This window comes from Aquarana catesbeiana, linkage group LG06, assembly GCF_042186555.1.
Source record: "Aquarana catesbeiana isolate 2022-GZ linkage group LG06, ASM4218655v1, whole genome shotgun sequence".
Classification (NCBI taxonomy): Eukaryota; Metazoa; Chordata; class Amphibia; order Anura; family Ranidae; genus Aquarana; species Aquarana catesbeiana.
Window position 1 is genome coordinate 370,143,325 of NC_133329.1, and position 121,896 is coordinate 370,265,220.

Consider the following 121,896-nt stretch of genomic DNA (forward strand, 5'->3'; position numbering starts at 1 on the left):
AGTGATGGGAAAAGAAGAGTATGGAGAAGGAAAGGAACTGCTCATGATCCAAAGCATACCACCTCATCAGTGAAGCATGGTGGTGGTAGTGTCATGGCGTGGGCATGTATGGCTGCCAATGGAACTGGTTCTCTTGTATTTATTGATGATGTGACTGCTGACAAAAGCAGCAGGATGAATTCTGAAGTATTTCGGGCAATATTATCTGCTCATATTCAGCAAAATGCTTCAGAAGTTATTGGACGGCGCTTCACAGTGCAGATGGACAATGACCCGAAGCATACTGCAAAAGCAACCAAAGAGTTTTTTAAGGGAAAGAAGTGGAATGTTATGCAATGGCCAAGTCAATCACCTGACCTGAACCCGATTGAGCATGCATTTCCATTGCTGAAGACAAAACTGAAGGGAAAATGCCCCAAGAACAAACAGGAACTGAAGACAGTTGCAGTAGAGGCCTGGCAGAGCATCACCAGGGATGAAACCCAGCGTCTGGTGATGTCTATGCATTCCAGACTTCAGGCTGCAAAGGATTTGCAACCAAGTATTAAAAAGTGAAAGTTTGATGGATGATTGTTAAACTGTCCCATTACTTTTGGTCCCTTAAAAAGTGGGAGACACATATACAAACTGTTGTAATTCCTACACCGTTCACCTGATTTGGATGTAAACACCCTCAAATTAAAGCTGAAAGTCTGCAGTTAAAGCATATCTTATTCGTTTCATTTCAAATCCATTGTGGTGGTGTATAGAGCCAAAACGATTAGAATTGTGTCAATGTCCCAATATTTATTGACCTGACTGTTCTGTGTTTACAAGTGGCAGCTTGTCTCCCAACAACTCCCATAGATCTGATCTCCTGTTAAGAAAGACGTCCTGTTAGCAAAGTTGTTAGAGCCGGTGGACGTATGCGGGTGCGCGCTAGCGCGAACGAACGCATGCGGAGACACGCTAGCACGAACGTGTGTATGTGGATACGCAGTGGTGCGAGCCTGTCAGCATGCTTTCTTGCTGTCCGGTCTACAGCGTTTCCTGTGACCCTAAGCCATCAGTATACCTGTCTACCTGATTCCTGTTACCCGGTCCGCTCCTGACTACTCCTGTTTGCTGCCAGTCCCCGACCTCGGCTTGTCTGACTATTCTCCTGCCTCATCCTACGGTTGTTGCTGCCTGTCTGTTGCCGACCCAGTCCGTGCCCGACTACTCTTCTGCCTCTGTCTGGTACCTGCTCTGCCCGCCAGTATCGACCTGGCCTGTCTGACCTCGCTAGTGTTCCAGTTGAACTACAGAACACCTCCCCTCTGCCTGCTGTTCCTGAGTTCCTGCCAGCTACACTACTTCTCTGCTCAATCAGCTGTTCCAGTGTTCCTGCCAGAGTTCCGGTTCATCTTCCTACTACCAGTTGTTCCAGTGCTCCAGTTGAACTACAGAACACCTCCCTTCTACCTGCTGTTCCTGAGTTCCTGCCAGCTACACTACTTCTCTGCTCAATCAGCTGTTCCAGTGTTCCTGCCAGAGTTCCGGTTCATCTTCCTACTACCAGTTGTTCCAGTGCTCCAGTTGAACTACAGAACACCTCCCTTCTTCCTGCTGTTCCTGAGCTCCTGCCAGCTACGGTACTTCTCTGCTCAGTCCACGGTTCCAGTGTTCCTGCCAGCCCTTCTTCTGCTGCACCAGAGGTCCGGACCAGCTCCACATCTGCCACTTGCCAAGCACTTGTGGCCCTCTGTGCTCTTGAGTCCCTGTCTTCTCTATCAGGGTTTCTCGAACCAGAGGCACACGAGAGGCTACTCCCTGCATTCTGGGCTCCGCCACCAGGTACGTGACAGTACCGGACAGCCATGTCCGAGCCCACGCAGGGAGCCTCTCCCATGGACGAACTCTGCCGCCATCTTGCTGGACTTACCCAGGCGGTAAAAAGCCTACAAGAAGGCTATACCCAGCTGGAAGGCCGAGTCCAAGCTCTAGCAGCATCCACACCTCCAGCCTCCGGGACTTCTGCTGCACCTTCAGTGGTGATGTTGCCGCCTGAACCCAGGGTTCCCACGCCTGAAAGATTTTCGGGTAACCGGGGTAAATTCAGGTCTTTCAGCAAATCATGTGAACTCTTTTTTGCCCTTCAACCAAGGACTTTCTCCCTGGAAACCACCAAGGTGGGGTTCGAGATCTCGCTGCTGACAGGCGAGCCCCAGTCCTGGGCCCATCGCCTACTAGAAAAGAAAGATACCTCACTTGATACCCTGGACACCTTCTTTCAGGCCATGTCATCATTATATGAGGACCCGCAGCTGACCGCTACTGCAGAGGCAGCCTTGCACACCCTACAGCAGGGCCGCAGACCCGTTGAGGACTACGTGTCGGAATTCAGACACTGGAGTTCTGACACAAATTGGAACAATGCCGCCCTACGGTATCAGTTCCGTATGGGCCTTTCAGAATCTTTAAAGGATGAACTAGCCCGAGTGGTGTTGTGGAAAATTTTATATTAATGTGTTGTCATAAGTCTCCCAGTGTGTCTGATCAACCACAGCCCGTTCTAAAGAACTGACTGGGGCAGATCGATGCTGGCTGAGACCTGTTAGGTAGTGGAAAACTTCCTGGTGTTTGGAGAGAGGTGTTTGCGGAGAGAGGACATGTCCGCCAGCAAAAGGGCCCCTGTGCAATGCACAGAACGACCGTCTGGTGGGGATGCGTTCACTCTGCAAAGACATTATCGGTTTAGAGGTGTTTTGCTCTTGTCACCCCTGGTATGCCTGATCAACATGTTTGGGGTGCCATGACCTACACCTGCAGATAATCTCTCATCCATGCACGAGGAACTTTAGTCATCGTCATTTAGTATATTGTATCATGTCCTGTAGTAATTGGTTGTTTTGTGTTCTGCTGTTAAATCCTTATATGGTCACTCACATCCTGTGAGGTCACAAGCTTTGTAAGAGGTGTTTGGCTGTTGGAGGCGGAACCCTCGAGCTTTTGGGACCTCCTATTGATATGCTAATAAAGTGGCTCATGCAGACAGCTAAGGGAGGCTGGCGAGCAGTGTGTTTTTGGAACCTGAAGGAGGAGGATGTGATTATTTGTGAGCATGAGACACACACACACACACCAGAGGATGGATATGATCAAAAGGTGAGATGCATTGGTATTATATCATTAGACGAAATTGTTATTAACAGGAGATTTGGCTTTGTGCTCTGCGTACAACCGAATTTCGATAACAGCATGGCGAGCCAGGTAGGAGTGAACAGAACCTCCTTCAGAATCGGATCATTAAAATGTGCTGGGGAGGGTCTGCTTCGCAAAAAGAACAAATTTTTCGACCGTTGAGGACTACGTGTCGGAATTCAGACACTGGAGTTCTGACACAAATTGGAACAATGCCGCCCTACGGTATCAGTTCCGTATGGGCCTTTCAGAATCTTTAAAGGATGAACTAGCCCGAGTGGGTATTCCAGAGACTTTAGAGGGCCTCATAGACCTTTCTATTCAAATAGACAGATGCCTGAGAGAACGGCGTACGGAGCGATCCTCTGGTCCTGCTCATCCTGTCTGGATGCTGCCCCGTGTACCTAGTTCTCCTCACTCTGCTCCTCCAGCTTCAACCACCATGGCCTCAGATACGCCGGAACAATGTCTTTTACGCCCTTCACTCACTCCTGAAGAGCGTCAACGCCGTCGGGTTGGTAACCTGTGCCTATACTGCAGGGAACCCGGACATTTTGTACGAACATGCCTGGCAAAGCTTCGTAAGTGCCTTTCTGTTTCCCCTGCTCTTACCCCTGCTGTACTGAATAATGTTTCTCATCTGGCTGTTCCGATTCTCTTACAGCTCCCAGGAGGGAATATACCAACCAGCGCTATCATTGATTCCGGGGATTGCAGTGGCTTCATAGACTTGTCCTTCGCTTCCAGACATCACATTTCCCTCCGGCCCAGAGCGAAAGGACTTTCAGTATATTTGGCCGATGGGTCTACCCTCAGATCAGGGCCAGTAACCCAGGAGACTGTACCTCTTCTCACCACCATTGCCGGCACCCATCAAGAGCTACTTTGTCTGGATGCCATCGAGTCTCCTCTATTTCCCATAATATTAGGCATGCCGTGGCTCAAGGCCCACAATCCGCAAATTGATTGGACCTCGGGGAAGATTGAGTTCTCTTCTTCTTACCGCCATCAACACTGTCTACCAGAAGTCATCAAGGCCCCTTCTTCCCTGTTATGCATGGAAACTGACGCCGAGATCTGTCAAACTGTACCTGAAGCCTACCAAAGCTTCCTGGATGTTTTCAGTCAAAAGGGGGCCGAGACTCTTCCTCCCCACCGGCCATACGATTGCCCAATTGAGCTCCTTCCAGGGGCAGAGATTCCTTTTGGGAGAATTTTTCCTTTGTCAGAATTAGAACTAGGAGTATTAAAAACCTACATTGATGACAATCTGAAAAAAGGGTTCATCCGACCCTCCACATCCCCAGCAGGAGCAGGAATCTTTTTTGTGGAGAAGAAATACCATTCTCTACGCCCTTGTGTGGATTATCGGGCACTTAATAAAATCACGATCAAGAACCGTTATCCTTTACCATTAGTGCCAGAACTTTTTCAGAGCCTGGGGTCTGCAGTAGTGTTTTCTAAGTTAGATCTTCGTGGTGCCTACAACCTTGTCCGCATTCGCAAGGGAGACGAATGGAAGACTGCTTTCCGTACTCGGTTTGGGCACTTCGAATATTTAGTCATGCCTTTCGGACTTTGTAATGCTCCTGCTACGATTCAGCATTTTGTGAATAACATCTTCAGAGACTATTTTGACCTGTTTATTGTTATTTATTTAGATGACATCTTAATTTTTTCTTCTTCCTTAGCTGAACATCGTGAACATGTCAGAAATGTTTTGACCCGAATTCGCCTGCACGGCCTTTATGCCAAGCCCGAGAAATGTGTCTTTGAACAAGAAAGTATCCAGTTCCTTGATCTAATTATCTCTGTGGAAGGCATCAAAATGGACCCTCAGAAGGTCTCCGCCATTCTGGACTGGCCCGCTCCCACTGACAAGAAGGGAATCCAACGTTTTGTAGGATTTGCAAATTTTTACAGAAAATTCATCAAAGGATTCTCCACCATCATTTCTCCCATTACAAGGCTAACCAAGCAGGGCCTTAAATTCCACTGGTCTACTGAAGCTCAGACGGCCTTCACGACACTGAAAGATCTGTTTGTCTCAGCCTCAGTTTTAAAACATCCTGATTCCACATTGCCTTATATTTTGGAGGTGGACGCCTCGGAGATAGCGGTCGGTGCAGTGCTTTCCCAGAGACAGGGGCTTAGGGCTCTTTTGCACCCAGTCGCTTTTTTTTCTCGCAAATTATCGGAAGCAGAGAGGAACTACCACGTGGGTGACCGAGAGTTGTTAGTGATCAAAGCTGCGCTTGAGGAATGGCGATATATTTTAGAGGGAGCAGCTCATCCGATTCTTGTTTATACAGATCACAAGAATCTGGAATATTTAAAGACTGCCAAGAGGTTGAAACCACGACAGGCCAGATGGGCACTGTTCTTTACCAGATTCTCATTCCATATAACCTATCGTCCCGGGTCAAAAAACATCAAGCCTGACGCGCTGTCATGTATGTACAGCGGTTCAGAAGCATCTTCTCTACCAGACACCATCTTGTCCTCAGGAAACTTTCTGTTGCTCCAAGGGGATCTACTTTCACAAATCAATCAAGCTTCCAGGAATATTTCTACTCCACCTGATACAGCTCTACAGGCCAGAGATGACCTTCTGTGGTTCAGGGATAGGATCTTCGTACCTCAGGAGATGCGAGCAGCAGTTCTTAGTTCCTGCCATGATCACATGTTGGCCGGCCATTTCGGCATGCATAAGACACCTGAACTTCTTCAGCGCATGTTCTGGTGGCCGCAGTTAAGAAAGGATTGCAAGGACTATGTGGAAGCATGTGTCACCTGCATTCAAAATAAAGGCAGCAAGTATAAAGCTTGGGGTCTGTTGAAACCACTACCTGTCCTGGAGAAGCCATGGAGGATGATCTCCATGGATTTTATTGTCGAGCTGCCACCTTCTTAAGGTTACACTACGATCTTTGTAATAGAGGATAGATTATCCAAAATGGCACATTTCCTACCAATGAAGGGCACCCCTACTGCTGCTGAAACTGCTAGGACATTTATCAAGGAAGTGGTGAGGCTTCATGGCATTCCTGCCAATATCACTTCAGATCGGGGGGTGCAATTTACCTCCACGTTTTGGAGAGCTCTTGGTGAGTCCATGAAAATTGACCTCTCCTTCTCTTCTGCCTATCACCCTCAAACAAATGGCCAGACGGAGAAAACAAATCAGACGCTGGAGCAGTATCTGCGCTGCTTTTCCTCTTTTTCCCAGGACGACTGGGCTCCGCTTCTACCCCTTGCCGAATTTGCTTACAATAATTCTGTTCACTCTGCCACGAAGCAATCACCGTTCTTTGCAAATTATGGTTTCCATCCTCTGTTCTTGTCTAATAACATCCCAGAGTGTCCAGTACCATCTGTCCAAGAGAACCTAAACTTTTTTGAGGCAAATAACAAACTCCTGCAGGAGACTATGGCAAGGACCCAGAACTATAATAAAGAGGTGTTTGACAAGAAGAGAAGGGGGGAGCTTGATTTTAAACCCGGAGATCAGGTCTGGCTGTCCACTTTGAACCTAAGACTGGCTTGTCCTTCCAAGAAATTGGGCCTCATGTTCGTGGGTCCCTTCCCAGTGCTAAGGAAAATGAATAATGTCGCCTACGAACTCAAGTTACCAGAGTCATTCCGGATCCACCCGGTCTTTCATGTTGCCCTACTCAAACCCACAGTTCCTGATCCTTTTGTCACCCGGAAGGTCGGTCCCCCTGAACCTGTGATCATTGATGGAGAAGCTGAATATGAGGTTGAGTCCATTCTGGATTGTAGAAAAAGCCGCAACCAAGTCCAGTTTCTGGTTAAGTGGAAGGGGTAGGGGCCCGAGGAGAACTCTTGGGAGCCGGAGTCTAACATTCACGCGAAGAGGTTGATTCTTGCCTTTAAGAGGTCCCATCCAAGTAAGATGGCACAGTTGGGCATCCGGAGGCTGCCCCTTGGGGGGGGGCAATGTCATGAAAGATGTCCTGTTAGCACAGTTGTTAGAGCCGGTGGATGTGTGCGGGTGCGCGCTAGCGTGAACGAACGCATGCGGAGATACGCTAGCACGAACGTGTGTACGCGAGTACGCGGTGGTGCGAGCGGGCACGTACGATCGGTACTCAGGTGCGCGCGGGTGCGCGCGGGAGCGAGCGGACGTGCACGGTGACAGTGTTTGGCGCCAGTGGACTTATTTAAAGGAGCCTGTCAGCATGCTTTCTTGCTGTCCGGTCTACAGCGTTTCCTGTGACCCTAAGCTATCAGTATACCTGTCTACCTGATTCCTGTTACCCAGTCCGCTGCTGACTACTCCTGTTTGCTGCCAGTCCCCGACCTCGGCTTGTCTGACTATTCTCCTGCCTCATCCTACGGTTGTTGCTGAATGTCTGTTGCCGACCCAGTCCGTGCCCGACTACTCTTCTGCCTCTGTCTGGTACCTGCTCTGCCCACCAGTATCGACCTGGCCTGTCTGACCTTGCTAGTGTTCCAGTTGAACTACAGAACACCTCCCCTCTGCCTGCTGTTCCTGAGTTCCTGCCAGCTACACTACTTCCCTGCTCAATCAGCTGTTCCAGTGTTCCTGCCAGAGTTCCGGTTCATCTTCCTACTACCAGTTGTTCCAGTGCTCCAGTTGAACTACAGAACACCTCCCTTCTTCCTGGTGTTCCTGAGCTCCTGCCAGCTACGGTACTTCTCTGCTCAGTCCACGGTTCCAGTGTTCCTGCCAGCCCTTCTTCTGCTGCACCAGAGGTCCGGACCAGCCCCACATCTGCCACTTGCCAAGCACTTGTGGCCCTCTGTGCTCTTGAGTCCCTGTCTTCTCTATCAGGGGTTCTCGAACCAGAGGCACACGAGAGGCTACTCCCTGCATTCTGGTCTCCGCCACCAGGTACGTGACATCTCCTGAACAGCTCTGACTGAATGCAGAATTGGGACAAGGGATATGCAGGTGCCCGGGTTGCAGTGCGGATGCTGACACCCCCACTGGATGATCTCCCTGTGAGTGAGAGAGGCGAGGCCACCTACAGTGTTTTTCGGTGTACTAGAGAAGAAGAAGGGCGAAAGTGAGATGTGGATGGGGGATGCAGAGGAAGGCAGCTGTGGAAGAAGGCTGAACTCTGCACTCTGTGTGTAGCTCACCGCTGAATTCTGCATTCTGTATGCAGTGGCCCCCTAAACTCTGCACTATGTATGTAGCACATCCCCGAACTCTGCACTCTGTACTTACTATGTACTGCACTATGCACTCCTGGTATTTAATGCTCCTTTAAGACACTCCCACTTTTAGTGAACTTTGACCACACCCATTATTTGATGCGGTTTTGGAGGGTGTGTGCGTAGGTGGGGGAAGGGAGGTTTTGGGGGGTTGTCATTAGAGTTCCTGCACCTATTTTAGGAGAAAAAAAAAAGCCCTGATTAAGTGTATTGGCGAGTTTTATATATGCTGCTCAATTTTCTAAAGCTTCATAGTAAAAATTCTTGTACATAGCAGATACTTGAAGTAATAAAGGACTGTATGAGATGCCCTCTGGTGACCAGCTGAGTACATAGAATACACTGAGATTCTAATTTTACATGTGTTTATTTGGCCTTACCTAGGTAATTCTCCTTAGGTAAATTGAAGGAAAGGGAAAACTACAGGATCCAACATGTTCAGCTTTAGGCGACTGTGTTCTGAATTTAGGCCTTAGCTTATTGTTTCATAAAAATGTCTGTGAAACTACCCAACGTTACCTCCACCCACTCCCACCCCAGACTCATCACTGTTTAAACCTGTACATATGTTTAAATTAACTACAGGAAATCTGCATAAATGTCTGTGTTTACTTTTGTAACGTGGAAACTGATTCAAACCAGTTGCATTGGGCCAGCACAGCGTTGCATCCCAGCCAACCCTTTGAAATGAGATAGAGGGACACTTTTTTTACGCCAAGCTTGTAAAATAGGACACACCTCTGCAACACCGCCGATTAGGAAAACCAATAAATATGAATACACAAATGTTTGGGTAAACTCCACAAGTGCCATTTTCACAGCTTTTTTTCCTTTATACTGTTTTTTCAAAATAACAAATATTATGATTTAGAGGTGGATAAAAGGTTTATATATCATAAAGGTCTGTATATCAGATCAAAAAAAAGAGCAACAACTAAAAAGGAAAAGAGGAACCATAGTGTATATTTAACCTCTACCCAGCAACCAATGCATTGACAAATACTGTACTTGTGAACTCTTCTGCCATTTTTTAATTAAATGCACAACATACGGTGCCTTGAGAAAGTATTCATACTCCTTGAAATTTTCCACATTTTCTCATGTTACAACCAAAAATGTAAATGTATTTTATTGGGATTTTATGTGATAGACCAACACAAAATGGCACATAATTGTGAAGTGGAAGGAGAATGATAAATGGTTTTCAGCATTTTTTTACAAACAAATATGTGAAAAGTGTGGCGTGCATTTGTATTCAGCCCCCTTTACTCTGATACCCAGAGTAGATACCAACTAAAATCTAGTGGAACCAACTGCCTACAGAAGTCACCTAATTAGTAAATAGAGGCCACCTGTGTGTAACTTAATCTCAGTATAAATGCAGCTGTTCTGTGAAGCCCTCAGAGGTTTGTTAGTGAACAAACAGCATCATGAAGGCCAAGGAACACACGAGACAGGCCAGGGATAAGGTTGTGGAGAAGGTTACAGCAGGGTTAGGTTATAAAAAAATATTCCAAGCTTTGAACATCTCACGGAGATGTTCAATCCATCACCCGAAAATGGAAAGAGTATGGCACAACTGCAAACCTACCAAGACATGGCCGTCCACCTAAACTGACAGGCCGGGCAAGGAGACCATTCATCAGAGAAGCAGCCAACAGGCCCATGGTAACTCTGGAGGGGCTGCCGAGATCCACAGCTCATTAGTCATGCACTCCACAAATCTGGCCTTTATGGAAGAGTGGCAAGAAGGAAGCCATAAGAAGTCCCGTTTTCAGTTTGCAAAAAGCCATGTGGGGGACACAGTAAACATGTGGAAGAAGGTGCTCTGGTCAGATGAGACCAAAATTAAACTTTTTGGCCTAAAAGCAAAACGCTATATGTGGTGGGAAACTAACACTGCACATCACCCTGAACACACCATCCCCATCGCGAAACATGGAGGTGGTGGCATCATGTGGTGGGGATGCTTTTCTTCAGCAGGGACAGGGAAGCTGGTCAGAGTTGATGGGAAGATGGATGGAGCCAAATACAGGGCAATCTTAGAAGAAAACCTGTTAGAGTCTGCAAAAGACTTGAGACTGGGGTGGAGGTTCACCTTCCAGCAGGACAACGACCCTAAACATACAGCCAGAGCTACAATGGAATGATTTAGATCAAATTATATTCATGTGTTAGAATGGTCCAGTCAAAGTACAGACGTAAACACAATTGAGAAGTAGAATGGGCAAAAGTTTCACTCTCTAGATGTGCAAAGCTGGTAGAGACATCTCCAAAAAGTCTTGCAGCTGTAATTGCAGTGAAAGGAGGTTCTACAAAGTATTGACTTTTCACATATTTATTTGTAAAAAAGAAATTGAAAACCATTTATCATTTTGCTTCCACTTCACAATTATGTGCCACTTTGTGTTGATCTATCACATAAAATCCCAATAATATACATTTATGTTTTTGGTTGTAACATGACAAAATGTGGATAATTTCAAGGGGTATAAATACTTTTTCAATGCACTCTAAAGTGCCATGCGTAAACACATGTTACAGGATGCACAGGAAAACATGCAGTTTACCTTGGATTTCCCAATGTATAGATGTGAAGCCAGTTTGTAACAACTGACACATTTTAAGTGTCTTAAGTCTTAATATCACACAACATGCTAAGCAGCTGTATAATTTTTAATTGTTTTATTATAAATAGTGTACAAAATGGGAAAAAAAGACAAAATAGTTTACAAAAACACTATTAAGGCATACATGTTGCCATGTACAAATTAAACTTGTTTTCTTCTTGAATATTAAAAAAAATACAAAATGTCTAAAATAATTTTTGCACAAATAAAAAGGTGAAGTTTACACATATATAATACGACGCCGAGAGTGTCAAGTTTTTATTGCTGTCTGTGTCCCAGTTGGGGGGGGGGAGGATTCGCCCTTTCTGACCCCTTCAGGTAATATCCCAAATAATTCCCCTCCCAACCGTTCTCAGATATATGTGGACCAGAAGCTTTCACACGACATTTTATCTGTAGTGCCACCTTCTGCTGAAATAGGGTATTGCAGCTTAAATATTTAATAGCGCTCACTCTGACCTGAAATCGCTAAGGACTGCTGTTTGCACCAAGGAAGTGATGACGCAAGTGGCTCTTGTGAACAGGAAATGTAAATTTTCCTGGAAAGACTTTCATCTTGTATATTACTGACCATAAAGCATATTAAACTTGGTGCTTGGGTACAAATTGTACCTTTTTTTTTTTTTTTTAGTACATTTAAGACTGAGTCCCTTGTAGAAGGTTGTACACCAAAGTCCTAGAATTCCTAGATAAAGTGAAATGAGTTTATAATCCAATAGAAGAATAGTATGTACAACTATCACAGCTTTGGGGGCGACACAGTGGTGCAGTGGGTAGCACTCTCACCTAGCAGTAAGAAGGGTCGCTGGTTCGAATCCCGACCATGACACTACCTTCCTGGAGTTTGCATGTTCTCCCTGTGTCTGCGTGGGTTTCCTCCGGGTACTCCGGTTTCCTCCCACACTCCAAAGACATGCTGGTAGGTTAATTGGATCCTGTCTAAATTGGCCCTAGTATGTATGAATGTGAGTTAGGGACCCTAGATTGTAAGCTCCTTGAGGGTGTAGGGACTGATGTGAATGTATAATGTATATGTAAAGCGCTGCGTAAATTGACGGCGCTATATAAGTACCTGAAATAAATAAATAAATTTGTTCCTAGCTGCGGAGTCACCCTTTACTGCCCAAATATGGTAAAGAGAAACCAAATTGTCATGTTCTCGTAGATGAGTAGTACGGTTGATTGTCTTTATCCCTGGATTAAAACACCCGGCATTACACATCCAATACGTTCCCATACAACATGGAAATCATTGACATCCAATTATTCTATAAGGAAAGACCGTTAAGAGCTCACATATTTCCAGTACTCTGTTGTCTATAAAAGTTGACATCATTTTTCTGCCAGCAAGCAGAGTCCTTTGCTGTCCTTTCAATAAGTTACAACAGAACGTTCCTTTGAGATTCCAGAAATGTCTGTAGAAGACCTCCCACTGATGATAAATAAAAGTCACGTTACACCAATAAACATGGTGCTAAAGGATGAGGAGGACCCAAATGAATAATAGCAATGTAGGTAGGAGTGCTGTGACCCTGTGGGCATCTGATTTCCGATGTGAGTGTAGGACATTGAAGATGGCATTTGTATGGTTTGTTGGAACATCCACATTACAGATCATACCTTCACAACAGGCTATGCATTCCTACAAGCAGAAGAAAAGACATTATATAGGATTATAGAGATGCTAGTAAAATCGAAACAGTTTTCTAATAAGTTTTTTAGGTAGATATATAAACTATATCGTCAAAAGTATTGGGATGCCTGCGTTTACACACACACACATGAAGTTTAATGGCATCCCAGTCTTAGTTCGTAGGGTTCAGTATTGAGTTGGCCCACCCTTTGCAGCTATAACAGCTTCAACTCTTCTGGGAAGGCTGTCCACAAGGTTTAGGAGTGTGTCTATGGAAGTGTTTGACCATTCTTCCAGAAGAGCATTTGTGATGTCAAGCACTGATGTTGGACCGGGCAGGCCAGTCAAGTTCCTCCACCCCAAACTCGCTCATCCATGTCTTTATGGATTTTGTTTGGGGTGAAGGAACTTGACTGGCCTGCACAGAGTCCAGACCAGTGGTGGCTGGTGGGATTTTCTTCTAGGAAAGCGGCAAGCAAACAGCACTACCAACCTCCCTCCAGGCGGCGCGGCGCTGATGAACACCCCCCCACCCCCTGCACCAGGGACGGCTGTGGGGCTCGCTGCACTGTCAGCCAGCACCCCCTACCCCACCCCCCTGGGAGGTCCGGCACTTACTATGTAGAGGGCTGTATCCTCCTCTCCTCTCCTGCTGTGTCCTCCTCTCCTCCTGTGTCCTCCGGGCAGCGGCAGGTCCAACCAATCGGGAAACAGGTCTCACTGACCTGCCTCCTGATTGGCGTAGAGTAACTGTAGTGTAAATATAGCGAAAATTCATTTGCTATGGTCACACAATTGGGTGGGATTGGGACGCACTCTCTGCGCCCCGAGCCCATCCTATTTTGAAGCCTATTAGAGCCTCTGGCTCTAATCAGGTGCTTCAAAAAACACACCCCCCGCCATGAATTCATGTGTCCGGCGTCCTGAAAGGGGCCGGGCACATGGATAGGTAGGGCGGCGGCGGTGTTAGGAGAGAGCGGCGCCCATGCACCCACAATGCACGGGCCACCCCTGGTCTGGACCTCAACTCGATAGAACACTTTTGGGATAAGTTAGAGCGGAGACTGCCAGCCAGGCCTTCTCGTCTAACTTCAGCGCCTAACCTCACAAATGCACTTCTGGAAGAATGGTCAGACATTCCCATAGACACACTCCTATATCTTGTGGACAGCCTTCCAGAAGAGTTGAGGCTGTTATAGTTGCAAAGGGTGGGCCAACTCAATATTGAACCCTACGGACTAAAGGTAGGTGTAAAGGCAGGTGACCCAATACTTTTGATAATATAGTGTATGTTGACTCTGCTCAACCATGCATGTCTATGTGCTGGGCTGACACCTCCAGCATTATTCCTGGTAACAATGGTGAGCAGCTGGGAAAATTCCATTTGCCTAATAGACCTTGCCCTCAATGATCAGCCAGGTATGTCTGATGCAGTTGGAAGGTGCCCAAGGACATCACATTGTTTCTTTTCTTTTCTAACCTTCAGAAATAGGTAAAAATGCCTAGTGTCTTAGCAGCACCCAGTTTTAACATTTTACAAACGGCAACCATTTTTTACATTTAAAAAAAAATTTTTTGGGGGGACATATTTGTACAAGAGTGTTTTTACAACTCTTGGACTTGTTAATGCACACCCTTACAATACCTAACAAGCAATATTTGAGCACAAGGCCTATCAATGAGTATTCCGTGTGAGGGCCTTGTGTACCCACAGGTGTTCCGTGCATCCCCATACAGTAGTCCCATTGATGTAATTTGGGATGCAGTGGCTGCACATATAGGCCCCCTGTTCTGCCATATTGGGAGCAGCGGCCTTGTCTGTGCAGCCGCTATATCCCAGTTGATATCAATGGAACTGCCTGCAGAGGAACAGCTGTGCATCCCTGTGCAGGTAAACAGGGCCTCACATGGCGTACACATTGATACCCCCCATTGATACCCCCCATGTGAACAAAGCCTAAAGAACATGATAAACATAAAAATGATACAACTGAGGAAACAATTTACTGCAACTGGTAACATGTCCAATATCAAAACTAATGGCAAAGTATCTTTTTTTAGTAAAATTTTCAAATGATCATAAGCTTGCTCTTCCATATTTTTGTCAATGTACAATGTCTTTACAGCATAGCCACTAGAGGGAACTCTTTGTAGGATAATGCAATTCTCTCTTCTAACAACAGTTGAGATAAATTGTCAGAAAAACATGGGGGTTGATTTACTAAAACTGGAGAGTACAAAACCTGGTGCAGCTTTGCATAGAAAGCAATCTGCTTCCTGTTTTTTTTTTTTGTCAAAGCTTAAAGTGGTTATAAACCTCAGTCATGAAATCTGAGCAAAGCACATACTGTATATCTGTAGTGTTTACTTGTCTCTCTTTTAAGGCTGGCCTTACATGATTCAAAACGCTAATGGGCAGGCTGAATGTACCAAGTTGATCGATCAACTTGGGTACAACCAGCCTGCCAGATTCTCTTGCGATTATCGCTAGCGGCTACTATAGCCGCTAGCGATAATCACTGTCTTCTCCCGGCGGGGACGACTTCCCTCACTGGGAACAAGCTATTGCAGGAGGGGTTTTCGCACTGTTTGTGTTGATGGGGGAATCGTGCAAGTTTCCGATGGTTGCAGGAAAGAAATTTGCACTGTGTATGGCTGGCCTAAGTGTCATTTCTCTCTGGTTCTTTGTTCCTCTGCTATCAGCATGTGTCACTTTTGACAATTTGTCCCGACACCAGAGATAAAATGGTGACGGGGGAGGAGAGCTCAGCACACAGCCTGTCTATTCACAACACAGCTCTGCATCGTTCCTTCTTTCCTGTGCAGAGTGTGGAGGGGGGTGTGTCTCTCTCCTCCAATCAGCTCTCACACACTGTACAAGAGCTCTAACTGCAGCTCCCCACCCCCTCCTCTGTGCTACAGATCGATGCAGAAGGATTTTATCTGAATTCAGCACTTTGAAGGAATGTAGAAAAGAGAAGACTGCAGATAAAAAAGTAAAACTTATGTAGGAGGATTTGTTTAATCTTTGTGTATCACCGGAGGCCAGTCACTTCACTGGGTGTATAATAGGGTTTACATCCACTGTCATTGAACAAGCTGAAATTAGAAGCTGATTGGCTACCATGCACAGCTGCACTAGATTTTTCACTCTCCAGTTTTAGTAAATCAACCCAAAAGGAGTTCATGGTGTTAAGTGAGTTGGCCAACTCCTGGATTTGTAGTGTGGGAAGCAGCAGTAATGCAAAACCACCATGTAACCAGGGAGAGCGGCTCTGCAACGGGGCACTCGAGAAGAGGAGGAGCCAGGAACGCCGCTGAGGGACCCCAGAAAAGGAGGATCGGGACCACTCTGTGCAAAACCAACTGCACAGAGGAGGTAAGCATGACGGGGTTTTTTTGTTTTTACCTTTACATATCCTTTAAACCCTGCACCATTGTGGCTCAAGCCTTGTGGCTGCAGCATATGCACACCCCAGCCCCCCCCCACACTGCTTTTGTAGCTTACAGGGGAGAAGTTGGGGTGGTAAAAAAGCAGCTTACCAAAATGGGACTGCCCTCAGTTGGCGCCCTTCTGGAACAAAGTGCGCATGTTAATTGCACTTATTACTGAAACCAAAATCTCTCTCACCCCTGCCTGTTGCATCTTGCACATCAGAGATTGCTCCATGAGATGTTATAAAAGGTCTCTAACCAGACATCTGCTAAATGCAGCGAAAATCCTGATTCACAGACACTGGAAATCAAAGTGTGCCCCTTCAATCCCTGAATGGTTTCGCTCCATAGAGGATATTTACCATGTGGAGAAAACGGTGGTCATTGCTAGGGAATCCTCAGAAAAATGTAACACATTATGGTCTCCCTGGTTGGTGTTTCGGTATTGTGACCATTATCTGCAATTAGACACAGTGAAGTCCCAACTACAGCACAGGCTGCCGTCTCTTCCCATTTCCAGAAGGTCGGATCACTGATTGTCCCCTCTGTCAATTGTCATTTGCTTTATACCCCACCTGGATATGACCAGTCCCACAGTGGCTCCATTTTACAGGTATAACCTTAGACAACCTCACCAAGACGCTTTACTGATTTTTCCTTTTCTTTATGTCTCATTTTACTTTGCTCTACTGGTTTGTGGCCTGTTTTATCTGCAAGAGTTTCTGCTAACAGATTATATACTGTAATACACCTTCCTGCCCATGTTACATTTGAAACCAGTTATTCTTGATTCTATGTGGACCTACCCGCTACTGTTATCAATGTTTTGAACTATTTTAAATCTGTACTCTTTGAAGTATTTAAACTGCTTTCTCTTCAATAAAAATTTTTTTGTAAAAAAAAAAAAAAAAAAAAACACAGGTGTAAACAAGGCCTAAGAGCCTCTAATGCCCCGTACACACGATCAGAAAATCGCACGGAAAATACCGCTTTTGAAGCGATCGTACGATAATCGGATCGTTAGTACAGAGCTTTCGAGAGCCGATCAGGACAGTTCATCCGATAGTATTCTATCGGACATGCAGGAAAAATTTTTTCGTACGATGCCAGATCGTACGATTTTCGTTTAATCAGTACACCTATCGTTTCGAAAATGCAATACAAATGCATTACAACACATGACATCACTTCCGAATTTTATTTCTGTCGTGCGGGAATTTTCGTGACTTTAGTAAACTCATTAGATTCGATCTGAGATCAGCATGCAATAAAAAACGGACGATCATTCGTCCGATAATCTCATCGTGTGTATGGGGCATTAGAGCCTCCACTATTCTGTTTTAGCTTTCCACAAAATTATAGAGTGTGTTGGTGGGATTGGGTCCCAAATGAACATTTGTGAGGTCAGGTACTCATTTTGGACAAGAAGACATGGCTCCCAATCTGTAATCCAATTCGTCCCAAAGGTGTTCAATAGAGTTGAGGTCAGGAATCTGTGCAGGGCACCAGGCTCCTCTATAACAAACCATGTCTTTATAGACCTGGCTTTATGCACAGGGGCAGAGTCTTTTTTAACCTCCCTGGCGGTATGATTATTTCAGATTTTTGCGTCTCAAAGCGGTACAATTATTTTGCATAGAAATTTGGCGTTTTATATTGTAGGCCTGTAATTCTTAACAATAACACACTTATATCTGTCCACCAAGAGTCTAGAGTAGACCTCCCGGGTATGATGAAGTTTGAAACACAAAATCGTAAATTATAATATAATAAATAAATATAAATAATTAAAAAAAAAATAATATAATAATAATTTAAAAAATTTCCCCACAATTCACTATCGCTCAATTCTGCAAGTGTTCTAATTTACTATCGCTGTTTTCTTGCTGGTCTAAAGCCACTTTTGACGTAAAGGGACACTTTTTGGTTGCTATGGACAATCTCCAGTTTCCAGGCAGAAAGAACAGTATATATCATATAAAACTGCATGCAGGGCGTTGGACAAAGCACTGGGGACAAAAGGGATGTGAAATAATTTCATACAGTACTGTAATCTGTAAGATTACAGTACTGTATGTGTTATGATTTTTACATTTTTTTAAATTTGCCGCCAGGCTCCGCCCCCGTGTGTCGCGACGCTCGCAGGGAACGGAGCCTGGCACAGAGAGGCTTCGGGCAGAGGACAGAGCCCGCAGACAGCGCGGGGGGACATCGCAGGATCCTAGGGACAAGGTAAGTATACCGCACCAGGATCCTGCAATGTAATCCGAGTGTGGCTCAGGGTTACCGCTAATGGTGCTGAAATTACCGCCAGGGAGGCTACACAGAAAAGAGTTTTGCCATAACTGAGGCCACAAGGTTGCATTAGCAGCACGCTTCAATGAAGACTTAAACTCAATAATTTAGATGGATTCCTCTATACTTTGGGTCATAAAGCATATCTACAAAAATGAAATAGAATGTGTTCTTTTAATCAAAAGATCTAAAAATAACAAATGCTTCAGTTCATGACATCCTCACCGTATGTCCTGAGTCCCGATGATGGTGACATCCCACGTTGTGACACTCTTCCCGACTGGCACATTTTTTGGCGACGGATTTACTTTTGCCATGGCTTGTGAAGTGGTGCACTGTTTTACAGTAATGTGTATCTGTAACATAAAACAAAGAATCGCTTGCATTAATGTGGTTGTAATCCTTTGTAATGAAAAATGAACAAAGCCTATCCTTTTAAAGTGTGTACTTGGCTCTATCCAAAGCAACAAGTGTGATTTCTGTCTCTTCTCTCATTTCTCTGCTATCTTCGGGGGTCATTTCTGGCAGTCTAGGCGGACACCAGACGATCCTGGGAGACGGCCTCACCACCCTTCAGCACACAGCAGGTGATTGACAGCCTAGGCTTTGCATGTTTCTCTATCAGATTGTGTAGAGAGGGGGGAGTCCATTCCCTCCACTCAGGTCTCAGTTTACACTCAGATCTTTCCTCTATGCTGGGCTGTGTGTGAAATCAGATCCCTGTTCCCTGCCTTCTGAAATGCGGTGTAAATTCTGGACTTTGAATGGATGCAGAGTAGAAAGAGCTGCAGGTAAACAGGTACAACTTATCTCAATGTATTGCCCGAGGCCAGTCACTTCACTGGGCATATGTAAGGGTTTACAACCACCAAGTATAACTTGGATTATTTAACTGCAGTTTTAGTCTTCTTTCTTCTTTTATTAGGTACAGTGTTCAATTTGACATCAAATTTTGATTTTGTTTTAGTTATAGTCTTTTGACTAAAATGCCATTTTAGTTTTACTCGTATTTTAGTCTTTTGACTAAAAAGCCATTTTAGTTTTAGTCGTATTTTAGGCATCTGAACTGTTTTAGTTTTTGTCGTATTTTAGGCAACTAAAGTCTCCAGTGTACATTTTAGTCAACTAAAATCGAATGGGGTTGGTTAAATTTGAATGCATTATTTAAGCATTTCTTTAGAATTGCCAAACTCCTTATATACTCCTGGAGTAAAAATCTAATATTTATATTATTACTTATGTATTAAGGTTTGAACACGCACTACAGACACAGATTTAGCCGTTGTGATATAGAGTGGAACCTCGGATTGTGAGTAACGCGGTTAACGAGCGTTTCGCAATATGAGCAATTTTTTTTTTTTTAAATCCTGACTCGGTTTGCGAGTGTTGTCTCGCAAAACGCGCAGGAGTCAAGCCTCTGCGGTGTGCAGTACCGCAATTGTCCACAGCATATTCTCATATTATGGCACATTTACCTTGTAAAGTGCCCCTCTCCAGCGCTGCATCGTCCATGACACGTCCTTATCACGCCATTGCTGGTGCCTCTATCTCCTCCCTGTTTTCTTTGGGTTTTGAAGTCTTCAGCCACCTTGATTGGCCAGGTTAAGCTTATGTAATTGCCGCATGCAATGTAAATGTAAAATACTGCTAGGGGGCAGGGGGGAAATATTTTATGGCAGAAAAGACAGAGGGTCTCTTCTACCATAAAGATCTTTTAGCAGTTTTTTCACATTATATTACATTCACATAATACTGATGCCAATACCTTACCAATATCGGTGGATCCATAATATCTAAGATTAAATGTGAACTATCCAAAGTCAGCATGCAATTCAAAATGCAGAAAACGTAAATATAAGATTTGGGTGACTATTACATTTAACTGGGACGTTGAATTGAATTTTAGAACTGTAAAGTTTGGGGTCCACTCTTTTTTAAAAAAAGCCCAAATTTTCTGGGGTAATGTCCATCCCCAAATATAAATTGCCCCTAAACATCTGACTCTCAGGCAGGTCTCCACCACTCAATCCATAGATACAATTGCTAGTGTTATTGCTATGCAGATGGAGAGGAGCACCTAGACGCAGTTGGCACCAGCTTATAAATGGGGGGGGGGGGGGGGGACAAGAAGGACTGGACAAAAGTTCCCAACTGGTCCATGTGACTGTTTCAAGTAAGAGCATTGGGCTGGCAGGCAACTGTCTGTAGTATAGACACTAGTATATTTATTTATTGCAAATATTTCAATAGAACCTTCAATCTATGCAGAGCTTTACATACTTTTTATTTACATCAGTCCCTGCGCTCAAGGAGCTTACTATCTAAGTCTTGGCCAGGATTTGAGGACCCCAGTGATGCAAGGCCGCGGTGCTAACCACTGAGCCACTATGCTGCACATGTTGAATATCCATCTGCCCTCTGCCATCTCTTGTCTTATGCCACGTACAGACGATTGGACATTCCGACAACAAAACCGTGGATTTTTTTTCCGATGGATGTTGGCTCAAACTTGTCTTGCATACACACGGTCACACAAATGTTGTCAGAAATTCAGAATGTCAAGAACGCGGTGAAGTACAACACGTACGACGAGCCGAGAAAAAATGAAGTTCAATAGCCAGTGCGGCTCTTCTGCTTGATTCCGAACATGCGTGGACTTTTGTGGGTCGGAATTGTGTACACACGCTCGAAATTTCCGACAAGTTTTGTTGTCGGAAAATTTGAGAACCAGCTCTCAAACATTTGTTGTCGGAAATTCCGACAGCAAATGTCCGATGGAGCCTACACACGGTCGGAATTTCCGACAACAAGCTCACATCGAACATTTGTTGTCGGAAATTCCGACCGTGTGTACGCGGCATTACTCTGATTTACAAAGTAACCATTTACAAGAGTAGAACTTTTCATCTGAAAGATGGTTTTCGAGAGAAAAGTACGGCAAGAAAATACTGAGAGTCCATTTAAGATTTCTCTTCCTTTCTCCAACCTCATCCTAGCAACATCTCTTGAGGATGTTAATAAAGCGAATAGCAGCTCTCTGTCTCTTTCATCCTACACCGAGGAAATGTCAGCTTTGTAAATTTGGCTATTGTCCTATAAAACTAATAACATCAATAGACACAGGTGTGAAAACGGCACTCACTTGGTGGACACCACTTGTCCTCCGCCCATCTGTTGCAGTTGTAATTGTCACTGGATTTCTCACACGTAAAACACTTGAAACTGTTTGGAAATGGGGAAGCTATAACAAAAATATGCATGTATATTAATATATCTAAATAATAAACCTCAAAGCAGAAAAACTATCAATTGTTAAAAGGACATTACATACAACACTGTATTTTGGGTTTTTGGTAGATGCTTGAGGACTACACCTTCAGTTTATGTCCCTTGGGGATGCTATTGGTGAGTTTCCAGATCTGCACTCCAGTGGTGGCCTTTATGAAGGTCTCCCACTCTCTCTGCTGGATTTTTATTATTTATTTAAAGCTGAACTCCAGGTATGCTTTTTATGCATAGTTACATTAGTCCAGCTTGAACCAATGAAAGCATACATTTCTTGGTCATACACCACAGTACACAGAGCAGCTTTACCATTCCTTACTAACAGGGTTATGTGCCACCTACAGGTGATTGGACGTTGGCAAAAAGACAGGAAGTCCCCTCCTAGATATTACTAGGGCCTCCAGTGTCTGAGGGTGATGGTCACTAATGTGCAGCTCTTTGCATTACTCTACAAGATTCTCAAAGGTTTCAACAGGGATCAGGAGACTGGTTCTATCCAGATTCATTCCTAGAGCTATAATCGTTCAGTAGAATGGTACCCAACCCCACACTGAACAAAGACTGGACATAATGCAAGGATGTCCTCTAATGTTGCCATCTGGCACTGGACCCCAAGGATGCACTGCCAAGGTGTATCCAGTAGGGTGCTATACAGGTCCAGGGCAGTGAACCTGAGCTGGAGGATCGAGTCCCTGAAGGCCCTCTGGGCGAAGTCTGTCATGATGGGTGTAGATCCCCCTGGAAAAAGTAGAGGTCCTGCAGCTGGAATGTCGAGTCCCCCTGAGTAGCCCTACTGTATCACCCGCATAGCTAGTAGGAATGCTATTCCTACTATTCACGGGATGAGTCTGATGTCCATGTCATACCCTCCCCCTGCCTGCTGATTGAACATTGAAAATACATCATTACGAGGATGAGATCTCTGCTCTGCCCACTCTGCTCTTTCTTCCAATCAGCAGACTCCAATTGTCAGACTGGCAGCACTGAATGTAACCTATCTGGCTCAGGCTGTTGGTCTTCTGTCTCTCAATCTAAATACTGCTGTGCTGGGGTTCACTAGATGCAGATAGTAAAAAAGATTCAGCTCCTGAGAATGGCTTTGTTTAAAAATACATTTAAAGCCCAACTCTGAGCAAAGAAAAAAGTGATCCCTTGCAGTGGGACTGTGCCCGCACTGTAAGGGTTAATTGCTTATTCATGTCTAGGGTAGAAAAAAAAGGAAATATACTTACCTGATCCTCCGCTTCTGCCTGCAGCTAGACTGGGCCATGAAGCTTCTGCACCCTCACGCTTCTGTAGTCTAAAGCAGGGATCTCAAAACTACAGCCCTCCAGCTGTTGTGGAACTACACATCCTATTAGGCATTGTAAAACTCTGACATTCACAGACATGACTAGGCATGATGGGAATTGTAGTTCCTGAACAACTGGAGGGCCATAATTTAAAGCCCCCAGGTCTAGAGTCTGACATCATCTAGACCAGAGAAGGGTCCATAGCCCTGCCCTGGATGTGAGGAAAATGAGAGATAGTCCACCGCTCAGATTTTGGGGGAACATCTATAGTGGAGGGAGTAGAGGATCAGATAAGTAAAATGTTTTCTCCTCTCCACTGGGTGAGCTATTGACCCTTGTAGTGTGGGCATAGTCCCCACTGCAAAAGATCATTTTTTATCTGCCCAGAGTTGGGCTTAAATAATATATTTTTTTAAGACTATAACAGAACAAATTGATGACCATTTATGTCTGCCTACAGTGTAGCTTTACAGATTTTCTTTAACCTCCCTGGCGGTATGATTATTTCGGATTTTAGGTGCTGAAAGCGGTACAATTATTTTGCATGGAAATTTGGCGTTTTATATTGTAGGTCTGTAATTCTTAACAATAACACACTTATATCTGTCCACCAAGAGTCTAGTAGATATCCCGGGTATGATGAAGTTTGAAACACAAAATCATAAATTATAATATAATAAATAAATATAAATAATAATAAAAAAATATATATAATAATAATAAAATAAATTTCCCCACAATTCACTATCGCTCAATTCTGCAAGTGTTTTAATTTACTATCGCTGTTTTCTTGCTGGTCTAAAGCCACTTTTGATGTAAAGGAACACTTTTTGGTTACTATGGACAATCTCAAGTTTCCAGGCAGAAAGAACAGTATATATAATATAAAACTGCATGCAGGGCATGGGCCAAAGCACTGGGGACAAAAGGGAAGTGGAATGATTTCATACAGTACTGTAATCTGTAAGATTACAGTACTGTATGTGTTATGATTTTTACATTTTTTTTTAATTTGCCGCCAGGCTCCGCCCCCGTGCGTCGCGACGCTCGCAGGGAACGGAGCCTGGCACGGAGTGGTTTCGGGAGGAGGACAGAGACCGCAGACACCGCGGGGGGACATCGCAGGATCCTGGGGACAAGGTAAGTATACCGCACCAGGATCCTGCAATGCAATCCCGAGTGTGGCTCGGGGTTACCGCTAATGGTGCTTAAATTTAACCCCGAGCCACACTCGGGAAAACCGCCAGGGAGGCTACGGCAAGATCAAGGTGCTTCCATTGGAAATTTTATGGAAAATATCAATTTCTGCCTATTTTTAACAGTGATCTTGGTAAAATTGACACTCAGTCCTGCAACTTTAGACAAAGGCAAATAACAGGATCTCCCAGCAGCCTCTGAGGACACCGGCACAGCTCAGCTCTTGTAACAAATCCCAGAATTGAAAGATAACCAGTCTGAGGCTGCTGAGTGACTGGTATTGTTGACAGGGCATTTTATCTCAGAGAATAGGTGCAGGTACTCCCCAATTCCAAGTCACCCCTTGTCTCCGCCCCCTACCCACCTCCGAGCATTGTCCCTGGGTTCTACCCCCTACCCACCTCCCAGTACCACCCCTTTTAGAGAATAAAGAATCACGCATCATTGTAATTTGCAAGTGTAATTTGTAGGAATGTGTTAATAACAAGTTAGGCAGTACAATAGATCTCCTGAAACCAGCAACAATAGACCCCCCAACAACAAAATGTCCCCCAAAAGCAACAACAGATCCCTCCATCAACACTAGAGCCGTGGCAACAAAAACAAATACCCCTGAAGCAACAATAGATCTCCCAGCAACCTGCATCAGTAGACTCTTTCCTCAACAGTATATCCCTCCTAGCAACAATTGATCCCCCAACAACATAAGCTCCGCCCAGTAACAATCAATCTCCCACCAGCAACAATAGACCCACCCAGCAACAATAGATCTCCCAGCAACCTGCATCAGTAGACTCTTCCCTCAACAGTAGATTCCTCCCAGCAACAATCGATCTCCCCCAACAACATAAGACCCCCCAGCAACAATAGACCCACTACTAATAGACCCCCCCAAACAACAATAGAGTCTCCCCCAGCAACAATCGATCCCCCAGCAGCAAGCATCAATAGACCCTCTAGCACACCCTAGTACCCTTTGCCATTACATACATTTAATGCTGGAGGTGCCGGAACTGCGTTCCCCCACATTCCCGCTGCAAAAAAAGCCCTGATTGTTGAGCAACCAATTGGAATGGCCAAAAACAGCTGGTTGGCCATTGACCATAAAATTTATATGTAACTATATTATCCTCAGAGTAGACTGGCAATAGCCAATAGAAAGGCTACTTACGATCTGCAGGTGGTCTCACATTATGGAAATTGACATTTCTGGCAAAAGCGCTGGGTTTCAGTGTGATGAAGAAGTGGATGAGGCAGAGGATTAGGAAATTCAGTATAGGCATCCTGTCTTGCGGAATCTTCAGCTCCTGCGAATTGTCGACTTCTCACACCTGTATAAAACACAAGTGGACATCAATCGTTTATCACTACAAATTGACGAACTCAAATATTTCTTTGTCTGTAGATCTGCCCATCTATGGCAAAGTCTCATATACTGCAAATTATTGCAAATTATTTTCACTGATGTCACCAAGAACAGCCAAGTGGCTACCACTCTTGGTAAAAGGCCATATCTGTGCTATAAAGCAGATTAGTATGGATGCCCTATTGGGGCACAAAAGGAAAGAAATACAAGGCTCCTTCTACTAAAACCTAAATCCCAATTGAGCTTAAGCTATATACCTTCCAGGTGCTTTAAACAAGAGGTGTTCAATGTCTTATGCCGCATACACACGAGCGGACTTTCCGACAGAAAGAATCCCGATGGGAGCTTTTCATCGTATATTCCGATCGTGTGTATGCCCCATCGGACTTTTTCTGTTGAAAATTCAGACGGACTTAGATAGAGAACATGTTACATGTTACAAATTACTATCGGAAAAAACTGATCGTCTGTATGCTGTTCCGACGCACCAAAAACGATGCATGCTCTGAAGCAAGTACGAGACGGAAGCTATTGGCTACTGGCTATTGAACTTCCGTTTTCTAGTCCCGTCGTACGTGTTGTACATCACCGCATTCTGGACAGTCGGACTTTGGTGTGACCATGTGTATGCAAGACAGCTTGAGTGGAATTCCGTTGGAACTCCATCGTAAAAACCTTCAGAATTTATTCTGACGGCAAAACCGGTCGTGTGTACAGGGCATTACAGTTCCATTTTCTTTCTAAAGAAACTACATCCTGAGTAGAGAAGCCTGTCCCCTGCCAACAGCTACAGAATGGGACCCTTCCTCTTTGTGGGGAAGCCGTGGTCTCTTTTGCAGAGGTCTAATACAACCTCTGCCAAGTCAGAGCCAGAGTTCTCCAATACGCTGTCTGCTTGCTGCCTTCTCACTGTATCCTTACTGTGGACGAGTGCAGGGTGTAGCAAGATGGTGGCGACAGAACTTCCGTTACAAAATCTGACGGGTCGCCTAATCTGACGAAAAAAAACCCTGCATGCTTGAGCTAAGGACAGATAGATTCCAGGAAGTAAATGCTACAAGAATCATTTGCCCTTACTCAAGATGGCCATGGTCAGAAATGCTAGGGGGTTGTTTTTCAAAGTGATTTCTCAACAAAATAAAGCATTGAGACATGGATGGATGGGGGAGTTGCTTTGAATATTAAAAATTAATTAAACAATGCTTTTGGTTTGTGGTGCTGAGATGCAGTGAAGATCCGCTTTAAAGTGCTTGTAAACCCACTTTTTGGACTTCTACCTATAGGTAAGCCTAGAATAAGGCTTACCTATAGGTAGTGGAAATATCTCCTAAGCGTGCGCCGTTTAGGAGATATTTCACTTGTAGTCCGCCAAAAATTCCAACGGCGCATGCGCGGGGAAGAAACGAAACTAAGTGCCGTTTCTTCCCTAGCCTGTGCCGTTATTTGCGGCTCCCATGCGCGGAAGTGACGTCACACGGCTCTGGCGAATCACAGAGCCGGAGTCCATTATGCTTTTAATTTGCAGACTTTGCAGCGAGCAAAAGAGGAAGTAAAACCCAAAAGGGTTTACTTCCTCTTTAAGGAAAGTCTTTGATAATGTGCTAGTATGCGATGCATACTAGCACATTATGCCTTTACCTTACAGGATGAAACTTTTTTTTTTTTTTGATTTTACTATCGCTTTAATAAAGAACAAACCCCTTTTTAGGATTTGTGATGAATAGATGGAGCCGTTGATGTTTTCTGTATAAGGAATGGGATGCTATAAAATAGTATATGGCCTTTGTGAATGTGAATACCCGATGCAGCAAGAAAAGTAAAAACACTTTCAATTATTTTGAACAATAATTCAGGACGACTCTCCGATAAATACACAATCACTCGGCCTCTCGTCGTATCTTTTTGGGATATTACAAATCTGTATCACACTTTCAGTATCCAGTAGCCGGTCACATAATCCCACATTCCTCCCCTCGGCTGGTCAGGCATAGCGTGGCTTTTGTTTGGACTGACATTGTTCGATTTTCTGCTCGCTGAACCCAGACAGCAGATCTCGAGCAAATATTCTCGGGGCGTTTCATTGTTTGGTCAGTGGGGGGCATTTCAGGAAGTCCACGATACCTTGGCACAGAACCCGTTTACTCAGCAGGAATTCACAGGCCATTGAGACAATATCGCTGTGTACCCAACTGTATCCAACACTGTACACACCACCCGCCAATACCACTGTGACTTAAAGGGGATGTATTATCTTTGAACATGCTTCACATAAACATGCTATATGGTCAACTAAAGGAAATAGTGCTGACTATGTTATAGTTTTTAAAACCTTGTTTGTTTCGCAGAGCTGGTAATTAATATACAGTGGGGACGGAAAGTATTCAGACCCCCTTAAATTTTTCACGCTTTGTTATATTGCAGCCATTTGCTAAAATCATTTAAGTTCATTTTTTCCCCTCATTAATGTACACACAGCACCCCATATTGACAGAAAAACACAGAATTGTTGACATTTTTGCAGATTTATTAAAAAAGAAAAACTGAAATATCACATGGTCCTAAGTATTCAGACCCTTTGCTCAGTATTTAGTAGAAGTACCCTTTTAATCTAATACAGTCATGAGTCTTTTTGGGAAAGATGCAACAAGTTTTTCACACCTGGATTTGGGGATCCTCTGCCATTCCTCCTTGCAGATCCTCTCCAGTTCTGTCAGGTTGGATGGTAAACGTTGGTGGACAGCCATTTTTAGGTCTCTCCAGAGATGCTCAATTGGGTTTAAGTCCGGGCTCTGGCTGGGCTATTCAAGAACAGTCACAGAGTTGTTGTGAAGCCACTCCTTCGTTATTTTAGCTGTGTGCTTAGGGTCATTGTCTTGTTGGAAGGTAAACCTTCCGCCCAGTCTGAGGTCCTGAGCACTCTGGAGAAGGTTTTCGTCCAGGATATCCCTGTACTTGGCCGCATTCATCTTTCCCTCGATTGCAACCTGTCCCTGTAGCTGAAAAACACCCCCACAGCATGATGCTGCCACCACCATGCTTCACTGTTGGGACTGTATTGGACAGGTGATGAGCAGTGCCTGGTTCTTTCCACACATACCGCTTAGAATTAAGGCCAAAAAATTCTATCTTGGTCTCATCAGACCAGAGAATCTTATTTCTCACCATCTTGGAGTCCTTCAGGTTTTTTTTTAGCAAACTCCATGCGGGCTTTCATGTGTCTTGCACTGAGGAGAGGCTTCCGTCGGGCCACTCTGCTATAAAGCCCTGACTGGTGGAGGGCTGCAGTGATGGTTGACTTTCTACAACTTTCTCCCATCTCCCGACTGCATCTCTGGAGCTCAGCCACAGTGATCTTTGGGTTCTTCTTTACCTCTCTCACCAAGGCTCTTCTCCCCCGATAGCTCAGTCTGGCCGGACGGCCAGCTCTAGGAAGGGTTCTGGTCGTCCCAAACGTCCCAAACGTCTTCCATTTAAGGATTATGGAGGCCACTGTGCTCTTAGGAACTTTAAGTGCAGCAGAAATTTTTTTGTAACCTTGGCCAGATCTGTGCCTTGCCACAATTCTGTCTCTGAGCTCTTCAGGCAGTTCCTTTGACCTCATGATTCTCATTTGCTCTGACATGCACTGTGAGCTGTAAGGTCTTATATAGACAGGTGTGTGGCTTTCCTAATCAAATCCAATCAGTATAATCAAACACAGCTGGACTCAAATGAAGGTGTAGAACCATCTCAAGGATGATCAGAAGAAATGGACAGCACCTGAGTTATACATATATGAGTGTCACAGCAAAGGGTCTGAATACTTAGGACCATGTGATATTTCAGTTTTTCTTTTTTATTAAATCTGCAAAAATGTCAACAATTCTGTGTTTTTCTGTCAATATGGGGTGCTGTGTGTACATTAATGAGGAAAAAAAATGAACTTAAATGATTTTAGCAAATGGCTGCAATATAACAAAGAGTGAAAAATTTAAGGGGGTCTGAATACTTTCTGTTCCCACTGTACACTATTACCAAAAGTATTGGGACACCTGCCTTTACACACACATGAACTTTAATGGCATCCCAGTCTTAGTCCGTAGGGTTCAATATTGAGTTGGCCCACCTTTTGCAGCTATAACAGCTATAACTCTTCTGGGAAGGCTGTCCTCAAGGTTTAGGAGTGTGTCTATGGGAATGTTTGACCATTCTTCCAGAAGCGCATTTGTGAGGCACTGATGTTGGATGAGAAGACCTGCCTCGCAGTCCCTGCACTAATTCATCCCAAAGGTGTTCTATCGGGTTGAGGTCTAATAAGACAAGGATTGGCAGTGTGTGCAGAAGACTTGGTCCATCCAATCCAATATGTCAAACAAAAGAAAAAACCTAGTGCTCAAGGCACAGTATAACCCCTCTGGCTTTTTAAATGACAAGTGTAGAGAAAAAATTTTATTTAATAATCACAAATTGATAAAATTACAATGTCAAAGAATTGGTAAGTAAAAATATTAATAACAATATGCTCAGTATACAAAAGTAGGCATGAAACTTAGCTGCCATTATTCGAAGGTTAGGCTAGCGAGAATACATGCTGTAAAATGACGCCTAACATGTTTCAGACGATGACATCCTTCTTCTGAGGATTAATGTCATTTAGGACAATCATATTTTGTTCTATAAATGTAAATATAGTATAAAGGAGTAACAATATAATTCTATACAGATTTCTCATTAGAATCATACTTTCAACATGAATTAACATGCTAGAACATAATTGATGACTATATAGCAGTGGATCTTAGTACTTACACGGGCAAGCCAATAAATATCAATATCGGGTTGAGGTCAGGACTCTGTGCAGGCCAGTCAAGTTCCTCCACCCCAAACTTGCTCATCCATGTCTTTATGGACCTTGCTTTGTGCACTGGTGTGCAGTCATGTTGGAACAGGAAGGGGCCATCCCCAAACTGTTCCCACAAAGTTGGGAGCATGAAATTGTCCAAAATGTCTTGGTATGCTGATGTCTTAAGAGCTCCCTTCATTGGAACTAAGGGGCCAACCACTGAAAAACAACCCCACACCATAATCCCCCCTCCACCAAATGATTTGGGCAGGTGCACAATGCAAGGTCCACAAAGACATGGATGAGCGAGTTTGGGGTGGAGGAAATTGACTTTCCTGCACAGATTCCTGACCTCAACCCAATAGAACACTTTTGGGATGAATTAGAGCGGAAACTGCAAGCCAGACCTTCTCATCCAACATCAGTGCCTGACCTCATGAATGCGCTTTTGGAAAAATGGGCAAATATTCCCATAGACACACTCCTAAACCTTGTGGACAATCTTCCCAGAAGAGTTGAAGTTGTTATAGCTGCAAAGGGTGGACCAACTCAATATTGAACCCTACAGACTAAGACTGGGATGTCATCACAGTTCATGTGCGTGTAAAGGCAGGTGTCCCAATACTTTTGGTAATATAGTGTATATACTGTATGTATGGTGCTTGGGGCAGACATATTTAGACAAGCAGATGCTGATGATCCCTGCTCAGTGAAGAAATTAAGTTTTAAAGCAGAAGTCATTTGTATGTTGTCACTTCCAACATATCTCACAATAAGCTGGTTTAAAATAGTAATAAACCCTCAGCGTTTTTTTTATCTTAAAATAATGAACACATTAAAATAAACATTCCCAGTCAACTATCTCTTAAAATTCTTATTCCAGCACTTTTGTAACTTTCAATGATGCTGGCTCCTGCTCTCTCAGTGCTGCTTCTCTGAATTTCCTGTCTTCATAGGAAAGAGTGGACACTCAGTACTGTCTGCTAGCTCAGATAAGGATGTGGGAGGAGCAGAGGAGTGCCCTGCCATCCTAGGCTATGAGGCTGTGTGTTTCTGTTCATGCACACAGTGTAGGGCAGGGGTGCCCAACCAGTGGCCCGCGGAGCCCTCTGATGTCGCCCGTGACCTCCTGCTCTGGGCTTGGCAAGCCCAGATTGATTGCGGGTTCCCGACCCGTCATCCCGGAGCATCAGTGTTGTGAATGAAGCCGGCAGGAGAGGAAACAAGCGGCTGCAGAGCCACATAAGCCGATTCTTCCTGTATAGTGCCGGCTCCTGTCACAGGCGGAGTGATACCAAATGTACTCTGCCTGGGACAGCAACATGTGCATGTAAAGGCAGGTGTCCCAATACTTTTGGTAATATAGTGTATATACTGTATGTATGGTGCTTGGGGCAGACATATTTAGACAAGCAGATGCTGATGATCCCTGCTCAGTGAAGAAATTAAGTTTTAAAGCAGAAGTCTTTATAGACTGATACCTGAATGGAAGACTTTTATTAAAGGTAAGTTGATGAATATACATGGGTATAGGCCCCTTTCACACGATTGGTCTGACCCAATCGGACCCTCCATTCACCTCTATGAAGAGGCAGATGTAAACAGACTTGTGTCCGCTTACACCCACCTACCTCCAATCCGATCCGCTAAAAAAAAACAGAAGGGGATCCGTCCATTTCCATCTGAGCGGATTGGATCAGAGGGCCCATAGAGTAGAGTGGGCTGTGTCTGTGTCCGCTGAGCATATACAGAGTGGATGCATAGAATGCACTTTTTGGTTAAGTTCTATTGGCAGATAGCATGTCTAATTTTATTTGTTTTCTTTTTTTTTAATGCACAATAAATAAATTGTGTAGAATAATACTTGGCTGTGTGTTTTACTTCAAATGACAGTTTAGGAATAGGCAGTTACATTTAAAAAAATACAATGTAAAATTGACAAGGGACACCAACATAGTTCTATCTTTGATCTTATAAACTACAGGATAATGGTGTTGTGGTAACTTGCACCAAAAAAAAAAATAACATAATAATATTATTCTTGATATCACTAGAAAAAAAAGCCTTTAAAAATTTGTTTGCAATAACTCCATCAGTATCACCAGCAAAGCAGCTTCATTATTATCCCACTAAAGAAGAAGAGAATTGTGCGCTGCATTTCAAGATTTCATAATTTGCCACGTCACGAATGTTAATTCTCCACTACGAATGCTAGTTTACAAGACCGACCGATTCTGGCTCGTCCTTGCTTCCGAGCATGCGTGTTTGTACTTTGGACTTTTGTCCGACGGACTTGTGTACACACGCTCGGAAAATCCGACAACAGACATTTGTCCGCGGAAAATTTTAAAGCCTGCGATCCAACATTTGTCCGCGAAAAATCCGACAACAATTGTCCGATGGAGCGTACACACGGTCGGATTTTCCACCAACAGCCTCTCATCACACATTTCCCGTCGGAAAATCCGATCGTGTGTACGAGGCTTAACAGGCCATGTTTGCAGGATAACTGAAATACATCACAGGTGATATCATTTGCTGCTCAGTGATTGCAGTATTCTAGTCTGCATCTCCCCAAAGGTAATACATAAAACCTGGCCTGTTAGTGGGCCCTGAGGACAGGGTTGATGACCACTGCCCTAGGACACACATTTAACCCGTTCATCGCCCCCTAGTGTTTACCCCTTCCCTGCCAATGACATTCATACATAATCAGTGGCTATTTTTAGCTCTGATCGATGTATAAATGTCAATGGTCCCAAAAAAGTATCTAAAGTGTCCACTCTGTCTGCCGCAATGTCGCAGTCCCGCTAAAAGATTGATGCCATTACTAGTAAAAAAAAAAAAGAATACAAAATAATATATATACTGTATATACTCGAGTATAAGTTGAATTTTTCAGCCCTTTTTTTGGGGCTGAAAGCGTCCCCTTCGACTTATACTCGAGTCACCGCTGTCTGTCTGCATGATCAGCGTGTCATGCAGGCAGACGGCGGCCAGCGTTTGATGATAGTGTTCGGAGGCTATTCCAGCTTTCAAAATCCGCGCCTCCTGCTCGTCTGTGATAGGCTGAACAGCTGTCAGTGTACAGCCTATCACGGACATTCTCTCATCCTTGTCTGTGGTATGAGAATGAGAGAATGTCCGTGATAGGCAGTCAGCGGTCAGCCTATCACAGACGAGGAGGAGGCGCGGCTTTTGAACTGTGGAATGGCCGCCGAACAGTATCATCACACGCCGGCGGCCGTCTGAGGATGGAGATCACCACAGGGAGGCTGCACATGCACACAGGACACATGCACACAGGACATGTACAGGACACAGGGACACAGGACACATGTACAGGACACACATGTACAGGACACATGTACAGGACACAGGAACACAGGACACATGTACAGGACACACATGTACAGGACACATGTACAGGACACACATGTACAGGACACAGGAACACAGGACACATGTACAGGACACACATGTACAGGACACATGTACAGGACACACATGTACAGGACACAGGAACACAGGACACATGTACAGGACACACATGTACAGGACACACATGTACAGGACACAGGAACACAGGACACACATGTACAGGACACACATGTACAGGACACACATGTACAGGACACAGGAACACAGGACACATGTACAGGACACAGGAACACAGGACACATGTACAGGACACACATGTACAGGACACATGCACATGTACAGGACACAGGGAGTCAGGCAGCTGCAGATGGGCATTGTTAACCCTCTGCATTTCTTACCCTCGTCTTATACTTGGGTCAATAAGTTTTTCCCAGTTTTTTGTGGTAAATTAGGGGCCTCGACTTATACTCGGAACGACTTATACTCAAGTATATACAGTACCCTATATGACCCTTTTGAGAAATCATGCACCAAAATGCCGGGTGCTACGGCACCATACATTTTGGCATGCGCTAAAATGCGCAGGTTTGCAGATGTGTGGAGGCTCTAGAATTAATGACACCTCCGCACGTCTGCAAAAGGGCAATGCGTTCCTGTGTATTGCAGGTAGACGTGCAATTTTGCGCATGTTCCCACAATGCTGAGGACAGAACGTAGCGTTTTCTGAGTCTGGTCACAGCAGATGATGATACAACATGGCTGCACCCAAAGCGAGTGTTGCATTGTCACTTTAATCCCAACACTGACAGACATGCAGGAAACGTTCCTGGACTCTGAATGAGTGATCTGTGGCGTGTCTCTTTTTAATGACTGTCAATAGAGAGAGACAAGAGTTATTGAGAATCATCTACTATATCATATGTTCCTGTAAGAATTGTGAAAAGTCAGAACAAGATTCTGCTTTACGGTTCACTTGAAGTCAAACACTGAACGGGTGAAGGTTTCATTGTTCACCTGCAATGATGGCAATTGAGATTTTCTTCTCAATGGTCACACCTTGTAAGCTCCTGGCATTGCCCTGTGTATGCAATTCACGTACATCGCAGGCAGCGCTCACTAGACGTGGGGAACCGCAGGTCCAATGAGGTTACTGGAGCTACTCCGAGATGTAAAGCAAACTTTATGAATGGAGCCAAGAGCAGAGTTAAGGCTTCAGTGATTGACTGACGTCATCGCGTATTGGAAGTGAACCAGAAGTGTATACCATATGCCAGCTTGGTGGCTCTTTTTTAATGCTCATTGTTTTTACCTTTATGTGAGTGTATTTTTAAGTTAAATAAATTTACTGATTGACATTCTACACTATGAGGAGTGTTTGTATGTTTGTTTCTGCCTGAATTCATGCTGCTGAGAGATGTAATAAGGCCGATGGTGAGTGGTTCTTATGGGAGGTCCTAGGAAATACGTGGATAGATACCATTTATGCCTCTATATACTTATTGAGCATATAGTGACCACTCTGAATAAGGGGGTCATGCTGGTCTCCTAACCCAGTGTCTTAACTCCAGTCCTCAAGGCACCCCAACAGGTCATGTTTTCAGGATTCCCCTCAGATGAAACAGCTGTGGTAATTACTAAGGTAGTGAAACTGATCAAATCACCTGTGCAAAATAATGGAAAGCCTGAAAACATGACCTGTTGGGGCGCCTTGAGGACTGGAGTTGAGAAACACTGTCCTAACCCCACATCTTGGACACTGTTGATACTATTGGCACCATTTCTTCTGAAGAAGGAAGAATTTTATTCTGCACATTCAAGGGTTTTTTTTGTTTTGTTTTGGGCATCATTTTTTGGACTCTTGATGGACATTATTTGTTTCACTACCTATAATAATTGTATAACCCATCTTTGTATATTATTGAATAATTTATTTATATGATTATACTTCATTTTGTTGATACAACTAATTTACACTATGGTAATTTTGAGTGCAACACAGGTAGTTTGATTACTGGCAGAGGGTGAAGCTGTCGTCCAAGCTAATTTTGTTACTGTCAGGGACGCGCTGGCCATAATACAGCTGTAGCTCTGAGGTGCACACAAATGTGCGGGTGCATCTCTGTGGGTGCCCATCTTGCGGTGTGCAGGCGCGCGCATTCGCCACTGATTCTGGCACCAAGTGACCTATACAAGTTCAACAGCTGCACTAGTTGGTTGCTGTCTGATCTGCAGCTATTACCCATGTTCCTGAATCTGCTCCTGTGCCTGACTTCTGTGATTGACCCGGCTTGTCCTGACCATGTTTGAGTGTTACCTGCCCTGACCTTGGCTTGCTTCTGGACTTCATTACCTCATGCTCTTCTGCCTAATCCTGTGTTGCCAACCTCTGCCTGTATCCTGACCAGTGGCGGCTGGTGCTCCATTTTTTTTGGAGGGGCGACAAACAAAGCCCCCACCCCCGCCCGCCAGCCAGCCCCGCACTTACCTCATCCAGGTTGCAGGTGGCTTCTCCTCCCAGCCAATCTGGACGCTTCTCCTCCCAGCCAATCTGGTCGCTTCTCCTCCCGGCCAATCTGGTCTTAGAACTCGCTTCCTCTCCTGTTTGGCTGGGAGGAGAAGCAGGAAGACAATAGCAAATTATTTTTGCTAATGTCCCAAGTGGGTGGGCTCGGGGCACAGTGCTCTGCACCCCAAACCCAACCTTTTTGAAGCCAATTAGACCCTTAGGCTCTAATTATGTGCTTCTAAAAAACAAAACAAAAACATAGAAATCCATGCGTCCGGTGCCCCGCATAGATATTAGGGGCCGGCGCATGGGGATTAGGGGGACCGTGCTCCTTATAGACCGTCCGCCGCTGATCCTGACCATTCTCTGCTTGCCATTTATGCCTGCATCTGACCGCCCGTTGCTGACCCGGCTTGTCTGACGTTGCATCCAGTCATCTGTCTGCCCTGCCTGGCTCCTGCTGTGTGCTGTCAGTTCTGCATCTGTCTGCCAAGCATCCGCTGCATACCCAGCCCAGGGTCTGTTGCTCCTGCTGCTGCCGCCATCTGCTGTTACAGCTATCCGGCCCAACTCTGGTGATGCACCTGCTCGCACCTCTGCAACTGGCGGAAGATCATACAGGCACTCATAACTCACCACGCGCTCATGGCCACTGACCCAACATCAGTGGTCCCTGAGCTGGGGCTGTACGGAGGCCTCCCTCTACACGTCAGGCTCTGCCATAAGGTATGTGACAGTTACGATTCACTGGGGCTAACAAATGTTATTAGGGTATTTCCTATGTTGGGAAAATATTTTTCATTGAATAAATATGAAAATACTAAATTTTGCTACTAAATGGTGATAATTGTAATAGGAATTTCTTATGATACTTAGCTCCATCTGTTGGCCAAATAGGGTATTTTCTCTTTTAAAACGATGAAAAACTTTTGCCCAGCACAGAAAATGGTCTTATAGGATTCTTTTTTGCCACATTGGCACAGAAGGAATGTACTTTCACTTTCAATGGGCAAGTTGCTATGCAATTTTTTTTTAGAAATACACCCCAAGTGAAAAGAAAACACACATAAGTATGGAACATCACGTCTATAGGCGTGTGCAGCCTATTGCATTATGGTACACACCTCAAAGCTCAAACACACGTGTGTGTTTGTGTGTGTGTGTGTGTGTGTGTATGTGTATGTGTGTATGTGTATATATATATATACATATATATTGTCAGTAGTTTATTTTTATTTTTAATATTTTCTTATTATTACTTTTTTACAATTTTATTTTTTTATTACTTCTTACAATTTTTTTTCTTTACAACAAATCTTTATAATTTTTTGAAATTTTTTTGTGGGCTTTGGTAAAATATCAGGGGTCTAAACAGACCCCTGATGTCTCACCTTGGAGACAGAGAAAAAGACTGAGGACAGAGATTCCCTAGCCCCTTTCTCTGCAGCCAAGCAGCGGGGGGAATCTGGGCAGCAGAGGGTGATTAGGGTGAGCCCAGGCACACCTGGCACACCCTGTGCGCACGCCTATGATCACGTCTGTAAAAATGCACAAGTTAAAAATTAAACTTACACAATGTAAAATAAAATAAAATGTTAAAAGAACATAAAATGTGGGTGATTAGTGAACTTTACATTTTTTTATTACGTCCCCATCCTGCAAGGATCTCCCATCCACCTGTATTTCTATCAGTGACAATAATACACATCCATCCGTACACGAGGCACCGCACCCTGTTCTACACACTGCAGACCATCAGCCAGAAATCTCAGCTGTGCAAATAAGACTCTGGACAGGAAACACATTATCACTCCACAAATACTGCGCTCACTTCATTCTAGGGTTATTTCACAGGTCTTCCAGGCTTCATAATACATGTGCTAATTCCACTTAAGAGCCTTTCCAATGGTTGTCATAGTAGAAACACTTCACGTGCTTACAATAGCTTTATCATTATCTCATAACTCAAGCTGAAAATGCAAACAGGCTCTTAAACATGACCTGCCGTACATCACGCTGCTGTGGTGTCCCTAGGTAGCCTATTCTTATATCTCACGCTTATGCTGTCCATATATTTTGCCCAAAATGTACATAGAATTGAATTAATAATCTATTATATTCTATCAACTGCTGAGCAATCGATTTGAGGAGACCCTAGTGCAGGGTTTCTCAACCAGAGTTCCATGAAACCCCAAGGTTCCTCCAGGGGTTGCTAGGGGTTCCCTGAGCAATTTCTGCCTCCCAGATATCTTCCCACCATTGATCCTTTTAGCTTTCTGTAAGGAGGTAATTCTTCCCAATGATCACAAGTATAAGGAGCATTCATCTCACTGACCGTCACACTAATGTATCATGAGCTGTAGCTATAGTCATTTTTAGCAGGGGTTCCCTGAGGCCGGAAACTTATTTCAAGGGTTCCTCTGGGTTGGAAAGGTTGAGAAAGGCGGATCTAGTGTTGGAAAATACAACAGTTTTCTTTCAAATTGTTTGATGAGGTGCTGTCCTCATAGTCACATATAGTTACATAGTTACATAGTAGGTGAAGTTGAAAAAAGACACAAGTCCATCAAGTCCAACCTATGTGTGTGATTATATGTCAGTATTACATTGTATATCCCTGTATGTTGTGGTCATTCAGGTGCTTATCTAATAGTTTCTTGAAGCTATCGATGCTCCCCGCTGAGACCACCGCCTGTGGAAGGTAATTCCACATACTTGCCGCTCTTACAGTAAAGAACGCTCTATGTAGTTTAAGGTTAAACCTCTTTTCTTCTAATTTTAATGAGTGGCCACGAGTCTTGTTAAACTCCCTTCCGCGAAAAAGTTTTATCCCTATTGTGGGGTCACCAGTACGGTATTTGTAAAATCTAATATTTGAAATCATATCCCCTCTCAAGCGTCTCTTCTCCAGAGAGAATAAGTTCAGTGCTCGCAACCTTTTCTCATAACTAATATCCTCCAGACCCTTTATTAGCTTTGTTGCTCTTCTTTGTACTCGTTCCATTTCCAGCACATCCTTCCTGAGGACTGGTGCCCAGAGCTGGACAGCATACTCCAGGTGCGGCCGGACCAGAGTCTTGTAGAGTGGGAAAATTATCGTTTTATTTCTGGAGTTGATCCCCTTTTTAATGCATGCCAATATTCTGTTTGCTTTGTTAGCAGCAGCTTGGCATTGCATCTACTACTAGGACCCCCAGGTCCTTTTCCATCCTAGATTCCCCCAGAGGTTCTCCCCCCAGTGTATAGATTGCATTCATATTTTTGCCACCCAAATGTATTATTTTACATTTTTCTACATTGAACCTCATTTGCCATGTAGTTGCCCACCCCATTAATTTGTTCAGATCTTTTTGCCAGGTTTCCACATCCTGCGGAGAAGTTATTGCCCTGCTTAGCTTAGTATCGTCCGCAAATACAGAGATTGAACTGTTTATCCCATCCTCCAGGTCGTTTATGAATAAATTAAATAGGATTGGTCCCAGCCCAGAACCCTGGGGGACCCCACTACCCACCTCCCATTTATCACCACCCTCTGAACTCGTCCTTGTAGCCAGTTTTCAAACCATGTACTCACCCTATGGTCCATGCCAACGGACCTAATTTTGTACAATAAATGTTTATAGGGAACTGTGTCAAATGCTTTTGTAAAATCCAGATACACCACGTCTACGGGCCTTCCTTTATCTAGATGGCAACTCACCTCCTCATAGAAGATTAATAGCTTGGTTTGGCAAGAACGATTCTTCTCCATTAAAGTGGTTGTAAACCTCAGACATGAAATATGAGTGTGTACTTGTCTCAATCCAGAGCACTAAGGGGTTGATTTACTAAAACTGGAGAGTGCAAAATCTAGTGCAGCTGTGCATGGTAGCCAATCAGCTTCCAACTTCAGCTTATTCAATTAAGCTTTGACAAAACTTAATTGGTTCATTGGTTTCTATGCAGAACTGCACCACATTTTGCATAGTTTTAGTAAATCAACTAAGTGTGATTTCTGTCTGCTGTTTTGTTCCTCTGCTATCGGCATGAATCACTTTTGACAAGTTTTCCTGACACCAAGAGAATAAAGGTGACAGGGGAGGGATCTCCAGTTGATTGACAGCCTCAGCTATTTTCCTGTGTGCAGGGGGTGTATCACTTCCCTACAATCAGCTCTCAGACCTCTCCTCACTAAGCTCCGCGGGGTGTAATTTCAGCTCTCTGTCCCCCTTTTTCTGACAGCTCAGACAAGCTTTTAAATTCAGCACTGTGAATGGATGTAGAGAAGAGAAGACTGCAGATTAACAGGTATACCTTATGTAGGAGGATTTGTTTCGTCTGCATCACCTGGGGATAGTCACTTTACTGGGTATATGTGAGAGTTTACATCCACTTTAATTTCTGTTTGGTCACAATTTTTTTTGTGCAATCTATTAAATCTTTTTCAGGGTGTAAATCCAAAGTTTGCTGGTGGTTTGAATTACTTGAAAGTAGGTAGATTTTCATTCTTCCAATCACTTTTGATCGTATCAGTGACCACAAGCTGGTTGATATTTCCTGAAATCTATCCAGACCTGTAGTCTGTCAAAATATGTTAAAGAAGTTTTATTTTTGTTGTTCCTGTCCCCAGAGGACAAAGTGCATGTAGCACACCATACCCACCGTGAAACATGGTGGTGACAGTATCATGTTGTGGGGATGCTTTTCTTCAGTAGGGACAGGGAAGCTGGTCAGAGTTGATGGGAAGATGGATGGAGCCAAATACAGGGCAATCTTAGAAGAAAACCTGTTATGCCCTGCACACACGGGCGGACTTTTCAGCAACAAAGGTCCGACAGTCTTTCCGATGGACTTTCGACGGACTTTTGACGGACTTCCGATGGACTTTTGAATGAACGGACTTGCCTACACACGATCAGACCAAAGTCCGACTGATTCGTACGTGATGACGTACGACCGGACATCATAAATAAGGAAGTTCATAGCCAGTAGCCAATAGTTGCCCTAGCGTCCTTTTCGTCCATCGGACTAGCATACAGACGAGCAGATTTTTCGATAGGACCCGGGTCCAGTGGAGTTCCGACGTAAAGATTTGAAACATGTTCCAAATCTAAAGTCCGTCAGATTTTCGACAGAAACAGTTCGCTGAAGGTCCGATGAAGCCCACACATGGTCGGATTGTCCGCCAGATTCGGTCCATTGGACCAGTCCGGTCGAAAAGTCAGCTCATGTGTACAGGGCATTAGTCTGCAAAAGACTTGAGACTGGGGCGGAGGTTCACCTTCCAGCAGGACAACGACCCTAAACATACAGCCAGAGCTACAATGGAATGGTTTAGATCAAAGCATATTCACGTGTTAGAATGGCCCAGTCAAAGTCCAGACCTAAATCCAATTGAGAATCTGTGGCAAGACTTGAAAATTGCTGTTCACAAACTCTCTCCATCCAATCTGACAGAACTTGAGCTATTTTGCAAAGAAGAATGGGCAAAAATGTCACTCTCTAGATGTGCAAAGCTGGTAGAGACATCCCCAAAAAGACTTGCAGCTGTAATTGCAGTGAAAGGAGGTTCTACAAAGTATTGACTCAGGGGGGCTGAATATTTATTTGTAAAAAAACTTTGAAAACCATTTATCATTTTCCTTCCACTTCACAAAAATTTCAAGAATAAATTAATATGCTGGCCATTGAAATGAATTAACGCGGAAGCGCTAAACGCGCCTAGCGTTAATGCACATTTAGTTGTGTTGACAGGTATGAAGTGTTTTTTCTGCCAAAACGCCACTTCTCCTGGACACACCGGCGGTGGGTTTTTTTTCTGCCTTTAACCACTTCAGCCCCGGAAGGATTTGCCCCCTTAATGACCAGGCCATTTTTTGCAATACGGCACTGCGTCGCTTTAACTGACAATTGCGCGGCCATGCCACATCGTACCCAAACAAAACTGACATCCTTTTTTTTCCCACAAAAATTCTTTTGGTGGTATTTGACCACTTCTGCGGTTTTTATTTTTTGCGAGATAAACAAAGAGCAACAATTTTGAAAAAAAAATCAATTTTTGATTTGCTATATTACATATCCAAAAAATATATATATTAAAAAAAAAAAAAACACATTTATTCATCAGTTTAGGCCAATATATATTCTTCTACATATTTTTGGTAAAAAAAAAGGCAATAGGCGTATATTGTGAAAAAGTATATCAGCGCACATATGACACACAAAAATAACTAAAGCAGCTGAACACCAGGGTCAAACGATCAAATCCCTCCAGATAAATAAATAGAAAGGTGCAGCGCTAAATCAATAAAATGACCATAGAGAAATGTATAATAGCTAAATCACAAAGGAAGCACAGGAAATGTCCAATAATAAAATGTCCAAATATGCAGAAATGAATCCACCAGGAATGTGATGATCACAGCAAACAAATGTGACTGATACTGGAACCCTTCACCATAAACCGAATGGCCTCTCACCTGGTCCCAAAGATAAATCAGGCAATCTTATAAGGTCAGCAGATAGCAAAGATCTTAAAAGCAGGGGACTCCTCCGGATGACCAGGTGGCAGGTTGATATCGTTACCATGAAATCACAAAAGGTGCAGACATAGTGCTCTCCGTATGTAACAGTTTATTATAAAATGAATAAAATCAAACTTACATAACAAGCACTTCTCAAGTGCCAGGAAACGAACATGGGAACACAGCAGAGTGTGTACGAGCGGTGGAGCATGCGCAGTTGTCGCGGATGACGTCACGACGTCACGTTCTGGACGCGTTGCGTCCCAGTGGGCGGGGACTTCCTCAGCAGATGTCGTGACTACGTGGGCACCCGCGCTATAAGGAGGTGAGTTGTTATGGCAACACCAAAACAACTACGAATGACGTGTACCAAATGTAGGCAGGCTCCGGAAGTGTCTCCACACACATCATTCCGAGCAAATACAGCCCAGTTTGGTATTAAAAAGGCTCAAAGCTGCACATGATATAAAATTAAAATAGAACTATAAGAAAACAAGTAAAAACTGGTGTTAGCACAAGACACACATGAAGTGTAGTCTTGAAGGAACAGTGACAAACACCATAATACATTAAATGAATAAAATGAATAAAAGAATGATAACCGTCATCCGCGACCACCGACTGCTCACCAACATGATAAAATAAAATAAAACTATCATTACCATCACAGAACTTCCCATTATACAAATTATCAAAAAAAAAATTTTTTATCGATCAGATATGAAACAATTGGTATCGAATTCTACATTTAACCCGTCGGGGTACATGACCCCAGTCTCATAAATCCAGTGGGATTCTCTTTTACTAAGCTGCCGGATGAAATTACCCCCTCTCCAGTGCTTTGTAACCCTTTCAATGCCCCAGAATTTTAAACACTTAGGGTTTTGCTGGTGGAAGATCTTAAAATGTCTGGACATGTTATGGGTCTTAAGACCTTTCTTTATATTATTAACGTGTTCAGCCAATCTAACATGTAAGGGTCTTGATGTTCTTCCAACATACTGTAGACCACAGCTACACTCCAGCATGTAGACCACCCCAATAGTGTCACATGTGATTAGCTGTTTAATCTCATACTCCCTGTTAGTGACCGAGGCCAAGAATTTTTTTCTTTTTTTGATGTTTCCCTTGGCGTGCTTACAGGGGACACATCTACCACAAGCGTAAAAACCTCCCAAGAAGGAAAAAAGCTTATCTGAGGTAGGTACTGGGGGGTTGAGAACACTGGGTGCCAAACGATCCCTAAGTGTAGGGGCTTTTTTGTATATAAACTGAGGTCTATCAGGTAGTATAGGACCTAAAACTCTGTCTTGTTTCAGAATAGCCCAATTTTTTTGAATAATTTTCTCAAATTTCCGGTATTGTATATTATAATCCAATACCATTTTAAAATTGTGGCTATCACCAGCAGGAGGTTTGGAGGTATTGGCAATGAGTTCATTTCTCTCCATTAACATGATTTTAGATACCTCTTCATCTAGTGAAGCCCTATTGTACCCCTTCTGTTCAAATCTAGAGGTGAGGACCTCAGACTGTCTAACAAAATCCTCCACAGTGGTACAATTACGACGCAGTCTAATATATTGACCCCTGGGAATGTTGCACAACCAAGAGCTGTGATGGCAACTCTCCAGGGGAATATAAGAACTGCGGTCGGTGGGCTTAAAATAGTTAGTAAGAGAAAACTTATCATGTGAGATACTGATGGATAAATCCAAAAACACTACCTTTTCAGAGCTGATGGTCCATGTGAGAGATATATTTCTGGAGTTGTTATTTAATGATTGAATGAAGTCATCCAACCTGGATCTCTCACCATTCCAGAATCTGGAATGGTGAGAGATCCAGGTTGGATGACTTCATTCAATCATTAAATAACAACTCCAGAAATATATCTCTCACATGGACCATCAGCTCTGAAAAGGTAGTGTTTTTGGATTTATCCATCAGTATCTCACATGATAAGTTTTCTCTTACTAACTATTTTAAGCCCACCGACCGCAGTTCTTATATTCCCCTGGGGAGTTGCCATCACAGCTCTTGGTTGTGCAACATTCCCAGGGGTCAATATATTAGACTGTGTCGTAATTGTACCACTGTGGAGGATTTTGTTAGACAGTCTGAGGTCCTCACCTCTAGATTTGAACAGAAGGGGTACAATAGGGCTTCACTAGATGAAGAGGTATCTAAAATCATGTTAATGGAGAGAAATGAACTCATTGCCAATACCTCCAAACCTCCTGCTGGTGATAGCCACAATTTTAAAATGGTATTGGATTATAATATACAATACCGGAAATTTGAGAAAATTATTCAAAAAATTGGGCTATTCTGAAACAAGACAGAGTTTTAGGTCCTATACTACCTGATAGACCTCAGTTTATATACAAAAAAGCCCCTACACTTAGGGATCGTTTGGCACCCAGTGTTCTCAACCCCCCAGTACCTACCTCAGATAAGCTTTTTTCCTTCTTGGGAGGTTTTTACGCTTGTGGTAGATGTGTCCCCTGTAAGCACGCCAAGGGAAACATCAAAAAAAGAAAAAAATTCTTGGCCTCGGTCACTAACAGGGAGTATGAGATTAAACAGCTAATCACATGTGACACTATTGGGGTGGTCTACATGCTGGAGTGTAGCTGTGGTCTACAGTATGTTGGAAGAACATCAAGACCCTTACATGTTAGATTGGCTGAACACGTTAATAATATAAAGAAAGGTCTTAAGACCCATAACGTGTCCAGACATTTTAAGATCTTCCACCAGCAAAACCCTAAGTGTTTAAAATTCTGGGGCATTGAAAGGGTTACAAAGCACTGGAGAGGGGTAATTTCATCCGGCAGCTTAGTAAAAGAGAATCCCACTGGATTTATGAGACTGGGGTCATGTACCCCGATGGGTTAAATGTAGAATTCGATACCAATTGTTTCATATCTGATCGATAAAAAATTTTTTTTTTTGATAATTTGTATAATGGGAAGTTCTGTGATGGTAATGATAGTTTTATTTTATTTTATCATGTTGGTGAGCAGTCGGTGGTCGCGGATGACGGTTATCATTCTTTTATTCATTTTATTCATTTAATGTATTATGGTGTTTGTCACTGTTCCTTCAAGACTACACTTCATGTGTGTCTTGTGCTAACACCAGTTTTTACTTGTTTTCTTATAGTTCTATTTTAATTTTATATCATGTGCAGCTTTGAGCCTTTTTAATACCAAACTGGGCTGTATTTGCTCGGAATGATGTGTGTGGAGACACTTCCGGAGCCTGCCTACATTTGGTACACGTCATTCGTAGTTGTTTTGGTGTTGCCATAACAACTCACCTCCTTATAGCGCGGGTGCCCACGTAGTCACGACATCTGCTGAGGAAGTCCCCGCCCACTGGGACGCAACGCGTCCAGAACGTGACGTCGTGACGTCATCCGCGACAACTGCGCATGCTCCACCGCTCGTACACACTCTGCTGTGTTCCCATGTTCGTTTCCTGGCACTTGAGAAGTGCTTGTTATGTAAGTTTGATTTTATTCATTTTATAATAAACTGTTACATACGGAGAGCACTATGTCTGCACCTTTTGTGATTTCATGGTAACGATATCAACCTGCCACCTGGTCATCCGGAGGAGTCCCCTGCTTTTAAGATCTTTGCTATCTGCTGACCTTATAAGATTGCCTGATTTATCTTTGGGACCAGGTGAGAGGCCATTCGGTTTATGGTGAAGGGTTCCAGTATCAGTCACATTTGTTTGCTGTGATCATCACATTCCTGGTGGATTCATTTCTGCATATTTGGACATTTTATTATTGGACATTTCCTGTGCTTCCTTTGTGATTTAGCTATTATACATTTCTCTATGGTCATTTTATTGATTTAGCGCTGCACCTTTCTATTTATTTAATAGGCGTATATTGTTTGTTTTGCGCAAAAGTTATTGTGTCTACAAACTATGGGATAGATTTAGGGACTTTTATTTATTTTTTATGGTTTTTACTAGTAATGACAGCGATATGCGATTTCTAACGGGACTGCGACAGTGCAAATCTGACTCCAAATGACACTTTTTGGGGACCAATGACATTAATACATTGATTGGTGCTATAAAAATGCACTGATCAATGTAAAAAGGACACGTGCATGGAAAGAGTTAACACTAGGGGGTGATAAAGGGGTTAAGTGTGTTCCCTAGGTGTGTTCTAGGGGGGGGATGGGCTCACTGGGACATGACAGAGATCACTGTTTCTGATCACTAGGAACAGAAGATCTGTTCTGCCTCTGTACTAGGCAGTCGTGGGTCGACATCGAGTCTGCCCAGCCTGCGGGCACGCTCCCGCAACTGCGCAAGCCGCCATAAAGGTACGGCGATTCACGCAGGAGAGCTGACCTGCCGCCGTATAACGATGGCGGCTGGTTGGCAAGTGGTTAAACTCTGAAAGCCTATGTGTGCATGGACACATAAGCTAAGATGCAGAGGTGTATAGAGGCGTTTAGAGGCAGGGGAAAAAAAAAGCCAGACATCCCTAGGAGCAGCTGAAAATCATCCAGTGTGCATGAGACCTAAGAATGCAGGGGGAGGGGGCATGGCAGTTCCCCTGTTACTCTCACTCTGTCTTTTCATTGGTGCTAGGACCCAGGAAGCTGGGCACACAGCGTCATGGATTACTAGAACACTGGCAGTTGCTGCACAGCATCATTGGTTGCTAGGATGCTGGTGGTTAAGCTGAACCATAACAACCAGTGGCCCAGCCACCAGTCTTACCATAGAATGCCACTGTCCGGCCCAGCCACCAGTCTCCAATGAAAAGACAGAGTGAGTGGAACGGGAACAAAGTAGGAGCCCTTTAGCTGACACACCCCCTCTCCCAGGCACGCTCACTGAACAGAGGGTGGTGGAAACTGAGCTCAAGATTAGTAACACCCATAAATTGGGCTTCAATTAAGGGAGGAACAGAGAAACTGGAAAGCAAGGAATAAAGAAGGGATTTTCTTCACATCTCAATACCTTTCCTTGCAGAAGCTAAATTAGGCATTTAGACCTTAAAGTATGGACCTGTATTTTAAAGTTTTTTAATGCTCATGAGATTTCTCCTTTAAACTAAGCTTCCTCTGGACAGCCAGCATCAAATGTTTGTAGACTATAGCTTTATGTATCCTATAATCCTCTTTACTGTCCTCATACCTCCCAACATTTTGAGATGAGAATGAGGGACACCTACTAGCAAATGTATGTAGGCATAGGACACGCCCCCTGTCACACCCCCTTAAAGGAGAATTAACCCCCAAAAAAAAGGTTAATAAAATCCACAAGTGCTTTTTTTACCACTACTATTCCTTTATATTGGCTTTAAAATGTACAAATGCAGCAATTTAGAAATTGGTGAAAGGTTTATCACTGGGAAACACTTTTTGAAAGATAAAAAGTGCATTTTATATACAACTATATAGATCAGACCGAAATGAGGGACAAATTAGGAGGAATGAGGTACATCGGGACATTGCTCCAAATCAGGGACAGTCCCTCAAAATCAGGGACAGTTGGGAGGTATGCTGTCTTGGCAGACCACACAGAAATTTCTATACAAACCTTCTGAAATTTAGGAACTGAATGCGTTAATTATAAATAAGAAGCAGGAAGGCCGCGATTGTATCTGAAATCTATGGCGCTGCACCAAACTAAACATCGACACTGATAAGTAAAATCATTTCCAATATTTACTGCACATAACAAACAAAGCTGATTTTCTTTAGGAGTTATCTGTGTATGCAGGGTGATATCACTTTCACATTAATGTATCGCTGGTGTTGTGTTCCTTTGTTTAATCACCTTGAAATAATTTGTTCAGATAAGATGTAGAATAAAAAAAATAAATAAATGTGATTACTAAGGCTACGCATGACATGTCAGGTGATCTGGGTGTACCACCCTATATTATAAATATCTACACGATTTGTGAGGGAAGAACATCATCTAGTCAACGCAGATCTGAAAAGTTAATAAAATATGCTGGATTAAAAGAACTCCGCCACGGCTTGCTAGTACATAAAATGTAATTGGTGGTTTATACCAGAAGCTAAACGCTGGGAGTGCTTAGAAAAGCCGGCATCCTATGCACAAATAAATCCACACGCACAATTTAAATGCTGTGTTAGTTGCAGTTAATGTGTTACTAAAACCCACAACAGTAAAATCAGTCTGTAGATGCAGTAAAGCATGCTTGCTATACTCATTATGGAACCAAAGGGGTTAACTCTCTGCATTGTATAAAAAGGTTGTTTGATCCTGTCTTCTCTGATCATCCCCATCTTTTACTGTCCCCAATCCATCTGCTGATAGTACAGAGGCTTGGGGCACTCTGCACATGCTCAGTTTGGTGTGTGTAGCTAGAGAGTTATTTTTTTTGTTTTTTGGGAGGGTGCATGTGAACAGTACAGGGCCAATCAGCACTGCCCAGACAGAGGGTCAAGGGTTCTGTAGCCTCATAGGAAAATCAGGGGAGAATGAAAACTCCTACAAGCTTTAATCAGACACTGATAGAAGTCATAAGACTGCCATATACTGCTGATGAGAAAAGGTATTTAGCAGTTTTTATTTACTAAAATAATTGCATTTCCATGTTCTGTGTACTGTGGGAGATCAGATATAGTGAATGCAGGTTCTGGGTTTAGTAACACTTTAAAGTGGTTGTAAACTCTTACAACACACTTTTTGCTACAGTAAGCCTATAATAAGGCTTACCTGTAGCTACCCTGGATATCTCCTAAACCTGAACGGTTTAGGAGATATCCCCTGTATTTGCATGTGTCGATGTCATCGGTACATGCGCACTGAAGCAAAATGAAGCAATAGCACGTACGTGCCGTTGCTTCAGTGAGTGTGCCGTCAGTGGCGGATCCCGGGGGCATGCGTGGGAGTGATGTCATCACAGCTCCAGCCAATCACAGCGCCGGAGACCGTGATACCCGCAAGTAACTCCGGGAGTGATGTCGGCCACCGGAGCGGTGTACGAGGACAGCTGCGGGGGTTTCCATTGCTTCTCCTCCCGGCCGAACAGAAAGTGGGTCCTGTGGGGAGTCCCTGGCCAATCGGGTCTCAGGACCCACTTCCTGATTGGCCGGGAGGAGAAGCAGGAAGACATTAGCAAATATCGATTCGCTGATGTCTCACAACTGGGTGGGCTTGGGGTGCAGTGCTCTGCGCCCTGAGCCCACCCTTTTTGAAGCCAATTAGAAACCTGAGGCTCTAATCACATGCTTCTAAAAGAAAAAACAAAAACCCATTGGAATCCAGCGCCCCACATGGAGATTAGGAGCCAGGCACATGGTTTATGGGCGGGCCGCCACTGGATATTACCTTATAAAAGTAGCAGTGATATCATCACTGTGCTGCTTATAGTCTGTGCAGAGAGTAGAGCTGGCGGCCCAGTAGCCCCACCCACTACAGGTTTCCTACAGGAGGGGGCGGAGACAAGACCAGTCACCCTGCACAAGGAGAGAGAGCAGCAGTGAGCGGTCTTTATTACAGGAAGCTCCTACACAGGGGGAAAGTTGCACACTGGATTACTGCACCGATCTGGAAGAAATACACCAAGACACAAGCAAGAATACACATGATAAATGTATTTAGACAACATTTGCTTATCCCGGAGTTCAGCTTTAATCCAGCCTGTTGTCATCAATGGACCAAAATGACAGATGGGAGGGATCACGTGTCATTCTACATTATGAATGAGCAAATTGTTGTAAAGTTAATGAATAAACTAAATTGATTTATGCCGCTGCGTTCTATTACTTAATAGTTCATTGTTAGCTGATTACATGTTAATTAAATGCAGCACATTAACCACATAAATCAGCACACACTATGGAAAATAAAAAGAGCTGCTGGCAATGAGGTATTACAGTGGGAAAATTATACACAGAACCCATCATCATCATCATCATCATTATCATATCCTACATTATAACAGTGAATGTAAACAGTCCAATAAAATCTAGGAATCCAACCATTTCAATCATTACTGGGGGACAATCAGACTCTGCACTGGTGATTTGTCACCATGAAGGAATTGGTGAGGCTGTTTTGAGAGCATTAGTTTCAGTATCAGATAATGAACTATATCAGAAAAAATGTTGTCACTTATAAATACACTATATTGTCAAAAGTATTGGGACGCCTGTCTTTACACACACATGAACTTTAATAACATCCCAGTCTTAGTCCATAGGGTTCAATATTGAGTTGGCCCACCCTTTGCAGCTATAACAGTTTCAACTCTTCTGGGAAGGCCGTCCACAAGGTTTAGGAGTGTGTCTATGGGAATGTTTGACCATTCTTCCAGAAGAACATTTGTGAGGTCAGGCACTGATGTTGGACGAGAAGGCCTGGCGCGCAGTCTCCGCTCTAATTCATCCCAAAGGTGTTCTATCGGGTTTAGGTCAGGACTCTCTGCAGGCCAATCAGGTTCTTCCACCCCAAAATCACTCATCCTGGTCCAAATCATTTGGTGGAGGGGGGATTATGGTGTTGGGTTGTTTTTCAGGGGTTGGGCTTGGCCCCTTAGTTCCAGTGAAGAGAACTCTTATAGCTTTAGCATACCAAGACATTTTGGACAATTTCATGCTCCCAACTTTGTGGGAACAGTTTGGGGATGGCCCCTTCCTGTTCCAACATGACTGCACACCAGTGCACAAAGCAAGGTCCATAAAGACCTGGATGAGCGCGTTTGGGGTGGAGGAACTTGACTGGCCTGCACAGAGTCCTGACCTCAACCCGACAGAACATCGTTGGGATGAATTAGAGCGGAGGCTGCGAGCCAGGACTTCTCATCCAACATCAGTGCCTGACCTCACAAATGCGCTTCTGGAAGAATGGTGAAACATTCCCATAGACACACTCCTAAACCTTAGTCTGTAGGGTTCAATATTGAACCCTACGGACGAAGACTGGGATGCCATTAAAGTTCATGTGCGTGTAAAGACAGGTGTCCCAATACTTTTGACAATAGAGTGTAATTTAGTTGGATTGGGGCTTTTTTTTTTTTCAGTGGGAACGCGGGGGGGGGGGGGGGGGGGCGCAGTTCCAGCACCTCCAGTAGTTATTGTATGTAATGGCAAGGAGTGCTGGGTGTGCTGGAAGGTCTATTGATGCTGCCTGCTGGGGGATCTATTGTCGCTGGTGGGGATCTATTTTTGTGGGGTGGGGGGAATTATTGTTGCTGGGAGGGATCTACTGTTGAGGGAGAGGTCTATTGTTGCTGACTGCTGGAGGATCTATTGATGCTAGCTGGTGGGAGATCTGTTGTTGCTGATGGGAATCTCTTGTTGCAGGGGTGGCATTTTCTGTCGGGGGTCCTTTGTTGCTGGGAGGGGGATTATTTTTTTGTGTGTGGGATCTAATGTTGCCGGGGGGGTCTAACTGTTGCTGCATTAGGGGTCTATTGTTGTTCACTGCAGGGGATGTATTTTATGGTCTTTCTTGTTATCATTAACAAATTCCATACAAATGACTAAATAGCACAAAATGATGGAACTTGGTTCTGTATTCTCTAAAAGGGGCGGTACTGGGAGGTGGGTGAGGGGTGGAGCCAAGGGAGGATGCTCAGAGGTGGGTAGGGGGCGGAGACAAGGGGTGACTCAGAAGGAGGGAGTTCCTGCAGTAGGATAGAACTGCACTGACAATCCTCAGTAGCTCAATCACACTAATATCACTACTGATTAAAGAAAAGTCACAAAACAAATGGAATAAATAGCTCCCTATGGTGTAGGCTGTATTCGTAGCACGTAGTAGAGATTAATCACACATGATCAGAGCATTGTGCAATCATGTCATTTACTGCTGTTATGTGCTACTTGTTTAGCCATCATAACAGGCGTTTGTTCCTACTGTTTAGCAATTATCTTCTATGCAAGTGATTTTAGTAGCATGACTGAGCTACTAAAATTGGCCACGCTGTTCTAGCCTACAGAATAGAAGTCCCTTTAATGTAATACTGTACACATTGTTTAATTTACATTGTCCCTTCTATTTCTGTATGTGGATGATGACACTAATTATTTTAATTAAAAAACAAAAAACAAAACTCTAAGTACCTTTTCTCTTTCTCCTAATTGAAATACAGCGGTCACGTGACCCAGATCTTTCCCAGCCTGTCTGCAGGGAAACATAAGCAGGAGGAGCTTTTAAATCGTCTGCTGCTGGTCACATGTTCAAAAAAAAAAAGAAGCCTTTGGAATACAGAGTAAAAATAAATAATATCAATAAACGGTTTTAAATTGTCATATAAATATATATTTGACATCAAATTTTTAGTATTTTTTGGCAATATCATGGTTTGGGCGGATTTCTGCCAGTGTGTCACACCTCTCTAGCCTGTGTCTGAGAATAAGAGGGAGGTGAAGCCTTTATTAATCTACATGTAATATCCAACCCCCATTGTGTTTAGCTGGGTAGTGTGAATGGAGGAGGAGGGAGGGAGTGGGCTGTCATTTACCACTGTGTATCAGCGGCGGCTGGGGAAATTTTTTTTGGGATTGGCGGCAAACAGTATGCCACACCCCCCCCCCCTTTCGGTCGGCACTCACCCCATCACCGGCAGCTTCCCTTGCTTAGCGGCGGTATTCCCTTGCTCGGCGGCCTCCCGTTCTCTTGCTGATCTCCTGTGGACCCCCGTTCTCTGGGTCATCACCGCAGCGGCGGCTTCCGTTTCCTCCATCCTTGTCGGTGGCCAATTGGGAGTCTTCTCTTTTCGGCCAATCGGAAAACAGGTCTCACACCCCCTTCTGATTGGCCAGATTGAGGATCCGTGTTTCAACAGAGAATAACACACCTAGTTGGGCTCTGGACGCATCCTCTGCGACCTGAGCCCACCCGATTTTGAAGGCTATTAAAGCACCTAATAGCCTCCGGCTCTAATCAGGTGCTTCAAAAAAAAAATGAAATGAAGTCAGTTTAAAGCAACCTTGTCAAGTAAAAAATAAAAACGTTTTTCTTTTTTGGTTTTTATTAAATTGTTCCTTTGTTTAACCCCTTATTAACCCTTAATTTACTTTAATCAGCCTTATTAACTCCTTATTCTCCTTCTCCATTTAATTTTTATTTTCCTGCTGATTTTTTATTTACTTCTATTTTGTAAACTAATAATAATTAAAATTTCTTACACCTTTAACATATATTCACACAATTCACATTGAAAAAAGTGCAAAATTATTTTTTTTTAATTTCATTTGTAAAATAACTTTTCAATGCTTTGTACCATAAGGCTCCATTCACACTAGCGCGTTTTTGATGCATTTTGCAGAAATGCATGGGAATTTTTTAACATGGGTTCCTATGGAACATGTTCACATCAATGCCTTTTTGTATCTCTGCATTTTTGGAAAGGGTCAGGGACTTTTTTTCATGCAAAATGCAGCGTTTTGCATGTAATAGAATTCAATGGACAAGCATCAAAAACGCAAGTGCACCGTTTTTGCAGCGTTTTTGATGCGTTTTTGCCGTTTTTTTTTTTTTTTATATTTTTTTTAAGACTGTAAAAAAAAACTGTAAAAAAAAAAAAAAAAAAAAAAACGCAAAACGCAAATCGCGGCAAAAACGCCGCAAAAACGCTGCTCAAAAACGTGGCAAGCATGAAAAAAAAACCTCCAAAAACGCTCAAAAGCAACATGCATAGGTGTGAATCGAGCCTTACTGACAGCTGAAGTGTAAACAAAAAAGTTTCGGTAGGTATCAGCGATTACTAAAAAAAAAAAAAAAAAAAGACCTTAATATAACAATAGTCATTTTTTTTATTTCTTTACACATAACATTATTTTTCATTATGTTTCTTTAAATTTGATTGAAGCAAAGAGTATTATGTCTTGTTTCATTGGCACCTTGTTTGATAACCTAATGTTCAGGGTTAGTAAATCTTTAAAATAGAAAAGTTCTTCAGAATCGTGATCTTTATTCTAAGCAAAAAAAAATCATGATTCTCATTTTATCCAGAATCGTACAGCTCTAGATGGGATGATCCAGGCGTTCTGGAGTTGCTTTAGTAAATAAATGACTCTTCACCTCATCCAATCAGAGAATGCTTTGCATTCATTGAGAAAATAAAGTGCTCTTTGAATGGCACCTGTGCCAAGCGGGTGACCTCCTGTGTTCATCAAGTGGCAGGACAGCTGCTCAGCACAGCTAAGGCCAATCGCTGTAGTAGCAGTGCCCCCCTACAATGAGCCTCCACTGCGATCTTCCAGGTCCAAGCTAAAACAAATATGCATACTTAAGCTTCATACACATGATTGGACTTTCTGACGGGAAATGTTGGATGACAGGCTGTTGACGGTAAATCCGACCGTTTGTACGTTCCATCGGACAATTGTTTGTCGGATTTTCCACGGACAAATGTTGGAAAGCAGGTTTTAAAATTTTCTGCGGACAAATGTCTGTTGTCGGATTTTCCAATCGTGTGTACACAAGTCCGTCAGACAAAAGTCTAAAGTACAAACATGCATGCTCGGAAGCAAGGACGAGCCAGAAGCGGTCGGTCTTGTAAACTAGCGTTCGTAATGGAGAATTAACATTCGTGACGTGGCAATTATGAAATCTCGAAATGCAGAGCACAATTCTCTTCTTCTTTTATGGGATAATAATGAAGCTGCTTTGCTGGTGATACTGATGGAGTTATTGCAAACTAATTTTCAAAGGCTTTTTTTTTTCTAGTGATATCAAGAATAATATTTTATTTTTTTGGGCACGTTACCACAACACCATTATCCTGTAGTTTTTAAGATCAAAAATACAACTATGTTGGTGTCCCTTGTCAATTTTACATTGTATTTTTTTAAATGTAACTGCCTACTCCCAAACTGTCATTTGAAGTAAAACACATAGCCAAGTATTATTCTACACAATTTTTTTATTGTGCATTAAAAAAAGAAAACAAATAAAATTAGACATGCTATCTGCCAATAGAACTTAACCAAAAAGTGCATTCTATGCATCCAAAAATATAGAAATATACCAAATCAAATCATTATTCAACCAAAAAAATAACGTTAAAGCAATAACTCCAAGGTCAATAATAAATAACACGTTATCTCCTCTGATTCCGCAACATGTCTGGTTGACGAACGGCCGTTCAGAAACAAACTGAAAAGCATGAAAGGAAAGGCGCGAATCAACACTCGCAAAACTTCTACTAACACGAAATTAACAGAAGGAGCCCAAAGGGTGGCGCTAAAGAGCTGAAAAACCACATAGTACGTCTAGTATGTCACTACGTTTGTAATTGTTGGCCTTCGGACAAAATTCCACAGTTTTGTTGGCCAACAATCCAATCGTGTGTACGAGGCTTTAGACTTCAGTGTTAAGCACAAACATAGTTAATTTAACTGCATTTCCATACATTTTACTGATACTTCAGTTGAGTTTTAACCTGAACCCAATCCCTTGACCTCATACCCTGAATTCACACAGAACACCTAACCTGAAACTAACCCTAAATCATCCTAATAGGAACCTGTCAGGAGAGATGCACATAGCTGTCATTGTTGATCTCCTCTGGTAAATACTAATCTATCATGCTGATTCACTTAGTCACTGACCGGGAGCAAGTAATTTGCTGTTTACATATCCTGGGTCATTCACTCAGAATGTTCTGAAACCAGAAAACTAGTCATTTCAAAGGGTCGTCACCAATAGCAACCAAAATTCTTTTCTTCTGACAATTTTTGCCCGACGCTCAACCTGACCCCATCAAGTGGGCCATACACCAGTAGAACTATGTTCCCAAAACTTAGATTTTCGGAACATTCGATTGTCCAATGGCTAGTGGTGTCAATTCGGTGTTTATTTTCAACCATTGCTACAAGAAAATTCAAAGCAGTAGGATGGAAACATTTTCTTGGATGAAATTCTAACTGTGAATGTGGTTTTGCTTGGGAAAAATCATCATACTCATTGTAATGCACATTTTCTAGGCACAAAGGGAACTAGTTTAATATGTCTGGGATTTCATTCAAGTAGCAGATCTGGATGAAATTTTAAGGGAAAAATTAGCCGATTCACTGACAGCAAGACTGACAGGTTTTACCCTCTTCATGACCAGGCCGTTTTTTGCTATTCAGCACTGTGCTACTTTAACTGGCAATTGCCCGGTAATGCAACACTGTATGCAAATGAAAATAATATTTTTTCACATACCGTATATACTCGAGTATAAGTCGACCCGAATATAAGCCAAGGCACCTAATTTTACCAAAAAAACTGGGAAAACTTATTGACTCGAGTATAAGCCTAGGGTGAGAAATGCGCAGCTACTGTAAGTGGAAAAGAGGGTCAACAATGCCCATTTGCAGCCTCACTGTGCCCATTTGCAGCCTCACTGTACCCATTTGCAGCCTCACTGTGCCCATTTTCAGCCATAGGTCCCCCGAACTTCAAACTCGGTGCCCCCTAGCTGCAGCCAAAATTTGGGGTCTCTGGACTCAAAGGGTCCCGAAATGACATTGCTGCAGATGGACACAGTTGACCAACTTTGGGGCCCCGTATCCCGGGGGCCACCTGGTGGTAGGAACCCCAAATTTGGTGTGCAAACCCAGTGGAACTAGCACTACAGCATATCCAAAGCTGGGGTTCCTAGCACCAAGTGGCCCTGAGATGCAGGGCCCCAAAGTCGGTTCGGAAAATGTCAAGCACTTAGTAAATATAAACTGCTAAGTATCTTTTCTCATCAGCGGTATAAAGCAGTCTTGTGACTTCTATCAGTGTCCAGCCAAGCACTGGTTAAAGCTTGTAGGAGGCATCTTCTGACTGTCCTATGAGGCTGCAAGACTCCTGACCCTCTGTCTGGACAGTGCTGATTGGCCCTGTGCTGATCAAATACACACAAAACTGAGCATGTGCAGCCTGACTCCATAGACTCTGTGTTATCAGGAAATTATCAGGGGACAGTGAAGGAGGGGAGGATCAGAGAAGACAGGATCAAACAGCCTTTTTACACAATGTGGAAGATTAACCCCTTAGGTTCTGCAGTGAGTATAACAAGCATGCCTTACTGCATATACTGACTGATTTTACTGTTGTGGGTTTAGTATCACTTTAATGATGGCCATAAAGAATGTTCTGACAAACAATTTTTCATAATTTCATTATGAATGTTCAAATGAAGATCATTCCATGTCTGGCCAGCTTTAGACTTCCTACAGACGCTACAATTTTCGGTAATGATTACATGATTATAAATGAGTGGATCAGATTTTAGAATATGGTGAGATTATATGAATATATATCATTGTTCTATGCTGCTTCATCTTTCAGATCACCGATGGGCTCCCCTCTCTATCTTTCATAATAGAAGGCTGGCCAGAGACAATAGAGATGGATCTTCTGACCGTGTCCTTGGATTCGGGGTTATCTGGACTGTCCATCCCAGCAGCTGCCAAGAGTTTAATAACCTTCTACCTATTTATCTACAGGACACCAAATTAAATTCCGGAGGAAGCAATAAAACTTTATAACAGGAACACAGCGGTCTAATGTAACAATGGTCTCAGGATGAAAAGCTCGAGTATTTCCTCTACATTCGTGAAGCTGAGAGTTGGGTCAAGCTGTTGAAAAATGTCCAATACATTCAAATGTATGATCTATGGATCTAATGAAAGATCACCTAAAGAATAATGACTTCATGTTGCCCATAATAACCAGTTTCACCTTCCTCTACTACTCTGAACATAATGATGAAGAAATCTAGTTGTTAGGATCAAACAGAATTGTTCATCCTTCTGAAAATTTTGGAAAGGCTTGGGAATCGCAATTTAATCACTGGACCTCCGGAAGGCTTTACCCCCCCTTCATGGCCAGGGACTGTTTTGCTATTCAGCACTGTGCTACTTTAAAGGTCAATTGAGGGATCATGCAACACTGTCTGCAAAATAAATTTCTATAATTTTTTTCACACAAATGGAGCTTTCTTTTGGTGGTATTTGTTCACCATTTTTTTTTTTATATATATATATATATATATATATATATATATATATATATATATATAAAAAAAAAAAAACACAAAACAATATGTTCTACTTTCTGTTAAAAAAAACACATCCAATAAAATCAAATTTCTTCCTAAACTTAGGCCAAAATGTATTCTGCTACATGTCTTTGATAAAAACCAAATTGCGCTTTTGGGGACATTATACTATTGGGGAAACTAGTATAGTTCTGATCATTATCAAGTGTTGCAATCTGTTAACGGCAGTGATCAGCAACTTATAGGGGATTATTTACTAAAGGCAACTCCATTTCACACTACAAGTGCAAAGTGCAGTTGCTGTAGATCCGAGGGGGACATGCAAGGAAAATAAAAAACAGCATTTTAGCTTGCACATGATTGGATGATAAAATCAGCAGAGCTTCCCCTCATTTCAGATCTACCCCTTAGATTTACAGCGAATGCCTTTCCAAGTGCGCTTTCAGTGCAATTTCAGGTGCACTTTGCACTTGTACTTTGCACTTGTAGTGCAAAGTGGAATTGCCTTTCGTAAATAACCCCCACTGTGTAACTGTGATAGTGTGGTGGGCAATCTACAGTGAGGGAAAAAAGTATTTGATTTTGTACATTTGCTCAATGACAAATAAATGATCAGTCTATCATTTTAATGGTAGGATTATTTTAACAATGAGAGACAGAAAACAATAAAAATAATTTTTTTTAAATTGTCGCTCTTTTTTTGTTTATAGCGCAAAAAAATTAAAACCGCAGAGGTGATAAAATACCACCAAAAGAAAGCTCTATTTGTGGGAAAAAAAGGACGTCATATTTGTTTGGGTGACGTGTCTCACGACCGCGCAATGTAGTGTCGTATCGCAAAAAATGGCCTGGTCATTAAGGGGGCAAATCCTTCCAGTCCTTAAGTGGTTAAATCCTATAATTATACTTTCTCTCTTTGTATATATTTTTACATGGTTTTATAGAAGTGCAAGATTATAAAAAAACAAATTTATTATTATTATTATACAGTATTTATATAGTGCCAACAGTCTGCGCAGCGCTTAACAAAACAAAGGCAGACATTACAGTTACATTACAATTTGGTACAAGAGGAATCAGAGGGCCCTGCTCATTAGAGCTTACAATCTAAAAAGGGAGGGTCAATTGATACAAAAGGTAATAGCTCTGGGGGATGAGCTGATGGGGAAAGTAAAACAGTGTATTCATTAGAAGCAGGATAGGCTTCTTTAAAGAGAAGGGTTTTCAGGGATCGTCTAAAGATGGATAGATTAGGGGACAGTCGGACAGATTGGGGTAGGGAGTTCCAAATTATGGGAGAAGCTCCGGAGAAATCCTGGAGGCGAGCATAGGAGGAGGTGACAAGGGAGCTAGAGAGCAGGAGGTCTTGGGAGGACCGAAGAGAGCCGCTTGGTTGGTATTTTGAGACTAGGTTAGTGATGTAGCTGGGGGCAGAGTTGTAATAATAATAATAAAAAAAAAACAAATACACATACTTACCAACCTGCGACAGCATCGGTCTGGTGCTGCAAGCTGTCCGCCGCCGGCTCTAAGACCGAGAACTGAGCAATCACATGACTGCTGATCAATCGGCCTTCACTGAGCAGAGAGCGGTGACTGTCACTCACTGGCTCTCTGCTCTGCCCCTCCAGTGCTCACTGCTGCACCGAGCAGGAGGGGGGCGGAAACGTCTGGCTCAGGCTGTCAGTGGTGTGCTGAGAGGCTGAACCAGCTGCCTATAAGGTATCTGGGTGGATTCCGACATTATTGTTGGGATCCCTTCAGATTCTAAACTAATTCTGAGTCACAGAAGAGCACTCCTGTGACCCACATGAGAAGTATGGGCAATAGAGAGAGTGAATCTTCCTAACAGGGGCACAGACTGCAAAAAAAAACTTGGCAGGGGTTCTAATTCCTCTCCACTCTATCCAAAACCTAAAAAAATGCCTTTAGTTATTCTTTAACTTGTTCTGTCTTATTCTTCATAAAATGCGCTTACCAGGTGGAACTTAAACCATGAACTTTTGACCTGACCATCAATTTATCCTGATTCTAACACAGCCCCTGGCTAACATACTTGTGTATCAGGCCGTGCCATGCTATGCCCTACAGGCCTTTATTTGGAAGGAAGAAAGCACCGGCCTTGATCTCCTGACCATTGCTCTGGTGGAGTGTGAGGTAGCACAAGGGACCATTTGTCATGGTCACCAGAACATCCAGATTAATGACCTCCAAGTGTTAGTATGCTTGTGGCCAGGATGAGGGAACCGGACATTTCTTCTGAAATCCGGACACTCGTCTTGTGCCCCCTCCAGGCTAAGGTCTAGAGAGCGAGAAACCATTTTTCTTCTTTTATTAGTCAATTGAAAGCGCTTACTAATGACTCTCAATGCCTCTTATGTGTCAGAATGGTGGAATAAGTATGGTGGAAGAATGTAAGAGTGGGGGAATAAACAAGACATGTTGGGTTTTTTTTTAACACTCCTAGCACACTTTTTTATGTTTTATCTTTGTGGTAAAGTAGTTCTAAAGGTTGGGTGTTTTTTTTACCTTAAAGGGTAACTCCACTTTTGTGGGAAAAAAAAATATTATAGCGTATACAATTTTCAACACAAGTCATATTGTAATTGAATGTTATTAAAAATGACCTTTCCTTTTATATCTGCAGCTCTGTCATTTTCTGTAAAAAATGTAATGCAACATGGCTACCCGGAGGTGTTCTGTACACAGAATGTGAACACCTCCCAGAATCATCATTTCTTGCTTGTGTGATTGGCTCACTGATTTTCCCAGAAGTCTGCACTGAGATACAAGTCAGATTTCAGGCATCCACTGCTACAAAAATGTCATTTTTGGTGAGATACTCCCAATAGGAAATCACGTCTAAAGGGATGCAGACCCTGCAACTTTCCTCATTAGTGCCCTGCAGTTGCAGCAGCTGATTGACAATTATGAAACCACTCCCATTAGACTCCCTTTGCCCATGGACACAGAGCAACACACAGGGATTTCTTCAGAATAACAAGGTAGGAATCAGCAACAAAGTTTGTTAAAATCCTTGTAATGTACATAGATCACCCAGAGGGGAATGTTTTTTTTCTCAACAAAAGTGGGGTTTTGGCACTGGTGGGCAAAAGGGCGTACAGGTATAGGTATATACCTTTCATCCGAGATTCACCCCTCTAATTTTTTGTTTCACTTGTGCTTTGTCACTCCATAAGATTCACGTGTTTAGATTCCTTACATGTTTATTCACATGTTTTTTATTTTTAATATTTTTTAGACCATGTAGCTGTTTCACACAGCCCTCATTAGTGCTACGTTTTCATTTACCTCGTGTTTACAAATTTTAGTCAAATTTATATGTAGCTGCTCTAGTTTTTAAAATTTTTTCCAAAATAGCACAGTTTCATCTTTCTACCGTACAGGTATGTCCCCTTTAAGAAGCGGTGCTGCGCCACATTCTCCGTGACCGTGACTGCAGGTCTCGCGGACTTGATGTCCGCCAGGTGCCCACGATTGTGTCATGGAGAGGAAGAATGGGGAGATGCTTTTGTTAACAATGCATTTCCCCGTTCTGCCTAGTAACAGGACAGAGATCACTGCTCCCTGTCATCGAGAGCAGTGATCACTGTCCTGTGTGTTGAAGCCACTCCCCCCCCATAGTTAGAATCACTCCCTAGGACACACTTAACCCCTTCATCGCCCCCTAGTGGTTAACCCCTTCACTGCCAGTGTCATTTACACAGTAATCAATGCATTTTTATAGCACTGATCGCTGTATAAATGACAATGGTCCCAAAGTAGTGTAAAAAATGTCCGAAGTGTCCGCCATAATGTTGCAGTCCCAATAAAAATCGCAGATCGCCGCCATTACTAATTAAAAAAAAAAAATAATAATTAAAATGTCATAAAACTATCCCCTATTTTGTAGACGCAAACCAATCAAGATACGCTTATTGCGATTTTTTTACCAACAATATGTAGAAGAATACGTATCTGCCTAAACTGAGGAAAACAATTGTGTTTTTTTTATATATTTTGGGGGGATATTTATTATAGCAAAAAGTAAAAAATATTGCATTTTTTTTCAAAATTGTCACTCTTTTTTTGTTTATAGCGCAAAAAATAAAAACCGCAGAGATGATCAAATACCACCAAAAGAAAGCTCTATTTGTAGGAAGAAAAGGACGTCAACTTTGTTTGGGTACGACGTCGCATGACCGCGCAATTGTCAGTTAAAGCGACGCAGTGCCTGAATCGCAAAAAGTGCTCTGGTCAGGAAGGGGGGAAATCTTCCGGGGCTGAAGCAGTTAATCTTCTCACCAGCAAATGCTTACCTTTTTTTTTGCTACCCAAAAAGCAAGAAAAAGGACAATAATAATAATAAGAGTGTGAGTGTATATACAGTATACTTCATTGGAGGACCATTTTTTTCGATTTCCACTATGACGATCGTCTCTTTCGCTTTCCAGTATGACATGCTGAACCCTGGCGACTTTATCTAGGACCAATGTAACTGTATATTTCATAATGACTTTGTACAGAACACCACCCCATACTGTTGATGTTCCCCAACAAGTCTTCTGAGTACACCGGAGTCCTGTGAGAAAGGCGTCCCCACTTAACCTCGGCCTCCTCCGATAGAGGCCGAACATCTCTCAGGGGCTCCTATAACATCATTACAAGAGGGAACAGAAACGGGGTCACCTTAATGAGAAGTCTGATTACATCTCCCGCCCTCTGCTGCAAAATTAGTTAAGCCACCAACCATAAAGTGACCATTTCCTTGTCCCCATCCAACAGAGCCGTCATTGTGCGCACCTGACAGTAAGTGAGACGCTTTCAGCCTCTTGCTAATATGGCTGGGAGAAGACTTCTCGAATTCCGGGCCCTGCAGCATTCCTGGACGAGAGAGGGGATAGCTGACAGCGGTGGCACCTGTCCAACGCACCAGAGCTTGTCTCTATTGACATCTATGCTAACTAAGCACAATCAACAGCTTGTGAGTGTGACTTTTATTCCCGTCTTGCTGCATCTGTCGTCTCAGAATGTCATAAAAACGCATACTCATCTATGGAACAATAAAATGCAAAAAAAAAAATTTAAAATCGATCGTCCAACCCCCCTTGTCAGTAACCCTCAGGATGTCCTTTGACAAAACGCGTGATTTACAAAACGACCACACTATGATAAGGATTCTTATTTTCAAAAAGTGACAGTTATTTTCAGCTGACGCCAAGGAGATTTGAGAATTACAAAAAAAAGATATAATCCAGTTAAAAATAAAAAAATGTCCCATGTAAACCAACAGAAGGGACACAGCCTATCTGCTAAATGGCCATATTTGTTTATTTGCTGTTCACCAGCTAAATCACTGCAGTTAAAGTGGAACTTTACCCATAAGAACTTGATAAAATAGAATGTTCTTTAGCAAGGAGCATACATTCCACAATAATAATTATGCTACCAAAGTTACTGTGTGCTGTAAATTGCCTACAGTATTGCTCCGTTTTCTTGTTGCTGGAGGCTGCCATTTTGCTGAAGCCCAGAGCCACTGAGCAGCAGTAAATCATAAAGCAGAACTAAACCCATCAATTTAACAGTTTCAAAACAGTTACATTCTTGGAATGCTGGGATTGCTAAATATCTTTTATGCTTATTTCCTCAACCAAACTGTCAAACCATCAAATGGCTGGTGTCATAACTGATGTGCAGCACCATGGCAGTTGGAGATCAAACAGAAGCAGCTTCCTAGGGTTTAATTTTGCTTTAAGGCTGTTAGCAGATCGGCCTCTACAAATTTGTCAGTGCCTAAAAATGCCTAATGCAGCGTACACACGGTCGGACTTTTCGACCGGACTGGTCCGACGGACGCCGACGGACCAAATCCGGTGGACAATCCGATCGTGTGTGGGCTTCACCAGACCTTCAGCGGACTTTTCCAGTCACAAATGTGACGGACTTTAGATTTGGAACATGCTTCAAATCTTTACGTCGTAACTCCGCCGGACCCAGAAATCCGATCGTCTGTATGATAGTCCAACGGACAAAAACCGACGCTAGGGCAGCTATTGGCTACTGGCTATCAACTTCCTTATTTTAGTCCGGTGTACGTCATCACGTGCGAATCCGTCGGACTTTGGTGTGATCGTGTGTAGGCAAGTCCGTTCATTAAAAAGTCCGTCGGAAGTCCGTCAAAAGTCCGTCGAAAGTCCGCTGGAAAGTCTGTTGGACCAGTCCGGTCGAAAAGTCCGTCCGTGTGTACACGGCATAAAAATGGAGAGCAACTGAGTATGTGCAGAGCAGGGTGAGACCGTGTATTCCTAGATTTTCAACAGTATAGATGCTTATTTTTAATGTTTTAATGTGTTTCTTCTTGAGCCACTCCTTTGTTGGCCACTTAAAACTGCTAAAAGTACAGGCCGACTTTGCCGCATTGAGGGGCCAATGAACAGAGCATTGTATTGTTAAATCTTGGATGAGAAGCTTCTTCCCTCAGTCAGAACACTGAAGATGGGTTGTGGATGGGTCTTCCAGCATGACAATGACCCAAAACATACTGTCAGGGCAACAAAGGAGTGGCTCAAGAAGAAGCACATTAGGGTCATGGAGTATCCTAGCCAGTCTCCAGACCTTAATCCAATAGAACATTTATGGAGGGAGCTGAAACTTTGAGTTGTCAAGTGGCAGCCAAGAAATCTTAAGGATTTAAAGAGGATTTGTAAAGAAGAGTGGACCAAAATACGAGAAACGTCTTACCACTGTTCTTGCCAACAAGGGTTTCTCCACCAAGTACTAAGTCATGTTTTGCTTGGGGATCAAATACTTATTTTACTCTTTGAACTGCAACTCAATTTATAACCTTTCCATCATGTGTTTTTCCTGCATTTTGGTTGATATTCTGTCTCTATCGTTAAAAATAAAAAAATAAAAGAATAAAAGTATAGACCCTTCATTTCTTATTAAGTGGGCAAACTGACAAAATCTTCAGGGGATCAAATAATTATTTTTCCAACTGTATAAATTATTAACAGACCTTTAATAACAATACATGTGATTCTTTTGTAGACTATTCTCCAAATCTAGCTACTGAAGTAAGGGATGGAAGAGTAGGGCTGGTAGAACCATCCATGGCATAAGTGCAGAAATCTGTTGGGGCAAACCCTACTTTGTGATATCAGATGCTCCTTGAAAAGACCGGCATGAACTTTTCAAAGAAGGATTGTGGGTGGTTGAGGTGACAATCATTTCCATGCAATCAACTTAAGCAGGCCATACACGGTCGAATTTTGAACAAATTTTCTTTTCAAAATCTGAAAGTTCGTTTTTTTTGTGATCCGATGATGCCACCATTGATTTTCGAAAACCGGCCGACCAAGCCTTCAATTTTCCCGCATGTTGCTACAGAAAAGAATTTCGTGGCCGGGAATCTTCTTTTCTCTCCATAAATTTTCTTTTCTTATTACATTTCTCACACGATTCTCCCATCATTGATTAGAAAATCGTTTGTTTTTCTAAAAATTTCCAACATGTCCTCAAATTTGATTGCAGCACGAAAATCAGCCGTTGTTGCAGCCCACTAATGGTGCGAAATTCGTATGAAAATTCTTAGATACGATTTTCTAAAGAAAATTCTTTCTAAATTCGAACCGTGTATGGCCGGTGTTCTGCCGAGAAAGTTCCTCTCGGCGGATAAGGACCCCCCTCTACTGCGCAGGCACAGCGCCTGTGCAGTAGGAGCCAGCGGAAATAGCCGAAGCGAAATAGAGAAGAAATCAGCTGTACACGGCACCTGTGAGAGGGCCCCTCGCGGTCTCGCTTCGCTCGCCGCGCTTCGGGCACGGCCTCGCTGCGCTCGGCACTTTTTTATTCTCCTTCTAGGTCCACTTGGATGGTGGGGCTTGAACCTGGACCTAGGGCGCAGGCGCCGTGTACAGCTGATTGAAGTTTTTCTTCTTCGGCTATTTTTGGCGGCTCCTAGTCATTCGTACTGCGCCAGCGCAGCTCTTGCGCAGTACAGGGGGGGTCCTTATCCACCGAGGGAACTTTCTCGGCAAGACACCGGCATTACGGTCAATAAAGAGAAGTCTGATTGCAGGTATTAGCACAGCTGGTTTGCATTGTCCTTCATCTAATATTCTTAAAATGTATTTCCTTTAAATTAAAAAAACAAAAAAAAAAAAAACATTTTTAACATGATAGCTAGTTGTAGAATGGAACCGGTAATAAAAAGAAATAAAAACCTATGATTTATTTCCGGCATCACACCAAGATAAAGCTCTGCTGGTATAAGTAGAATTAGACCCAAACTTTCGGCCTAGCAAACAGTATGAGGCCTCAGTGCAGGAACAGGCAGCCCATTCACTGCACACACCTGAGGGAGATTAAATGCTGCATTTAAATACATGTTGAATTATTCATTATGTGAGGAATGTTCCCTGTGAGGTGACGGATCTTTCTCACAACAAGAGGCGGATTACGGTTTAGAAAACACACTTGCCGCTCGGCACAAATCACCTATATTTACAGATACAACCAGAGTGAATTTTTGACCCTTGTCTCGTTTGTGGTAAAGGGATCCGTGCCAGAACTTCAAGCTGAATGAAGCAGTCACACTTAGCCAAGCCCTTGTGTATTATGTTTCCAGCTGATTAATACCTGCATAGAAAATCCAGCTTTTGTGAGAAAACTAATCCAGAATTAGAGCGTTCTGAGCGAGAACACGTAACTCTTCCCTATAGGCCAAACATGAACATCGTAACGGGTCCTCCTGAAGAGGGATGATGCTTTAGTCTTCAAAACGTACATGGTACCACTGCTCATTCACATTTACATCTCACACAGGGCACTGTACTTTATCTGCTTTGTTGCATACCACCCTCACAAAATTAAAGTGAGCTTGTCATCTGGCATAGGTGAGAATCCCATCCAGTGCTGGGAGTAGGGTTGCCACCTCATCCCTTTAAACCCGAACACATATTACGGTAATAACACAGGTGCTGTGGCTGATTAAGGTAGTAATTAAACTCACTTGGTGCCTTATCTGCATTTAATTAGCCTCAGACCCTGTGTAATTCAAAGGTGTTTGAGTTTAAAGGGATGAGGTGGTAACCCTAGCTGGGAGGCGCCAATGTTCAGTTGCTGATATTCTAGAACTGAGCACATCTCCACAACATCGGGCACAGCGCCGTGCATGCTCCTAACCTACTACAGCTAACAGGAGGCAAGGAAGTGGTGACGTCCAACGCTTAAAGTGTATTTAAAGTTTATTTTTTATTTTAGATAGAGAAGGAAGGGCGAGACCCCCTGTCAATTTTTTATTGTCATCAGAGTTTCATGCCAATTCATCCTATTTCTGCTGATAACCACAGTCGTGAAAACAGAAAGTGAGGGTAAATCTCCTCACCAGAGCAAGAGTTGAGGATAAATAATCCAACACCATTTCACCCACTCAGGATTTTTACACTTCTACTTTATATCAGAATTTAAAAAAAACAATGCAATAATCTGAATGATGTGTATTATTCAACGTTGTCAGTTAAAGTACATTTATTAATAGACCTTTCCACACCAGGGCAAAAAGAAGGCCATTTCTGGGGGGAATGAAGGACAGTGGGGTTTGGTTCCAAAAGATAATTGATTACAGCAGTGTTTCTCAACCTTTTTTCGGTCGATCTTGAGGTCCCCTTTAAACTTTATGGACAATCTCGAGGCACCCTTTAAAAATGATGGACAATCTCAAGGCACCCCATTCTAAAATGTACAAACTGGTACTGATTAGTATTCCAATGTTTCTCTTCTCCTTCAGTTTTTCTTCATCACTCAGCTAATGTGACCCCAACGCTGATGGAGGGGGGCAGGGGAGGGTCAAACAAGGAGGCCATTGGTCGTTAGGGCTCTGGCAGCTAGAAGCTTGTAATGCTGCACAATGAAAACCTGTGGCTTTGTGTAACTAAAAGGCAGGCTTTATCCAGACGCTGGTTCGGATATAATTTTTGGGCAAGCTTTAGGCATTTAAGGCACCCCTGAAGAAAATTCAAGGCACCCCAGGGTGCCTGGGCACCCTGGTTGAAAAAGGCTGGACTGTGCGAAAGAAGATGAATTCTGTCTGTGCTTAACAAACATTCCACTAAGAGGATCAATCCAAAGAGGGGTGATATTAACACCCCCCCCCCCCCCCCCCCAAAGAAAATATGAGTTACAACTTAGCAGACCTTAAAGTACTATTAAGGACAAACCTTTTTTTAGTTTTGGATACAGTGGAGAGAAATTAGAACACCTGCCAGTTTTTATTGTTGTCTGTACCCCCATTACAAAGATCCCCCCTCTCTATTTGTCCTGTTTACCATTATCATTGAAAGTGAAAGTAAAGGAAAATCCCAAATTTTAGGTTGTCGCCAGCAAAGTAAAAGGGAGGAAATCTTCCAATGGGGACACTGGTTCTGGTGACCTGGGGGTCCCCTAGGTATTCCCTTAATTTGCAGGGATTTACTTTCACTTTCTGTTTTGGCTATAGGGTTGCCACCTGTCCAGGATTCACCCGGACAGTTCGGGTTTGGAATCATGCGTTCGGGTTTCAGACCGCCTGAAACCCGGACACATTATTCAGACGACACTATGGCATCCCAGCAGGGTTGCTGCCTGCAGTTGTGTAAGCCGAGAGTGTCTGTTACACTCTCTTCCACACTGCCCAAAAGCCAGCACTAACAATTACCCCTCCCCCCACACAGACGGGAGAGGGATTGATCTGCTCCTCTTCCCCCACCCCTACCCTTCTGTGAATGTGCCCAACTCTTCAATCCCTGGCGCGGCGCCTCATAAAAGGAAAGTGGGGCCAGAAATTTGAAGTCCAGCAGCCTCAGCTACATCTGGATGAGAAGTGCTGACTGTCAAGGGGTGAGTGAGCTCATCATCCATCCCTGTCTGTGACTGAAGTCTCACCCCTTCTCTCTCCTGTCTCTGAGAGTACACTAAGGTAAATCAGGCACCCCTTATATCACAGTTCCCCTTTACACCAGAGGCCACAGTGTTCCCCCCTTACATCAGAGTCCTCTCTGTATGTCAGAGTTCTCAGTGTTGCACCTTAGATCAGGGTTCCCAGAGCATCCCTTACATCAGAGTCTGCAGAGTCCCCCCCCCCTTACAGTGTAAGGGAATTCTGTGAGTTCAGATGTAAAAGGGGAACTCTGTGGACTCTGATGTAAAGGGGGACTCTTGCGATTACCTTCATTTGATTAGAAATGTTATTCAAATTTTAAAATATATGTAAATATTATACTATAAAAAAGATTGCTGTGCGCCGCTAAAGTGTTCGGGTTTGACTTGAAGAAAAGGTGGCAGCCCTATTTGGCTATGGGACAGGCAGTGAAGGGAATTCTCCCCAATGGGACACAGCTGTCAAAAAATAAAAGGAAGGGGGTTATGACCCTCCTTTGCTCTATCCAAAATGAAAGCGTGTTAAACAAAAGAAAATGAATCAATTCTCTCATCCACACATTTGAGGTGGATGGGGAAATCCCTCCCATGCAGTTATGGTATTCTGACAGTGGGGGGACTTCCCCACTGTCATAATACACTCATCAGTAATGCTGGCTATAGCTGGCGGCATTGTTCGAGCAAAAATCTTCCAACAGGCTGGTTGTACAGAATACGATTGAGAGATTGACAAACTGTACAACAAGCCTGCCCATAGATGGATCAAAATTCAGCAAATACCTGTTGAACCAGCCAAATTTGTATTCATCTATGGCCAGCTTTACTGTCTTAAGGTGTCTCCACGCTGGATGGAAGAACAATGGAGATACATTTAAACAGCAGCGTTGTTAAGGCCCGTCCGTACACACGATACCAAAATCGGATGGATAAATTTGTACGACAAATTGGGGATTATTTACTAAAGGCAAATCCACTTTGCACTAAAAGTGCAAACTACAAGTGCAAAGTGCACCTGAAATTGCACTGAAAGTGCACTTGGAAGTGCAGTCGATCTGAGGGGGACATGCAAGGAAAATAAAAAAACAGCATTTTAGCTTGCACATGATTGGATAATAAAATCAGCAGAGCTTCCCCTCATTTCAGATCTACCCCTCAGATTTACAGCGACTGCACTTCCAAGTGCGCTTTCAGTGCAAATTCAAGTGCACTTTGCACTTGTAGTTTGCACTTGTAGTGCAAAGTGGATTTGCCTTTCGTAAATAACCCCTAGTTAGTACGGTGCTTTCGACAGCCGATTTTGCTTTTTCGTCAGGCAAAAGCTGGGTGTGCAGACTATAAAATTTCTGTCGGATGTGAACTCAACGTCCAATTTTAGTTTCATTAGTACGGTTTTCGTATGAGAAAAATCGGAAGAGCAAGACTATGCATGCTCAGAAACAAAAGAATACATACAAAACATTACGTCACTTCTGACGCTGTATTCTGTCGTACGAAAAATGTTTGTATTGTGAGTAACCTCTTCACTTTCGACATGAAACTAGCATGCCACAAAAAACTGAAGTTCAGTCGTCCAAATATCTAAGCGTGTGTACCAGGCTTTAGTCTTGAGAGAGGGTAGTGTAGGATGCACTAGAAGATTAAGGTGCAAATTTCCCTTAACAACACAGGCAGTGTTGACAAGGGAATCAGCAATTGTCTTCCTGCAGCGGGGGGAAAGCTGTCTCCGCTGGTAGAAGACAGTGATTATCACTAGTGGCTATAGAAGCGGCTAGCGATAATCGCAAGAGAATCTGTCAGGCTGGTTGTACCCAAGTTGATCAATCAATCAACTTGGTACATTCAGCCTGCCTATTAACAGTTCGAATCTCGGCCAGTTTCAGCTGAACCAGGTGAAATTCGAACTGTGTATGGCACCAGCCTGCAGTAAGATGGAACTGACTACCAAGTTAAAGTTGTCAGTGTTAAATGGTTTGTCTCAACCACTTAACTTTCATTTTTGCTGGACAGCTTAGTCTATTAAAGGAAGTTGAAAAAAATAACAGACTTACTGACTGGATCACCAGTTGAGTCTGTATGATAATTTTTTGTTTTTCGAGTTTAATACTGATTTAAGGTATACTTGCAGTTTGCTGGGCCAAGTCTTCTGCTGGCTTTTTTTTTTTTTTTTTTAATGCAAGCAGTGCAAGTACCAGTGTTTGCCTTGATATAAGCCTCTTTTAGTCTACTATACAGCGGATCTCAATTACCAGGAGGGGAGAAGCCACAAAAAGAGCCAATTAGGTGCAGTTCAGTGAAAAGAACATTCTTCTAGAAATGAAAAAGCAGATTGCCAGGGAGATGATCTCTGATCAGTGTGCTGCTTCTCATTTCACCGTCTAGTCACAGGGTAGGATGCGGACTGCAAACAAGTGAAAGTGAAACTGCAGTGGAGAAAGATCAGGTCCTGCCAAACAGGACTGTGCTGCATGGCAGAGCTAGGTATTCTCAAGACTGGATGGACAAAATACAAAATTCTTTGTCAGGAAAAACATCTCCCATACATGTATTTTATCAAGCTATTTAGAGGTTTGCTTGGAGTTCAACATTTACACCCCTTTCACACTGAGGCGCTTTACAGGCGCTACAGCGCTAAAAATAGTGCCTGCAAAGCGCCTCTCCTGTCAATCCAATGTGAAAGCCCGAGTGCTTTCACACTGGAGCGGTGCAGCGGTGCTGCAAGCAGCTTCTTTGAGGGGCTTTTGGAGCGGCGTATACACTGCTCCTAAAGCGCCCCTGCCTATTGAAATCAATGGGAAGCGCCTCGGAAGCGCTGGCAAATCGCCTCTCCTGTCACTCCAATGTGAAAGCCAGAGTGCTTTCACACTGGAGCGGTGCAGCGGTGCTGCAACCAGCTTCTTTGAGGTGCTTTAGCAGCGGTGTATACACCGCTGCTAAAGCGCCTGTCTATTGAAATCAATGGGAAGCTCCCCGGAAGCGCTGGCAAAGCGGCACTTTTAACCCTTTTTAACCCTTTTTCGCCCGCTAGCGGGCGTTAAAAGCTAAAAATAGCGGCGATTTACCGCCCATCCCCAACGCCACAGTATGGAAAGGCTCTAAATAAATACATTACATAGAAATAATATGAAATTTGTGATTTTTTTTTTCTCCTAAATTGAATCAAATCTGGAAAGAGTATTATTTTTGATAAGCCTCTCCCAACAACGCAGAGAATTAGAAGATAATTACTGCAGGCAGGTTTTCTTCTAGTGGCTGCTGTTGACAGGGAATAGATTGTGTTCTATCCGTGTTTTATCCCCCTTCATTAAATGACAACAAAGCACCTAATAATACCTATTTTTTCAACTGATATCTTATACCTTAATAACATGTTGCGGTTATGGGAATAAAAATCCCCTATTATTCTATACTTTTATATACTGCATTGTGGCTCAAGGTGGGCCTGACTACGTGAAGTCCCAAGGGGTTGTTCACCAAGCGGCTGATCTGAGGCTCAATTAGGGTCAGGTTCTCAAAGGATGGTGACCAGATGACCTCCAGGAGCCGTGCAAACCTCCAGCCTATTATTCTGGAAACTGGGTAATGACGCCAATGCTTCATCAGCTGCAGACAATTTTATGTGATCGCTGTTTTCTGGGCCGCAAAACGGTTCAACAGAAACAGAGAACTAATATCCTTGATCAATTTATGTAAATAAAATTCCATTACAGTTTACATACAGTAATTAAAAATGCGTTTCTTCCCTCGAAGAAGCTTAAGGCTCCATTCACACCTGAACCTTCTGAATCGCGGAGCGAATTCGGTGCGATTCTGCCAGCAATTCAGAATTGTGGCATAAACACGCGGCGCGTTTGCGATGCCATTATTTCTCAATAGCACCCCAAACACGGCGTGATTTTACAGTGACTCTCGCACGACAACTCGTGGCAAAATCACGCCAACAAAATCCAACAAATCACGCCAACAAAAAGGGACATGTCCTTTACTGTGTGATAAAAAATGTCCCTATTTATCATTTCAGAAAGTTGGGAGGTATGCGGTCACAGGACGCTGCATTAGATAGACTTCACTGTTGCAGGGGGACTAAAAGAAAAACATAAGCACAGATGCACTAGAGCTGCATGATTAACCACTTCAGCCCCGGAAGGATTTGCCCCCTTCCTGACCAGAGGACTTTTTGCGATTCAGCACTGCGTTGCTTTAACTGACAATTGCGCGGTAGTAATGGTGGCGATCTGCGATTTTTATCGGGACTGCGACGTTATGGCGGACAGATCGGACACTTTTGACACTATTTTCGGACCATTGTCATTTATACTGCGATCAGTGCAATAAAAATGCATTGATTACTGTGTAAATGACACTGGCAGTGAAGGGGTCAACCACTAGGGGGCGATGAAGGAGTTAAGTGTGTCCTAGGGAGTGATTCTAACTGTGGGGGGAGGGGCTACACCTCACATGACAGCGATCACTGCTCCCGATGACAGAGAGCTGTGATCTCTGTCATGTCACTAGGCAGAATGGGGAAATGCTTTGTTTACAAAAGCATCTCCCCGTTCTACCTCTCCGTGACACGATCGCGGGCACCCGGCAGACATCGAGACCACGGGACCCACGGTCACGGAGAACGCGGCGCGCGGGCAGTGCTGCTTCTTACAGGGGGTGTACCTGTATGCCCTTTTGCCCACCAGTGTCATTCTGCCGACGTAAATCGATGTGCACTGGTCGGCAAGCGGGTAATCATTAAAAAATTGCAATTTTGATTCAGCCCCTCTCACGATCTTAATCCAACATCTCCACGATTCATACAGTGCAGAGCCGTTCTCTGCTCACTCACAGGTGTCAAAAAAAAAAAAGCCGGCAAATGTTTATTAACATTGTCAGTGCTGAGAGATAACTATAAACAAAGTATCATTTAGTTGTAAGATCAAAGGGATGAACTTCAGTGTGTAAATGAGGTCAGTTTAACCACTTAAAAACTAAGCCTTTTTCTGACACTTGTTGCTTACAAGTTAAAATCAGTATTTTTTGCTAGAACATTACTTAGAACCCCCAAACATTATATATATATTTTTTAGCAGAGACCCTAGAGAATAAAATGGTGGCCGTTTCAATATTTTATGTCACACTGTATTTGTTTAGGACTGCAAGCATACACAGGGTGCCGTGAAGTCGCCTTGCAGCTTACGCATGTGTTTGCAAATGCGTGCTAACTAAACCCCAGTTTTTAACGCAGACTGTTGGAAAGGTTAATTTGGTTGGTTGGTGAGTTGAGCTATGGAATGTTCTGTTTTTGTCTTTCACACTATATTTGTGCAGTGGTCTTTCAAACACAATTTTTTGGGAAAAAAATACACTTCAAATTGAATTTAAAAAAAAAAAACAGTAAAATTAGCCCAATTTTTTGTAAGCAAAATAATTGTGATTCTCATTTTAGCCAGAATCGTGCAGCTCTAAGATGCACTTAGATTTGTGTGCCGCAGCACATATTTAATTAGGAGGCCATAGTTCTTCTTTAAGAATACCACTGAAATTGTTTTGCTATAAAAAAAAAAATTTGCAATTCATCCTGCCAAAAAATTTTGTGAGCTGATAACTTCCTTTACTTACCGTTAAAAGTTAGTACTGTTTCAAGCTTGTTCCAGAGACTGACAACTCATACATACATACAGACAGGAAGAGCAGTACTGGAGGGATCACCAGGTGCAAAATAAAAGACATAAAGCTTAAAAAAGTGTTACTAAACCAACAAAAGTAAAATCAGTCTCTATATGCAGTAAAGCATGCTTGTTATACTCAATGTGGAACCTAAGGGGTTAATCATTCGCATTGTGTAAAAATGCTGTTTGATCCTGTCTTCTCTGATCCTCCACTTCTTCCACCAACCCCAATGTATCTCCTGACAGTACAGAGCCTTTGGAGTCACTCTGCACATGCTCAGTTTGGTGTGTATTGCTAGAGAGATTTGTTTTTTTCTTGGGTGGGTGGATGTGATCAGCACAGGGCCAATCAGAACTGTCCAGACAGAGGGTCAGGGGTCCTGCAGCCTCCTAGGACAGTGAGAGTAGAATGAAAACTCCTCCTACAAGCTTCAACCAGACACTGACAGAAGTCACAAGACTGCTATATACTGCTGACGAGAAAAGGTATTTAGCAGTTTTTATTTACTAAAATAATTGTATTTCCATGTTCTGTGTACTGTGGGAGACCAGATATAGTGAATGCAGGGTTCGGGGTTTAGTAACACTTTAAGGCTGGGTTCACGGTGCGAATTAAAGCTCCGTGGTCACAGCTAATTGACAAAGTAGTTGTTCAGCGTTTCACGTCAGTTTTTGATCAGGATCAGGTCAGGATTTTATCCTGTTCACAACAGAATGCATCTGCGAATCAGATGCGTTGCCTTGAAGATAATGTGCTTGCAATTTGCACCGCAATGCCCAGAAAACGCACAAGTTTTTTGGGCAATGCGGAGTGCGAATGCAATGCACATATGTGAACCAGCCTCATTCAAATGAACATATTTAAAATGTCAAAATGCGAATTGGATGCGGTGTAAGCAACATCCAATTCGCATAGGTGTGAACCCAGCCTTAACAAAGAAAACGAATGCAGCCATGGCATGTAGGTACCAGTAAGCTGCAACATACTACGTTTTTATTCTTGACTGTAGTCACACTGAAAAGCAGTGCCATTGCTCCAGACAAATGACTTTGCCTAGGCTCAGATGATGTCATCAGTCTGCTGGGGGCAGGAGGAAGCATCTCTTCTCTGCTCCAGTGATCATATTGCAGCATTGTAACACGGCATAGCAAGTCACAAGGCAGCACAGGGGTGATTTGTGTCAGACGTTTGTGATAAAAGCCAATGCACATGCAGTTTACATGTATATGACTGTCATCTCTGAGCTGGCGTCTCAGTTGAGGAAGTAGACGCTAACCCAGGATGATTCCTGAACAAAGATGGCATTGTCCTTCTGGAAAGAAAAGCAGATGAAGGCATTGTTTAGGTGAGTACTGTGATCTCAAGTTTCTTAAAGGTGAAGTTCATGTTTTTTTAAGAATACTGCCTATCCATACAAGTAGGTTAAAATACAGCGTGAAATTTGTATAAAATGTTGTTTAATGTAAGCGTATACCTGTAGGCCATTTCCACCCCCCAGGAAGCCTGGTCACCAAAAGCCAAGATAGTGTTGCTAAGTTGTGAGGCACTGCGGCCGTTAGAGGCTTACTTCCAATATCAAACAAGGTGTTCCTCAAATCCACAAAGCAAAGCTGTGAGTGGGCAGCTGATGTCACCTGGAGGGGCGGCTGATGTCACCTGGAGGGGCGGCTTATGTCACCTGGAGGGGCGGCTGATGTCACCTGGAGGGGCGGCTGATGTCACCTGGAGGGGCGGCTGATGTCACTTGGAGGGGCGGCTGATGTCACCTGGAGGGGCGGCTGATGTCACCTGGAGGGGCGGCTGATGCCACCTGGAGGGGCGGCTGATGTCACCTGGAGGGGCGGCTGATGTTACCTGGAGGGGCGGCTGATGTCACCTGGAAGGGCGGCTGATGTCACCTGGAGGGGCGGCTGATGTCACCTGGAGGGGCGGCACACACACAGGCTTTTTCTCATGGGTTTTGCATTGGAGGATTTAAATGAGGAACGCTGCCTGCTCCTGTGATGGCTCTAACAGCTGCAGTGTCCCAACACTTGGTCACAGGACATGTCAACGCGAACGTGGACAGTTTTTGGCCAGGTTTTTTTTGTGCTGTTTGGTTGGGGGGACAAAAATAGCCCACAGTTAAGCATCTACATTAAAAAACATAAATGTACAATTTTAGCCCATTTGGACAACTTGTGTTGATAGGCTATTTTTCTGAACTCCAAGCAGTTTAAAAAAAAACAAATTTGTGCAGCATTTTGTTCATTTATAAACCTGAATTTTACTTGGTACAGTATCAGCTTCCTGCAATCCCCTATACAGCAGAGCTCAAACTGGGAACAGCAGAAGCAGTACAAATAGCCAATCACTTGTGCTGCAGTGCTTATATGCTAACAAGGAACGGCATGCTGGTAGGAGGAGAGAGCCAAGTGACCGAAAGATGAACACATCACCATACCTCCCAACCTTTTGAGATGGGAATGAGGGACACCTCTTAACAAAAGTATGTAGATATAGGATACACCCCCTGCCACACCCCCTTAAAGGAGAATTGTACAGAAAAAATGATTGGTTGAAGCCACAAGTACTATTCCTTTATACTGGCTTTTGGAATTTGCATCTGTTCGTAGCCCTCCAATGTGCTTACTGCGATAGCCAGCTATAAATGAGGGTGGTGGCAAGTTTTTTGAGATCACGTTGGTGTGTGTATTGGTCCAGCAACGCACCGGCACCTTTGCAGCCATAGTGCTATTTTCTGGGTGTTTGGTGTGCTCCTGTACCTTTAAGAAGGGATGGGCTGCCCTTCAGTCCACCTGCTCTCATTTATCCATCAGAATGCATGTGCCTCCACTGTGGGGACACTTATATTTTTGTGTTAGGACCACAGATATCAGGGAGCCGTGACGAGGCTCTGTGGCTTACGCACACGTTTGCAAATGTGTGCAGACTAAACCCCTGTTTTTAGCGCATACTGTTAGACAGGTCAATTTGATTGTCTGTGAGCTTGTGGTAAGTAGGTTTGGAATTTCTTGGGCATTCCCCCAGGCTTTGTTTGCAGCTTTTGGAATTTACAAATACAGCAATTTAGAAATTGGATGAAAAGTTTACACTGGGAATTTTTTTTTGATAGATTAGTGGTGCGTTTTATATACAACCAGGGGCATTGCTAGGGGGTGGCTTTTGGGGCTATAGCCCCGAATCTAGGGCCAATAGCCCCGAGTCTCTGCAGGGGTCCCCAAAGAGGAGGGGAGGCTCTCTGGGGACCCTTATGTAAGTGGGGGACTCTCTGGGGACCCTGATGCAAGGGAGAGGCTCTCTGGGGACCCTGATTTTAAGGCAGAGGCTCTCTAAGGACCCAGATTTAAGGGGGAGGCTCTCAGGGGACCCTAATGTAAGGGGGGCTCTCTGGGAACCCTGATGTAAATGGGGGGCCCTCTGGGTACCCTGATGAAAGGGGGATGCTCTCTGAGGACTCTGATGTAAGGAGGATGCTCTCTAGGGACCCTGATGTAAGGGGGGCTCTCTGGGGACCCTGATGTAAGGGGGGGGCTCTCTGGGGACCCTGATGTAAGTGGGGGGCTCTCTGGGGACCCTGATGTAAGTGGGGGGCCCTCTGGGGACCCTGATGTAAGTGGTGGGCCCTCTGGGGAACCTGATGTAAGTGGGGGGCTCTCTGGGGACCCTGATGTAAGTGGTGGGCCCTCTGGGGACCCTGATGTAAGGGGGGCTCTCTGGGGACCCTGATGTAAGTGGGGGGCTCTCTGGGGACCCTGATGCAAGGGAGAGGCTCTCTGGGGACCCTGATTTTAAGGCAGAGGCTCTCTAAGCAATTATGTAAAAAACCTGCGCTCATGAGAAAAAAAACAAAAATTAAATATTAGAAATTAGATTTTAGATTTTAAAGATGCATGGTGCAGCTGCAACAAAATTACTTCAAATATCAATAAAGTGTGTAAAACATAAAAACTTAAATTGTGCGCTAGCATAAATAAAGTTGCAATAAAACAAGGCTTCCTAAAAAGCCACCCAAAGCTGTAGTATATACTTCTAAATCAAACCACAGTTGCAAAAATGACAAATTACAAATTATAATACATCTCCGTGACAGAAAATATATCAAAAGCCAGAAAAAAGTGAAAAATTCAAAAATCGTGATTAAAAACAAAAAACGCTATGAAAAGCTCCACATTCAGTTCGTGAGGAACGAAGTTTACAGGACAGAACGTGGATGAAGAGGATGAACCGTTCCTTTAGTGTATCACATCAAGGTTGGAAAAGGTGAGAGGTATAAGGACACTTCCAAGCCACCAATAGTTGCAGGAGAGTAGTAATGGATGTACTCTTACCAAACTTGCTGGACCTCCTGTATAGCGAGGTCGTACGAGCTGGCAGATATAGCCCTCTGCAGGGACAAGTGGAAGACGATGTCCTGGTCCTGCTCACAAGCGCCACCCGCTACAACATCAGGGGGGAGATTCCTTACACAGATGATCCATGGATAGGAGAAAAAGAAGGGGGAAGGAAAACTCCGATAGTGTAATACTGGTAATCATAGGAGTTTATTGCCTTAATTGACCATAGGTCTTGTGCAAATTACAACATATAAAAAGTAGACATTTTTAAAAAAAGCCGGCATAAAACAAAGGCTGAACGCCCGTGCAAAGGTAGGATGCGTGATGGTAGGCACTGCGAGGCCACGCCCTACATGTTTCGTCATACGTGACGTCTTCTACGGGGCACTGCAGAGGGCTATATCTGCCAGCTCGTACAACCTCGCTATACAGGAGGTCCAGCAAGTTTGGTAAGAGTACATCCATTACTACTCTCCTGCAACTATTGGTGGCTTGGAAGTGTCCTTATACCTCTCACCTTTTCCAACCTTGATGTGATACACTAAAGGAACGGTTCATCCTCTTCATCCACGTTCTGTCCTGTAAACTTCGTTCCTCACGAACTGAATGTGGCGCTTTTCATAGCGTTTTTTGTTTTTAATCGCGATTTTTGAATTTTTCACTTTTTTCTGGCTTTTGATATATTTTCTGTCACGGAGATGTATTATAATTTGTAATTTGTCATTTTTGCAACTGTGGTTTGATTTAGAAGTATATACTACAGCTTTGGGTGGCTTTTTAGGAAGCCTTGTTTTATTGCAACTTTATTTATGCTAGCGCACAATTTAAGTTTTTATAGAGGATCTCTAAGGACCCAGATTTAAGGGGGAGGCTCTCAGGGGACCCTAATGTAAGGGGGGCTCTCTGGGAACCCTGATGTAAATGGGGGGCCCTCTGGGTACCCTGATGAAAGGGGGATGCTCTCTGAGGACTCTGATGTAAGGAGGATGCTCTCTAGGGACCCTGATGTAAGGGGGGCTCTCTGGGGACCCTGATGTAAGGGGGGGCTCTCTGGGGACCCTGATGTAAGTGGGGGGCTCTCTGGGGACCCTGATGTAAGTGGGGGGCCCTCTGGGGACCCTGATGTAAGTGGTGGGCCCTCTGGGGAACCTGATATAAGTGGGGGGCTCTCTGGAGACCCTGATGTAAGTGGGGGGCTCTCTGGGGACCCTGATGTAAGTGGGGGCTCTCTGGGGATATATATACACACACACGTATATTACTGTATATACATGTGTATGCCCGCCCAACCTTATGACTTTCTTTACTATGCTGCTATGGGCTCTAGCCCCAGATCTTTTGTAGACCTAGCAACGCCCCTGTATACGACTATAAAGATCAGACCAAAATGAGGGACAACTGAGAAGAAAAGAGGGACTTTGTTCCGAATGAGGGACAGTCCCTTCAAATCAGGGACAGTTGGGAGCTATGCTGCTTCTCCTTTCACTTTACAGTCACGCTTCGGCACCTGGCTGTATTACTGAAGTGGTTCTAAAGCCTAAACATGTTTTACCTTAATGCATTCTTTGCATTAAGGTAAAAAAATGTTTAGGCATCAATTTTGCCCTTCACCCCTCCTTATACTTACCGGAGCCCTCATTCAATCCAGCACTGTGCATGTCTGCAGCTCTTCTCTCCCCTCACTTCTGGGTCTCATTGGCCTTGCTGGGGCACCAGGAGCCATTGGCTCCCAGTACTGTCAATCAAAGCCAGTGACGAGGGAGCGGGGGAGGTAGGGCCGAGTCCTGCTGTCTGTGTCAATGGACGCAGCAGTGGGGCTCTGGAGTGAGCATGCACGAGTGGGAAGTGGCTTCCTGTGGGGGTACTGGACAGAGAGGAGGAGCCAGCAGCACTGGCGGAAAAAGAGGTCTGGGGCCGCTCTGTGCAATTCTATTGCACAGAGCAGGTAAGTATAGAGATTTTTTTTTTTACAACTTTAACTACAGTGGATACAAATTAGTTCTCCAAATTTGCAGCACTGCCTGGTAAAGCTGTGTAAATCTCAGCACTGGATGAACAGAGATAGAGGTAAAACAGCTCACAAACGTATCTCATCTGTGTATTTAGCTGTATGCCCTGATACTTCTGATACACATAATAAATACAGTGGAACCTTGTATTACGAGCATAATCCGTTCCAGGAGAATGCTTGTAATCCAAAGCACTCGCATATCAAAGCGAGTTTCCCCATAGAAGTCAATGGAAACAAAGATAATTAGTTCCGCATTGACTTCTATTGCATGCAATACCGCATGTGGCCAGAGGTGGGGGGGCGCCGGAGAGGCTCGGAAATACTCGGGGGACAGCTTGGCTGAACTCAGAAAGCCTCGGAAAGGCTTGGATACACTTGGGAACGGAGTATTTCCAAGTGTTTCCGAGTATTTCCGAGTCCTTCCGAGTATTTCCGAGCGGCTCCGAACCGTTCCGAGTGTCCCCGGCGCCCCCACCCCCCTGCGGTACTGCACCGCCCATTAGCTTGAAAAATGCTCTTTAATCGCGTTACTCGTAAACCAAGGTTGCACTGTACCTCCCAACATTTTGAGATGAGAATGAGGGACACCTACTAACAAAAGTATGTAGGCATATGACACGCCCCCTGCCACACCCCCTTAAAGGAGAATTAACAAAAAAAAAGGTTAATTAAATCCACAAGGACTTTTTTTTACCATTGCTATTCCTTTACATTGGCTTTTAAAATGTACAAATGCAGCAATTTAGAAATTGGATGAAAGGTTTAGCACTGGGAAACACTTTTAGAAAGAAAAAAAGTGCATTTTACATACAACTATATAGATCAGACCAAAATGAGGGACAAATGAGGAGGAAAGAGGGACATTGGTCCAAATCAGGGACAGTCCCTTGAAATCAGGGACGGTTGGGAGCTATGCATAATACCAGGTTGTCATTGTATAGTCTGCTCAAGGTCGGCCAGTGTAACCTGAAGACCTTCCATGAACCAAGAACAGCCACAGGGGACAATGAAGATGGAGGCAGCAATAAGTTTCTATGGCAAAGTCCACCACATGCATTCAAATTTCAAAAGATGCGAGGGCACCGAAGGTCATAAATACCGCTCCAACCCTGAGCAGGTCAAACACCTAGGTCTGCAGAGAAGGTCTGTATCTATTTATGAAATGGATGAAGAGGAAGGGACCACGATTGAGAAATAAACTCCTATGTGTGGGTAATATTTTCATTTCTACCATTTCTATGCACTAGAAGAATTGTTTTACTCAAAAGGGCAATGCCTATGAAATCTTCTCCAAATTTCAGTTTTCCTAAACCAGCTTTAGGCAAAGGTTTTAATACGCATTATCATTTTTCGGGATTTTGCTGTACAGACATTTCAGAGTCCCAGCAACAGATTCCCATCCTCTATAGAGAGGTCATAGAATAGCAAGGCGTGTCCATCATCTCCTGCAGCACAAAGAAAAGGGGATTTTATTACCAGAAATCACACCACAAAAGGATACCAACAAAAAAGGCTTTGAGGCCAACGCATAACTGCAGTGCACTTTCCCATTCTAAAGAGCTATTTTGGTTTCTCTCAAAGCAGGCGAAGCTGAAAAGGTCGGGACGCTGACCACATTCTCTCCAGCAAGTCTGTGCACATCAGAATGCTTCCTCTGAGATTGGATGGGGTTGTGAGGATCAGGCTCTGGAGATCAGCAGGTTTGATCTATGGTCGCCATGCTACTGACCTGTGTGCACTACCGTGGATTCGACTAGAAGTATACTAAAAGTCAGATCATGCATTGATGCATTGATACTTGAATCTTTTAATACGCAAGGAAATGTAGTCCCCCAATCTTATGGGGGGGGAGGAGCTACCTTGACCACCGATTTAACTTCTAGTTAATCTATATTTTTATTTGGATGGGGGGATGTCTTTATCCACTTCACACAAAATCAGGTACGTGTACATCATTTCGTTGAAATGGTTGTACCGGGGTGATGCCTGCAGCCAGAGGCATTGACCTGGTACAGTTTTTTGGTGTTGGCGGTTGGCTTTCTCATGAAAACAACCGATGCTGCTAATAAACCGTTCGGCCGTTAGAAAAAGCAGCAAGAGGGGACCCAAGCCCCCCCCACTACCACCTCCGCCCGGGTCTCCCGTCCCACCGGGAGACCCGGCTGGCCACAAACCCGAACAAAGCTTGGAACCAGCTTCGATCTGGTCTCCGATATTGTGACCCGGAGGTGACCTCATTTCAGCTTTACTAGGCTGCCAATGGCACCAATTTAAAAAATATGGCAGTACAGTGGAACCTTGAATTACGAGCATAATCCGTTCCAGGAGAATGCTTGTAATCCAAAGCACTCGCATATCAAAGCAAGTTTCCCCATAGTCAATGTAAACGAAGATAATTTGTTCCACATTGACTTCAATTACATGCAATACCGCATGTGGCCAGAGGTGGGGGGGGCGCCAGAGAGCCTCGGAAATACTCGGGGACAGCTCGGCTGAACTCGGAAAGGCTCAGAAACACTCAGGAACGTAGTATTTCTGAGTATTTCCGAGTATTTCCGAGCGGCTCCGAACCGTTCCGAGTGTCCCCGGCGACCCCGCACCTCTGGCCAAATGCGGTACTGCACACCCCATTAGCTTGAATTCTGCTCGTTTTGCAAGACAACACTTGCAAACTGAGTCAGAATTTTAAAAAAAAGTTGCTCATCTTTTAAAACGCTCGTTAACCGCGTTACTCGTAAACCAAAGTTCCACTGTATTCCAAAATGCAAATTTTGGCGTTTTGAATACTTTTAAGACTCGGTTCCCACTATCTTCGAATGCGGCTCACAGCTGGGGTCCGTTGCATCCCCGTTCACCGTTTCAGGTCCAATTTCAGCCCGAATTTTTGGCTGAATTCGGACCTGAAACGGACCAAAAGACGCACAGGCCTCCTGTGCAAATTCGCACCAGAGCCGCAGCGGAGATATGTGAACCGGCTCCATCTCCTGCTATCGCAAATTTTCAAAAGTGTGAACCCAGCCTTAAGTGCAAAGGAGGAAATTGGGGTCTTTTAGACCCCAGATTTCTCCATAAAGAGTACCTGTCACTGCCTATTACTGTCACAAGGGATGTTTACATTCCTTTTGAAATCAATAAAAGTGATCAGATTTTTTTAATTTTTTTTTAAGAGACAGTGTTAAATAAAAAAAAAATTAAATAAAAACGATTTTTTTTTAAAAGTGCCCCAGTCGCGCACCAAAGAAAACGCAAACTTAAGTCGCGCCCGCAAATGTAAACGGTGTTCAAATCACACATGTGAGGTATCCTAACAATCGTTTGAAATAATTCTAGCAAAAGACCTCCTCTGCAACTCTAAACTGGTAACCGTTAAAAAAAGTCACCTATGCAGATTGTTAAGTATCGCAGTTTGTCGCCATTCTACAAGTGCGTGAAATTTTTAAGCACATGTTAGGTTTCTATTTACTCGATGTAACATTATCTTTCACAATATCATAATATAATAAAGAATTGGGCTAACTTTACTGTTTTCTTATTTTTTAATTCAAAAAATTAAAATTTTTAAAAAAAGATTTCATTTTAAAGACTACTGCGCAAATACCGTGTGACAGAAAATATTGAAATGGTTGCCATGTTATTCTCTAGGGTCTTTGCTAAAAAATCATATATAATGTTTGGGGGTTTTAAGTGATTTTCTAGCAAAAAATACTGATTTTAACTTGTGCACAAGTGTCAGAAATAGGCTTGGTCTTGAAGTGGCTAATCAATGTGAGTTCTACGCATTTTTATACAGCGTTTTTGAAATGTGGCATTTTTTTATTAGCCAATAGAGAAAACTTTCATCTGTTGCATCATCTGTTGCTAGGTATTTCAGCTTTTTTAGCTTTTCCATTAGCTTTTAGTTCTTTTTCGATTATTATTATTCATTCCTTTTTTTATTTTATTTTTTGTTAGGGTAAGGGGTTAGAGTTAAGGAAAGTTAGGGGTTAGGTTTATTATTATTTATTTTTTTGTTAGGGTTAGGATGTTAATACTACTACTAATAATAATGCCACATCCCAAAGGTTTTCTATCAGTTTCAGGTTAGGACCCTGTGCAGACCAGTCAAGTTCCTCCATCCCAAACTCCCTCATCTATGTCTTTATGGACCTTGCTTTGTGCACTGGTGCGCAGTCATGTTGGATCAGGAAGGGGACATCCCCAAACGGTTCCCACAAAGTTGGGAGTATGAAATTGTGCAAAATGTCTTGGTATGCTGACGCCTTAAGAGTTCCCTTCACTAGAACTAAGGGGCCAAACCCAACCCCTGAAAAACAACCCCACACCATAATCCCCCCTCCACCAAATGATTTAGACCAGTACACAAAGCGAGGTCCATAAAAACATGGATGAGCGAGTTTGGGGTGGAGGAACTTAAGTGGCCGGCACAAAGTCCTGACTTCAACCTGATAGATCACCTTTGGGATTAATTAGAGTGGAGACTGCCAGCCAGGCCTTCTCGTTCCACATCAGTGCCTGACCTTACAAATGCGCTTCTGGAAGAATGGTTAAACATTCCTATAGACACACTCCTAAATGTTGTGGACAGCCTTCCCAGAAGAGTTGAAGCTGCAAAGAGTGGGTCAACCCACCCTTTGAACCCTATGGACTAAGATTGGGATGCCATTAAATTTCATGTGCATGTAAAGGCAGGCGTCCCAATACGTTTGGTAATATAGTGCATGTCATCCATGTCTAGGCAAGAAATAAGGAAGTGGGAGCAAGTTCCACAAAAAAGGTACTCATTCCCTAAAAACAAAAAAAATACCAATGCCCATAGGCTGGGGTAGAAGAAGTGAGGGATGGTAGCTTTAATTTTCAGGTGATGGTCTGTTTTAAGAGCTCTACTAAGATTCCATATTCCAGTGGTGGTCAACTTTGTTGATAAAGAGGGCCTCGGGTGTGGCCCCTGGCATCATCAAAGGATCACAAATAATATTTAGTAAATGTGATGCTACAGAAAGCTGCAGACAGGAGATTGTCAAAGATTACCTGCTTGCTACAAGAGATGGTCAGAGACCGTGAACATGCTATAGTAGTTGGAGACTGCATAGATGCTTCAGGAGACATGTGAACACATTACATGAGACTGCTAGAAATGACTATTACAAATCAATAGGGAAACACAGACTACTGTCTGCAGGGGCCCTAACAGCTGCACAAAAAGTGCCAAAGGGCCACATGCAGCCCCTGGGCCTCAGGTTTGGCACCAGGGCCATTGTGAAATAGGTCTGAATTTAAGAAAAAAAACCTCAAATTTCATAAAGCTTACAAGAGATTTTCCAGCTTTGTTACATGAGACTTGCTGTCAATCAAAAGAAGAAGGTGAGGGGTGAACAGAGACATACAGGTGAGAAAGCCAGACACGGGTTTAGATACAGACCGCTCCTTGTGAATTAGTCTGGAATTTTTTTTCTTAGCTTTAAAAAGGCCCAACAGGATCTGTTCCAAGTATGATCTGAATATGCAACCTAAAGAGCTACTGGTGGAATCGCCATCACTTTCAGCAGATACCACGTCAGGTGTAGACAGAGATCAGGTCAAGAATGAGTATGAAAAATTTCTGGGAAGGGGAAAGGTCACAGTGTCGTCAAGCTTAATCCTTTCTCTCCTAGAGGGCCTTTTATGAGGATTGTTCTGTCAGGTTGTTAGCTTGAAAAAAATACAATCATCTTTTTTGGTGAATTTTAAAAAAGCCCTTCTCTCGCTCCTTATACCTCCCTATTCCTAAAAATTCCCTTCGTATAGATGTTTTTTCCTTGGGTCTCCTAGCTGGTCAGGTGATGTCTTTGGGTCTTCTTCCGGCATTGGCAGGGGTGGCTCTTAAAGTAGAACTATGGGCAATTTTTTTTTCATTTTGGATAGAGCACGGGAGGGTTATAAGCTTATAAACCTTCACTTTCTGTCCCATAGCCAACAGGAAGTGAGAGGAAATCTCTGTAAATTAAGGGAACTCCTTTCCCTTGTTGGACGATTTCTCCTCTATTACTTTTCTGTGGACAACCCAAAATTTGGATTTTCATTCACTTTCACTTTCAATGATTATGTTAAACAGGACAAAAAGAGAGGGTGAATCTCCTTACCAGGGGGCACAGACAGCAATAAAAACTGACAGGGGTTCTAATCTCTCTCCACTCTATCCAAAACTTAAAAAAAAGTTTTGCTTTTAGTTATACTTCAAGGCTTCACCTATTCCTTGGCAATCCATCACAACATTATTGATGGTAAGAGGCTCATGATAAGAACTTGGGGGTGGCCTTGGGGTGGTGACATGGAAGGGAAAGGAGGACAAGTCCTGGGCATATCAAGTGTCCCATCGCGGAGAGTTCCCTTTACTTCCTGTCCCATAGCCAACAGGAAGTGAGAGGAAATCTATGCAAATTAAGGGAACTCCTTGGGGTTCCCCAGGTCACCGGGACTAGTTTCCCTTATTGGAAGATTTCCCCTTTATTACTTTTCTGGGGACAACCCAAAAGTTGGGATTTTCATTTACTTTCACTTTAAATGATAATAGTAAACAGGGCAAATAGAGAGGGTGAATCTCCTTAACGGTGGCCACAGACAGCAATAAAAACTAGCAAATGTTCTAATACCACTCCACTCTATCTAAAACTAAAAAAAAAGTTTTGCCTTTAGTTATACTTTAATACTGGGGAAAGCGGCACAGACATCATAATGTCAGGTTTTCTCTGTGTGGGTCCAGGCCAACGTGGTGACCATACCAGTCTGGGCCCAAAAAGAGTAGATTAAAGCCCAAATGAACCCAGTTTAAATAAATGAAATAAGATTTCATGTGCTGAATTGCTTTAACATACGTAAGGGTGGGCCAACTCAATGTTGAACCCTACGGACTAAAACTGGGCTGCCATTAAAGTTCATGTGCGTGTAAAGGCAGGCGTCCCAATACTTTTGACAATTTAGTGTAATTGGAGTGTGGGAGGACACTGGAGTACCCGGAGGTAACCCACACAAGCACAGGGCAAATTTTATGCAGATATTTTCCTGGCCGAGATTCAAATTGAGGACTCCAGGGTAGGGACCTAAGATTGTAATCTCCTTGAGGCAGGGACTGATATGAATTATACAGTATGTAAAGTTTTGCATAAATAGTCAGTGCTGAATAAATGCCGGTAAAAATAAATATGTACTTGTTGATTTGTCCTACATGGTAAGGTAAACGCGTTTCACACTCATCTATGTGTAAAGTGCTTAGAGGAGTGTGAAACGCGTTAACCTCTCTCCTCCCACTGTGTTCTTTTACACTGCTTTGGAGTTTTCCTATAATAAATGGGGATCAAGGTGTTGGAGTGCAGCCATCTGGATTTTTTTCTTTCATTTAAAAACAAATGTTAATTGGACTCACTAACCATTATAGAATCAAATGAAGGTCCCAAAAATGAAACTTTTCGTATGAAATTCTACTAGTATATGGCCAGCTTAACTATGCTGAATCAGGACCAGACACCAAAAGTCAACTATAATTTCTAATACCAGGCCTTCAAATGCCATTACCCAATCAAATATTAAGGATCCTACAGTGAGAAAGATCTCCTCTTCCTGTGCATAATCAACCAAAAAGGAAATGACAGAAATGTGTTTATTGGGGATTTTGGAGTCTTACAGTACATGGGGCTTCCTATTCACTGCATCAGTTTCCAGGCGTGAGAAAACGCAATAATCTGTCTGAATTTACTTTACTTACTGTCTAAGTGTTACATTAAAGCAATTACGTTGTAAATGCTAAAAGCTTTACAAAGTAAGTGCAGAGAGAGACAGAGAGAGTACAGTCCTACTATTAAACAACTAGCTGTCTCAGCTTCAAATACAGGGGAGGGTGGTACCAGCCATTGAGCGGTATGCACACAGCACTACTTTTATGTTACGTTTGCAGTGCAATTAAACATTTCAAATATTGACTTATTCTCTATGGGTCTGTAAATAGCTGCATTTTTTTCAAGCTCTTTCATACAGATGCATGTTAAAAACACATATTTAAACGTGTTTTTTTAAGCATATTTGTCCTGTTTTTAGTGTGTTTTTATTTCAAGATTTTTTTTTAAAGTTCAAGATGTTCTCTGATGCTTTGTTTTTGCTTTCTATTTTTTTATGTTCTGTTATACATTTTAGACCTTATAGTTTGAGATATATATTTATATTATATGTATCTCTCTCTCTCTCTCTCTCTCTCTCTCTCTCTCTCTCTCTCTCTCTCTCTATATATATATATATATATATATATATATATATATACGGTATAGAGAGAGAGAGAGAGAGAGAGAGATCGATACATCTATATATAGATACGGTATACATATATAGAGAGAGAGAGATAATCTCTTTCTCTCTCTATGTTATATATATATACACACATACACGCACATGCACACACACACACAAGTTCTTTTTTTTTCTTTTTTTTTTTTTGGGTGTGCATTTTTGGACTTTTTAAATATTATCTTTTGATTGTGTGTATATATACTGTATATTGATATATATGTGTGTGTGTGTGTGTGTGTGTGTGTGCAGAATATATAGCACAGGCTTTTCAAAGCATGATCTGTCCCTAAATCCTTATATCAGGTTTGAAACTTTGACATCGATGGCAAAAGGTTGATGTGGTGGCCACTTAATTTAAAAAAAAAAAAAAAAAGAGAAAAAATTTTAAAAAAAGGAAGAAGATGGTGGAGGTGGGCTTTAAATATGTTTGGGCAGACCCCATGGACAACCTTAATATACAAATACTGTAAGCCTGGATGGCTGCATTCTTCATATGCCTTTTTAAGAAGTACACAGAATGGACATCACAAAGCAGTGGAGAAAAGAGGACGGATAACGCGTTTTACCGCGCTTTGTCCATGGACAACTTGTTTGTTTTTTTTCCTGCCATCAGTCTTCTGTTTTTATAACCTACTGAATGCATGTTGGCCATTTTTGTGAAACTGGACAATCAAAATCTTGATGTGTACAGTATGTCCAGCTTTGGTCTTTCTGGAACCGTCCAACACAGAGGACAGATGTTTTATAATGAGTGGGGCTCCAATTACTGGCACTGTAAAAATCTGCTCAGCAAAACTGTTCAATGCCAAATGATGGTAAATAGAATTTTATTGAAATTATTGGGTGTGTGGTGGTCTTTAATTGTATCCTGAGGACAATATGTAAAATGAGGACCAAAGAGCAGTCAAAAAGTTTGTGAAGGGCTAATTGCCGTCACCCTGTGCAATTGCCTTCAGCATGTTCTGCCCATTTAGGTGTACCACCTCTGATTTCATGCATGTAGTAGTCAGGAAATATAAATCAAACTGAGGTAAGGGTCAACGTTAAGTCTTCACTGAGGCGTGCACAGGTAAATTGAAATCCCCAGGCACTAAATACGAGTGCACGTTTGTGAGGCCTAAAGGTAATCATACACAGCTTGAATTTCTTCTGATTCTTCATGATTCGGCCGAAATTGGAGCCTTAGGTGGTCTTTTCGGCATACAGTACCTATCCGAAAAAATTGACTGAGCGGAGTAGAAAAGTATCAGCCAAACAGTGACTGAATCCTTTTAGATGTTCGCGTATTCAGGCAGTTAAAGTCAGCTACAGAAGCAGTGGCCTACACTGGCCACCAATATTAGGGGGTGCTGTTCCACTGATCCTTAATGTAAGAGGTCCCTTCTCCCACTGACCACCAATGTAAGGGGGCCATTCTCCCTGATCTCCAATGTAAGTGGTCCCTTCTTTCAATGACCACCAATGTAAGGGGGCATTTCCCCCCGATCTCCAATGTAAAGGAGTCCTTATCCCACTGACCACTACTGTAAAGTGTTTCTCCCACCAATGTAAGGAAGTCTTATCACCCTGACCACTATTGTAAAAGGGTCCCTTCTCTACTGACCATCAATGTAAGGAGGTCTTATCCCCCTGACCACTATTGTAAAAGGGTCCCTTCTCCACTGATCACCAATGTAAGGAGGTCTTTTCCCCCCAACCACCATTCTACAGAGTCCCTTCTCCACTGACCATCAATGTAAGGAGTCCCTTATCTCACTGACCACCATTGCAAAGTGTCCCTTCTCGATTGATCACCAATGTAAGGGGTCCCTTATGCCACTGAACACCAATGTAAGAGGGCCCTGCTCTCACAGACCACAAATATAAAGGAATACGGCAATCTCCTCTGTCTGCATATCATTTTCATGGCATACTTATTGATCATGAAAATAATTTTGCTGTATAGATGAGAGGGGGTGTTAAAAATCAATCATTCACCCCAGGAATCAAATACTCATGGTATGTCACGTTCTTTTTATTTAATACCTTCTATAATTACTGATCATGCTGATGTACATTGGACTGTAGATATATTTTTTTAGATGAGGTTCCCTGAGGTCTGACAATGATTTCATGGTCTTCCCAATGGTTAAGCACTTGGGAAAGCCTGCTGAAGACTTTCACTTGAATGACAACTCATGTCGCGTACACACGACCGGACTTTCCGGCAGAAAAGGTCCGACGGAATCATCTCTTCGGATATTACGATCGTGTGTGGGCTTCATCTGACTTTTTTCCTCAAAAATTCCGATGGACCTAGAAATAGAACATGTTTCAAATCTGTCCGACGGAATCAATTTCTATCGGGAAAACCATTCGTCTGTATGCTGGTCCGACGGACCAAATATGACGCAAGAGCAGCTATTGGCTACTGGCTATTAAACTTCCTTTTCTAGTCCCGTCGTACGTCATCACATTCAAAACTAACGGACTTTGGTCCGTTCGTGTGTGGGCAAGTCCATTGAGTCGGAAGTCCGTCGGAACTCCATCGGGAAGACTGTCGGTCCTTTTCTGCCGGAAAGTCCGGTCGTGTGTACGCGGCATCAGAGGTAAAATATGTTAAGCGCATATTTATAATCTCATGGGTGGAAACTTGTTGAAATAAATTATATGGCGACAGGGTCTCTTTAAAGCACCCTTCAGATCTGGATATAGGGATCTTAGCAGACTTCACCGGGCTTTCAACAATTTTAAAATCCTGCTGATGCTGGCTGATTGCTTGCCAAAACCTGCAAGGAGCTTATTTAAAGTGACAGCCAGACTTATCCATAAAGATTTGTGTTCAATTTCCCCAAAACACAGATGAGTGCTTTAAAAGCTTCAGTAAAGCTGATTAACGCTTTAAAATGATTTAACAGTTTGTATCCACTTCTCTTATACAATCTAAAGCCCGTATGCAGTTTTATTTTATTTTTTAAATAAAATTTAAATATCCTCTCACATTGTACGTGACTTTGCTCTATACCCTCCAAACATGAAACATGACAATAATAGATAGATAAATGATTGAAATATAGGGCAACATGTGGTTTTGGCTTATGTTTTAATTATGAAATAAAATTCTACATTACGATTACAGCGACTATTAAAATGTCAGCAACATAACATAATTTACTGAATCCACCAATCAGGAATTTAAGGAAGGAAGCTGTAATTGAAGAACTGTCAGCGGTGATTATATGACAATTGCGCAATAAATTAGACACACGATCCAGCTTGTTCCGGTCTATAAGGAAATTCTACGTTCTACATCTGAACTTGACACCGCAGGTGGATGCAAAGATTCAGAAACAAAGAGAGCTTTAACATTTAAAATAAAAAATAAAAAAAACATTCCAGCAAATGGGCTAAATGGACAGTTAAAGAAACATTAAATATATCTTAAAGTGGATCTATATCCAAAACTTTTTTTTTAAGTGGAACTTCACTCTCTGAATCAACATTGACTATATTGCAGCTCAACCGCGCATTTTGATGCCACTTCAACTGCAAGTCTAAACGAGGCCTAGCAGTGATTTAAGCTATTGGCTGGTGCTACATTTTAACCACTTGCTTACTGGGCACTTAAACCCCCATCCAGACCAATTTTCAGCTTTCAGCGCTGACGCACTTTGAATGACAATTGCGCGGTCATACAACACTGTACTCAAATGAAATTTTTATCATTTTTTCACCACAAATAGAGCTTTCTTTTGGTGGTATTTGATCACCTCTGCAGTTTTTACTTTTTGTTAAAAAAATGTAAAAAATTTACTTTTTTTTTTTTATTTATTTTTTTATATTTTGTTATAAAAAATTTAAAACAGGTCATTTTTCTCCTTCATTGATGTACGCTGATGAGGCGGTAGTGATGGGCACTGATAGGCGGCAGTGATGGGCACTGATGGGTGGCAGTGATGGGCAGCACTGCTAGGTGGCACTGATTGGCACTACAGGTGGGCATTAATAGCTGGCACTTGTGGGCATTGATAGGTGGCACTTGTGGGCATTGATAGGTGGCACTTGTGGGCATTGATAGGTGGCACGTGTGGGCACTGTTAGGTGGTACTGTGGGCACTGTTAGGTGGCACTATTAGGTGGCACTGATGAGGCAGATGTGCCTCTCCCACTTCGGGACCGATGTCCCACACATCCGAGTGATCGGCTTTTTTTTTCTACTCACGCTGTCAGCGTGAGTAGAAAAAAATAATAATTACCGATCTTTTGTTTACATCATGTGATCAGCTGTCATTGGCTGACAGCTGATCACATGGTCAGGGGCCGGGACCGGCTCCTTACTTGGATCGGTGATCACCCGAGTTTCAGTGACTTGGTGATCACAGCGCGCACGGCGCAGGGCGTGTGCACAGGGGAGGCCGTCATGTGACTTGGTGATCACAGCGCGCACGGCGCAGAGCGTGTGCACAGGGGAGGTCGTCATATGACGGCCTCCCGGGAATTCAGGTCCACACTGTAGCCGTCATTCGGCCATAGCGCGGATGTGAAGTGGTTAAATATTTACATCACTTTAACCACTTACTTACTGGGCACCTAAACCCCCCTCCTGCCCAGAATAATTTTCAGCTTTTAGCGCTGTCACTCTTTGAATGACAATTACGCGGTCATACAATACTGTACCCAAATTAATTTTTTTCCTTTTTTTCCCACAAATAGAGCTTTCTTTTGTTGGTATTTGATCACCTCTGGGTTTAAAAAAATTTAAAAAGACCGACTTCCCAAAAAAATACAAAACCGTTTTATATTTTGTTATTAAATTTTGCAAACAGGTAATTTTTCTCCTTCAGTGATGGGCACTGATCGGCACTGGTAGGCGACACTGATAAGCAGCACTGCTAGGTAGCACTGATGAGGCACTGATTGTCACCACTGGTGGGCATTGATAGGTGGCACTCATGGGCATTGATAGGTGGCACTGATGTACTGGTGGGCACTGATTGGTGGGCACTGTGGGCTTCACCTCTCCCTGCTCGGGACTGATGTCCCTTGCACTGAAGTCGGTGATCGGCTTTTTTTTCTCCTTACGCTGTCAGTGTGAGAAGAAAAAAAAAAACGATTACCGATCCTCTGTTTACATCACGTGATCAGCTGTCATTGGCTGACAGCTGATCACGTGTTAAGGGGTCAGGATCGACCCCTTAATCTGATCTGTGATCACCCGAGTCTCGATGACTCGGGAGATCACAGCACGCGCCGCACGCACCCTGCAGGGGGGGCGCGGCCAGCTTGCAAAGGGGAGGACGTCTATTGACGCCCTCCCGGCAAAGCAGATCCGCGCTGTACCCGTCATTCGGCTATAGCGTGGATCTAAAGGAGTTAAACTAAATTTAATTCCAGTTAGACAATTTTAAAGTTATAAAAATGTAAAACATTTAGGCTGGGTGTACACTAGTTTTGTGTGTATACAGGGTAATATACACTATATTCTCACAAGTATTGGGACCTTTACACTCACATGAACTTTAATGGGATCCCAGTTTTAGTCCGTAGGATTCAATATTGAGTTGGCCCACCCTTTGCAGCTATAACAGCTTCAACTCTTCTGGAAAGGCTGTCCACAAGGTTTAGGAGTGTGTCTATGGGAATGTTTGATCATTCTTCCAGGAGCGCATTTGTGAGATTAGGCACTGATGTGCATGAGAAGTCTTGGCTCGCAGTCCTCGCTGTAATTCATCCCAAAGGTGTTCTATCTGGTTGAGGTCAGGACCAGTCAAGTTCTTCCACCCCAAACTCGCTCATCTATATTTTTATGGACCTTGCTTTGTGCACTGGTCCAAATATTTTGGTGGAGGGGGGATTATGGTGTGGGGTTGTTTTTCAGGGGTTGGGCGCATTTGGGCCCCTTAGTTCCCTTCGTTCCAATTAAGGGAACTCTTAAGGCATCAGCATACCAAGACATTTTGGACAATTTCATGCTCCTAACTTTGTGAGAACAGTTTGGGGTCAAGTTCCTCCCTGCATAGAAACCAATCAGCTTCCAGGTTCTATTGCCAAAGCTTAGTTGAACAAGCTGAGGTTAGAAGCTGATTAGTTTCTCTGCACTCACTCTCCAGCCTGATTTTGCACTCTCCAGTTTTACTAAATAAACCCAACTGTGTGTGTATATATATATATATATATATATATATATATATTTATTTATTTTTGAGTATAAAAAAAAAAACAAAAAGAAATTGTAAAAGGAAAAAAGAAGAAAAAACTTTGTTAACACTGCACACTTCCTTTACATGATGAAACTAGAATGAGTTTCAACTGATCTTGCAAAAGTTACTTTTGGCAAAGCTGAATACAAAACTCAGGAAGCTGAATGTATTTATGACTAAACGACCGAGTAAATACTAGAGAGTGAGTGAGAAAAGGCCAATGAATGCACCTTCACAATGCTTTGAATAGCCCAGAAACTGCCTGACACAGCAAACATGGAAGAGAGCCAGGAAAAGATGGCGGGAAAAGGAATCCCTGCAGGGGATCATGGGAACTACTTATATTTGCTAACAAGCCTGACACAGCTTAGAGGAATTTATTACTCAGCTTATATTTGAAGGAACACATTTACAGCGATCACTTACAAAAAACACACTGAGAGGTACATGTGGTCTGCAGGGATGCTGCTGTGATCAATCTATACTCCTGTAATAACAAAGAAATCTTTCAGTGAAACAAGTTGATTTGAATCCAGCAGCATGCTGGAGATCCGGACCGCTGCTCTCACACACAATGAAGTAGAGCGGGTCTCCAGCATCCTGACATGTCCCCTGCACACTGCTCCAATGAATGGTTCTCTTGCTCCTCAGGAAGCACGATAGATGATTGGAGCAGTGTGCAGGAGGCATGATGTTATGCCGCGTACACAAGAGCGGACTTTACTGCAGACTTTGTCCGGCGGACTTTTCGACGGACTTTCCGAATGAACGGACTTGCCTACACAAAATCAACCAAAGTCCGACGGATTCACACGTGATGACGTACGACCGGACTAAAACAAGGAAGTTGATAGCCAGTAGCCAATAGCTGCCCTAGCGTCGGTTTTTGTCCGTCGGACTAGCATACAGACGAGCGGACTTTTAGACCGGACTCGAGTCCGTCGGATAGATTTGAAACATGTTTCATTTCTAGGTCCGTCAGACTTTTGAGAAAAAAAAGTCAGCTGGAGCCCACACACGATCGAATTGTCAGACGAACTCCTGTTCGCCGGACCAAGTATGCCGTAAAGTCCGGTCGTGTGAACGCGGCATTAGAGACCCCCGGCCATTTTATGTGTATGGGCAGCAATTTGGTTCTTCAATGTGCTGTTGATTTACTAAAACTGGAGAGTGCAAAATCTGGTGCAGCTGTGCATGGTAGTCAATCAGCATCTAACTTCAGCTTGTTCAGTTGGTGTTCCAACGGCAATTTTATTTTTTAAAGTCAGCAGCTACAAACACTGTAGCTGCTGACTTTTAATAAGGACACTTACCTGTCCAGGGAGCCTGCGATGTCAGCCCCCCGTGGCCGATTCCGTCCATCGGATCGGGTGCAGGCGCCACCATTCTAATTAAGGGAAACAGGCAGTGGAGCCTTGCGGCTTCACTGCCTGTTTCCTGCTGCGCATGCGCAAGACGCGTGGTACTTTGTGAATGGCCAGCTGTCTTCTGGGGGACACACATGTCCCAGAAGACATCTGGAGGGGGGGGCTCACCGAAGCAGAGGATATGATGTCCTGCGCCACGGACCGGATGGATAGGAAGTACAGGCTGTACTTCATAAAAAGATAAGTTAGAAGAAAAAAAAAAACACTGGAGCGGTGCTTTTAAACCTCGCTTGCGGCTGTAAATCGCCGCTAAAACAATGGTAAAGCGCCGCTAAAACTAGCGGCACTTTACCGCTGATGCTCTCACCGCCCCAGAGTGAAAGTGCCCTTAATGCTGAACTCCAGGAAAAGGAAAAATGTGCTCCCTTGCAGTGAGGCCTGCCCTCGCTGTGCTCCGGTGGTCACAGGTCCTCTAATGTCATCAAATTCAATTCCTGCACTGGACATGAGGACATTGAAGGAACTGCCGGAGCATAAGGGAGTAGAGGAGAGCAGCGGCTTACAGGGGTGCTGAGGATCATATTACCAAAACTGCTGTTCCTGGTCTCCAGACCTAAACAAGCATTTAATGTGTTACTAAACCCAGAACCCTTCATTCACTATATCTGGTCTCCCACAGTACACAGAACATGGAAATGCAATTATTTTAGTAAATATAAACTGATAAATACCTTTTCTCATCAACAGTATATAGCAGTCTTGTGACTTCTATCAGTGTCTGGTTAAAGCTTGTAGAAGAAGTTTTCATTCTCCTCTGACTGTCCTATGAGGCTACAGGACCCCTGACCCTCTGTCTGGACAGTGCTGATTGGCCCTGTGCTGATCACATGCACCCTCCCAAAAAAAAAAAACTTTAGCAATACACACCAAACTAAGCATGTGCAAAGTGCCCCCAAGGCTCTGTACTAGCAGCAGATGGATTGGGGACTGTGAAAGCAGGGGAGGATCGTAGAAGACAGGATCAAACTGCCTTTTTACACAATGCAGAGGATTAACCCCTTAGGCTCCACAGAGAGTATAACAAGCATGCTTTACTGCATATACATCCTCATTTTACTGTTGTGGGTTTAGTAACACTTTAACCCTTGCAATGTAAGGCCAGCCCCACTGCAAAGGAGGATTTTTTCCTTTCCCTGGTGATGGGCTTTAATCCATGCTGCAGCACTTTGTAATTACAAAAAAGTAAGACAAGCATATTTATTACTGTATTACTGATGAAGGCCAATGAGATGCCGACACGCGTTTAGAGGGGAGGAGCCGAATCTGTGAAGCATCGTGAGTGTAGTTTTGCGGTGAATGAAGTGATGATTTGAGACATGCTGTTTTAAAAATGTTATCTTGTAAGTGGATTTGTTTTGGGGGCTTTTAATAAACGTGCAAACAGAGTACACTGTGGCACTTGTGTTTGTTGTTTCATGTCTATAACCTACGGTTAATAGCGTGATTGACACTTATGAGAAAGTGAAGGAAGGTTTGTCTGACGGCAATACAAACGCTGATTACCCACACAGAGGAGCAGTCTGGAGACTGTAGGATTACCATTGGAGAGTGAAAGTTGATCCATTGTGGTGGACACGAGGAGTGATCTGTCTATGCTTTTACATTCATCTTTGAGGTGAGTAGGCACTTTAGCTGGTGGAGGTGTGCACTAGAGCTGCACAATTAATCGTTAAAAAAATTGCGATCTCCTTGCACCCCCCCCCCATCTATATTGCTGAGTTTGCCGATTCTTTCATATAACAAGTGGAGAGACTTCTCTGCTCACTCAGCTGTCAAAAGAAAGCATCCCGGCAGTCTGCCAAGTTTAGAATATGCAACATTGTAACTAACCTTCCTTCTTAGATCAAAGGGATACACTTGTTTGTAAAAAAAAAAAGTCTGGGCAGTCAGCCAAGTTTTCAATAAGTGTAAATGCAGGAAGTTTAACCACTTAAAGTGGATGTACACCCAATGTCATCCTTTCTAAACTACTGCCATAGGAGTTATCTATAAGGATAGACATGCCTCCTGCATGTATCTTTACCTGTCAAATGTCTCCCCTCTGTCTGTTATTAGACCCGAAAAACTGCAGATTCTGTGGGCGGGTCTGTTGTCTGGAGCTCGGTGGGTGGAGTCCTGATGTCAGTAGACTCCCCGCCCACCTCTACACTCCCCTTGTCAATATGCATTTTCTCCTGTGTATTTCTTACACTGAACTTCTGCTATGATCTCTAACATCCAATGAAAAGACAGGAAAGTAACCACATGACTTCAGCTTGCCAAATCATGCTGAGGTGTGGAACAGCCAATCCTTGCAGAGCTGCTGAAGAAAGGAGTGGGGGAGGGAATTAAAAAATAATGCATGTCTTAGGATAGTGCACGAGATATGTAAATAACCTGTCACTCACAGCAAGGGGGAGGATTTGACAAAGTTTTTCTCTGTTTGTCAAGTTTTATCTCACTGAACAATAAAAGAGGATTGCTCAGAGATGGATTAACTCTTTGTGGCAAGACTGGGCTCAAATGATAGGAAATCTTATACTCTACATTATGACATCAAAAAAAAAAAAATCGGGTTTACATTCACTTTAAAGTCTAAATCTTTTTCTGACACTTTTTTCTTAAGTTAAAATCAATATTTTTTGCTAGAAAATGACTTGGAACCCCCAAACATTATATATATTTTAGCAGAGACCCTAGGGAATAAAATGGCAATTGCTGCAATATTTTATGCCACACTGTATTTGCCCAGCAGTCTTTCAAACGCAATTTTTTGGGAAAAAATACACTTCAATGAATAAAACGAAAACGCTGCGAGAATCGTGAGAGAATCGTGATCTATCCTCTAAGCAAAAAAAATCGTGATTCTCATTTTAGCCAGAATGGTGCAGCTCTAGTGTGCACTGGATGTTGGTCCTTTTGAGGACGGACACACACAGCGGTGATTGTTTTGGAAGCATTGACACAGATGAACTGTTTTTTTTTCTAATTTTTTGACATTTTCATTTTTTAATTTAAAATATTTTTTTTGATCATGAAATGTTTAATATACATTTTGTATGCACATTATTTAATGAGACACAGTGCTGTGCTATTTTTATTACCTGTCCATCTTATGTTTAATTCTGGGTTGTCTGTAATAAATATACTCACACATCCAGCAAATCCAGGGTTGAAAGGTTGTGATCTTCTGGTTCACGCTGCACACCAGGACCTGCTCCGCCACCTTTTCCTTCCCAATTTCATTGGGAGCTGGCTGTCTCTCCTGGGTACCTGCAGCCAGCCCCCGATGACGTGTTGTCGGGATCCTCCCTCCTCCAGCGCTATGCCTCTGCTGATGCCTCCTGGGATATCCAACTTAGATATCCCAGAGGCTACAGGAGACATCAGGTGGATGTCAATCTTGCCTAGGCCAAAATGGAAGCTGGATGTACTATAAATACTTAAAAAAACAGAAATAAATAAGAAAAAAGAGTCACTTTCTAAGATTAAGGAGGGAGGAGAATAACAACGAGGCAGAGGGGTATTTCGGAGTAAAAGGTTCCTTAAAAATCTTTTTTTTTTTCTTTCACTGTCCCATCACAGGATTTTTTTCTCACTTGTACTTCTCCAGTTTTATCTGGTCTGATCGTCTTCAACAATGCGGAAAAAAGCAAACAAGATCAGGGCGCAGAACAAACACGGCATGTGACAGTACAAGGTGATAGAAAAGGCAGATTTACAAATTGTCACTTCACCCCGGTGTCATTGCACTGGCGCCGTGCACACAAAACACCTGGAAGCCGTTTACGTGAAATCGCTCACATCTTTTGTGCACATTTCAACACTTTCTAGAATTATTGATTTTCTCTCTTGAAATTCCAGAGAAAAAAAAAATGATTTATACAAAGATTACCAACCAACAAGTATGATGATCTAAAAGAACATAATGAGAATTATAGAAGAGATTTAAAGTGATTGCAAAGTCTCGTTATTTTCTATAAAAATAATAAACACGTATACTTATCTCATCTGTGTAGTGGTTTTTCACAGAGCAGCCCAGATCCTCCTCTTCTCAGCTCCCTCCTCTGTGCTCCTGGCCCCTCCCTCCTGTTGAGTGCCTCCACAGTAAGCAGCTTGCTATGGGGGCACCCAAGCCGAGTCACAGCTCCCCGTGTCCATTCAGACACAGAGCCGCGGCATGGACCCGCCCTCCCCTCTCGTCTGATTGGCTAGCTGACTTTAACTGACAGCAGCAGCAGCCAATGGCGCCGCTGCTGTGTCTCAGCCGTTCAGGAGGGAGAGTCTCGGGCGGCCGAGACACTCGTGGACATCACTGGATCGAGATGGGGCTCAGGTAAGTATTAGAGGGGCTGAAGGGGTAAGGGAAGATGGGCACTGCCATGGTGGACATATACCAAAGCAAAAGTTTTCTGGAGGAATATCCCTTTAACCACGTGCCGAGCAGCCACCATCGTTATACGCTTTACTAAAACTGGAGAGTGCAAAATTTGGTGCAGCTGTGCATGGTAGCTAATTAGCTTCTAACTTGAAATTGTTCAATTAAAGTGCTTGTAAACCTAGTTTTACATTTACCTATAAAAGGCTTACCTGTAGGCACTGCACGGCTTAGGAGAATTAAACCATATACGCTTGCGACGTCATCGGCGCATGCGCACTGAAGAAAGGGCATGATCGTGCCGTTTCTAATGGGGCTTGTGCCGTGACCGGCGGCTCCCACGCAGTGACATCACGCGACTTTGGCCAGTCACGCGGCCCCGGAAGGTAGAGGGGTGAAGATGGATGTGGCCACCAGCGGGGACATCGCGGGTTTCATTTGCAGGTAAGTGCAACATAATGGGCTAGTATGCGATGCATACTAGCCCATTATGCTTTTACTTTGCAGGGGAAAATAGAGGAAGTAAAACCCATCAGGGCTACTTCCTAAGGTTTGACAAAAGAAACAAAACCTGGAAGCTGATTGGTTTCTTTGCAAAGCTGCACCAGATTTTGTACTCCCCAGTTTTAGTATTTTAACCCCACAATGTACATCTGTGGTTGAAGGAAAGAAAATTGCGTAATGGATGACCGGGAGAAGACAATGGCCTGGCAGGAGGGATTCTGTCTTTGTTGATGGGAGAATTGAGCAAATTTCTTTCCTGCAACTTGTGGTTGCAGGAAAGAAATTTACTCCGTGTATGGCCAGCCTTATTCAGGAGGGAATCAGGCCCAGACCACACAATGCATCAGATAGGAAGAGACATTTTCTACGTTCAGCCTATAGCCACAGGCAGCTCAGGTGTTTATCTTTCCTTTATCTTCGCAGATAATGATTTATTCTTTTCTGGATTTTAAAATGTGTTAGGTGAGCAGTGTGAAGGTCTATAAATAACACGATTTCTTGGAAGTGGAAGAATAATTCCACCTTTTGGGCAAAGAACATGTTTAAAGTTACAATGGTTATGTATAAATCACCAAATTCTTAACTCACAAAGAGGAACTGCACTCCCTCCCTTCCTATCCCCCCACTTATCTTTTTTTCTGGGTTATGCACATAAAAAAAAAAGACTCTCACATGCCTAGGGTCCAGCAGTTTCTCTTGGGAACTGCTTCTGCACACCCAGTTCCGTGCTGCCATCTTCTTCTGTAATCCCATCAGAAGCCAGCTGTCTCTTCCAGGTTCTTGCATCCGGGCCCCTCACTAGAAGCAAAAAGACAAGCTGGTCCCCTGATGAAGCGTTGTGGCACATGTGCCATAGAATATCCCGAGGTCTCCTGGGATGAAGATCGAGGTATCCCAGGAGTTTGCAGGAAACAGGCACATCAATTCTTGCCTAGGCAAGAATCCAGGAAAATCAGTGGTGCATTCCCCAAAAAAGGAATTTAACAAAATAATAATAAAGAAATATGTGACTGTTAGAGAGGAGGCTTGTACAACAGAGCAAAGAAATATATAGACTGATGATATATATGTTCTATACAGGAAATGATATTGTGATGCTGAACTGCTGATCATATCTTACAGATGGGAATCTTCAAATTTACAGAAAACACGAGGCTGTCCAGCTGATTAGCATCCCTCAAAGAAAACCTAGGTTCACATTGATGCGATCTGACATGTCAAATCGCATGCCAAATCGGCGGCTACTGCCGGCAACGGCACCGTCCGAATCCCAAAAGTAGATTCTGTACTACTTTTGGCGACTTTGGGGTGCGATTTGTATAGACATCTGTGCAGGAACCCGCACAAATGTCTCTGAAATTGCCCCCCCCCCCGAAGTCGGACTGACATGCAGGAACGAAATTGCGCAAGTTCAGCTGAACTCGCACGATTTCAGTCCCACTGTCATTGTGAACCTGGGCTAAATGTAACAAAAGAAAAAACAAACAAATATATACCATATAAAATATGTAGAAAAATATATTTAAAAAATCCTTATTATGGAGACAATGACACATTAAAAAAAAAATGATGAAGTGAACATGCGTGAGGGCCGACCATTTTGCCTGACATTCTTTGAACCATTAAAATTAAATGCAAATGAACTAATACACTGCCTAACAAGAATTCTCTTGCCTTTGTGGCTGTGTGTGGTAAAGATTCTAAGGATGAGCTCGAGCGTGTTATTTGGATATACCGTATTTATTGGCATGTAACACGCACCTTCGCTTTAAGAGGGAAGTTTCAGGAAAAAAATAAAAATTTAAATAAAGAACTGTGAAGCAAAATAAGGGTCAGTGCCCATGAATGCAGCCTCAGCATTGCCATGAATGCAGCCTCGCCATTGCCATGAATGCACCCTCACCATTGCCAGGAATGCAGCCTCACCATTGCCATGAATGCAGCCTCACCATTGCCACGAATGCAGCCTCTGAATGCAGCTCCACCATTACCATGAATGCAGCCTCACCATTGACATGAATGCAGCCTTACCATTGACATCAATGCAGCCTCACAAGTGCCATGAATGCAGCTTTACCATTGACATGAATGCAGCCTCACCATTGCCATCAGTGCAGGCTGATCCATGCCCATCATTCTGCAGCCTCGGAGGGGACAGGGAGGGGGCGGGACGAGTGCAAACAGATTACATACAGGAGAATCTCCCGTTTATTCGGCGGCCTTTTTAATACAAAGTCCCACCTCTATGATAGACAGAAGAGTCGTCCAATGCCAGCCCAGGAGACGGGACTTCCTATTACAGAGGCCGCCGAGTAAACAGGAGATTCTCCTGTATGTAATCTGACGGCACTCGTCCCAGCCCCCTCCCTGTCCCCTCTGAGGAACGATAAATAGAGCATATATCTTTTGTGGCCCCCCCAACTAATCCCCGATCCCCGGGGGCCACAAAAGATATATATATCTGAATTACCAGTGGGGTTCGGATGAAACCGGACCACGGGCCGTAATTGGCCCGCGGGCCAGACTTTATATATGCCTGGTTTAGATCAAAGCATATTCATGTGTTAGAATGGCCCAGTCAAAGTCCAGACCTAAATCCAAATGAGAATCTGTGGCAAGACTTGAAAATTGCTGTTCACAGACGCTCTCCATCCAATCTGACAGAGCTTGACCTATTTTGCAAAGTAGAATGGGCAAAAATATCACTTTCTAGATGTGCAAAGCTGGTAGAGACATCCCCAAAAAGACTTGCAGCTGTAATTGCAGTGAAAGGAGGTTCTACAAAGTATTGACTCCGGGGGGCTGAATACTAATGCACACCACAGTTTTCACATATTTATTTGTAAAAAACGTTGAAAACCATTTATCATTTTCCTTCCACTTTACAATTATGTGCCACTTTGTGTTAGTCTATCACATAAAATCCCAATAAAATACATTTATTTTTTTGGTTGTAACATGACAAAATGTGGAAAATTTCAAGGCACAGTAAGACCAAAAAACGAACATATCCCGATATTGCTGGAAATCATACCATTTTCCAGTAAAGTATAGTCAGGAGAGGGGGGGTTGGTAGGGGTGGAGTTGCCACTGAATTCTATAGGGCTAAAAATAGGAGTCGATGCCCTTAAAAGGGCACCTGTACTATTTTCCCAATGCACATCAGCACAGACGTGTTATCAGGCCCCATAGAAAGGAATGGCGATCCTCTTGTGTGATATCTCGCGTTAGATCACACAGTTGTGGGCGGGGTCTAAAAAATATCCATAATTGTCATTTTTGAGATCCAGTTGGTAGGTATTCTAAAGATTGTACTGGATGAGATCATTATTTTATGAAGGCACACTTCTCCAATGGCCCGTACACACGATCGGAATATCGTACGACAGATCGTACAACTTTTTTCGCATGAATAGAAATTGTTACTAAAGTCACGAAAATTCTCGCACGACAGAAAAAAAAATCGGAAGTGATGTCATGTGTTGTAATGTATTTGTATTGTATTTTCAGACGACAACTGTACTGACTTAACGAAAATCGTACGATGTGGTATCGTACGAAGAAATTTTTCCTGCTTGTCCGATCGAATAATATCAGATGAATTGTTGTGATCGGCTCTCAAAAGCTCTGTACTAATGATTCAATTACCGTACGATTGCGCCGAAAGCGGTATTTTTCGTCCGATCGCGTGTATGGGCCATAACACTGATATATATAAGAAGAGTTTCCTCTTTTTTTTCTTTTAGAGTATACAGAAGATACGGGAAGCTTGTGTGTGAATTGTCCCCAGAACGGACAATTACCAGCTTGAAAAGTACACGGCACAATGTACAATAAGTGGGCCATTCTTATTCCAGTCACTCTCTCGATCTGGGGTTAGAAATGAGCGTACATAATGTGTGCATAATGAGAGTAGTCACAAGTGTCGCAGTGAATGCACCCTGACTGCACCAACCCCCTGCCTTCTGACATCCAGTGTCATGGCAATGGTGGATGAAGCCAAAAAACATCAGTAAAAAAAAAAAAAAAAAAAAAAAAAAAAAAAAAAAAAAAAAAAACAATCCATATTTCTAAATCTGACTATTCATGGCGGATCCTCTTCAATACCAGACAAGCACACTTTTAGAGGAGCCTGCTTCTACCTTTTATGCACATCCATTATTCTGTGCTTGTTGGTTCATCACCCAATAACAGCCGTGAAGGCAATAATGGAGAGTGCCAGGATCTCTCAGAGGAGATGCCGGCGAAGAATTCTACCGACTGATCTCCAGCAATGTCGGCATCTGCCCTTGTTTATGCTCCATATATTGTGAGATTATCACCGAAAACACTCCCATCTTCAATAGTAGTGGTCCGTATTCTGTGCGTTTTTAATGCATTTTTGTAACGCTTTTAGAACTCTTGCACATGGAAAGGTCACATTTTTCAGCATTTAGACTTTTTTTTTATTAATCTTAAAGTGGAACTTTACCCATAACGACTAGATAAAAAATAAAATACTCTTTAGCCAGGAACCAGTGGCGACCCGTCCATTAGGGGCGCCGCCCCCTCTATCCACGCCACCCCCTATATCAGGGATATATAATTAGCGGACCTCCAGCTGTTGCAGAACTACAAGTCCCATGAAGCATAGCAAGACTCTGACAGCCACAATCGTGACACCCAGCGGCAGAGGCATGATGAGAATTGTAGTTTTGCAACAGCTGGAGGTCTGCTAATTGCATATCCCTGCCCTATATGAACAGATTGAGCTCATGCTATGAATTAATCTATCCACGACCACCGCGGCCACCCCTCTAATTCATTCGTCTGGCCCCTTTCAGGATGTCGGGCATGTGAACTACAGCGGCGGGGGTGGTTTTTTGAAGCACCTGATTGGAGCCATATGCTCTAAATAGGCTTCAAAATATGGTGGGCTCGTGGCGCAGAGCATTGGTGTTACAACAGCAAATGAATATTCGCTACTAAAACACTGATCCTCAATCCGGCCAATCCCGGACCCGTTTTCCAAATGGTCTAAAAGAGAAGAGTCCCAATTGGCCGTTGAGGAGGAAGGAGGAAACAGAAGCCGACCCCATTGCCCGTGGAGAGCAGGGGAAGGGAAAGCCGTCACTGATCCCGCTGAGCAAGACCTGCCTGATGGGGGGGGGGGGTATGGATGGTGCTACTGTTTGCGCCCCCCCTGAAAAACAAAATTACCACTGGCAGCCACTGCAAGGAACATATATTCCACATTAATAATTATGCTACCAAAATTAGTGTGTGCTCTAAATTTTCTCCAGCAAAACAGCTAAACTTGGCATTTTGAATACTTTTAAGTGCAAAAGAGGGATTTACGGTCTTATGGACCCCCCCAATCCCACCATAAGGAGTACCTGTCACTGCCTATTACTGTCACAAGGGATGTTTACATTCCTTCTGACAGCAATAAAAGTGATCAGATTTTTTTTCTTCGAAAGGGCGGTGTAAAAAAATAAATAAATAAATATAATAAATAAGAAAAAAGAAAAAAAGGAAATAATAATTTAAAGCGCCCCATCCCCAAACATCATAAAAGAAAGGCAAATAACCAATTCTAACTTTTTAGGCTTTTACATTAAGATTCTAAAGCTGTCAGTTTAAGTTGGAGGGAGGGGAGGGTCCGCTTTTAAATACCTACAATATAAAAGGAAGCAACAGGATCACATAACGTAGATCTAAACCCAATCACTAAAATCTCATATGCTAAAGTCATTTTAAATCAGCAGTTTTCTTGTAGTTTTATGTTAGTCTTATCTGTGGCCCGGCGAGGCCATTACTGATGTGGTATGTTGCCCATCGGTTGTATGTGTGTTATATGTTCTGTCACAAAATTCAATAAAAAGAATTTATAAAAAAAAAAAAAAAATCAGCAGTTTTCAATAAAAGAATACCTGTGATCCTGCCATCATTTTTTTTTTTTTTTTATGTATGTGCTTCTTATAATAGGACAACAACATCTTCCTTCTGAGTTGTCACCCTGTCACCTGCGCCCCTGATGGAGCCTACAAGCGGCCACACCGGCACACATTGCTCAGGCATGATCCGCCATCAGGAAGCTGGTCAAGTGCGATTTTGTGCGGTAGATCCTATGCATGCAGACAGGAAGTGGCTGCAAGAGGTTGAAGGAGATCAGCAGCACAGAGGGAAAACAAAGGGTAAAAAACAGTATTTTATGAAAAACCAAAGACACAGGAATTGTTTATGAGACTCAATGATTAAGCAAACAATGTCATCCAATTGGTGTTTAGATCTACTCTAAATGTGCCCCCAGGTTCTCTGACCCCAATTACATTCAAACCCTCACTCTGCTCCATTTACTCTGAACAGCAAAGACATGAAGCCCTGAATAGTCCACAAGTCAATCTGTTTGGAATGTGCACAGGGCTCTCTCCCCTCCCCCCATGTGACGGTTGACAGTCCAGGCACCCAGCACTGTGTTTGTGTGGTCAGTACATGTAAGTTTCAGACAAGATTGGGATCTTATAGCCCATCTCTGGCCCCCAGATGTGCAAATCAGATCTTAAAGTGGTTCTAAAAGCTAGACATTTTTTACCTTAATGCATTACCTGCATTAAGGTAAAAAAAAAACGTCTCAGTGTTAATATCGTCCTCTCACCCCTCTGTATACTCACCCGAGTCTTCTCTTGATCCAGCCTTGTGCCCATCTGCAGTGGGAGCCATTAGCTCCTGCTGCTGTCAATCAAATCCTGTAAGCAGAGATCAGGGGACGGGGCTGTGCCTCACTCTGTGTGTGTCCATAGATGCACACAGCCCGGCTTGGGATCGAGCCTGCAGGTGTGCCCCCATAGCAAGCTGCCTGCTATGGGGGCACACAAAGAAAAGAAGGAGCCAAGAGGACCCCCAGAAGAGGAGGTTTGGGGCTGCTCTATGCAAAACCATTGCACAGACCAGGTAAGTATAATATGTTTGTTATTTTAGAAAAAAAAAAAAACCTTTACAACCACTTTAAGGAGGGACATTTAACAATGAGAGAGGGATAAGACTGGAATCTCATGGTCAATCGTTGTTCACATCCACCATCATGTCTATAAGATACGGGTGATGAATGGAAGAACAAGATGACGGCTGGCGGTCGTGGCTGTCCATGTACCGATCTGTACATCAGGGATTTATTCATTTTATTTATTACAGGTACTTGTATAGCACCGCCAACTTGCGCAGCTCTTTACATATTTATTATACATTTACATCAGTCCCAGCGGAATGTGGGACAGAATGCGGGATATCAGTCCTTGCGGGACAGAATGTGGGACATCAGTCCCAGCGGAACAGAGTGTGGGACAGAATGCAGGATATCAGTCCTTGTGGGACAGAATGTGGGACAGAATGCGGGAGAGAGTGCAGGACAGAATGCGGGATATCAGTCCCTGTGGGACAGAGTGCGGGACAGAATGCGGGATATCAGTCCCTGTGGGACAGAGTGCAGGACAGAATGCAGGACATCAGTCCCTGCGGAACAGAGTGCGGGACAGAATGCGGGATATCAGTCCCTGTGGGACAGAGTGCAGGACAGAATGCAGGACATCAGTCCCTGCGGAACAGAGTGCGGGACAGAATGCGGGATATCAGTCCCTGTGGGACAGAGTGCAGGACAGAATGCAGGACATCAGTCCCTGCGGAACAGAGTGCGGGACAGAATGCGGGATATCAGTCCCTGTGGGACAGAGTGCGGGACAGAATGCGGGACAGAATGTGGGTTATCAGTCCCTGCAGAACAGAGTGTGGAACAGAATGCGAGATATCAGTCCTTGTGGGACAGAGTGTGGGACAGAATGCGGGACAGAATGCGGGACAAAATTCGGGACAAAATGCGGGATATCAGTCCCTGTGGGACAGAGTGCGGGACAGAATGCGGGACAGAATGCGGGACAGAATGTGGGTTATCAGTACCTGTGGGACAGAATGTGGGATAGAAGGACTTGGGCTTATAAAAAGTGACAGTTGGGAGCTATGTACTGTATATTTCACCTATAATTGAAGACAAGGAAAATCACATTAATGTAAATGAGCCCTAATGTCAGCAATATACACACAATGACAAACACTACTGAACGTATTAAGGCAACCTATCACCAACAGCTGGCCAAACTGCCTTGATAAGTTGGGTTATTTTGGCAACAAAACAACCCAACAAGCCCAACCAGCGTCACGCTGCCATGACACAAGGAAGAGGTGTTCATTTAAAGCCAGACGTGACTTCCCATTGGTCGTTCATTTAAACCCAGACGTGACTTCCCATTGGTCAGCCAAGATGACGTGTCTCGCACCGGCATACCAACCCCAGCAGACGTCAGATGTACGGGGCGGGTACATGGCGTCAATGCGCAGAGGCAGAACCCACCCACACCCCCGCCCCAGGGCTGAGTAACCAATGGGGGAATGGGAGAGACACCTGAGAGAATCGCAGCTCCCAGAAACGCAGGCATATGGCAGCCCTGCAGTCCCTCAACACACACAAAAGGGAAGCGCATTTTGTGTGCGCAACCAGAACGCATCCTATTTTGCATGCATTCTTATATCGCACTAATGTGAACCTGAACATACAGTAAGCCCCAGTTCACACTATGAATCACACAGGAATGCGAAGCAGTTTCCTGTTCCATTCACATGCAACTTGGCGTGGTGCGATTTTAGCCCATTCATTTTCAACAGGCTCGAATCGCCCTCAATATCGCACCAAAGTTGTGCATGCACGACTTCTGGAAAAGCACTGCAATCGGATTGCATGGTACGTTCATAATATGTGATCTCGTGCAAGCAAACGACTTACATTTGGGGTGTCATCAACTTACCATTGACACCCCCTGCAGATTGCAACTGTAGTAGGTTTTGAAACGCACGGATCACAGGTTTTCCTCACTGCTTTCTAGTGTTCCACATTACAAGGGAGAAAAAAAGGAAATTCCCCAATTTATTTTGTAAACATATTTGGAAATGTTACAAAGTAAATATACATAGAGTCATAGAAACACTGTTTCTGTTTGCAGTCTCTGGCCTTATTTGCAGAGTGAACAGCGACGGATAACAGCGCCATTTTCTGCAATCCCTCACGGCTGTTTTTCGCAATACTGCGGCGCCACTGTGAAAGTAAAATATGTACCGAATGTGAAAAAAACAGCAATAAACCCGGCAAAGAAACCTTATTGATTGAGGACAAGAGCAAAAAAAAAACCCTTCCATGGCACAATGTCCGCTCACAATCCAGCCGGACTTGTTTAGTGTAAGGGAGGGTCAGGCCGGGGACAAAGACAAGTGACATCATCTGACAAAGTATTGTGGTGTGCTGTGTACTCGGGAAATGACTGTTAACCCTTGTATGGTCCTTCCACTCTCCTCTGCACCTCTCAACACTGAGCACCCAGGAAGACCAATACAAGGAATTTTTCATGTAGCAACTTACTAGATTTAGAAAAAAAAAACAATTTGAAAGTATAATTAAAGGCAAAACTTTTTTTTTTTAGTTCTGGATAGAGCGGAGAGGGGTTAGACCACCTGTCAAGTTTTTATTGTTGTCTCACCCCTATTAGGCCCCAAGCACACTTGAACTACTTTGACCTCCGGTTGTGGAAAAACGCAAAACACGGCAAAATAGCGCAATTTTGTGCGTTTTGCAGCCGGCGGTCAAAACATTCTTATCCCGAACGTGATTTTTCCGCATTCAGCAGAAGGAAGTTAGGGGAGGTTAAACCTCCCCTAACCGCAGCAGCTCCTAAACCAGGGATCTCCAAACTACGGCCCTCCAGCTGTTGCGGAACTACACGTCCCATGAGGCATTGTAAAACTTTGACATTCACAGACATGACTAGGCATGATGGGAATTGTAGTTCCTGAACAACTGGAGGGCCATAGTTTGGAGACCCCTGTCCTAAACAATCCTAAAAGCCTATGTGTACATGGACATATGGGGGAGATTTACTAAAACTGGTGACCTCAGAATCTGGTACAGCTCTGCATGGTAGCCAATCAGCTTCTAACTTCAGCTTGTTCAATTAAGCTTTGGCAATAAAACCTGGAAGCTGATTGGTTTCTATGCAGAAGCGGAATCAGATTTTGCACAATGCAGTTTTAGTAAATAACCACCACTGGCTTTTATGGAGTTGAGTTTAGGAGCTTTGGCAAAAAAAATGCCAAAAGCGCCTAAACTCAAGTTTAGGAGCTGCTAGTGTACATGGAGCCTTAGGGGGATTCACCCTCTCTATTGACCGTTATCACCAAGAGTGAAAGTGAAAGAAAATATCAAATTCTGAGTTGCACCAGATCAGGAATAAATGGGCAACTTTCCAATGTGGACACTAGTTCTGGTGACCCTGGTGGCTATGGGACAGATCTGAAAATCATTTCCACCTCTCGCCTGCCCCTTTGTACTCCCCTTGCTGATATGCCCCCCCCCCCCCTTCTTTTCCTGAGTCCTCTTTTTATCTTCCCTTTCTGCCCCCCATACCTATTTTATTTTTTTGGGGTTGCAGGGAGTCTTAAAGGCATCAGACCCATGTTGTCTCCTGGTTCTCACCTGCTTTGGATGTCTGGATACGGTTAGTGATGTATAACTTTATGTGCTGCCATGCTATGTTGGACTGGATTGATTTTTTATTTTTTGTACATAGTTTGCCACTTTGGTTTGCATTTACCATGTAAATTGTTTTCTGCAATACCATGTATTGTTTTCTCCTTCAATAAAACAATTCTGTATGTTCAAAAAAGAAAATCATTTCAAGGGTTCCTCTTGGGAAAAAAAATGTTGAGGAAGGTTGATCCTTTTTTTTTTAACTTTTGCTAGAGTAAGATGGAGTGAAAAATGGTCAAAATATCTGCCAATTTCCCTTTTTTACTCTGTGCCTCCCAGTGTCCTAAAGACAAGAGAAAGACAGAAGAAATATCTGAAATTACAGGAGAATCCCCTCATTGATAGTTGTTACACAGGTGCCCCCATTAGACGAATTCCCCTCATCATCTGTTCAGGTGACAACTGTAAACTTTTGATTTCCTGTCATGCGCCGTCCCGGTGACAATGGCCATCAGGACAACAGAAGGGATTCATCTCTCCAAAGAAGACGCAGAGCAGTGTTGCTGGACGCAAGGATTGTCCTATTGTTTTTTTCTATCCAATAGTGTTGGCATGGCGTTTCTGTGGTGTTTGAACAAGATTTCTGGATTTAGCACTGGCAGCTTTTAAACCAAAGGATTTCCACAATTCTCCATTGACTGTACAATAACTAAAAAGATCTGAGACTGAAATGCCAAATTAATAGCCCAAATATAAATGAATTCCAATGTATAGATCAGATAAAACTAACACGTTTTGGGGCCAGAAATCACCCCCTTCATCAAGGCTAAAAAAAAAATACAACAGAAGAATATATAAATACATCTAAGAGATACACCAAATTAATATATAAATAAATGAATCTAGGAGATACACCAAAATAATATATAAATAGATCTAAGGAGAAACACCAAAATATATAAATAGATCTAAGGAGAGACACCAAAATATATAAATAGATCTAAGGAGAGACACCAAAATATATAAATAGATCTAAGGAGATACACCAAAATATGTAAATAGATCTAAGATATATATATATATATATATATATATATATATATATATATTAGAAAAAGACAACGGGACACATTCTCCAATGCAAAATATTTTTATCTGATTGCTCTTCAAAACATAAAGATATATATATACAAGCGATGTGCCAAAATAATATAGAATTAAAGAAATCTAGTAGATAAAACAAAAAACATAAATACAAAAAAATCAAGTAGATTTATTTTTATATTCTTTAACTGGGTCTTTATAGTCCTGATAAAGGGGGTGATTTCTGACCCAAAAACATGTTGCCTTTATCTGATCTTACAATGGATTAACTTTGTATCTGGACTTTTGCCTTCTGGTGTGGTGCTTCAATCTCAGATCGTTTTAGGAGTAAAATTCTGACAGGAACATTAACCACTCACCACTCTATACAAAAAAAAAAAAATAATAATAATAATAATAATAATTTCCAAAAAGACACCTTTTGGCTTTAGATACATTATAATCTACCTGAAGATAGAAATGAGAATTACAATCATGCTAAAGGTAACAAACATTCTCATCCTCTAGTTTTCATAAATCAGTACAATTTCAATACCCAATAAATACAAAGTTCATCTATATACACATATAACTCATTTATAAAATTACAATAAAACCCAGCAGCCAAAATACTAATCCCTTAAATATAAACACCTTTCAGGTATAAACTATAAAGCTCATAGAAGGTAAATCCCTCCAATACAAAGAGCTTATAGCTGATATGACAGCTCAGGTATAGAGGTAGCCCCATGTTCCCCTCTTCTAGGGATGTGCTACTAGCAGTACAGACATTACAGGAAGGACATACATTCCAGGCATCAACTCTTCTAAAGCTCCAGTTCATCCTGTCTGCTATGTTTTGTATGTAATGTTTTGTATGTACCGTTCTTTCTATGTCTTCATAGCCCTTGACTTAAAAAAAAATAAAAATAAAAAGTAGGTCTCCCTTTTGCCGCCAAAACAGCCCTGACCCATTGAGGTATGGCCACCATAGACCTCTGAAGGTATGCTGTGGTATCTGGCACCAAGCTGTCAGTAGCAGATCAAACCCACAACAGTAAAATCAGTCTGTATATTGAGTAAAGCATGCTTGTTATACTCATTGTGGAACCTAAGGGGTTAATCCTCTGCATTGTGTAAAAAGGCTGTTTGATCCTGTCTTCCGCGATCCTCCCCTTCTTCCACTCTCCCCAATCCATCTACTGATAAGACAGAGCCTTCGGAGTCACTCTGCACATGCTCATTCATCAGCACTGTCCAGATAGAGGGTCAGGGGTCCTGGGAAAGTCAAAGTAGAATGAAAACTTCTCCTACAAGCTTTAACCAGACACTGATAGAAGTCACAAGACTGCTATATACTGCTGATGAGAAAAGGTATTTAGCAGTTTATATTTACTAAAATAATTGCATTTCCATGTTCTGTGTACTGTAGGAGTCCAGGTATAGTGAATGCAGGCTCGTGGGTTTAGTAACACTTTAAGTCCTGTAATTATTGGGGCATCCCTGGACTTATTTTTCCAGCAAATCTCACAGATGGTCGATTGGATTGGGATCTGGAGAATTTGAAGGTCAAGTCACTGCCATCGGGGAATACCATTTCCATGAAGGGGTGTACTTGGTCAGCAACAATGTTTAGGTAGGTGGTACGTGTCAAGGAACATCCACATGAATGGCAGGACCCAAGGTTTCCCCAGCAGAACATTGCCCAAAGCATCCCACTGCCTCTGCCAGCTTATCTTCTTCCCATACTGCATCCTGGTGCCATCTCTTCTCCAGGTAAACGATGCACATGCACCCGGCCATCTACATGATGCACAAGAATATGTGATTCATCAGAACAGGCCGCTGATTGCTCAGTGGTCCAGTTCTGATGCTCATTTGCCCATTGTAAGCACTGTTGTCTGTGGACATGGGTCAGAATGGGCACCTTTCACAGTTACACAGCCCCATACACAACAAACTAAGATGCCCATTTTTTCTGCATTCAACATGTCAACTTCAGGAACAACATGTTCACTTGCTGTCTAAGACTTTCAGATGCCATTGTAACAAGATAATTAATGTTATTCATGTAACCTGTCACCGGTTGACGTTATGGCTGATCAGTGTGTGTACACACACATATAATCTTTTTTCCTTTCCTCTTTTTGGTGCATTGGGCACATCTTGCCAGACCGCACACCAGTCGCTGTGTTGTAACACAGCGGCTGGTGTGAATTAGCCCTCAGGTGTATACTGCTGTAGTAGGGGTCTATGCTGTATGTGGTGAATGTGGTGATCCAAAATTGTAAGCTTTTCAGCAGAACACTTATTTCTTAGAAAAAAAAAGAATTAAATATGAAAAAAATAATAAATCAGCGCTGTCACACTTTGAATGACAATTGCGCGGTCATGCAATGCTGTACCCAAATGAAATAGAGCTTTCTTTTAGTGGGATTTAATCACTACTGGGGTTTTTATTTTTTGCTAAACAAACAAAAAAAGACAGAAAATTTTGAAAAAAAAAACAAAACATGTTTTATAGTTTGTTTTAAAATTTACCAAACAGGTAATTTTTCTCCTTCATTGATATGTGCTGATGGGCACAGATAAGGCGGCACTGATGGGCCCTGATAGATGGCCCTGATGGGCAGCACTGGTGATGAGGCACTGATTGGTGACATCGATAGGTGGCACTGTGGGCACTGATAGGTGGCACTGTGGGCACTGGTGGGTGGCACTGTGGGCACTGATAGGTGGCACTGTAGGCACTGATGGGTGGCACTGTGGGCACTGGTGCGTGGCACTGTGGGCACTGGTGGTTGGTGCTGGTGGGCACTGGTAGGTGGCACTGGTGGGCACAGATGACTCCGCGGCTGCTCTCCATGATCGGTCCAATGTCCCTCTGACAGCCGCTGGTGTTCATCTTTTTTTTAGCGTGAGGAGAAAAAAATAGCCGATTACTGGCTCTGTTTACGTCATTGTCTGACAGCTGATCACGTGGTGATGGGTCGGGATCGACCCCTTACGTTGATCTGTGATCAGGCGAGTCTCATAGACCCGCCTGATCACAGAGCATGCCGCACGCGCCCTGCAGGAGGCACGCAGGCCGCTCAAGCATGGGAGGACATCATTCAGCTATAGCGCGGACAGGAAGGGGTTAATGGCATCCCAGTCTTAGTCCGTAGGGTTCAATATTGAGTTGGTCCACCCTTTGCAGCTATAACAGCTTCAACTCTTCTGGGAAGGCTGTCCACAAGGTTTGGAAATGTTTGACCATTCTTCCAGAAGCGCATTTGTGAGGTCAGGCACTGATGTTGGACGAGAAGCCTTGGCTCGCAGTCTCCGCTCTAATCATTCCCAAAGATGTTCTATCGGGTTGAGGTCAGGATTCTGTGCAGGACAGTCAAGTTCCTCCACCCCAAACCCGCTCATCCATGTCTTTACAGACCTGTCTTTATGGACCTTGCTTTGTACACCAGTGCGCAGTCATGTTGGAACAGGAAGGGGCCATCCCCAAACTATTCTCACAAAGTTAGGAGTATGAAATTGTCCAAAATGTCTTGGTATGGTGACGCCTTAAGAGTTCCCTTCACTGGAACTAAGGGGCCAAACCCAACCCCTGAAAAACAACCCCACACCATAATATCCCCTCCACCAAATGATTTGGACCAGTGCACAAAGCAAGGTTCATAAAGACATTGGTGAGCAAGTTTGGGGTGGAGGAACTTCCTTCAGAGTCCTGACCTCAACCGATAGAACACATTTGGGATGAATTAGAGTGCAGACTGCAAGCCAGGCCTTCTCATCCACATCAGTGCCTGACCTCACAAATGCTCTTCTGGAAGAATGGTCAAACATTCCCATAGACACACTCCTAAACCTTGTGGACAGCCCTCCCAGAAGAGATGAAGCTTTTGTAGCTGCAAAGGGTGGGCCAACTCAATATTGAACCCAACGGACTAAGACTGGGATGTTAATAAAGTTCATGTGTGTGTAAAGGTAGGCGTCCCAATACTTTTGGCAATATATTGTAAAAAAAAAATATATATATATATAAAGACTTAAAGACGCATAACTCCTCCAGTCCCTGAGGACAAGATTTGGGAATCCGCATTCCTTAGCAATGAATCACTGCCACCTACAGGTTCAAGAATGCAACATACATCCAAGTGACAGTCTCTGCATTGTCAGGGTCACCAGATCAACTTAGCTAACAGCTTGTCACTGGAAAGGCAAATGTCACACTGAACAAGTTCAAAGCGATAAAAAGAACGTGGGATTCTAACTAGAAATATTTACTTGCGGCGAGCCAAACTTTTCTCCATTGTTCAGGAGGTGCAGCACACAATACATCAATGGGCAATTTACAATCATGGCATATATATGTGACAGCCATCACCTGCATTTCATGGGACCATTAAAAAAAAAAAAAAAACTTCCTGGATGTTTACAAGAATCTACAGATCTGTATTAATGTCTGTGAACATAATGAAAATTATTCAATCAATATTCATTCTTGTTTTCAAAAATCCTTTTTTTAATAATCTGTACAGTAATACTGGGACATAATCCTATGGCATCCCACCAAAATGGCCAAAGTGCCCCCTCCCCCACCCTATGAACTATTTTAGCAGCGCAGGTTGCAGGTCCGGTCGTTTCTGCGCCCCTCTCCTGCTGAAGCGCCCAAGGCGACCGTCTCTGCTGCCTACCCCTTGGCCCGGCTCTGCTGTAATCATTTCCATACATGGCAGCCATAAAAACTAATCAATAGACCCAATTATATCTCTGCAATTGTTCTTTTGGGCTAATGATAAAAAAAATATCGCAAGTTGTGTAGCAACCAATCAGGAATAAGCTTTCAGCTGCAGGTAAACCAATCACAACCAATCATAACCATGTGATATTCTTCATTTATAATCACACGTTATCTATTCTGTTAGTAAGAATGTATTGTTTTATGTGAAGAATTCAGACCATGAAGGATATTTTACCACCCTGAGCCCAGACAACACCTACAGTAATGTAGAATACCAGGGAGCTGTCATTGTGTCATTCACTGTGCAGCCCGGAGCTCAGGGGGCGCTTCAAACTTTAAAGGGACTGAGCTGAACTTTAAAGGAACAGAGCACTTTATTACTCTTTCATGGGATTACAGAGGTTATTACCTGTGTGCAGGATAAAGCCAACCCCCCCCACACACACACACACACATCTAAGTGTGTCACCTACTACCAGATCATCACACATGGAGAGGCTTCAACCTCCTCCACCCATAGGACTGGTGAGAAGATGTCTCCGGGTAAATACCCACATGGGAACATACCCCAGGACATAGGTGTGCGCAGCCTATTGCATTAGGGTGTGCACCCCAAAGCTGAAACACACATGCAGCCTCAGTTGCACGGGGCAGTGTATGAATGGGAAGTGCTGTGTGCTCAGTGGATTCCTGTTCATTCACAAAATTAAGCATAGTAAACACATTTTACAATGCTTCAGTTATGATTGAACACGGTGAGCGAGTGTGTTCATTTAAAAAGGAAGGGGCTGGTAAATTACATATTTACTAGCCCCTTCCCCTGATCTCGATTTTGAAATATCCCCCACAGCAGCTGGAGGGAGAGAAGAGGAGGGAAACTAGCAGCACTGTGAGGCCAATATGGGGGGGGGGGGGAACCTGGGCAGTAGGGGGAATCGGCACCGCATGTAGTGATTAGGGTGTGCCCAGGCACACCTGGCACACCCCCTGCGCACACCTATGCCCCAGGATTTATACCCAAGTCACAGAACATTTATACCCACATCAGGGAACACCTTCCAGTATTTATACCTATATGAGCAACCCAAGCAACATACCCCAGCATTTATACCCACATCACAGAACATACCCAATATTTATACCCACATCACAGAACATACCCAATATTTATACCCACATCACAGAACATACCCCAATATTTATACCCACATCACAGAACATACCCAATATTTATACCCACATCACAGAACATACACCCAGTATTTATACCCACATCACAGAACATACCCAATATTTATACCCACATCACAGAACATACCCAATATTTATACCCACATCACAGAACATACCCAATATTTATATCCACATCACAGAACATACCCCAATATTTATACCCACATCACAGAACATACCCCAGCATTTATACCCACATCACAGAACATACCCCCAGTATTTATACCCACATCACAGAACATACCCCAATATTTATACCCACATCACAGAACATACCCCAATATTTATACCCACATCACAGAACATACCCAATATTTATACCCACATCACAGAACATACCCCAATATTTATACCCACATCACAGAACATACCCAGCATTTATACCCACATCACAGAACATACACCCAGTATTTATACCCACATCACAGAACATACTCAATATTTATACCCACATCACAGAACATACCCCAATATTTATACCCACATCACAGAACATACCCAGCATTTATACCCACATCACAGAACATACCCCAATATTTATACCCACATCACAGAACATACCCAGCATTTATACCCACATCACAGAATATACCCCCAGTATTTATACCCACATCACAGAGCATACCCAGCATTTATACCCACATCACAGAACATACCCCAGTATTTATACCCACATCACAGAACATACCCCAGTATTTATACCCACAATAGGGAACGCACCCCAACATTTATACCCAAATAAGCAACCCAAGGACCACCCCCGCATTTCACCCGCATGGAAAACTCAGAGAATATAACCCAATATTTATACCCACATCACAGAACATACCCGGATATTTATATCGACATGAGCCACCCAGAGAACACCCCAACACTTGTACCCACATGGCCAACTGGTGGAACGTACTCCAACAAAAATACCCATTATTATTATTATTATTATTATTATATTAGAGATCATACCCCATGATTTATACCCACATGGGTATCTCAGGGAATACACCCCAACAATAATACCCACATGGGTGACCCCCTCATCTTTGTCGAGGAAGATGCCAAAAGTTGCCCACACTGTAAAGGATGGCACACTGCGGGTTCTATGAACACTCGGACAATGTTTCCATAGACAGCTGTCAGTGGGATGAATATCGCTGTACACCGGATCGGCAGATCGGTCATTATCGGTCATCTGTACAGAACTCACCGATCAGCAGATCATCACACACATCAATATATTATATATACCCCTCCCCTCCCCCTTCTTCAGGGATCTACAACCTGTACAATGCTCACACTTCTTATACACAATCGGCCGATCCTCCGGATGATACCGATCGGTATTTTTCACCGATCACAGTCGATGGGCAACATTTATCACAAACCTCTCCAGAGCCGATCATCGGAGCCCCCAAGCCCGATATAAGTACACCGGGACCGGAATGACCCCTCCGCCCTCATACACTTACCTTCTATACACCCGGACAGCGATCTCCGGTACACACCCCGCCTTCCTCCGCCCGATCCCCGCACTGACCGCACCGTCCGATCCCGGGGAGAACTCACTCAGCCCGAGCACCGCAGGAGCGCTCTGATTGGAGGCAAAGTCTGGCGGGGGCGTGGTCTCACACTCCCTGCCTGTGATCACTATACAGGATATCAGATTGTTACATTGTATCCATTTCTTCTATACACCGGAGTGTGTGTGGGGGGGGGCAGGAGATCGGCACCCGACTTATTCCATTAGACAGGAAGATTTATGTACAGTATGTCACAAAAGTGAGTACACCCCTCACATGTTTGTAAATATTTTATTATATCTTTTCATGTGACAACACTGAAGAAATAAAGAAAGATTTGGGGGGGGGGGGCACA

General features: G+C 43.3%; 1 protein-coding gene across 2 annotated transcripts; it reads right to left on the reverse strand.

Moving 5' to 3' along the window:
- Window positions 1–11,037: 11,037 nt before the first annotated feature.
- Window positions 11,038–121,640, reverse strand: LYPD6B (LY6/PLAUR domain containing 6B). 2 transcript variants are annotated; one of them, XM_073634209.1, is made up of 6 exons: window positions 121,491–121,624; window positions 52,801–52,861; window positions 25,306–25,465; window positions 21,503–21,601; window positions 18,586–18,716; window positions 11,038–12,639 (listed from the first exon to the last, which is right to left on the reverse strand). In XM_073634209.1, exons 3-6 carry the CDS (start codon window positions 25,415–25,417, stop codon window positions 12,472–12,474), a joined length of 510 nt encoding a protein of 169 aa, XP_073490310.1. In that variant the 5' UTR covers window positions 25,418–25,465; window positions 52,801–52,861; window positions 121,491–121,624; the 3' UTR covers window positions 11,038–12,471. The 2 variants fall into 2 exon arrangements, with proteins under 2 accessions (XP_073490310.1, XP_073490309.1); XM_073634208.1 differs by lacking the exon at window positions 52,801–52,861 and having other exon boundaries at window positions 121,491–121,640.
- Window positions 121,641–121,896: the final 256 nt, after the last annotated feature.

Excerpts from the sequence above, each read along its gene's own strand:
- LYPD6B (XM_073634208.1), bottom strand. The coding sequence starts at position 25,417 with ATGCCTATACTGAATTTCCTAATCCTCTGCCTCATCCACTTCTTCATC. Across the intron at positions 21,602-25,305 it reads TGTGAGACCACCTGCAGATC|CTTCCCCATTTCCAAACAGT; the intron begins GTAAGTAGCCTT and ends TTTTTGTTATAG. Across the intron at positions 18,717-21,502 it reads GGACAAGTGGTGTCCACCAA|ATACACATTACTGTAAAACA; the intron begins GTGAGTGCCGTT and ends TTTATGTTACAG.